The following is a 121,896-nucleotide window of genomic DNA, read 5'->3' on the forward strand; positions in this document are numbered from 1 at the left end:
ATTGAAAGATGAATGAAATGAAGTTCTAAAGTAAATAATAATAATATATAAAATTATATATAATACATATATATCATTATATGCATGCATGTAATATATATATAATATAATCTAATATATATATGTGCCATGTGTAATACATATATATAATATATAATTTATTAATAACATTAAATTATTTTTATTTTTATTTTTTTTAGGCATGAAGAATTCAAGCCCATGAAGACTTAAAGTCCATGAAGAATTCAAGTCCATGAAGAAATCAAACCCATGGAGAAATCAAGTCCATGAAGAATTCAAATCCATGAAGAAATCAAACCCATGAAAAATTAAAGTCCATGAAGAATTCAAGCCCATGAAGAATTAAGGCCCAATTTGAGCAACCCATGGAAAATATTATTTGGAGAAGGTCCAAGGATTATTTTTAATCCTAATGAAGATTAAAAACCAATTTATAGAAATCTATTTTTATTTTTTATGTGAGAGCTTTATTGGGTGTGTTTTTTTAGCTAAAATCCATTTAACTATTAGGTGGATATTATAGCTAAAATCCATTTAACTTTATGAGTGCTTTATTAGGTATGTATTTTAGCTAAAATCCATTTAATATTAGGTGTGTATTATAGCTAAAATCCATTTAACTTTAAGTGTGTGAGTGCCCATTAGATATAATTATGTCTAATTGAATAATTGAAATTGTGTGGTTTGTATTGCATCTTGTGGCCTATAAATAGCTCACTTGATTGCATTTGTAAGGGTGATTATTATTCTTGAATAAAAGTTTAGTTGTTTCCTTATAATTCTCTCTTTGAAAATTGTTCTTGTTCTTTCTCATTTTCTTTAGTACTTTCTCTTATAATCTTACTTTTTTCTTTATTCTTTTAAATTCTTATGTCATTTATTATTACTTTATTATTCACCGCCTAAATGGCCGGTTAATTTGTGCCTTTAAATTTCTGCAATTTTAATTCTTGTCATTTAATTATTCACCGCCTAAATGGCCGGTTAGTTTATGCCTTTAAATTTCTGCAATTTTAATTCTTGTCATTTAATTATTCACCGCCTAAATGGCCGGTTAGTTTATGCCTTTAAATTTCTTGTCATTTAAATTCTGTTATTTAAATTACGTCATTTAAATTTATGTCAATTAACTTTCAAATAAAAATGAGTAGCTAAATCTAATCTTGGGTTAAGGCAAGGACAGTGTCCAACGCCAATGATTCCCAAAGAAAGCTGCGCTTTAAATAAGTAACATTAATTTAAATTTCAGTATGAGTGTGTATTAATTATTAAAAAATCACTAGGTTTGAATTGGAGCGTAAGCCTAACTTAGAGCTTTCATGCCATGTATGAGAGTTACTAGAACTGGAAACGCTATCATACCCAAATCCGGATGATTAATTTAGTTGTTTTGTGTATTAATTGCAATTGGATTTATGGTGGTTGCTTAAATTAGAATCCCGCATATCATGTATGGGGATTGCTTAACCTAGAACTATCATCATCTCTAATTGCATTTAATAACAAACCCTCATATCTGAAATTAAATTAATGTTGCTAATCTTTTATGCTAAAATTTGGGAATCAACGGGTTGGTACTGAAATTGTCTTAACTCAAGCACTATCCAAATTCATATTTTTACGTTTAATGTTTATTTCAATTTTTGCCTTACTTTATTTTCTAGTATCTGTTGTCTAAAAACAAAACCATAAAAAATCTTGTTGTCAATTTGTCCAAATGCGTGTGCGTGTGTGTGACATTCTTTTTCTTTTGCCATAAATAAATCTCTCAGTGGACGACCTGGATTCATCCAGAAAATATAAATATAAATTTGGACTACAACTGCACTCGTACACTGGCGAGTATAAACCTCTCACTAAAATAAAAAAAATATAAAAGTTTTATTATGATTTGTTTTTATTGTGTTTTAATTGCAGGGTGAGAGTGCAGTCATTAATACCCCTGCTTTAAAAATACCAAACGAAGTATATTACTCATTTCTAACTCGTTTACTAACTGAGCTATTAGAGTGTTATCGATCAGACATGGCATATAGAGTCTTATTTTGGAAAATAGTTTGGTTAAGAGTTTTATTTTGAAAATTTTTAAAGGAAAGTCGTATATTTGTGAAAAACTCAAAGTTTTAATGTCATAGGAGAGAATATATAAGACGAAGAAATATAAATATGTAAAAACACAAGTAATTCATCTTGTGTTTGCTGTACAAAAATAACATTGTAGTAACAGTTGATTTACTCGACTACAATGACAATCCAGGCTTCAAAAAAGCCTACCTGCATTTCATTCGAGTCGACCAGCAGATGCACGTAGAATACAATGTTCAGCATAGGCAGACTTTGAAAAGTTATTTCTGCACAAAAAGTAATTCACTAGTGAGTAACAAAAATTGTGAAAAAAAATATAAAGGTCAACAACATCAACATGCACAAATAAATCCATCCAGTAATTTCACTGTTTGATTAGCACCAAAAAGAATTTAAAGTGCGTTTGATAAGAGTGAAAAATAAGGGTGAAATTCATTTTCCATCTAAATTTCAAAAAATTCCATCAAACAGTTTTTCAATTCCATAGAATTCAAATTCCATCTTAGTTCAAAAAGTAAAAAATTTTCTTGAAATCAAATAATTGAAATTCTTAGGGGGTGGGATGAGAATTGGAATTCTGCCTCACTTTTCACCCCTAATCAAACACACCCTTAAAGATAGAGGGTTATGTGAACAAATATGTTGCACTGCACTATTGTTGGCACAGGAAAGGATTTTATATGCAGGCTTGCACTTATAGAGAGCTTGTGCAAAAGTTTATGTTCCCTTCCACTTCATACTTCAGATAGCCAACTCTCTGCAAGAAAAGACCCTGATTTTAATTTCATTTATCCAGACAAAGGGGGAAGCCAAAAAAAAGGAAAAGAAAAAAAAAAGGGCAGGTCATATTGTTTGAATCATAAGTAATAATACCAACCAATCGTACCCCAAATCAGAGATGGATGGAGGACCTATATGAGCAAAGAAGGGAGGAGCCTGGTTCTGGCCTTGGCGTATAATCATATTTGGTGACTGCTGGCTGTACAGGTAAGGCAGAAATGGAAGGCAATCACTGGCTTTAGAGAGCAGAGAGGAGAGGAAATACTATTTCCTTTTCCTTCTTTATGGGCACACCTGAATTCTATAACATATCAAGAAGCCTTTATCCCACTATGAGCACACTTGAACTCAAATTTTAAAAAAAAAAAATGTAGATAAAATTCAATACAAATAATCACAACGCTTACACAAAAGAGCTCGTCTTTGTTCAGTTACCATGACACTGGAAGAGATGAGGCTAAAATTTTCAATTCTCAGCATAACTTTTCAAGGATCAAACAATGACAAGAAGCAATGCATATAATTCCCATTGTGCTTTTTGTATGAAAATTTTGTTTATACAAAATTACCTAAAAGAATTATAAAGAAATTAGGATTAGAAGAATTCAAAAACTATAATTAAAGTATAACCTCAAACGCTATAAATAGCCTTCTGGTATGTCTGTCATTTTGGACTAGGCTGACTTAGCTTGTTTGTGCAGATTCTTGACCTCGTGGTCATTTGAAAGAGAGTTCTTTCATACAAATATTATCATGTATTGTCAACTACAACTGAAAGCTTCAGAACAACCCTAGAATAGAATATACTTCTTATTGCCAGCTGAACAGTTCTACACATCTTTCACCATGCTGGTTGACATCAATTTGTGAATTCCATTACAGGTTTCACATCATGTTTTCTACACACAACTTCTCTAAACATGACTTGTAATCACATAGGCCTGAAAGATAGCTTCTGAATACTTGAATCAAATAAAAAATGGAAAAAAAATAACAAAAAGCATTGTATTAGCAGGTTATACACAAACGAGCCATGCTCTTGCATCAACTGGTCAACCAACAAAAAACCTCATGCATAAAAAGGGTATCCTGATGGAGGCTTCCTGTTTTGCAAGGGTTGCGGAGGTTCATTTTTGTATAGCCTCACCCCTGATTTGCAAAGAGGATACTTTCACAAAAGATCAACCTCACAGTTGTTACTAAGACTCACCCTCCAATATGATTTTCTACCATGAAGAAAAAAAAGCAGAAAATGGTGTCACTTCCCTTGGCAGAAACAATAAACTTCCCTTGGCTCAGTGAGATTCAAGGGATCAAATAGGGAGAATTAGAAAGGGAGAATAGAAAGAACAGTGACAGAAGAGAGAGAAAGTGAGACGAGAGAGAGTGTTGAGGGAGAGAATAGGATAGTTCTGTATTTTGAATTTGCATGCCTTCTCCCATGGAATAGGAAAAGTACATATAGTCACTTGGCGTGGACGTGGATGCAGCAGATCATCCCCCCTCTAGCGGTTACAACAAACTCTTTTGTGCTTTTCTATGGCCTTACACATGGCCCCTTACTCTAACAGAATTGCCAACTGCAAATACAACAATTATAATAAAGAAAATACAGTCTAGCATAACAAGAAAACAATTAGAGACTGAACAGCAAAAATTTAAAATAAGCCTGGGCCATGACATATGGTTGGCTGGTCACTCAATAACAGCAAGGATAAATTGAAACCACATGGATTCAAGATTGTCTTTCAGGGAGGTATTTAGTGACCAACAGAACCATTCTTCTCATAATTATTTACCGTTAAAAAAGGAAAAAGAGATGTCATGTTTTAAGGGAATCACATCAAGATTTTTTTTAACAAAAATGATCATCTTCTACATCTTTTGCTTTTGAACTTCTTCTATAGTAGCCGGTTAGGCCAAAGAATCCCCTCAAAGCCTTTAAGGTTGTGGGTTTGGGCCAATTGAGCATGGCTTCCACTTTCCTCGGATCAGTTCTAACTCCCTCTCTAGATATTATGTGGCTCAAATATTCCACCTAATCTTGCCCAAAGGATGTGACGAGGCTATTATGTAAATAAAGAGAATTCTAAGGTAGAAGAATAAGGGGTATTACTGTAATAAGGAATAGATGGGCAATTATAGCACATGGTTGTTTTTAATTCAAATGTAACCAAATAATGGCGCCAAGGCTGGAAGTATATAACCAACATTTGCCACTAGGAGAATTATCTTTTGGCAATACAATTGAATCATTCTTTCCCCCCGCTTTCTCGAATTCTCTCTCTTCCTCTCTCGTTTTCTCCTTCCTATTCTTTCTATTCTTCTAACCTACCAATTCCCACACAATTCCATTGGAATCGCGAGGGAACTCTTCTTGTTAAAACTGCATTCTGACAATTTGGTATTAGAGCACCATCTTAGGCGATCGAAGTAGAGGATGGCTGACAGAACTAGAATGAAACAAATGGAGTCGCAGCTCCATCAGGTTTCGACAACGATTGGTGAGATCCAGAGTATGATGGAATTGTTGGAGAATTCAATGGACCGACGAATTGAAGGAGCGATGAATGTGTGGCGCGAAGAGAGCAGATCACAGGCGGCGAGATTGGAAGAACAAATGAGGGAGCAAGGGCAAGCCCTCAGAGATCAAATGCAATAGTTTGTTCTGATGCTCACTCGCTAGACTCAGGTACGCATTTCCCTTGAGTTTCCATTAAGAGACAGATCGGAGCCAATCTTGCGTGGCCCAAGAGGTAATGGCCGATCGGACAGATTGGTAGAATTGAAGGTGGAACCATAGGCGATGGAAGAGAATATAGAAGTTAGGAGGCAAGGCCATGGAACCGGATCACACCAAGCTGGTTTTCCTATGCCTAAGATGAAGATACCACTTTTTGATGGCCATAACCCGAGGTGGTGGGCGAGGGTGTTCATCTTGCACAACGTAGCCGAAGCTTAGCGAGTCACATTTGCGGCAGCCTACTTGAATGATGAGGGAGACGCATGGTTCCAAGGCTGGAGTGGTGTAAAAGAGAACTGCTCATGGGAAGAATTTGTGGAAGGATTGTGCAAACGATTTGGGGAGAAGGGAATGTTGGATGTGGTCGAAGAATTCAACAAATTAAGATAAGGAGGATCGATGCAGGACTATCAAGAGAGATTTGAAGAGTTGAAGGCCCTGATGTTACTCTCGAACCCTACCCTCACCGAGGGGTACTTCATATCAAGCTTCATAAGCAGTTTGAATGAAGAGGTCCGCCCTACAGTCAAAATGTTCCGACCCAAGACTGTCCAGCAAGCTTCAAGAGTTGACAGTGGAGGCATTAGTCAAGAAGCAGAGGGGTGTCAATAGAAGGAAGTAGGCGGCACCCATGCCAGTAAGTAACAAAGGATGGGGAAGGAATGGAGGAACCATGGGTTCAGGAAGCAAGGGTTTGGCAACATTACCAGCACCTCCTCCACCAATACAAGGAAATTTGACAAAGCAGAGGCGATTGGTAGGCCTTTGTTACAGGCGTGGAGACAAATACACACCTGGCCACCAATGTAAAAGGCAGTTGTTGCTACTAGAAGGGGCAGAAGAAGTGGGAGAAAAAGAGAATGGAGACATTCTGGAAGACGAAGGGGAAGATGAGAAGGTGGAGATATCCCTGCACGCTCTAAGGAGAATGGTGACTAACAAAATTATTAAGGTAGAAGGGAAGGCTAGAGATAACTATCTGATGATTCTTATTGATAGCGGAAGCACTCATAGCTTCCTAGACGAAGGGATAGCGAGGAGATTGAAGTGCAACCTCACGAGGACACAACCCTTGGCAGTGACAGTAGCTAATGGCCAGAAAGTTCTGTGCAAATCCACTTGTGTGGGGTTTTGTTGGCAGATGCAGGGGGAAGACTTTGAGGCTGATTTGCACCTACTCAAATTAGGGGGTTGTGACATGGTCTTAGTGGTTGATTGGATGAGGAAAGTCAGCCCCATTTTCTTTGACTTTAACAAGATGGACGTGACATTCGAGAAAGGGGGTAGGAGGATAACTCTAACTGGCAGTGCGGAAGCAGGGACATGTAAAATGATCTCGAGCAAAAAGTTACACAAATTACTCAAGAGCAAGTGGACACAAGTAGCCCAACTCTTTTCAGTACATGCTATAGAAGGGAAGGAAGACACAGAAGACGAAGGAGATAAGCTAAACTTGGTGGAAACAACAGCGGCTCCTTGGGAGGTAACTCAACTAGACTCTCTCAATTTACTCTTAGATGAATTTGAGGACTTGTTTGAGGAGCCTAAGTCTCTACCACCCCCAAGACCCATAGACCACGCTATCAACCTCAAAACCAACGCAGAACTAGTCAATATCTGTTCATATAGATATCCCCCAAAACAGAAGGCTGAAATTGAACGCACGATCAAAGACATGCACAGTACTTCTGTTATACAGCCAAGTACCAGCCCCTATGCCTCTCCCTTGTTATTGGTAAAAAAGAAAGATGGTAGTTGGCGATTTTGTATTGATTATCGCCAGTTCAATTCCCTCACCATCAAGAACAAATTCCCAATACCCATCATCGAAAACCTGCTAGATGAATTGCATGAAGCCAAGGTTTTCTCTAAACTTGACCTCAAATTCGGGTATCACCAAATTAGAATGCATCCCAATGATATCTACAAAATTGCTTTTAGAACCCACCAAGGGCATTATGAATTCTTGGTAATGCCCTTTGGATTGACTAACGCTCCAGCAACCTTCCAAGACCTTATGAATCAAGTATTTGAGCCTTACCTACGCTAATTTATTTTGGTATTCTTTGATGACATTCTAGTATACAACCCCACTTTTGCCACACACTTAGAACACTTAAGAGCAACTCTACAAGTCCTTCGATTCAATAAGTTATACATTAAGAGGTCTAAATGCGCATTTGCACAATCCCAAGTGGAGTATCTCGGACATGTCATTTCTAGGGCAGGAGTTAGTACAGACCCGCAGAAGGTAGCAGCAATGACTACTTGACCTAGACCCCTTAATGTGAAAACTCTACGGGGATTCTTGGGTCTCACTAGCTACTACCGTAGATTTGTCAAAGACTATGGCACCCTCAGTAGACCACTAACAAAGCTACTGAAAAAGAAGGCTTTCATTGGAATGAGAGGGCGGAAGAGGCATTTGAACGTTTAAAGTTGCTATGAGAAAGGTACCTACACTGAGCCTACCTGATTTTAATCGACTCTTTGTATTAGAAACTGACGCAAATGACAGTAGGGTGGGGGCAGTCCTAACGCAAGGTGATAGACCCTTGGCTTTCATCAGCCAAGCATTGGCTCCTAAGCATTTAGGCCTCAATGTGTATGATAAAGAGCTACTGGCGATGCTAATAACTGTGGAGAAGTGTTGACACTACCTTGAAGGAGGGAAGTATATCATAAGGACTAACCATGAAAGCCTTAAGTTTTTGTTACAACAGAAACTTCACACCCACCTCCAAAGAGAGGGCAAGTCAAGGCTGATGGAACTCGACTATGTTATTCAATACCGGAGAGGCCAGGAGAACAAAGCAGCTGATGCTTTATCTCGATGTGTGGAAGAAGGAGCCTCAGCGGCTATCACTACAATTACTCCGGATTGGTTTCAGGAAGTAACGGCCAGCTACACTCAGGGTGACTGGATTAAGGAACTGATGGAACAAATGGTCTTAGACCCCGATAGCAAACCAGGTTTTTCCTTACGGCATGGAGTGCTGAGATATAAGGACATAATCATAATTGGTGAGGATGAAACTCTCAGGCAAAAGATCTTAGAAGCATTACATGACTCTCCTGTGGGGGGCCACTCAGGAATATGAAACACTTACAGCAAGGTCAGACAACTATTCTTCTGGCCAAGATTAAGGAGAAAAGTAACGGAGTATGTGAAGAACTGACTGCACTCTCACCCTGCAATTAAAACACAAAACAAAACACAATAAAAATTTTATATTTTATTTATTTATTTAGGCGAGAGGTTTATACTCGTCAGTGTACGAGTGCAGTTGTAGTTCAAATTTAAATTTATACTTTCTGGATAAGTCCAGGTCGTCCACTGAGAGATTTATTTATGGCAAAAGAAAAAAAAGAATGTCACACACACGCACACGCATTTAGATGGATTGATAACATGATTTTTTATGATTTTTTTAGATAACAAATACTAAAAAATAAAGCAAGACAGAAGTTGAAATAAATACTAAACGTGAGAATATGAAATTGGAAAGTACTTGAGTTAAGACAATTTCAGTGCCAACCCGTTGATTCCCAAATATTAGCATAAAAGATTAGCAACATTAATTTAATTTCAGATATGAGGATTTGTTATTAAATGCAATTAAAGATAATGATAGCTCTAGTTTAAGCAATCCCCATACATGATATGCGGGATTCTAATTTAAGAAACTACCATAAATTTAATTACAATTAATACACAAAACAACTAAATTAATCATCCGGGTTTGAGTATGATAGCGTTTCCAGTTCTAGTAACTCTCATGCGTGACATGAAAGCTCTAAGTTAGGCTTACGCTCCAATCCAAACCTAGTGATTTTTCAATAATCAAAACACACTCATATTGAAGTTTAAACCAATGTTACTCATTTAAAGCGTAGCTTTCTTTGGGAATCATTGGCGTTAGACACTGTCCTTGCCTTAACCCAAGATTAGATTTAGCTACTCATCTCTATTAAATTAATTGACAGCAATTTAAATGACATAATTTAAATAACAGAATTTAAATGACAGGAATTAAAATAGAAGAAACTAACCGGCCATTTAGGCGGTAGATAATTAAAATACAAGAATTAAAATTGCAAGAATTTAAAGGCATAAACTAACCGTCCATTTAGGCGGTGAACAATTAAATGACAAGAATTAAAATTGCAGAAATTTAAAGGCACAGATTAACCGGCCATTTAGGCGGTGAATAATAAAGTAATAATAAATGACATAAGAATTTAAAAGAAGAAAGGAAGGAAGTAAGATCACAAGAGAGAATACTAAAGAAAAGGGGAAAGAACAAGAACAATTCTCAAAGAGAGAATTATAAGGAAACAACTAAACTTTGATTCAAGAATAATAATCACACTTACAAATGCAATCAAGTGATCTATTTATAGGCCACAAGATGCAATACAAACCACACAATTTCAATTATTCAACTAGACATAATTATATCTAATGGGCACTCACACACTTAAAGTTAAATGGATTTTAGCTATAATACACACCTAATATTAAATGGATTTTAGCTAAAATACATACCTAATAAAGCATTCATAAAGTTAAATGGATTTTAGCTATAATATCCACCTAATAGTTAAATGGATTTTAGCTAAAAAACACACCTAATAAAGCTCTCACATAAAAAATAAAAATAAATTTCTATAAATTGATTTTTAATCTTCATTAGGATTAAAAATAATCCTTGGGCCTTCTCCAAATAATATATTCCATGGGTTACTCAAATTGGGCCTTAATTCTTCATGGGCTTGAATTCTTCATGGACTTGAATTCTTCATGGGCTTGATTTTTCCATGGGTTTGATTTCTTCATGGACTTGAATTCTTCATGGGCTTGATTTTTCCATGGGTTTGATTTCTTCATGGACTTGAATTCTTCATGGACTTTAAGTCTTCATGGGCTTGAATTCTTCATGCCTAAAAAAAATAAAAATAATTTAATGTTATTAATAAATTATATATTATATATATGTATTACACATGGCACATATATATATTATATTATATTATATATATATTACATGCATGCATATAATGATGTATGTGTATTATATATAATTTTATATATTATTATTATTATTATTATTATTAAATTTTACTTTAAAATTTCATTTCATTCATTTTTCAATTTAAACTTGCATATAACCATAAAATATATATTAATATCTAATTTAAACTATTTTTAAGATCAAAAGAAGGGTATAATTATAACAAAATTTTTATAAAATTAACCACTAATCAAGGACTGTGACACGTGTAATAGATGTAAGCATGAAAACATTCACCCCTCAAGATTGCTGCAACCATTACCAGTGCCTGACTAAGCATGGACTCACATCAGTATGGATTTTATAGAAGGGTTGTTGAAATCTGAAGGAAATGATTGTGTGTTAGTAGTGGTGGATCGCATGACCAAATACGCCCATTTTTTTGGTCTATCACACTTATTTATGGCACAAGAGGTGGCCAGAGTCTTTTTGGATCAGGTGGGCAAGTTACATGGGTTGCCTCAGGTGATTGTTTCAGATAGAGATAAAGTCTTTACCAGCATTCTCTGGAAAGAGCTAATGAAATCCCTTGGAACACAGCTCCACATGTCATCTTTCTATCACCCGGAGATAGATGGACAGATCGAAAGAACTAATTAGTGCCTTGAGACATACTTAAGATGTGTGTGCCTAATGAATTTTACCGGGTGGCACAAATGGCTCTCATTATCTCAATGGTGGTACAATACCACCCCACACTCCTCGCTAAAGATGACACCGTTTGAAGCTTTGTATGGATACAAACCTCCACTCTTACCACTAGGAGGAAAACACAACCAAGTAGCTACAGTGGACGATTATTTGACTCAGAGGCAGCAGATGTTACAGACCCTGAGAGAGGAGCTAGACAATGCCCAAAACAGAATGAAACAATATGCCGACCGGAAGAGGAGTGAAAGAATTTTCGCGATAGGAGACAAGGTGTACTTGAAACTAAGGCAAGCCCAACTGAAAACTCTTTCCCCCAGATCAGTCACTAAGCTGAGCCCCAAATTCTATGGGCCCTATGAAGTGTTAGCCAAGGCGGGACAGGTGGCATACAGGCTCAAACTGCCCGAGGGGTCTCTTATACATCCCATGTTCCATGTATCACTCCTCAAACCTTCCCCCGACACAAGCCCAGTCAGTTCTTCCCTACCATTTGTAATCCAACCCGCACAACAAGAACCAAAACCCATCGCTATAGTGGACATGAGAATAATCTACAAGCACCAAGCCCCCATCACGGAGGTCCTTGTGCATTGGTCCAATCTCCACCTTCAAAACAACACTTGGGAATACCTTCCCGACCTCCTAAAACAGTTTCCAAGGGCAGCAAGACTTCTATGAATTACTTTGGGATAAGTAATGCTTCTAGCGGGGGGAATTGTCACGAGACTATTATGTAAATAAAGAGAATTCTAAGGTAGAAGGGCAAGGTGTATTGTTGTAATAAGGAATAGAGGGGAAATTATAGCACATGGCTGTTTTTAATTCAAATGTAACCAAATAGTGGCGCTAAGGCTAGAAGTATATAACCAACCTTCACCACTAGGAGAATTATCTTTTGGCAATACAATTGAATCATTCTTTCCCTCCAGTTTCTCGAATTCTCTCTCTTCCTCTCTCATTCTCTCCCTCCTATTCTTTTTGTTCTTCTAACCTACCAATTCCCACGCATTCTGTTGGAATTGAGAGGGAACTCTTCCTGTCAGAACTGCATTCTCACAAAGGAACACTTAGACCTTTTGATGAAAACCTGGTTAGATTTGAGGACTTCTAGGTGGTTCTCAAATGGGATAAATGTTGTTCTGGGTTTGGGCTATAAACAAGAATGTCACCAAAGAATACTAGTATGAATTTTCTCAAATAAGGCTCAAATACTCGGTTCATAAAAGATTTGAAGGTGGCTGGGGCATTGGTGAGTTCAAAGGGCATCACCAAAAATTCAAAGTGTCCATGATGGGTTCTAAAAGCAGTTTTATGGATATATTCTGGTTTCATTTTGATTTGGTGATAGCCTAATCTAAGGTCTAGCTTGAAAAAAATGGTGGCATTATGCAGCTCATCCATTAGATCTTCTACCAAGGGGATAGGGAATTTGTATTTTATAGTTAGGGTATTTAATTGTCGATAATCTACACAAAAATGCCAGAAGCCGTCCTTCTTCTCAACTAGAAGGATTGGTGATGCAAAAAGGTTGTGGCTAGGTCTTATGAAGGATTGGTTTAGCATCTCCCTTACTATTCTTTTAATTTTTGTTTTTTGAGTGGGATAGTATCGGTAGGTCCTGATGTTTACAGGTTTGGAATTGGGTTTAAGGTTGATAGAATGGTCTAGGTTGCGAGTGAGAGGTAGGGTATTAGGCTTAGCAAATAAGTCCTCAAATTCAACCAACAATTTATCAATAAGGTGGTTAAAGTGTACCTAGCCCACTTTCTAATTGTTGATTGACAAAGTTAGTTCCCCACGTATCATTTTTCCAGTCCCTTCCTCCACTGCCACAATTGAAAACAATTGAGCCAGCTTACTCCATTTGCTCCTAGTGGCTTTATGCAGGCTCTTCTCTGTTATCATCTTACAGGTTCCAGTTTCCCTTCCCCCTCTTAGGGTCATTCTTTTCCCTCCTTTTTTGAAGGACACCTCCATCTGATTAAAGTCAAAATTGATAGGCTTTACCCCTTCCATCCAATCAACCCCTAAGACCATGTTACACCCTCCCAATTGCAGTAGACTGAGATATGCTTCAAACTCATTTCCTTGCATCCCTTAATTGAATCCACGACAAGCTGAATTACTCAGCACCCTTCCCCCATTAGCTACTGTGACACTCAAGGGTTGAGTGACCGAGAATGGACACTTCAATCTTCTAGCAGTGCCTTTATCAAGGAAGCTGTGAGTGCTTTCACTATCTATCAAAATCATTAGACTCTTATCCTTCACCTTCCCTTCTACTTTGATTATTTTGTTGTTAGTCACCCCCTTCAACACATGGAGTGAGATTTCACCGTTGTCTTCCTCTCCAGAATCATCACACTCCTCAGTTCCTTCTCCTCCTTCCAATCCCTCCTCTGAGTCACCTTTTAATAGGAGAATTTGTCGCCTACATTGATGCTCAGGGAAATACTTATCCCCACATCTAAAACGCAAACTGGGTTGCCTCCTCTGATCACTGAATTTCCCATTCAAGTGGGGTACCCTCGATGGTCTAACCCCTAAGTTGCTCCCCACCCACTCATGGTTTGGCCCCTTCCTTCCTTGATGGGAGGTTCCCATGGTCATAGCCCTATTTTGCTGCCTCTGCTTCTTCATCAAAGCCTCAACTACCATCTCTTGTAGTCTAGCACTCTCCACTGCTTGTTCAACTATCCGAGGCCTGATTATCTTAACCATAGGCCTTAGGTTATCACTTAAGCCACTCAAGAAGCTGGAAATGAAATAAGCCTCAAAGAGGTGAGGGTCATGGCTGCACATAAGAGATCTCAACTCCTCAAATTTCTTTAAGTAGGTTTTTAATTCTCCCATCTGTTTGAGTTTATTGAACTCTTCAACAATGTCGAACATGCTCCTTTCCCCGAACCTCTCACATAGTTTCTCAGCAAACTCTCCCCAAGTAAGATGATCCCTCACGCTAGTCCATCCTTGATACCAGGCATGCACTATGTCGTTAAAATAGGCAGCAACTAAGGGCACTCTTCTTCCTTACGGGCTATCATACCATTTGAACATTCTTTCACACTTCCTTACTCACCAGCGAGGATTATCTCCTTCGAAGATAAGAATCTCCATCCGAGGCATGGGAAATCCCGGCTGTTGTCGATGGCCATGTTCTCCACAACCCCTATCCGGCATTGATTCCACCTCCTCATCCTATTCCCCTCCTATGTTTGGGGTTTTTGGCTGACGTACTATTATATTGTTTCGTAAGAGAGGCTCTGTTCTATCTCTAGGAGGGAATTCAGGGGCCATACTTACCGAGTTTTGGTATGTGAACATCAACATGAATTGTTGAAGTAGTGCACCTAACTCCTCCCTCATTTGCGCCATCTCCTCCCACATTTGTACTAACGTCCCATCCAGTCTTCTTTCCAACCCTTCTATAGAGCCTTCCAGCTTATGATCGATCGCCATGATCGCCTCATGGTTACGACCATTTCCCAACTCTAGCTAGTCAACTCACAGGACTTCGAACATGGATGAGCTAACTTGTTGTAGTTGAGATTCCATGTTCTTCATGCGGGTTCCTTCCGCCATGACTTCCTACAATCTTTAGTTGGGACCGGGCTCTGATACCAAATTGTCACTGCCCTTGGCAGAAACAATAAACTTCCCTTAAGTCAATGAGATTCAAGGGATCAAACAGAGAGAATTAGAAAGGGAGAATAGGAAGAACAATGAGAGAAGAGTGAAAGAGTGAGACGAGAGAAAGTGTAGAGGGAGAGAATAGGATAGTATTGTATTCTAAATTTGCATGCTTTCTCCCATGGAATAGGAAGAGTACATATAGTCGCTTGGCATGGGCGTGGATGCATCAGATCATCCCCCATCCAATGGATACAACAAACTCTTTTGTCCTGTTCTATGGCCTTACACATGGCCCCTTACTCTAACAGAATTGCCAACTGGAAATACAGCAATTACAATAAAGAAAATACAATCTAGCATAACAAGAAAACAATTAAAGACTGAACAGCAAAAATTAAAAATAGGCCGAGGCCGTGACATATGGTTGGTTGGTCACTCAATGACAGCAAGGATAAATTGAAATCACATGGATTCAAGATTGTCTTTCAGGGAGGTATTTAGTGACCAACAGAACCAATCTTCTCATAATTATTTACTGCTGAAAAAGGAAAAAGAGAAGCATTGGTTAAAAATTTAAGGCCATTTTGGAACAATGATTTTTTTATAAGAACAACTACTACAAGTTTTAATTCCAGATGGAGTGAACTACATGATTTTCTAGCTCCCCAATCATCTCTATCCATGATCATATTTTCTGTAAAATCATTATATCCCTATGTCATGTTTTAAAGGTATCACATCAAGATTTTTTTTAACAAAAATGATCATCTTCTTCCTCTTTTGCTTTTGAACTTCTTTCATTCCATCTACTAACCTCATAGGTGTGTCTCACATGTCCAAATCATCTTTGTTCTAATGTACACATCTTAACTTTAATAGGCACCACTTCAACCTTAATACCTATAATAATCTCATTTCTAATTCTTTTTTTAGTTGCATAACAACATAGAAAGAGTTAATCCCACCAAGGGGTTGGATTCATGAATTCTAACTCATGGCTGATTTATATTTACAGCCATACTTTTTGTAAGGCCCTTATAGTCATAGATAAGATTCTCTCACCAAGTTTTCCTTGATCTTCCTCTTTAAAAAATAATAATAATAATAATTGTTCCGTTTCATCTACTCTCCTCACAAAAGCTTCTATGTGGCTGCACATCCACCGTAATATCCTCATTTTAGTTGTATACTTATACTATGCACATGTTAATACTTAACTACTCAATATTCTAAAAAAGTACTAGTGATGCTACCAAGGATGGCCCTCTGCAGGATATTACAAAATGGCTAGGGTGCACCAAGGGATGAAAGAGATTGATAAGGTAGCTTTGAGTCTTTTCATACCCTGTTTGAAAGTACCAAAAGAAAAAAAAGGAAATCTCACACATTTCTCCATTTTAATCATCTTACTTTGATTTTATGAAAAACATCTTCAGTAATCTCTTCTTTTAAACAATTAATCTAAAATTGATGATCTTTTTAAGGATAACTTAATCTTTAAATCTCACCACGATATCATCTACACTTCTATATTTTGTTGAATTGCATTTCATATATTCCATTTTTTACTTAATCAACTTAAAATCTTTGATTTCAAGAGTTCTCCTCTATAATTCAAGCTTAGCACTCAAGTTTTCTTTTATCTCATCCACCAAGACAATATTATCTACAAATAAAATATACAAAGGCACATTTTAATGGATGTATTTGTGAGTTCATTCTAATCAACCCCACACGATGGGATTAACTAGGGTTGAAAATGAGTCGAGTTAAGCCGAGTTGAACCTCAGGTCTGCTTAACTCAATTAAATTGGTCCAACTTGTGTCTTGGTTTGAGTTTGCTATGAACCAATTTTTTTGGCTCGATCTCGACTTGAATAACACTCGCAAACTTTTCGGTTCAACTCGAACAACTCAAAAGATATCCAAATGAGCCAGTATGAATGTCACATTCCTAGGGTTAGCTAGGATTGTGATAGAAATTAAGAGAGAAATCAGAATTGAAGGAAGGGGGAAATCAGTACAAAGAGGGAAAGATATTGAGAGAAAGGGGAGAGAAACAAGAGGAACGTGAGGGAGATTGGAGAGAGTCTTGAGAGAGAAATGAGAATTAAGAATTCATTCAAATCAAGCATAATCCATCCAATCTCAGCTGAGGCTTATATATAGCCTAACAGTCTTCCACATACTCCCATGTGCAATATAACAACTAGACTAACTGCCTATAGAATAGGACAAAACACTATAACAGAAAGAAAAAAAAGAAATTACAATTATTGTATATTGTATGCTAACTCCTACTATTATATTTTCTAATATATCCTTAGGTAATTCCTAGGGTCATGACAATTCCCCCTCCTTGAAATGTTTCTTGTCCCCAAGAAACTTATTACCACCTAGCTGTTGTTTCTTTATCCAATCCACATCTTCATCCACTAGTTTCTTATTCGCCTTTTCTTGTTCTTATCTCTTATTTCCCTTTTCTCTCGCTTCCTCTTTTCTTTTTCCTCAACAATAACATCAATATAACTTGTTGTAACACCAATTTCAGCCATCCGCCTCTTCCTTAGTGCCGTTAAAAATGGTTTCAAATGTGCCGTTAGCCCTACAACCCCATCCTTTTCAATTATGGATAGAATTTTAATCCTCTCTGCAGGTAAAAATCTGTACATTACCTCCAACTCTTCTTGTTGCAATGTTACCTTTGCTTTGTCTTGTGTGCCCATCCCAATGACATACATGTGAGATGTTCCAAGCAAGGTGCCCGATGCAATCATTTGTTCCTTTTCTTTAGACTCCTTATTCTGTTGTTTCAAGAGATAAATGGTATCAGGAATCTCAGCACCAGTGGTAGTGCTTGAGAAGCTGCCAACTGATTAAGTGTCATCCTCCACTTCCTCCTTCCCAATCTCTTCTTACATGTACTCCTTAGCCCTCTCCACAACCAAGACCAAGGGAGCAGTATGTTTAGACCCTTCCATATCTTCAGTAGAGGCCTCCTCAAGTGGAAATACTTTTACTTGTTGGTAGCTGGAATACACCAAGGATTTACTTTTAGCAAGATTATCCTTCTTCAGCTGCTCCACTTTAAGAAATTCCTCCTTGATAATCATTGAAGTATTTTGCGGGGAAGTTGTAATGATACTTCTTAGTCAGTATCATTGCAAACTCTTGCAGCTTCTCACGGAACATTCGACCGAATTCCTTGCACTCTTTATGTATCCCACTGGTTGTTTTCTTGCGCCTTAGATTGAACTGCTCCTTATCCTTGTTCCTACCAACTGAAAATGCAACCTTCTTTGGCTGCCATTGAGGCTCTATTCTAACTGAAAATGAAGCATTCTTCTGCTACAGTTGAGACTCCATTGGACTCCTTCGTGCACTACTCCTCCTAACCGAAATCTCACTAGTTGGAAAAGCAATAGGCCAAGAAACCGCAGCTCTTTCCATCCTAATTCCCTTTTGTAACAGCCTCACCCAATCAACCTCTAAAATTGATCCAATAAGTGGCAAATTACACCCACTGTTATGCTTCAAGGTCAAGTCTATTGTACAACGGAAGAAATCGCACACTTACAGCGACTTGATCGGCCTTCTAGATTCCTCTAGATCATCTAACTGTCAGCCGAGAATCACAATCAAAATCACAGCAATTGAGAATCACTGGAACTGCTCTAGGAGTCTCCTTCAAATTCCAAATAGAGATCACAGCCAATAATCGATTTGAATGCACCCTAGAGAGCCTAGACTGCTTGCTGTCAATTTCCAATCAACCTTGTTTCCTTCCGACTTAAATCTCAAACACGTTAAATCCATTGCTCGGTTCTTCAGCAAGGTTCACCACACTTCCGCTGCTCTGTCACACTTCTGCCACTCAATGGTTGAGGCTCACCGGCTTAGGATTACCTTCAAAACTTCACTCCCAACTGCTACGAGCCTTGCTGGAATTAGATACCAGAATTGCCGCACTTCTTAGCCGAGACCCAGACCTATTTTGCCACCTTTAAAGCCACCAAGAATTGGTCGGAGGACTCGCCTGACCTATTTCCCCTCCCAACGAGTGTCGGAATTCACTTCCCAATCAAAATCAACAAGCACGAGGGATAACACCCTCCGGACTTGCTCACGATCTGCTCACGATAGCTATAACTTCCAGATCGCCTGGACCTAGGTTTACTTCACGCCTTCAGTGCTCGTTGGAATTGAAATGGTTTAGCGATCTTCCCAGTCGCGCCTCTTTTTTTGGCCTCACCTGTCCGCCTTCCTCTTCAAGACTCAAAACAGGAGTGCATGTTGCGCCTTCCAAGTTCAAACTGAGGGTGCTCGCCTAGATGGCCGAGATCGGCTCTGCTCGCAATTGCTGCGGAGTGAACGATTGCCTCCCGCTGACTATTTTTTTCTCACCCAATCACCGACCACGGCTGGAAGACCACCGCACTCCTTGAGTTCGCCTTGATCAACAATCAAACTCGCTGGAATATTTTCTTCGCCTTACTAACGCACCTATAACACCCTCGAAAAAATCAGTCATAAATCAACCTACTCTTCCGCTTCTATGAATCGTCAAAGCTTCATTCGAAGACATCTTATTTGCTCGTCCACAATCTCCGACCAACACTTACTAAATTTCAACCCAAGAGTCATCAACGGCACTGTCAGAACCAATTGGCCAAGTCGCCTCCAGCACAGCCTCCCGAATGGATTGACTCAATTATTCAATCCATTCTTTGTTGTGTCCAGGATCACTTCCTACGATCCTTTCTGTTCCGCAACCAATTCACCTACTTCTCCTTCAAATTCAACCCAGCACTCCCTTCCTCGTGCGTCGGAATAAACTGAATCGTCTCCAGCCTTCTCGATTTGGGGCCTTAATCACCAGAAGTAATTTCACTGATCTTCAACTCGAATCAAAACCACAGCCAATGATGGATTGCTCTGATACCATTTGTCACATTCCTAGGGTTAACTAGGATTGTGATAAGAATTAGGAGAGAAATCATAATTGAAGGAAGGGGGAAATCAGTAGAAAAAAGGAGAGAGATTGAGAGAAATGGGGGAGAAACAAAAGGAGCATGGGGGAGATTGGAGAGAGTCTTAAGAGAGAAATGAGAATTAAGAATTCATTCAAATCAAGTATAATCGATCCAACCTCAGCTAAGGCTTATATATAGTGTAACAGCCTCTCACATACTCTCATGTACAATATAACAACTAGTCTAACTACCTATAGAATAGGACAAAACACTATAACAGAAAGAAAGAAAATAAATTACAATTATTGTATATTGTATGCTAACTCTTACTATTATATTTACTAATATATCCTTGGGTAATTCCTAGGGTCATAACAATGAACCAACTTAGGCCAAGCATCTCATGAGCACAGTTCATTAGCTCAACCCATTTAACTCAATTTAGCTTAAATACAAGCCCAAAAAAAAAAAATCAAAGAAATCTTACAATTTATCACTTGGAAAAGAAAATGCATGGATCAAATACGCAAAAACTTTGAATTAATAAATTTCAAATAAAAAAAATATTTTATACTAATTAAAATTTTAAAATTGAAAATTTTGTTAATCTTAAGGTCACTGGATCAGTTTTCTTAGACAACATATGCCTCTCTCACACTCACAATCCTCTTGGTTTGGACACAAAACATCACAACAAAAAATAAATGCAATCAAATCATAACAAAAATAAGAAACACGAAACACAAACCACAATGACACCAATTTTATCCTGGCTCAAATTTCCCCTTAGGATAACCCTACATCCAGTCTTAAACCTCCACGAGCAACCTTCTTTGATTCAAAGAATGATCAGTACACGTGTTGTCCTCTCTCATGATTACAAGCCCTTCCCAAGATTACAAAAGCTATATTCTAATAACATAGCTTTTCCTCTCAACTTTATCGTGAAAACAACAACAATTCTCATGCGTATTTTGAGCCCATCCCCCTCTATCGTATTTATAGATTTTAGGCGAATATCCCAATGAAGTTATAAACATATTTACAGTTTACCCCCCTTTCCCCCCCCCCAAAAAAAAAAATATATCATTAATTACAAATTGAAATATAAACTTCTATTTAATTCTTCATTGGTCCTCAAAGTGCACTGCTTTCACTAATATTCTTAATCCTATACTCGAGACAACTTTTTAACAAATTCCTTTCATGTATTTACTATTAAGATAGAATATCAGTGTTCTAAAAGGCACTAGTCGGGCGCCAGACTGAGGCCTAGCACCTAGGCGAGGCTTAAGCGGAGCCTAGAAAAACTACTATTTTCAGCACATAAATCTGCATTATTTTGTAACATTTGTTGTTTTCTTACATTATTTTGTGCTTTCATTTAATAGTAAATCACACACAAATTAAATTATATATTAACAATAATTTAACCAATAAAATATAATTTTCTTGAATTTTTTTCCCACAAATTTCTCCCAAATTTCCTATCTTTTCGACCACTACTTTGGTTTATTTGTTTATTTGGTGTCTGGTCTCTCTCTCTCTCTCCCCCCCCCCTAAATCTCTCGTCTCCCAGACAAGTTTCATTCTGCTCTGCTCCCTCTATTCAATAACTACTACAACAAGAGGTAAAGAGTCGTTGCCTCATCTTCCGCTTCTCGGAGCAGCGATAGTGTTCTTGAGCTTTAGAGGCAAGGACACTTCGTCCACCTTCGTCCTTCGTCCACCATCTCTACATGGCTCTTACAAATCGCAGAGGCCAGGCCGTGCGCGACCCAAGTAGGTAGGCACATTTATCCACCATCTCTACACAAACGCCTCTTACAAATCACAGCGGTCAGGCCGCGCGCAACCCAGGTAAGTAGGCAGCCCATGTCGCACTCGACCGAGGTGGCGCTGGGCTGTCTGAGCTCCAATCGGGCCAGATTAATCGGCTCGACGCCTAGGGTGCCGATTAGGGCTTAATCGCGGCAACCAAGGGCCGCCTAGCACCTAGAGGGCGCCTAGGCAATCGTCTTGGCCGCATTTTAGAACACTGTAGAATATAATATAATAGTACTATATAAAATATATTAAATATGCATTTAATATTTTTTTTAATTATATGTACTTCAATCAAGTTGGCTCATGAACCAAACGAGTCAAACACATCATGAATAGAGCTCAACTCATTTACTAAGTGAGCCATGTTTTTTTGGCTCATGTTCAACTTATTTGGTTCATGAACCTAGCTTATTGAACTAGTTAACAAGTCAAATCACAAATGTCTCACAAGCTAGCTTAACTCATTTCTAGCCCTAGGATTAAGGCTTGATATGTTGTTGTATTTTGTGAGTTTATTTATCACAGGAGCAAGAAAATAAAGACTTGATGCAAATTCTTAATGTAACATAATTGGAATTAAAAATCCCTTGGTATCCATTTACAAATCTTAACACATATCTATACTTGATGATCAATGCTTTTAAAGACTTTAAGTGCACTCAGTGCAAAGCCCTTCTAGAGCTCAAGCACAAAGCGTAGGCGCGTGCTCAATTGAAACAAAGTACAAATGCAAAACTCAAAAACAATAGAGATAATATAATAACTACGACTAAATTACTATATAATATTGTCAAGACAAAACTCATGCTAAAGAGAACAAAAGAGGGTCTTTTAATTCATTTTCAATTATTTACCCTAGATTAAGAAAGTCATCTTCATCATTGGAGTTATAGTTATCATCTTCCTCATTAGTGCCATCTAATTGGCTTCCCCATCCAAAGCTGGCACAGAATTAGAAGTTGAAGCTAATGTCCCAGTTGTTGCATCGCCTCCTTTGCTTCTAATGTTAAATCTAGACTCTTCAACTCTAGCCATATTAGTAATAGCACCCAATGTTAAAAAATACCAAATACTTAAATTACTCTCTTGTACAGCACTCCCAAGTTATTTATAGAATAGATAGGTGTGTTTAGGTTACAGATGGGCATGGATCGAATTAGTTACATTTTTTAGGGTAATTGTAACCACAGTTATGAATTTTTATAACCATGTCCTTAACCATTAGATTTTATCCGTAACTGTGCAAAGCATCCACACACCAAAAAAAGGTATTGAGAAAGACTAGAAGAACACTAAAATTTAACCCAACAAATAATGAAAGAGAATGTCAGCCAGAGCTAATACATAAGCATACACCAGCATTTTGGTGATCAAACCAATAAGAAAAGAATTCTAATCATCATCTCATTTCATGTTCTTTTTTTTTTTTTTGGGGGGGGGGGGGGCTAAGACCAGTTGTTTTGGTTAATCCCTCATCATATAGTCTGACGGGGGAGCTAATGATCTTAACTCAAATGACTCTTGTTCTATAATTTTTCTTTTCCGAGGCGAAGAAAAAACCATCTTCAAAACAAAGAATGAACACCATTTTTGGTAGCAATCCCATTTATCTGAAAATGAAATCCTGGGCATAGAATAATGTAGAAAATTATCATATCAAATAGAAGTAGAACTGCGAAGCATAAGCCAAAGAAAATCAAATATAAAAGCAAAGGAACATAATCAGTAGGTCAAAGAGATTGATTGAATAGAGCCATATATAGAAGTAGACACCATATTATTAAAACATTTATGCAAAGACCCAACAAGGCCAACATTGAGTCAAAGTAGATAAATGGCTCCCCAAAAAAAAGACCGTAGCAGTGAAACCCTTAAAAACAAAGAAGGTTGATATGTACGAAAACATAAATACCCGAAGGCCAAGGCCTTTGATGTGCATGTGAGTACCAATTTCTGCTTCTTTTTTTGACATTGTACCTCTTGAAGTGTCAAATATGGTTTGTGAGAACTGTTTAAGTGAGAATGAAAGGGGAAAGATGTGTTTATATATTGATTGGCAATCTTGTAAATAAACTAATTTTCATGGATATCTCATAAACTTAAATAATTTCAGCTGTGGTTACATTTTTGGTTTTGGTTACGGATGAATTTTCATAATTGCAACCGCTGGATTTTTCAATTTTGTGGCCATAGTCATGTCCACGTTTGTTTCTTAGTTTTTAACTGTGTCCATACCTGCGATTATGGATTTTTTTCTCAGATCAACCTAACTGCACCATCCCTAGTTCTATTGTATTAGGGTACACAATAACAACCCCATTTTTTACCAAAAAATAGAAAAAAAAATCAATAATAATAATAATGAGCATGCTTAAACGCGCCTTGCACTTCACAAAAAAAAACGTGTGCTTTCAGCACTTGAGCTGGGCTTCCTCATTTTCACTGTACTTTGACAAGAAAAATCACTAGAACTGTAATTTGCACTTTATTGGTGCTTTCAGCACTTGACTTGGGCTTCCTCATTTTAACCGCACTTGACAAGAAAAAGCACTAGAACTGTAATTTGCACTTTTATTGGTGCTTAAACTTGCTTTTACCAACACTGCTGATAAAACCATCTAAAGATTTCTTTGGACACTGACATAATTTCTTTTTTCAGATCTATAAATACCACATCCTATACCTTGTTTAAAAGAACAAGGATGAACAAAAAGGTTGGGAGTCAACCTATAGTTGACTAACGGGTTGACTATGGGAAGGAATGGTATGTTCAACCTATAGTCGATAAGATAGTAGACTATAAGGGGTTGACTGTTGTGTTAAGGCTATAGTGATGCTATAGACGACTACAGAGTCGACTATAGCCTATAATCAATGTAATAGTTGACTATGAGATCGAATACCGTAAGTAGGTGAAAAATTCTAGTAAACAACTAACTTTGAGGGCTTAAATAAAAGAACAATTAAATACATGTAAGATAATATTATAAGGATTTTGAGAGGATTCTAATGGTATTAAATTTGGATAAGATTTTTGAAAGTTGGATTAAGGGATTAATGAGGGTGATTAAGGGTAATTAAATGGGATTAACTTAAACTCCAGCATTCTAGAGAACATGAGAATATAGGAGAAGCATTGGTAGCCTTCTAGATGGATGATAATATAGTTCCTTATTGCTGAAGTAGGAGGTCCACTGTGTAACATTTAGGTGGCAGCCATTGGGATTGGCACACATCCAGTTGCTTCAGTAGCTTCAAGTGCCTATAAATAGGCCTTTGTCATTCTGCAACACAATGAGGTAGAGAGAGACAGAAGCTTCCAATGTGAGGAAGAAAAGAGGCAGACAGGAGGAAAGAACAAAAGGAAGAAGGGATGGATAGAAGTCTAGGGAAAGGGGTTGAGTCTTCACTACATTGGCTAAGGTAAGGTGAATTTTACGGTTTTCTTATGTGTGCCATATTGTGTCATAGGCACATGGTACTGGTTATTACATGATAACATTGTGCATGAATTGATTTCGTGGCAACTTGATGTGCAAAAAAGGAAGATTGTGAGCGTAATATGTGTGAAGGCATTATTAGCAGGCTGCATAATGATGCAAACTAAGCATGCATTGGATGTATGACCCCTCTTGGTTTGGTAAATGTGTTCAAGATCAAGGATGAGCCTTTGGGAGCCTTAGGCAATGCTAATGACATTAACTGATAACCCGCTAGGAATTAGCATGGGCCCTAAGACAGGTTCCAAAGACCTAGTGTCTCAGGTCAATCTAATGGATGTGGATGGTTGCAGCTACGCTCTATTATCCTTTGGATAGGGGTATGCTCTAGGTTCAAGGCAATGCCCTTTATTAGGCACCTCAAAAAGGTTTATCTCTATAACCTTGTTATTAGGCGCCTCAAAAAGTAAATAGGTTCCATTCTTGACCTACCAGAGATAAAACCAAATCAGTTTCCAGACATCTTGATTTCTCTTTTTTGAATACCTTTTCCAGCATCATCCTTCACCACGATCCTTCCAGCTTTGTGGCTTCAGGTTGCTGGTGGTCTCCTTTGCCAACAGAGTCCTTGGCGCAGAGAGAGAGAGAGAGAGAGAGGGAGGGAGGAGGGGGGGGGGGGGGGGGTGCAAAGAAGAAGCTGAGGAAAGAGAGGAGAAAGAAGGGAATTCAGCGGGAAAATTTTTGGTCACTTGCAAACCTTGGAAAACACTGTTAACTATGTAATTATCTGAAACATGAGAAACAGGTTTAATGGACGATGTTTTCACTTAACATTTAGCAAGAATTTCCAGCATTTACCAAAGAACCTAGTAAATTAAATAACTAGCAAAAAAATATTTTTACTACTCTTAAAATTGTTCGCATACTAAAATAATACTTTTTAAAAAATAAAATGAAACCACAAAAGCATAACTTACCGGTCCTAAATTTTCAGCTCCTGAAACACCATGGACAGGAATCTTTCCAAAGAGAAAGCTCAAACATGAACAAATCAAGCATTCTGAGCAGCACATACTCCTTCATTTGCAGCCATGTATTGAACTCTCAGCAACAAACATACAGAAAATCCTTATGGCACTCTCCTCCAGTTATTTGCTGGCTGCAATAATTGTCTACTAACCAGAAGATAAGAATTTTAACAGCTCTGAGAATTCATGAAATTTTTACAACATATCAAGTTTTAATCCCACTAGGTGGAATTCGCTACATAAATTCTATCTCACCAATCATCTCTATCCATGGCCATACCAATTCAAAAAACTTACATTCATAAAATCACAAAGAAACACAATAGGCATGAAACCAAGGCCCCAGCTTCCCAGAAAATGTTAATCACTGTTAAGTTTATGCATTAGCCAATGTATGGTAAAAAAGCAATCTAGCCTTCACAATGCAACTCAGAACCACCCTGCAGAAATTTTAGCGGACTACTGTACCGGAAATCTTTCATTTTCCTTTTTATGAACTTCTGCACTTATTCAAACATGAGAGCGACATTACTGTACAATAACTTATAAAACAGTCAAGTGGATATTCAAAAACGGATTGAGATTCAAATAAACATTTACAGGCAGGAATTTTACCAGTGATATGCAAAGAAAGCAATGAAAGAGTTACAGAAAGGAACGAAAGTAATCTGAGATTTATAAGCTACTGATTTCTTCAAGCATAACAAACAATAAAAGCCAGATTATATCCAAGGTTTTGAAGCCAAAAATAAAAACTTTTCTGCTGACAGGATTGGGTTAATTTGTTTCAATCTTTCCAATGAAATACGAACAGATAATGAAAATTCATCATTCTTGAGGAAAAATATGCCAAACCACAGAGCGTGGCATCACATCCTAGATTATTCACAGGCTAAAAATACAACCACTCATTATGCCACTTCACATGATAGAATTTGACAACCTAGGGAAGATGCTCTTTTTTTTTTATAGAGAAAATGCATTAATACAAAGATTCAAGCATGCAAGCTACTAGTCTCTAAAGGAACTTAATTTCGTCAACAACATAATAGAATCTACAGATTTTTGCTGTTATGCATTCAAGTATTACAGTCCACCTGGGAATGCATGGGTGTTGGATTGGTAAATAGCAACTACGTCCAAACTTCTAGCTTCAGGGAGGATTGGATCATTGATATCATACAAAAGCAATGGGAATGCTTAACTCAAGGTCCGAAGCATAAACAATGACATCACACAACTAGAGATTCAAAGGGAGCAAGTCAAGACACAACTATAATCAAGGACAATCAAAAGGGCAAGGCATGCCCCACCCCAAAAAATAGGAAAAAAGAGAAAGAAAGGAAAAAGAATATGAACTTTCATAAGCTTTATAAAAAGGTCACTGACTAAAGTATTGAGCTACAACATTAAACTATGGGGGGAATAGTACCCCTCCTAGTCCTTGTAACAAATGTAAAACATTTTGGGGCCTAGCAGCAAGCGCACTAAAAGAAAAACAAAGAGTTGATGCTCATCGCTTTCTTGTTATCTGCTTTACAGAAAAAGAAGGTTCAAAGAATAGGGTTCAAAGAATCACAAGGCTCCACCAGATCTCTCCACATCCCGAACAAGGTTAATAACATCTGCAGGCATCTTTACATTACATCTTCCAGCAGATAAGGATTTATGCTCATTTGATAATACAGTGGCTGATTATGACCGTTAGTTTTTCTATCCACCTTGTTCCTTGTGAACATGCCTTCAAGCTGACAATAGATCAGTCCTCTATACTACCTCTCTGGCTTTAAGAGCAGCCCACAGTTTTGTACATACTTGTTCCACCAAGTCAACGTAGACCAGCCAACTATATAATTCCCATAGACATGCTGATCCTGACAGAGAGAAATATCACATAGAGGGCAATCAGGCCCATTCCAAGCCTCCTGCTGGGACGCATGTTATTCTTTGGTAGGAGAAAAAGTGCCCAAATAAGTCCTGCTATGAGAAATCCCATAGTGTAAAACACACTTGGGTCTTGTGGAACGGTATATGAATTGGGTCTCTCTGACCAGGCTCCAAGCAACATTGAGATCCCCAAACCAATTAGTGTATTGAACATTGGACCTGCATAGCATCCAGAGAAGGCAATCTGCACACTGTCTCCGCCATTTATTGCTAATGCAACATTTGACACCAAATCACCCATAGAATTGCCCCATGCCAATACAGTTAATCCAAGGATTGATGGGTTAACCCCTAGAATTATGCCTAATCCCACCAACAAAGCAACAAGCTCATTTGCAATGATGTAAAACCAGACAATACTCATAAAAAACCCTCCCAAAACCCATGGAAGTACAAATTTTTGAGGTGGACGATCTGATCTAGTGCACCGATATGCAAGAATCCCAAGAAAACAACCAACAAAAACACCAAGAAAAGGTGCTACTTTTCTACTTAGAGAACTCATGCTGTCTTGGGAACTCCATAGCAATGCCAGAAGAACTGGAGCCAATGACGCACTGGATACAGCATAGAATTTTGACCAAGTTTCCTCCTCGACCAGAGGAATTGTTAATCGCCGTGGAATTATTAGGGGCAACTCAAGTAGTGAACACACTTTAGAGCATGAGAACGAGGGGTTATCAGCTTCTATGCCATCATCAACCCAGCCCCACACAGGCCGCTCGCTATCAGGCATCTTCATTACCTGATTAGAATATATTGCAACATTTGATGCCCACATCCACTGAGGCACTGAACCATGAGACTGGCCTGAATCACTGCCCGTATCCACATCAAGAAAAGGGCTATAGATAGAGTCATCCTCTTGGCTTCCTTGGGAGAAGATACTTCCTCTCACAGGAAGCAATGGCTTCACAACATCCAATTTCAACCTTCCAGCATGTTTCCTCAAAATCTCATTTGCAGCAACAGCAAAAGCATAAACAGCATAAATTGAGACAAACGCAATGGCTGCCACAACACTCACCTTACCAGCAAACAATATTAATGAAAGAGACACAAGAGTAAAGATGAAAAAACCGATATCTCTAATAAAACATTTCTGATCAATCTGAACTTCCTGCTCATAAACACAAAGAGAAACAGTCCCAACAACAATGCAAGTAACAAACACCGCCCCTCCCAACACACTGTTAAGTCCCACCTCACCGGTGCCTGTCCCCAGAAAAGCAGCAATACTCGCAAACACATCAGGAGCTCCATTCCCAAGTGGAAGGAGAGTCACTCCAGCAACCGTCGGAGACAGCCTCAAGAGACTGGAAAGCTTCTCCAAAGAACAACAGAAGTAGTCCGCTGCAGTGTTACCCAACAAATAGAACAACGCAGCAAGCCAAATTGCCAGTATTACATAAGCGATTGGTTTTTCATGACAATTGCAATAGAAGAACTTTAGATAATCAAATATCCCATCAGATGAGCATTGGGGGTGTGCCTTCAAGAAATCACAATGGGTCGCAAATCCCTCGTGTTTGAATGATCCAGAACAAAACTCGGGGCTAGTCACAATCAAGCTATCATTGCTAGGAATCCCACCAATCGTATAATTAACGCCAATTTCCACCATTCGCCGGTGAATCATGGCTGAATTACTCGAACCCCCAATCGAGGCGCTCAAAGACGATTGCCTTAGTAGTGGGTTTCGCAATATACCCCCCCGGTTGTAGAACAAGAAAATCAGGGCCATGGCACATAGACCATTGAAAACCCCACGAAATTGAACGCGTCTTTTACTACGAACACGATTCAACTCTATCATTTCCGACTTTCTCCACAAATTATCAATAAAATATCAAGCACCAATTCAGAACCTAGGGTTCCCCTGCATAAACAACGAAACCCAGGAAAGTGGACGGAGAATCGAAGGAGTTCAGAATTGTAGGGTTCTAGTTACCTATATGTGCAATTGGTGGAATCCAAATGGAATGAGACGAAGATCAGCTCCCAGCTTGGATGAGAAGGAGGAATTCGGAGAACGTTGAGAGCTCTGGTGCCTTGCGTTTCTCTCTCTACGAAACTTCTCCGAAAATCTCCCCGCCCGGCGCCTTACTGCTCGAGACAGACGACGTCGAGAATTATCAATGAAGGCGTGTGACGTGTCCACCCGCGTTAACTTAGTGCCTTTGGGAGAGGGTTTTCTCTTTTGGAAAATAAAAAATAAATAAAATAAAATAAATTTGGTAAAATAATGCCAACGTCCCTAACCTTTTAAAAATGATAAAAATAAAATAAAAAAAGGATGGATAAGTAATTTTAGTAAAAAATTGCAATAACTCCTCACTTATTAAAAATAATAAAAAATAAGATAAGATATAAGATGAAAGGATATAAAAATAAAGAAAAAAAACTATCATTTCCCTCGAGACATAGATTCTACTATAACTATTTTATCGAGCAACGAAACAATTGATTGATTTCTCTTATGAACTAAAGTTTCTTCCTTTTAGTCCGAATCAATCTCTTGATTTTCTAATGCCTTTGACCTTATTTTTAAGAGTATTTTGCTCATTTATTTTTTTGTAAAAGGTGCACAATTTCAAAAGGACACGTATCCGTTTTATCCTTTCCCTCATCCCAAATTATAGGAAAAAGATAAAAGATGAGGAGTTTTGATTGAGGAATACTCGAACCCGTCCCTTTATTTGAATCACTGATAATTCAGATAGGCCCACAAGACTAAAATTCTAAAAATAATAAATGTCTAGCTTTTCTAATTGTATAGCAAGTTCATGCTTGCATGGCCGTCGAAATAGAGTGAATTGGTTGAGAAAAAAATAAAGAACGGAGAATGAGATTAAAAGAAATGTCATTTTGAGATTTTTTAAATTTTACAATTGTAATTTCTCACAATAAAAATGAAGTTTCTCACAATTAGGAAAGTCAATAGAGATTTTTATCTTAATTGATTATGAGTGTTTATCTTTTTTGTAAATCGTGAGAGATTTCAAAAGTAATTTACCCCAAAAATAAATGTTAAAATACCCTAAAAAAACTTGCAATTTGTGTCATCCCTCTTGAGGTCCCATAATTACTTGGGAAAATAGTACTAATCACCCCTAAAATTATAATTATATAAACTATCTTTAATGTAAGAACCTATATTTTCGTGAAATTGCCACGTAATTTAAACAAGTTTAGAATACCGAAAAATTAGCTTGATAGCAGTTATAAGTACCGAATCGACTGCAAGAAATGCCTCGAAGTAAAATTGTCTAAGAAAAATGATATGGTCTCGATGAGCGTTCCGAGATAAGATTTATGGTATTAAAATAAATTGAATCGAGAACGATTTTCAGTACAGCTAAAATGCAGCTGCGATTTAGGCTGTAAACCCGAATTATTGTAAGGGATTCCGGGGAAGTCAACGAAAGCTCGAGAAGACTTCGATTTTTTGTAATGAGCAACCATTCAATAGTTTCAGGATGAAACAATAACCCGGTAAGGATATTGAGGCAGAATCATCATTATCTAGTAATCTTATATTATTAATTTTGCATTTCGGTATTGAAATATAAATTAATTTGATGTTTTAGGGTATAATTATAATTACATAATTGACAAGTGAAATAGGGATGAAAAGTGGGATTTAAATGTATAATTTTCTAATTTGTATACAATATATAATTATATATATATATGTGTGCGTATCAATACGTGTGTGTATGGCCATACCCTGTTATCCCATGCCTCTGCAACTTACTCCATGTCCTGCAATTCCATGGTTGCAAGTGAAGTATTTTTCACGCAATGAGAGTTGGCCAAGCAGTGGAGGGGTGGAGGTTTGTCTATAAATAGGATGCAATTGCAAGAGAAATAAAGGCAACAAGTGGACAGCAAGCATGGCTGCAAGCATGTGGCCATGGCAACGCGAGTGGCGACGGAGCAAGTGCGGCAACGATGGCCGGCAGTGGTCGCGATGGTGGTCGGCGAGGGCGATGGTGAGGTCGGCAGTGCCTGGTGGGCGGTGGCGTGACGGCCGATGGCAACGTGCAAAGTTGGATAGGTGGCCCTGGTAGTTCGCAGGAAGTAGGGGAAGAAGGGAAGGAGAATGAGGAAGAAGAAAGAAAAAGAAAAGAAAGAAGAAAAAAAGAAAAGGGAAGAAGAAGCTTGTTGTTCGTGAGTTGCAGTAAGAAGTAGGGAAGAAAAAGGACGAAGAATAATGAGGAAAGAAAAATAAAATAAAATAAAAAAGAAAAAAATGGAGAAAATCCTCGAAAAAATTCTGAAAAATAAGAAGTAGATATTTATTAATATTCTGGATATTTTGGGCTAGAAAATGATTCGGGCACGAGTTTTAATAATATGGCGCGCATACCAAGGAAGCTTGAGAGGTTAAGTTAAGGTAAGTAAAATTCTTTAGAAAATTTCAAAAATTCAGAAATATTATTTTATCAATTTTCATAGTGAAATATTTGACAAATATTTAGTTTGGATTTATTAAAGAAAAATATGAAGAAATAGAGAGAAAAATAAAGAAAATACAAGAAATTATGAAAAAATAGGTTTTAATGTTTATTTAATCAAATATGGTTATTATGATGCTTTGAGGCTTAAAATTGAAGTGACTTGTGCGAATTTTGAGGTTAGCACGTGTTGTTACCAAAATACAACAATTAAAATTTGTGATGTGGGGTCCACTCGAGCTTGGTGTCGAGTGAAGTTGGATTGCCGTGAGAGATGTCGCCTTAAGGGAAATTGCCGCTAGGATACTCGCCGCCAAGCTTCGCCACAAGCTTCCGCCGCTAGCTTTGCCACAAGGTTCGCCATTAGCTTTGCCACAAGTTTTGCCACAAGCTTTGCCGCAAGGTTCGCCGCTAGCTTTGCCACAAGCTTCCGCCACAAACTTTGCCACAAGCTTGTTAGATCGGGAGGTGTTATGGCACACACCAAGAGGGGGGTAAATTGGATATTTTAAAAATCTTGATAGGACTTGAAAACTTTTTGACTTAATTGAGGTTTTAGTGATTTAAAACATAGAATATATAAAATGACAAATGTAAAGCAAGAAGAATAAATGAGACAAAGGATTTATAGTGGTTCGGCTTAAACCAAGCCTAATCCACTACCTTAGCTCTCACTAAGGATTTTAAAATAATTCACTAAAACCTCCTACTTACACAAGTAGGCCCTCTAGCTACACAAGCTAGGAAATACAACCTCCTACTTAAACCAAGTAGGCCCTCTAGCTACACAAGCTAGGAAAAACAAAAAGTATACAATTGGAGAGAATCTAAGAGATGAATCTCTTAGTTACAATGTCTCTCAAAAATGATACAAGGCTTGAAATGAATAATTACAAGTGAAGATCAAAGCCTTGAAGAGAGAAAATTAAAGCACAGTCAATATAAATACAAATGTGTATATGATGTAAGCTCAAATAATTTCCTTTCCATCCATTAGCCTTCTCTTGATCATCCATGACTTGTATTTATAGGCTTCTCAAAAGATTGAAGAGAAATGTAGCCGTTTGTGACCGTTGGAGTTGAAAAACTAGCCGTTGGAAGCTTTCTGTAAAAGATATAGTCGACAGAAGAAAATGCATAGTTGACTATTTTTACAAATAAAACAGAACATAGTCGACAGACAAAAACGCATAGTCGACTATCTTATAACACAAAAATTCCATAGTCGACAGATCCTTTTACATAGTCGACTATTGTAAAAATGTGAAGAAATTTTTGAATTCTAAGAACAAAAATAGTCGACAGATGAAAAGCCATAGTCGACTATCCTTACATGATAGTCGACAGACTGAAAAATAGTCGACAGAAGAAAACAGCATAGTCGACTATCCTTAAATATAGTCGACTATCCTTAACAGCATAGTCGACTATTCTCAGGCATAGTCAACAGAATGAAACACATAGTCGACTATCCTTTTGAAAACATTGAAAACTTAACAAAACCTCATTTTTATTCTTTTGAAGGCAAGTTGGGATTATCAAAAATATATTTTGAAATAAAATCTCACTCAACCATACTCAATATTTCTTCCATATGATTTCATACCTTGCTTCAAAATTCATATATTACAAATTTGTTTTCTCATTCATATAATCCATAGAGATTGATTAAAAAAACTTTGACCATATATATATACTTACTCATAAAGATTTAGAGATTGATTTTCATATAGTCATTATCAAAACCATGATTTTATTTTTCAAGAGTAAAATATCAATCTCCCCCTTTTTGATGATGACAAAAACAAATATGAAAATCAATTCATTCATTTTATCTCCCCCTTTTTGTCAAAATCAAAAAGATTAATACTCCCCCTTTTTGGAACATACTGAGAGCATGAATAAAATAGGCTCCTCCTTAAACCAAATCCTCATAGAAATCATTATTCAATTTAAGCATATATTCAGAGGCAAGCATTCATTGGCAATCCGCAAGGTTCGCCGCTAGCTTTGCCACAAGCTTCCGCCACAAACTTTGCCACAAGCTTCGCCGTTAGCTTCCGCCACAAGGTTCGCCACAAGGTTCACCACAAGGCTTCGCCACAAGCTTCCACCACAAGCTTTGCCGCTAGCTTTGCCACGAGGCTTCAACCCTATTAATGCTAAAAAAATGGGTTAGAAGGCTCGCTGAAATCTTCCCCGCGAAGACCCTCCGATGCCAAAGTCAGTCCCAATCCCTAATGAAATTGCTCCGCAAAAAAGAAAACAGTAAAAGTGTATTCAAAATGTCCGAATTTTACCAAAGTCGAAAGTCTTGTTCATTGTCTTCTAGCTAGATATTTATAGGGCGCGATTTTCAAGGATGGCTGGTGTCGACACGTGGCACTCGTCGAGTGAGGCTCTTGGCTTTTTCGAAAGACGCACACTGCCACAAGCCATTGAGCTGCCGCAAGCTTGGGGGCTCGCGGCAATGTGCCATGAATGCAAGAGGTCGGGCTCACGGCACACTTGGATTTGTGCCGTGAGCCCATGCTCATTTTGCGGTGAGCTCGCGGCAGGTGAGCTAGCGACAACTGCCGCGAGCTTAACCAGTCGGGCTCACGGCATGATACACTGCTGCAAGCCCATGCTCTTTGTGTCGCGAGATTGTGGCATTTGCCGCTAGCTGAGGGGCTTCTGCTAGCCAAGTGGATGGTGAGAGGCTTGCGGCAGTGTGCCGCAAGCTCATGGCACACTACCGCGAGCCTATGCAACGATTTGAGGGCTTGCGGCAGTGTGCCGCAAACTTGCCGCACACTGCCGCGTTCTTTGCGCAACTTATCTGCTCAATTTCTTGTCCCGATTTCTTTGGCACAATAGCACGTAAATCGAGACGATGCACGTATTCGAGGCAATACGCGAATATCAAGGTTGCTCGATAAGTTTGAGAAGGTAAGTGGTACTTCCCAACTATATTTAATTTTATGAAAAATGCTTGGTTTGTAAGTGGTTCAACCCAAAAACCCGATTTTAAATAAATGATTTTATCATGTTGTCATGCCTTGATGTGAATATATCATGTAGATTGTATTTACATGTATTGACGATAAAATGTGCATATGTTCACGATGATATTATTGGTCATGCATCGCATAAGGATTTGGGATTATGGACTGACACCACTGCTCTACCAAGGGTGCACCCATACACCTCGTCCTAGTAAGGAGACTGTAAAAATGAGGAGTAACAGTTGGGTGTGATCGACTTAAATTGAAATGATATGAAAATGACATTTTGCAATTTGCATTCATACACGAAATATGTTTATTATTCATTTACTTAGATGTGAATCATCTAACTTGGGCTTTTCCCCTGAAATATTCAAACGTTCCAGATGGAGATTGTAGTAGAAACGAGAATGAATGAGGTATGAAATGACACTTAGTAAAGTACATGATGAATGAAATGTATGTAATGTAACCTATGTATTTAAGTTCTGCTACTTTGAAATTTGAACGTTTTGAGGAATGATGATATTTAAGTATTTGGTTAATGTTGATGTAAAACCCTATTTAAGGTGAATGTTAGTCGAGAACTTATGTTATGTTTTAAGTCATTGATTAATAACCTTGTAATGAGAAAGTAAGTTTGAGAAACGATGATGTAAGAACTGAATTTCGATTAATGTTAAGATGTCAAGTCTAATCTTTGCTTCCGCATTTGATGTGCATAATGATTCTCTTTCGAGAAAAATTATTGAAAATTTTGGGACAGATATGAGAAATGATGTGATTTATGATTAGTTTGAAAAAAAAAATTATCATCCCAAAATTGTCCTAAGTTATAACACATCCAAGAAAGCGAGACATTATATTTAACATTCAAAAATGGCAACAACTTTCCCTATTATTTAAAAATGACAAACTTACCAAAATGTCATTTTTTTCTCTCTTCTCTTTCTCATATTTCATGTAAAATTTTAAAATAAGTATTATTAATGGTCAACAAGGGCCAACCACAACTAATGACTGTCGAATACCCCAACACCTGTTGGGATCTTGCTGGGGTATTCAACTGCCACCCCAACAACCATTGGGTTGCCATTAAAAATACGGAGAAATGAGAAAGAAAAATAAAAAATAAATAATTAGAGTAAAAGGTACAAGAGAAAAACAACAAACATAGTGATTGCAAACATGTTCAAAAAATCAAATAAGGAATTGATATAAAAATAAAGGGTACTCAAGTAAAAAGGCGGTTGCATGATAATAAAGACAAATAAGACGATGACAATTTATTATAAGATTTAGATGAAGTAAACAACACTGGTATCATCAATAAAAAACACCTGATACCAAATCAACAAAACTCCATAGATACTTTTGAGTTGTAAAACACTTATTCAAACTCTTGAAAAGCCATGAGTTTGAAACCTATATCTTGTAACACGTGATTGAACCATCAACAAAGCAAGACACGAATAAAGTTAACATTTGAGTTATGATGCAAGCAAAGGTTTTAAACCTTTAGCTATGGTAGTGGGCAATTGTCTCATTTGATAATGATGATAGTGGTAGCAATGACAACAATAAGTTCGTCAATTTCTTCGGCCAAACTCATTATTAAGTCATAACGTTTTACTAGCATAAATTTTCTTTATTTAAACCAAATGAAAGGACAAGCTATAGTTGTTGGTGGTTTAATTGATTTGGTGTGTGTGTGTGTGTGAAATACATAGAGAAAGACAAATTTGGAGAGAAATAAAATCAAAAATATTTTGGGTATTTAAGAAAGTTAATTGTTTTAAGTTAACATGGAAGAAGAAACTATAAGATAGTAGTAAAGGTTGATGACGATTGATGTACTTTTCCAGACACTAATAAGAGTATTACTTGCAAATTCTTTAAAGATCAGGAGTACAAGTTGCATTTTGTTTCCTAGTCTCTTTAAATTCCATTTGGACTCTTTTGTGATTTTGACCTGTGGTGGGATCACAAACACTTGAAATGTTTTTAAAATTACACTTTAGATTAGGCCTGATCACAGTTATAAAATCAACAGTTCTAATTTTGATTCCTTGATGATTTAATTTTAGTTTCCAATGGTTTCGATTTCGCTTTGAACTAATTTAATAAATAAAAAAAAAGCTTAAACTTAATTTATATAAATCAAATTATCTATATATTTTTTTAGGATTTAAAGAAATTAAAACTCATGTAGTTCACTTATCATTTGAATTTGTAACCCTCTTATATTAATTGAATTTATTTTATAAAATACCAGCTATCGTGGATTGTATTATATATTTTATATTTATTTAATTTACTTTTTAACTGTTTGAATCGATTTCGGTTTTAGTTATGGTCCTGATTTCGATTCCAATTTTTTAACTGAAACCGAAAGATGGTTTCGGTTTAATTTTTAAAAGAATGATTTCAGTTTATTTCACGGTTTAAACTAAACCAAGGTCAAATCTATTTTAGACGCTTTGAATTTGTATTCTATGAAATATCTACTTATAGAAATATATATATATATATATGAATACTTTTTATAAACATGTAAAATTTAAAATGTTACTAATAATAATTTTTTTTATCTTCTTTACTATATATATTTGTTTGTACACAGTGACTTTGAATATTTGAAATTAACTAAAAACCATGAGAGATGACAATATTTTTTTTGGAAAAATTGAGCAATTTAATGCCAAGTTCACTTTTCAAATAACTCAATATTTTATTTTCCTTATTAACAGTTTTTATATTATGAATTAAATACCAATAAAGTATTAAATTTTGACCAGTATATATATATATGTATATTCCATAACAAAATTAAAAATTTATCAAATTTTTATTTAAAATTTTAAGTATGTATAAATTCTATAATATTGTTAAAAATTAATTATTTTCTAACTTAATACATATGAGGCCTTAATAATTAAAAAATATTACGTTTGGTGTTTAAAATATAAAATATAAATATTTTAATTATTAAAAATTATTATTTTAAGTTATTTTCGTAATTAAAAATAAATAAAATTATTATTTATACCACATGAAATGATATGTCGACGAAATATATCAAATAAAAAGTAACACATAAATATAATATTTAATTTTTTAATAATTTTTAATAATTAAAATATTAATTTTTCATACACTTTAAAATTAAACGTATCGGAGTCTTGTTTTCCCCGTCTTATCATGACGTGGCATCAGAGTCACAACAGTGACTCCTCGTGAGAGATCATGGCGGTTTCCTGGAATTATTATTATTATTATTATTATCATTATCTACAATCAAATCATATGATTCCTGCTTTCGCCAGTACTCGAAACCTCCACGGCTGCTGCACTCCGCTTTTGTATCTCTGGTCAGATTCACTCTACGCTTCCAAGTTCGAAGTTCGTCTCCTCGAATCGGCATCTTCTGATTCTGTATTAAACGCGGAGGCTTATGATCTATTGATAACTGTAGAACTTTTCTTTTTCTGATGAATTGATGTTATATTCCTCGCAGAGATGAGTTTCGCGAAGAAAGAGTACGAGTTCCTGAAGGAGATAGGGATTGAGCCACGCAATCTCGGTTGTTATGTCAATGGATCATGGAAGGGGAGTGGTCCGACGATCAGCTCCGTTAATCCTGCTAACAATCAGGTATCTGATTACTTTTATGCAGTGAGGCTCTGTTTGGGAGAGAGTAATGGCACGGAACGAAGAAGAATGGGATGGAAAAGAGTAGGATGGGATGTAAAGTATTTTCTAGGCTTGGAAAGGTTGATGGAAACTGGAAAGTACTGTGGATTAACACAAAATATTTCTCCAGGAGAGGGGTAGAATTGGTTGGGACGAAAATATATTAAATGACAAATCATAATCAATAGTCTCGACAAATAGCATTTTAGTAAGTTAAGTTTAGATTTAACTTTTTGTAAGTTATTAAGATCCATGTTGGTAACACATAAGAATAAAGCTTTCTTTTCTATTTTCGTTTTATCCATTCCCTCCCAATTTGGAGGAGAAGAGATTTGAAGGAAAATAGCATTCCATTCCATTATTATTATCTTTTCCAAGTGGAAAGTACTTCTTTGGTCAATTTTAATTTCATTCATTTCCATTTGATCCCCACTTCTAAGCCCATTGTTACTTTTCCAAAAATTATTTCAAGTCAAATTTGTTATTTTGTTCTTCTCTAGCGTGTCTGGTGTAAGGTTGTTGGGGGGAAAAGAAAGGGTGATAAAAAAATTGGAGAAGAAAATGAAGGGTTAGAAGCTAAGGACCTGTTCAGTTGTAGAAAACATTTTTTGTTTTTTAATTTCAATTTTTTGTTAAATAATTGAATCTCCTCTTAGAAAATAGAAAACTCAGTTTTCTAATTTTTCAACTTCATACCTTTGAATTAGTTAACATTCTTTTTGATGTTTTCTAAATTTTATGAAAATGAATGTTATGACTTTTTGAAACATAAAATGTTAGGACACCTTTAGTTATAAAATTGGAATAGGAAACTAGAAAATGGACTGAACGGGGCTTAAATTTTTTGGTTGGAAAATGAGAAGAATTAATCCTAGTTTATTTTCCTTCACTTACTTTGGTAGTTTGATAAATACAAGTTCCAACAGTTTCATTTTATTTTTTATTTTGTTTTTGTAGTGGGGGAATCTAAGTTTGTGAATGATGTGTAAAGATGATTAAAGATTTGAGAGAAATGATAAGAGAAGAAAAAGAATTCTGAAATAATGCCTCGTTCAATTGAATTCAAAACAGAGAGATAAGCCTATTTATATGATAGAGTTAACCTCCTAATAACACTTAAAACATAACAGCTTACAACACATGAACTAAGCTCTAACCAAAACTGAAACCAACACTTAACATAATACAAGCTGAAAACAGAATACAATTAACGATATCAACAAGCCTTAATTCCTTCAACATTCCCCCTCAATATAGACCTCCTGGTGGTGGCAGATCCCAACTGAGTAGCTTCACCAGCATTAGGCATAATAGAGTGAACAGGAGACCAATGAAGCCCTAGTTTATTGCAGAGAAAGGAAAATCTGTCCCTTGACAGCCCTTTAGTAAAAATATCTGCAACCTGGTATAAAGTAGGCACATACCGAATATCAATCTCACCATTCTCAGCCTTCTCTCTAATAAAATGAACATCTATCTCAATATGCTTTGTACGAGGATGGAACACTGGATTCTCGGCTATGCTCTTCGCTGCTAGGTTGTCACACCATAGAACAGGAACTTGAGACAAAAAATATCCTAACTTAGTAAACAAAGACTGCAACCACATAACTTCTGTGACACCCTGGGCCATGGCACAATACTCGGCTTCGCTTACTAAGCGAGCCACAGCCGACTGTTTCCTCAAACTCCACACTAGCAAATTAGAACCAAGGAAAACACAAAGACCACTGGTGGATTTCCTAGTTACCTTGCAACCAGCATGGTCTGCATCTGTGAACATTGTCAGGTCCAAATTAGAGATGGCAGGTGTAAACAACAGCCCTAAACCAATAGAACCTTTCAAATATCGAAGCAATCGCTTACAAGCTGTCCAGTGCTGCTTGTTAGGTGCAGACAAAAATTGACTAAGCCGATTCACCACAAAGGAGATATCTGGCCTGGTATAGGTCAAGTATTAAAGAGAACCAATAAGGGTTCTATAGAGAGATGGATCCAAGAAATTATCACCTTCATCAATAAAGGACGCCCCCAAAACCACTGGTGTCTCACATGGCTTGCAATCCTGCATACCAGCTTTATGCAACAAGTCCAACGTATACTTGGACTGAGTGAGATATAATCCAGTCTCATTCCGAAAAACTTCAAACCCAAAAAAATAGTTGACCGACCCTAGAGTTTTGAGAGCAAAGTAGGTATCCAAATCATGAATGCAATCTCTAAGGGCAGAAGAATCAGATTTGGTGACAAAAATATCATCTACATATACCAAGAGAAATAACACAGCCTTAGCAGTCTGTTTAATGAACAAGGATGTATCAGAGACAGACCGAACAAAACCCCAACCATGTAAAGTCTGCTAATATACTCAAGTATCATTATTCGAGTGTTCTGTCATGCTTACTTGAGTAAGCTTCATCTTTTACTCGAGTAAGCCTTCCATTCTTCAACCTGTTTTCTGACAATAATCTCTCCAGTTATTGAAGGAAAACATAAAGAAGAAGATCAACAGAAAGCCTATAGGGGAATGCTTCATGAATGAAAGAAAAGCTACCTTATAGTCTAATGCATGACAACATGTCAGTGGAACTTTGTTGAATAGTTCTGCTTTACTTGTGTTCTAGCGGAAGACAGGTTGATGTGTTTGTGGCCTGGGAGAATGTTAACCAATGGATATGCCCTTGCTTATCTTCATAAAATTCAGTTTGTCCTTTGAGTCTTTGATGTTATGATGTGATTTGGTCTCTTCTTCCTTGCATAATATACTAAATTATCTTGTCCCATGTAGAAGAAGGACCATTAGCCGTTGATTGGATTTAACCCTAAAATAGTAGTTTTGCATTTAACCCTAAAATTATCTTGTCCCATGAAGAAGGACCATTAGTCGTTGATTTGATTTAACCCTAAAATTGAGTCTTGGATGTTATTGTGAGATTTGGCCTCTTCTTCTTTGCATATTTTCCTAACTTTATCCTGTCCCATTTAGAAGAAGAATCATTAATTGTTGATTGGATTTACCTATAAAATTGTAGTTATGCATGGAGCAAGCAATATGTTTTTCATTTTTATTAATATTTTTTGGCTGAAAAATTTAGGTCTTCTTCATCTTATTGACAAGAAGAGAAAATTATATGAAGTATGGGAGTGAAGTCCACTACCCTAGAAAGTATTCCTTCCCAAATTCAAATTGCCAATAATGTTAAAAAGATCAAGCATACTTAATACTGATATAAAAAGTTCCTATACAATTGTAACTTAGAATGTAATTATAACACCAAAATATATCTGAAAATTTTCTTCTTATCATATTCAGAGAAAGTGAATTAGCAAGAAAAGTTACAATTTTTTACTCAGCCAAACATGTTTATGAGGAATATATTTGGATATCTGTCTTTTCTTTGATAAACATACTTGTGAAGAATGTTAAATTTGTTACATTTTCTCCCCTATTTATCTAGAATTGTAAATATCTTGTTTAAATGATATTTGACAGCAAAAAAGAAAACAACCCTAGAGTGTGAAACCAGGGAACTTGTATGTGACTTTCTCAATGGTCATTTTGCAATGGGAAGGGAATTGGGATGTATCAAAACTTCAATTTTTAAGCTATTGTTGGCTTCTCTTGTTTATTTAGGCAATTGCTGAAGTTTCAGAAGCTTCCACCAAAGAGTATGAGGAAGGCATGCAAGCTTGCTCTGAGGCAGCAAAAACGTGGATGCAAGTGAGTTCTATCATTCACAGCCTGGGCAATTTTTTCAGAATTTTCTTTCCAGTTTTTAAGTGTGGGACTGATTTTAATTTTTTTTAAAACAATCATGCAGTACTCTGTCCAATAAAAAACAAGAAAAGCATACAGTTTCCTGGTTTGTTATTTGGTTCATTTTTTATTTCAGATTCCTGCACCGAAGAGAGGTGAGGTTGTTAGACAGATTGGTGATGCATTGAGAGCCAAACTTCAGCAACTTGGTCGACTTGTATCCCTAGAGATGGGAAAAATACTTGCTGAAGGAATTGGGGAGGTTCAGGTGTGCTATGTTACTTGTTTGTATGGTGAGATAGTTTACAAGTGGTTGGTGATCAACTAATACTGCATTAGCGAAATGCAGGCATTACAGTGTCATACTTTTTTTGGGAAGCCACTGTTTTGATAATAATATTACAAGATGCTCAAATGCAGTAATTTTTCATGTTTTTATTTTTTTTGCTAGGTATATGTCTCTAATTTTTTCATTTGTCTAACTGCCAAACTCTTGTCTTGATTGCTTATCTATGAGCTAGTGTTATATTTCCTTTTCCAGCTTCCATTAGACTATTGGGACTATAAGTTAATGAATTCATCATAAAACTTGCAGTTTACTTGTTACTGCTACTTTAGAACTTATTGCAAATATTTGTTCCATGTTCAATGGGAAAAAGTTACCATTCTAGTCCTTTTGAGCTGTTGTAATGCTGTTAGTATCTCATCTATAATGTCCGTTAAAGATGGTGTGGCAAGTGAGCATGACATCTTGTCAACCACATTAGTGAGCATATGTCACCTCAGTACAGTTCTTTCTCCCTCTCTCTGGCTGTTGGCCACCGCTGGCACTTCTGCCTGAAGCCACCATTCCTGAAGAAGAGCACTGGTGGTCAGAGATCTGAGGTTCAGTGGCTGAACAAGAGGGTTTATATATATATATTATGGGCAGTGGCTGCTGGCTTGGAAGTCAAAGCATCAGTCTTGCCCACCACTTGTTTGACAAAAGTTCCAGAACAAACAGAGAATATGTGGGTCTAATTGGTAATAAAATTGGGAGTCTTTATCAGCTTACCTGTTAAACCTGAAACTTCTTCTCATACCTTAACTAAAATATTACAGAAACCAAGCAAAGAGAAGCCAAAGGAGATGGCTGTCCTTTTTGCTCTGTTCTTATTCCTATAGCTATCTTCAGGACAAGGAAATTCACGTATAGATTAGATGATTAGATATAGAAAAATGGGGAAATTTGTGTATAAAATTCCAACTCTGAACATAAAAACCACGTGCGGTTTGATTTTGGCAATGCCTGAATGCTTGGGTCTCTGGCTGCCATCACACACTGCCACCAGCGCAGGGAGGGAGCATATGCTTGATGTGGCTGATGAGGTGGCATGTGACATCATCTTCAAAAGACAGTCCAAAAGGAAAACAAAATTAAAGTTCATTGTTACTACTGATAAAATTAAAAGTTTGTTCCATAATTGATTCGGTTTTTTAAGAAATTAACCCTTTGTTTTTTATTTTTCTTTTGCTAACTTTTTCCTTTGTTTTCCAATGTGACATATCATCACCTTTCAGTGATTATGGACATCGTTAACGCGGAGGATAAAATACAGGTCTAACTCTAGTGACATTCTTACTGCAGGAAATAATTGATATGTGTGATTTTGCTGTGGGGTTAAGCAGACAGCTGAATGGATCAGTCATACCATCAGAACGTGAGCTCCAATTTCACTTCTCCTCCTGTATATAGGAAATTTAAATAGAACATGCCATCTTTCTCAAACGATTGAGGTTAGCCTAGTGATATGTGGCATGGGTTTGACTCACCTTCACCCCTCTTAACCCTGTTTGCTTATGCATATCAGCAATTGTCCATATTTCTCCTGAAAAATACACTGGTATTTGAAGTTATTCTCAGTTCTATAAAATTTGTCTGCAATGATTGTGGTTTCTTTGTTAACAGGTCCAAATCACATGATGCTTGAGGTGAGATGAAATTCTATATTTTGGAACTTGGAAAGATTTACGTATACCATTTTTAAGTCCTTATGCTCTTGTTCACAGATGTGGAACCCCCTTGGAATAGTGGGTGTAATTACTGCTTTCAATTTTCCATGTGCTGTTCTTGGTAAGCTTTATTCCTTTCTCCATTAATTGGTATGATTTTTTGCTGGGGTGTTCCATTTTCTGGTCAAACAATGTCAAAATGAGATCCTAGAAAATCTCATTTTTTGGGTCTCATTGACCCTGGCAACCTATCCAAGAGAAAGAGCAGAATGCTGCATTTGTCTGGCAATGTTGAAATGAAATTTTAGAAGGTTCTGTTGTTTGACTCTTGATAACCATGGGACATTACAGTATCTTATTGAGTGGTTTCCTATCCTGTCTGTAATCACTGACCTTGAACAATATTCCAGAGCAAGCATGATGGGATCAGAATTCTTTTATATTTTATTTGGTGTGTGGGTTAACTGTAGACAAGTCCTGCATGTATCTGGAAACAAGATGTTTCCTTGGCCCACTCTGGAAAACCAATTTCTTTGTTTTCTTTTTGTTTTAATTTGGGTAGAGAGATTTGTATAACATGTCTCTACTTTGTGATATTGCAGTTCAATTCATTCTTAATTTCACAAAGATGTTGTAGATGATTTATTTGTCTGAATATCTCGTTTTGGCTTGACTATGGGTAACAATATCCATGTGGTATATATATTATAGACATAGATGAACGATTGCTATTTGTTTATAATTTTCAGAATTTCTGTGTTTGACCCTCTATTTCAGTGTTGGAACTTAAATTGTATGAATATGCATTTCTTTGAACAACTGTTTCCTATATTATGCCAAATCTTTGGATAGGGTCATTTGACCCTATCATTTGGGATTTGGAATTTCAACTTCCAAATTTATTGTTTGGATACACTTTTATGAAAAACATTTGGATTTGGGTTGAATTGACGTCATTTGAAATCCCTCTATACACAAAAAAGGAATTTTACCTGGGTGTTTATAGAATTAGTGGTATATTTTTTACCAGTTATTTTTCTTACATTAATTTCTTATTTTGATTCATCTTTCATTGTTTCAAATATTCTCTCCAATTTCTTATGGCTCGTAATAATTGATTGAGTGGCATTTTGCCTTTCTATATTGTAACTTCTTGTCTTTTTAGGATGGAATGCTTGCATTGCGCTAGTTTGTGGCAATTGTGTAGTTTGGTAAGTCCATGATCCTGAATGCTTGGTTATATCAAAATGTATTACATACAAAAAAGATTGCAATATTTTGTGTTATCTCCTCTGTAGGATGGTGTTTATTTATTTTTTTGTACAAAAATCAAGTTTCTCATTTGCTTCTAGTAATACCTTAGATTCAAGCAATTTTGTTCTATTAATGCCTTAATTACTTCTTGTGCTTTTCTACACTGCAACGGTTCATAGGAAAGGTGCTACAACAACGCCTTTAATTACGATTGCTATGACAAAGATAGTGGCTGGAGTTCTAGAAAAGAACAATTTACCTGGTGCTATTTTTACTTCTTTTTGCGGTGATGTTGAAATTGGTGAAGCAATTAGTAAAGATTCTCGTATACCTCTGGTTTCATTCACTGGAAGTTCAAGGGTACTTTTCTTCTCCTCCTGAAACAATGTCTTTGAGAAGAAATTGAATTTTTTATTACATTCTTTACACACAGATGCTACTTTCATGGACTCTTCTACTATTGCTTTTGCTAAATGTACTTGTTTCTGTGGCCTCATGTTGAGCCTTTTATTGCCTATATTTTTTTGTTTGAATGTGCTGAAAGGTACCATGATTTTAGTGGCAGTTTTTACTTTTACAACCTTTGTTATTTGGCTCTGATTTCTAGTTTTTATGAATAGATCTTAAACATGAGTTAAATCAACCTTTTACTTCATCCTAATTTGACAGAAATCCTAAGTTTTGACTGGATACATTGATTATGGTCCCGAAGATTCTGTTCTTTCAGTTGGAGGATTGTGGAGAATATGTTGAGTTTCTTAGGTAGAAGAGTTATGAGCAAACAAAGATGCAGCCAATTTCCCTTTCTCTTCGTTCCTAAATTTTCAATAGTAGTATACACACACACACCTCTAGATAGCCATTCATCTATGTGCTTATGGCTTAGTCTTTTCATGTTAGTTTATTATGTTAACAAATGCCATTTTTCCTTTCAACATCCGAAAACAATCAATGAGAACATTTTTCAGTTCACAAATAATTCACTGCACTTTTTTTAGCACATTCTGTTGCTTTCTGTTTACCACATAGCAGTACATTTTTCCGTCGTTTTAACTCTGTAATAGTTTGTCTCTGACATAGCCAATTATAGGTGGGTCTAATGGTCCAAAAAACAGTAAGTGAGAGATTTGGTAAATGCTTGCTCGAACTAAGTGGAAATAATGCTATTATTGTCATGGATGATGCTGACATTCAACTTGCTGTTCGGTCTGTTCTATTTGCTGCTGTTGGAACAGCAGGTCAGCGTTGTACAACATGCCGTAGACTGGTAAGTGGTGTACACGTTTGATTTTTATTGCTATTTGTTTTCTTTGTTTGCTCATTAATAAATGTAATATGTACTTGAATTTTTCAAATGAAGCTACTCCATGAAAATGTATACCGAGCAGTACTTGACCAACTGCTCGAAGTATATAAACAAGTTAAAATAGGTGATCCTCTGGAGAAGGGTACCTTACTTGGGCCGCTGCATACTCGCACTGCAACGGAGAATTTTGAGAAGGGAATAGAGAGAATCAAATCTCAGGCATGTCATCTCTTGTACATCTCTTCTACATAGCTTTTTTCTTTTTTATCTTGAATTATTTCTTTGATCAATCAATTTTAGGACTCCAAAAAAGGAGCTTTGCCATTTACATATCCCCCAACCACAAAAGAGGATAAATAAAAAGAAATAGATCCGGAAATCTGAAACAGTAAAGAAATGGGAATGGTTTCCTTTTAGTGGGGGGATTCTTCCACCTCAAAAGCCCTACAATTCCTTGTGCACAAAATGTAACACACCACGAATGGACAACTGCCATTATGCAAAGAATTGAGGCATTGGGGAAAAGAAGCTAGGAATGCAACAATGTAATGGTGCAGCTGTTCTTTCCACCCACCCCCTCTAAAAATTCAAAATTTAATTGGATGGAGCATTTCTAGATAGTGTACATGTGCTTTTTCTGAAGTCACAATAACATGGAGGTGTGGCTATGTTTTTCCTTAAGTTGCTTTGAAGATGATATGAAATTACAAGTTGATGGGTGTTCATTTAGAAATTCTCAAGAAAACTTTGAATGGGAAAATAATGATCTAACTCCTGGAATGCACTGAGTGTCCCTACTACTGCACCAATGAGTCATCACTCAGACGTGTTTATGAATCTTATGATTGTTTTAAAGCATTCCTGGTTCTATGCCAAAGCTAAAGCTTCAAGCAAATAATCTTTCATCAAATTACGGGGTCTTCCTTTTGTCTGTTCCAGAAATACTTCATCTCTGTGCAATTCTCATATCCCGACCTTTTATTGGTTGAATTTCTTGACTGTTGTAGAACTAGAAATTCACTTCATCAAATAATAACTTGCAGGGAGGGAAGATCCTTACTGGTGGTTCAGCAATAGAGTCTGAAGGAAACTTTGTGCAGCCCACAATAATTGAAATTTCACCAAATGCTGATGTTGTGAAAGAAGAACTGTTTGGTCCTGTTCTCTACGTTATGAAATTTCAGGTACACTCCGGGAAGTAGGCTTCAGTTTGATTGTTGGATGAGCCACACTAGTCATGATCTTCATATTACCATTGTTTAAATTTCTCATATTGAAAATCAATCTCTTTGTGCAGAATCTAGAAGAAGCGATTCAAATAAACAACTCAGTACCTCAAGGATTAAGCAGTTCTATATTCACTCGCAAACCTGAGTATATTTTCAGATGGATTGGGTATGTGTTTCTTGAATACTACTTTCAATTTTGTTCTATTTTTTATTGAAGGACAAAAAGGTCAGGATAATAGTGGTTTCTTATATCAATTTTGCGAATCAAGAGAGTATGACAAGTGTCTTGTTTTAGCATCTACCAACCCAGAACAATGTCTTTAAAAACTTTGATGGGCCCTGATATTGTCCAGATACTTCGATAATCATCTTAAATGGATGATTAACTAGCATAAATGGTCACTTAACTTTGCACTAAGGTACAAAAATATTACTGAACTTGAATTTATAGCCAAAAGTTCACTGAATTTCAATCTAATATACAATTCCACAACTACCATCAATTATTGTTAAAATTGGCTAACGAAATGCTGACGTTTTTGTATTTTAGTGCAAAGTTCAGTGATATTTTTATACTTTTATACAAAGTTCAATGATCATTTGTATTGTTTAGTCGTCCACACTATTAGTTACGTCAACATCCCGTTAACATTTTCTTAATGACAATTAACGATAGTTATAAAATTGTATACTATATTGAAATTTAATGACTTTTTGATTACAAATCGAAATTCAATAACTTTTTTAATGTAAAGTTCGATGACCATTTATATTATTTAGTTTAGATGGATAGACACTTGGATTAATACAGCAGTATCTTTTGCAGTCCTATTAGCTAATGAATCCTCACTCCATTGCAATTGTTCTAGGCCCCGAGGGAGTGATTGCGGTATCGTGAACGTTAATATACCAACAAATGGTGCCGAAATTGGCGGTGCTTTCGGTGGTGAAAAAGCCACAGGTGGTGGCCGTGAAGCCGGAAGCGACTCTTGGAAGCAGTACATGAGGCGCTCGACATGGTAACTCTACTTACCTTCTCATTCTTCATTGATCATGGTTATTAATGCTGACACCCAAGAGGACTCCTCTAAATTTTGAGTAAATTTCGTCGGTACCCCTCGGGATTTTGGTCATTTCTAGACCACCCCTACGATTTAATTTAGTATTTCAGGTCCTTAGTTTAATTTTTGAACACATTTTTGACTTCATACTAAAAATGAATTAGAGGGGGCATTTTTTAAAATGACCCAAATTATAAGAGGTTCGAAAATAATTTATTCATAAATTTTCTCCATTCAATCGCACTCATATATTTTTCTAGCTCGAATATCCAAATTAATATTCCTCCCAAATAATATTTCCTTGCAGCACAATCAATTACGGGAATGAGTTACCATTGGCACAAGGAATCAACTTTGGTTAGCTGCTCTGCCCTTTTATATATATGCCTTACTTTAGGCCTCAGTCATGATGTTTGTATTACGACTTTGTTCGTTTCTTCCATAAACACAAACATACAACTGCCTACCGCAACCTTTCTTGGCTCTGACCTGAAGATGAGAAGGTGGAGTGGGGTTCTATGCTTAATATAAATAAATGAATCGGGTCGGGTTGGGTCTAATTTCAGTCCAATCCTTTCCAAATCGAATTTGGATATAGATGAACCAAAAGTGTTCAAATTAAATTCATCTCAAATCCAATTAAGATCCATTCAAGTAGACTTCAAACCATAAGAGCAAGTTTGGCTTTATATATACATATGGTTTTACTAAATTCTATGGGTGTCACCCTGTTTTAAATCTCAAGCAATGAGATTAAGCCTTAAGCCTTAAGATATAAATAGATTGGCTCATTTTCAGAGAGCAAATGGAAGCTGGTGCTTACATCATGGGACGCTACTTCCAAGCAAGCAACAGGATGTTGCGTGAATAGATTGAATCAACTAGGATGTTTATACTTTTCCACTGATCTATTTTCATCTTCCTTGAAAGAGGAGTTCTTTTATTTTACGCAATAATTTCCCCCACTTGGGCTTTCCCATCTGCGGCTTAAAAAACTCTTTTTTAATCTTAAATCTAGATAGATTATGACATTTTTTATAATACTCATTTATTTATGGAGTGTATATCTGTGTTAATACGACACAAAATATAATATATTAATATATGATGTCACTAAAAATATCATAATTAAGTGTCTAAATAGTATTTTTTATTTTTATAAATTGATTTTTTCTTTGGGGGGGGGGGGGGGAATACTCAATTTTGAGAATTTTATTTATTACTTTCATATAAATAAATCCTTTATAAAAATAAACAGGAAATTACATTCCACACTCAAAATGGCATCATTTATAACATGTATGTATCTTTCATATTTTGAAAATTATACTAATCTCTCTCATTAAGTAGACATGAAAAGATTGACACATGTATATAAAAACTTCAAAATACCATTTAGGCTGTTCAATATAATTTTTAAATAATAATAATAATAATATAATCAGTCTAATTTTTAAAATTACATCAAATTTGGGAAGAGGGTTAGATGTTTCTTTAATGAGTTGTTGTGTGGGGTTGTAGTTATTGACTTGAATAATGTTAAGAAATGTGAATTTGGTCTTTGTATTATTAATTTTATAAGGATAATAAAGGAGTGGATATTCCTTCCAGCTAGGCTGACAGTGATCTAATTATCAGAAAACAAACTGTCTGTGTCAATAAGACAATGATTATTCACTCTAAACAAACAGCACCTAATCAGAACTTGTGAAATGGAAGCGTCTAAATAAGCATAGCCACCAATTATTGGGCTTTACCACCCTACCTTTCCTTGCCCTTTCTTCCAGAAGTTGCTCACCTAATGTTTTAGGAATAATAATAAAAAAAAAAATGAGATTAGTCTTCCCCATTTTGGGGTTTGTTTTTTGCTGATAAGTTCATATTAAATGGTTGAATCCAGTCAACATCGCATGATTCAATCTCTTTTGGCAGTTTTTGTGCGTCAGTGCCATATATTGTGGGAATTATTTATCAAAGCTTGATATGTAAATTATGTCAAATTAAAATTAATTATTTTTGTACTAGGTAGGATTAACCATATTTATAGTCCCTTAATTTAATCTCATAAAGCCCATTTTGATGGTCGATCATTAGTGAATTGCAATTCACCTAATGTGGAGTCATTTGATCTTTTTTGATACGTTAATACTATTTAAATTATGTTTTGACATTCTCAAAATTATAAGTACTTTTTCAACAAATTACTAACATTCTTTATAAAATTCAAATAGCGTTACCATTTTTCATATAATTAAAACTAATCTTCCTCTAATTTTATAATTAAAAGAAAATGTCACATAACATGAACTTTAAGCATAAAATCGATAAGAAAGTAGCCTCTGTGAAAGCATAAATGATTCCCAAAAGTTGGTTTGGTCGTAAGGAACTATTGTTGTCTTGCTGTTGTCTTTCCACAGATAAATTTTAGTATGAGTTATTTTATCTCTTTGTTGGGTTTTATTGGCCAAGAGCATTACATTGTGATCAAATTCGAATTTAAACTGTCTCAGGGTGGGGCTTAGGTGGTGGATCTGTATCCCTTAGTGTGAATATTGTTTATAATTCTCTATGTTCTAAAAGAAATAAAAGAAAGAAAAGTACTTAAAAGCCCCTGATGGTCGGAGTTACCAAGGTTAAAGTTTGGTGGAGCAGAGAAGAAGATAACGAATTAGATGCCCTCATGGACGTAGTACTGATGGTTTTTAAAGTAGCATATTACATTTAATGATGTAAGTTTGAGTTATAGCAGTCACAGTGTGAAAGTTTTATTCTCATATAGTGACTCCTTGTAGGTATTATGCACTATACCTCTTGCCTTAGAGACTGTTGTGTACTGTGATTAATCTTTTCCATGTGCGTGAAGTAGTGGGTGGGATCCTTATGGTTAGATATTTTACCTTTTACACCCAAGATAATGAATTAGATGCATGGCAGAGCCTCTCATTCACTTTGTCAGTGCGGCTGTGGGCTCAACTACATATGGGTTCCCATCCCATGCGCAGGCGAGAAATTGAAACACACACTGAAAAAACATGTGGAATTGGTGAAGAAGATCTCAGCAAACATATATATATATAAATATATATATAATAAAAAACATGTGGCGTGGAGTGGGAAATCAGCAAAGGACAGGACAGTGAATGGCATCTTTCCCCTTCCATTCTCCCAACTTAGTTGCCCATGCATGCACATATATCACTGAGGACAAACCTTTGGGAAACCCTCATATATATAGCAGCTTTCAGATGTAGAAGGCTAAAGCTGTATAAATGGATCCTTCTAGACATCAACAAGCACAATATTAGAACAAAATATCTTCTACACAAAAACTTGCAAGAAAATCATTTTCGTTGGTTAAAAATTAACTGTTGTTGGGGTTAATCATAACTATCAACAGAGCGGCTCACAACTATTTGTGATAACCTCCTTATCAGTTATCACCAATACTCAAACAAAAATGTAAGCACAAACTTTACGCTGGGGCAAGCTTCTTGTCAGTTGTCAAAAGTGATAATCTTGCAAAATCAGTACAAGATGCGGACAAAGCCCAAATCATGACAGAGCCAAGTAGCAGCACAAGAACCAAAGCACTTTGCCAATTGTGAACACTAAAAAGAGCACCTTTACTTGCTTTTGGGAACAACTTGCGTGACTCCTGTTTTTGGAGAATATGGTGATGAGATTGATATCACCTTGACAAGAAAAGTAGGGTAGGCTTCCATTATAGTAGAAATTTTTTCTCAATCTTATATCAGAGATGCTTTTGAATAATTGAGAAGAGCATAAGACCATGAGAAGATAATGGAACATGCAACCGCTGCCAACAAGAGAGGTACCCCCCTTTCACAGAAAGGAGACCAGAAGTTGGAGCCATCGTTGTCATTTAGATAAGCCAAAGATTCCCTATTTCAATCCAAATCATTCAAGCCAAACCATATAATATGGATTAATCCAATCAAAACACAACATTTCCCCAAATTATAATCACACATGGCCTGTTTGGAACTTGTAGAGAGAGAGAGAGAGTATATGTTGCGGAAATCATTATTAACTACAGAAGAACGAATGAAAAACAAAGAGAAGAGAGTAGGAAAATTACAGAATCAGTTCAGATTTTAAAGTGAGAGAGAATAATCCCCCCCCCCCCCGGTTGTTTCCGGCGGCCAAACCCGTTCTTTTCGTAGCCCCAGTTTTACCTCCTCAATGCTCTGGTTCGATGATTTAGCAATGACTAGAAAGTGGGAAAGACAGACAAAACAGAAAAGGCATTCACAGGAGAGAAGGGAAAAGTAGCTAACAGAAAAATGATTCGAAGAAATTGATAACAATTTCCATTTTCTGATAATAACTGTTATGTACTACACTTCATAACTGCTAGATTATCCATCTTTCTAGGTTTTTTTTTTTAGCTTCTGACATTAAGCTTTTGATTTTTGTTCTTCTTCCTTCTTTTTTCTCATTCATGGTGTTCGTCCATGTTATCATACTGTGATGAATCAACAAAAGAGAGAGTTGGAATACAGCTTCCGGATCGAGAAAGCACCGTACTATCGATGCCGTCATCTTTCTTCGTCGGACTGCTAGGCATCGACCTCAACGATCTCGGAGAATCCAGGCTTCGCCTCAGAATCTGCCTCATCGCTGAAATCAGATGAATAGCCGGGTTGGCAGGGGGGCCGGCCGAGTTGAACTTCTTGCAGAAGTTGATGTGCCGGATCAAAGCCTCTTCGGTGCTGATCAGCTTCTCGCATCTCACGATTTCGTCCTTCACGGCCTCAGCACAGAGTCCGCATATCCATTTCCCCTGATACCTGTCCCGAATCCGGTCAATATAAGCCTGCGTGCACTCCTCCGTCAATCCGCAGCAATCGCATTTCGCGAACTCGACTTCGATTTGCGAGGCCAGTTTCGCCGAAACAGTTTGCGATTCCGTCGCGGACATCATCATTGCGTCGCTCATAACTGTAGCAGACATCGCCAAAACCCTAACAAAACAACAACACAAACTTATATACACACAACAAAATCAAATCAAACCACACCAAATCGAACATATCAAACCAAATTTACCAGCAGAAGCTGAGAAAAACAACTCAGATTTCGCAACGCCACAGTCCACTTCTGCAAGTTAAATTCACTTCTCCTTCGCGTTATCTTTCTTTTTCCCACTCTCCTTCCGCAACCTTGTCTTCTTCCAAGATGGAGAATTCCCAAATCGGCATCTCAAATCGAATCCAAACTTCCAAACAACAAATCCAACAACACGAGAACGGAGACAGAATCGATCTCGCTGTTTCTGCCTAAACCATAAGCATCGATCGATTCCCGACTCTCGTCCCAAAAGAATATTATGGCAAAGCGTTTTGTAGAGAGAGAGAGAGAGAGAGAGAGAGGGGGGGGGGGGGGGGGAACGCGGAGAGAGAGGGGAAGAGGGGGGGGACGCATGAAAGAGAAAAAGTATGGAATTTATAGTGAGAGAAAGGGCGGTTTCAATGATTGGCGGTGGGCTATATATTAGGGTCCACGTCAGTAATCTGAGCTGTCAATAGAATTCTTAGCCGTGGATGGGTGGAGTGCCAGCTGTAGCTTATCATGCTTAGACAGACTCCGTCCTCGCCCAAAAATATGCGCTGTTTGGATATTTCACCAATCTCCTATCGCCACGTGTAAACTTATTCGACAGGAATTGGAATGAGAATGAGTTCCTGCTGTTGGCACACGTTTGGTAACAGCGCACCAATCGCGGGTATTTAAAATTTTGATACAATCACGGTTAATTCAGAATCTTCATTATGCAACGATATGGAGTGGGAAAAGCAATTTCTGGAGTGGGAATAAAGCTTCCATTCTTATCATCTATTATTATGACATTCATTTATTTATTTATATTTGGGATTTGGCTACCGTTAATCATCTGCATTATTATTATTATATAAGTAAAGCAGATATTTTGGTGCTACAAGAGATTATGTTAGTAAAGCGAATCAAATCACTCTTTATATTTTTTGTTTAAAAAATAAAGATAAAACTTAATTATTATAAATCGAATTAGGTTCCATATTTCTCGTCTTGAATCAAGTTTTGTCACTTTTCTTTTCTTTTGTTCTCGTTCATGAATTGAGTTTGCTTGCCCAATTTAGATGGAAATAAAGTATTGTTGTTAAGATATAATAATAAAGTTATTTTTAGTGTAAGAATATCTTAGGTATAGTTTCTGAAAGACTTGCAAAGAAGGAAACTAGTTAGGGGTGTTGGTGAATCTCTCGCATAGATCCTCTGATATTTAAGTCAATCTCATATTCAAAGTGTAGAATGTAGAAACAGAATGGTGAGAGTAAGGTTTGCTAAATGAGGAATATCTTATTTTTAGGGAGGAAACTTATAAGTGAAGGGAAAGCCATAATTCTTGGCGAATATTTTGGGATTCCTTTCAGATTTGCAGGTGATAATATCGAGGTAAAATTGACTATATTTTTCACGATCTCGCATGAATAGTATCTGTATACTAGATATCTTGGGATTTGTAGTCTCTTAAAAAAGTCATTTGCAAAGTTAGAGAGTGGTTTTTGGGTCTAAATGGCCAGTGAGAATCTTTTGAGTAACAGTTGTCAAGTTTCAATGAGCGTCTCTCAAAGATATCGAGAGAGGCTCTCAAATGAAGTCGCTCGGTCTTCGTTTCGGTCACTCGAACCAGTGTCCCTCAATCTTAATCATTCGATCACTTCTTGCACTTGGGTTTTTTTTCATATATTTTTTCTTCCAATAAATTTGTAGACCTCTTCTTTGAGATTAAACCTATTTTTTTAGACACAATATAAAGAATAGACAACTTTAATTTAAATTAGCCAAAGTCTACTGTGTCGCAATTTTAGTAAAAAATAATATGGTGATCATATTACATTTTGAATTTTTTTTTTTTTTTCACTAGAATCAAATTATAAGGACAATATGGACTATTCAAAAGGTAATTTTAATATTTCATTCAATCAAGCTATCATCATAAGAGAATCAAATGCAAGTTCAAGAAAAATGAAGGGCTTTAATGCAATTTCTAACAGAGAGGATATCGATGCTTTGTCTTATTAATGAAAACAAATGCAAGTTTTTATTACTAAAAGTGAAAAACAGTAACTTTTTGGCAGTGAATTTATATAGAATGTGACAAGAAGTGCAAATTGCAGGAAGGGCCCATCAGCAGAAGCAATGCTCAGCATGCACGTGCACGTGTCGGCACACGTGTGAATGGCACCGCAACACAAAAATACAATAATTTGCAATTTTAAGAAAATTTCATTTCGACGCTCGCTTTTAATATTTTTTATGATATTTGTGAATTAACATATTATATTTTATATTAACATTAAAATAAATATTAGTAAGCTATTAACACTAATTACAATCGTTAACTAAAATATGTCTATAATTAACTAATTGAGTTGAAGCAAGGTCAATGAGTTAGGGTAAAGTTAGGATTTGTTAGAAAGCAAATTCAATGTTTTTATATAAATTTAAACACAACTTAATTATAAATAGATTTAAAATTTAAAATTTAAGTTAATTTAGAAGTGCATTGTTGTCACTTGAATATAATAGTGAATTTATTTATTAAAAATATTATCGTTAAGCCGGTTAAACTCTACAAAAAAGGGAACACGATCAAAAAGCGCAGAACAATCTCTACACAATATTTTGATGCTTAAGTTAGACACTAACCTTCACTAAAAATTTTAATACTGTATTGAAATCAGTATTAAAGGCGTACCATATTTAGAATGAAGGCTCATCTATTTATAAAAGAGTATGAAATTTTGTGATAAGTATCATATGAGATTTACTAATATTAATATTCTTACGAATAATGTCTATTATGATATTTCAAGATTCATTAGGATTATGATTCTTTATTAATAATATTTATCATTTTCATAAAACACTATGAGGAATATTTAAATGTCAGAGTTATCTCATTTATGTTTTATTTAAGACCTTCCAATCATGGGGAATTTTATCAGACAAGTTATGGGGATGGAGCTTGATTATGGTCTCCAGGGGACAATCATAATCCCACAATATAGATCTTCGAGATACCGTATTGGTTTCTTTGCCTTCAATCTTTGGGAGACTGTCATAATCTCTCGATCCTTTGATCTCTAAAAAATCGTAATAGTCTTTCAACCTTTCGCATGATACCTTCTTAAGTTCAAAAATTATTTTGAAATTTTAAACTTTTTTGATATTTTAGTGAGCTTTGCTTAGGACAAATCATGCACAAAATACTAATTGAACATAAAATTTACAAAACTTTTTGAACATAGATTTTGACAAAAATGGTAATTTGGTAAATAAAAATAAAATAAAAAACATATATTAGGCATGTAAATTAGACTCTCTCTAAAGGATTCACTAAATTATAGCAAGTCCGCACATTACAAAAATTGCATTGACCTTCCATCGATAAAAAATTTGACGACAAATTAGCACAAATCTAACCATGGGAGAATAATATCAATCAAAAATAAAGGAATAAAGTATTTCTTGCACTTATAAAAAAAAATTATTGTTAGTGTAAAAAAATATAAAATTTGTCCAACTTAAGTAAATTGAAAGGGAGGTGTGGGTCTCATGAAGGGTTAAGACTCACACATCTACTATTTACAAATTTGCTCGCGTCTGATAACATAAAATTTGTCTGATGTAAATAACATAATAATCTTATTTGTATTTATATAAGAAGCCAAAAACGTATCAAATATCATTAAAACTCAATTATCTCGCATTATTGAACTTATAAATATAGTAAAACAATCAAAACTCTACTAAAAAAATAAAGGTAAAACAAATCAAACCGAACGGATCAAGTGGCGTTAAAACCGTGATAAATAGTGGGAGGACTCCACGGGACTGTTAATAAGGTTTGTTGGGGAAATGACAAAAGAGAGGGAGCAGTGAGTGCATGGAGAGGGGGCCTGGCTTGTCTGGGGGGCCGAAGCCAAGCACCTAACCGAGGGAGACGGCACCCCCCAAATTATTGCCACAACGAAAGCGACGCCCACTACATGTTCAATCCCAATCACAATCCCATCCATCAACCTATCAGTATATGGCACCCAATCCCAATAATAAGTTCAGCAACACACTGCCTCAATGTTCGATCCAAGCACCAACTTTAGTGCCCCGAGAGGCCCTGCGTTGCCCGGAATTGAGAAAATTGATATAATACGAAATGAAATAGAAAAAATTATATTTAAATTACAAAAATGGTCCATAAATATTTTTTTTTAGTATTTTTCAATATTTTTGTATAAAAAACTAGAGACGGATGTGAAATAGAGCTGGAGTGAGCTTCAATTGAGATCTATATAAATTAATTTTTTTTAATTTTTAAATTATCAACCCGTATTCTTTTTAACTAGCACGTGTTATTTAAGTTACTATTTAAATATAATCCCCCAAATCAAATCCATAATCTGACGTAAATTAATTTTTTTAGAATGGGCCCAATGTCTAAACCCAAGAGATAATTCTCATTCTCACTTTCGTTCTTTCTTCACATTCACGTACACCATTTCTAACTTCCTGATTTTCAACCCGGCCTTCTAAATTCTTGAATTCGTTTATACAAAAAAATATTTTAAAAATACTAAAATAATACTCCCAAAATATTTTAAGGCTAACACAACGTGGTGGAGTTTTCCAGTAAAATGGAGATCGAATCCATTGAGACGTAATTATTGACTAAAATGCACTGTGGTATTGTGATTCTCCAAGTAAAGAAGACACAGACACAGAATATGGTAATATCAATGAAACTGATCCCATGATCTTAATAATGTGGGTTCTTTCATCTAGAAAGTTCTTGGGAAAGGGATTAATATATATATACAAGTACAAAGTGACATGGTTATCCTTTTGGAGTGGAACCACCTAATGTAGGCCTCCTAGCTAGCTAGGACCTTCTTTTTGTTTTGCTTCAGTTTGGCCTTTGCTCTCTCTGTCCGACTAGCATATATATATATATATGTGAAATGGAATGTGGAATCAAAAGCACATATGGAATGTAAAGCAATATTTATATATATACATACATATAATTTCTCAACCAAAAATTATAAAAGTGAGTATCGAAATAAATTGTAAAAATAATATTTCTTGAGTAAACAAATTTAAGAATACGAGTGAAAATTGTCTCACTTGACGATGAGTTGACTAACAGATCACATATACATCGTAAATAAATCATGAATTTTATAAATATTAAGGCTGCGTTCTCTTTATTGTTTTTAAGTTATTTTTAATTTTTAATTTTTTAAAATAATAAAAACATGTTCTTCTTGCTGTTTTTAAAAAAAATATATTTATAAAAAAAATTCAAAACAACAAAAACTTGTTTTGAGTGTTTTTTTTCAAAACAAACTTTAAACTCAAAATACATTTATTTATTTATATTTTATTATTATAATGAAAAAATATTACAAAATTTATTAACTTTAAAATATATAATTTTTTATAATATATGAACATTAAATATTTTTAATTTATTGAATAATTAAATTTATTGAATAAAATATAATTTAAAAATAATTTTTAAAATTTCAAAGAAAACGCGTTTTCTAATTTTCTGTTTTGAAAAATAATTTTTTAAAATGACAAAGAGAATGCATTTTCAATTTTTTAAAAATAGACTATCAAAACGAAAAATTGAAAATGAATTCAAAACTTAAAATTAAAAATTAAAAAATAAAGAGAACGCAGCTTAAATGTCTTTCTTGAGTGTCCATATCTATATATACATATATATTTGTTTATATGGCATGCCATGACATATATTTATAAAAAAAATGTTTAAATTTAATGTATCGTGAGCAAAGATGTAATATCCCAAAATTTGAAAATAAATAATAATTATTCAAACCGGTGTTTGAGGATATTATTGAATATTTGAGGAATTAAGAAAAATGATGAATTATGTAATTTTGAGGAAATAGGAAATTTATGTTTAATTAATTTAATTGGTGTTAATAGTAATTATTAGTAATTTGGAAGTATTTATGGAAATAAGAAAATAAATTAAATTAGTGAAATTTCTGGGATGTTTGGAGTATAAGTGTAATAAGGGAAAATAGGTATTAGGGTGTGTGTGTAATTAAATGAACTTGTGGGTGTTAAAATGTAATTTCCGGAGCTGCCGTGGGATCACCTTAAAACTAATTTAGTGTGCATATAGGTTGAAGAGTGCAAGCAGCGCGGGCGGTCGCGCGCGCGTATGGCCAGGCAAGGGACGCGGGATCGAGCTGGGCTGGGAGCATGCGAGCGCTGGAAGAATTTTGTTGGATTTTATTAAGCCTCAAGCGCCCAAAACGGCGTCGTTTTGAGGCTAGGCGGTGGCACCAGCTGGCTGCCACGCGGCAGCGTCTGGTGACTCTTCTTTTGCCTTTTTAAAGGCCAATTTCAGCAAAGTTTCGTCCCAATTTTGAACCAGCAAACAGAAAGGGAAAGAGGAAGAAGAAGAAGCAGCGCGCAGGGTTATTTTTGTGGGAGAAATCTCAGATTAAAATAAGTTTAATCGCAGTTTAATTATTTCGGTAAGTAAATAAATGTGTATAAATCATTTTGTACGGTTGGAATTTAATTTTGGGCCCAATTTTGTTAATTTTGGGAGTTTAATCTAATTTACAGCGTGTATTAATCTGGTGATGTTTAAGCGTGGAAACGCTGTAATTAACTGAACGAGGCAAGTTCTCCTCTACCCTTGCGATCTATTTCCATTTGGTGAACCCCTTGTCTTCTCTTAATTCGGTTTGGTTTTACGTATTAATTATACGAATTAGGGATATTTTGGACATGATTTAATTTAAAAGAAATATGAGATTTATTGGGATTTTATTTACGAGGTGCCTATGTAGAATTTAGATGGCTAAATTAATTATATTATACGGTTAGATTTAATTAATGTGAGTCACGAGTTTTATTAATAGTTATTAAACGTTTTACTTCGCAGCGGGAGTGCAAGAAAGGGAAGAAACGGCCGTGTAAAGGCAAGCTCTTAACCCTCTCTTCCTAATCTTTAATTCCCGTGAAAGACCCCGTGATTTCCTGTACCTTATCCTCTCCCTTACTTTAATTCGGCATCTAACTTTATTTGTTAAATTATTATTCATTTGTTTTAATTTAAATCCGAGACTTCTAGAGTTTTGTTTGTTGTGAGCTTATGGGGGTTTGTACCGCCCCCACTCCTTTCGGGAATGATGCTGAACCAGTTTGGGGACTAGGTTCCTAGACATGAGGGTTTATTTACGATTTTATTGGGTTTACTTACAGTTTTTCTCAGATTTATTTATGGTTCGGTTAGAGCTATCGAGCAGTGGGGCAGGGGTCGGTTGTTGGTGACGTTGGGGTAGACTATGGTACGGCCCTGATGTGGACCGTCGGGTGGACACCCCTAGTCACTGGCCGTTGACCGGTGCCGGGCACTGCTGACTAGCTCTGCCGGTATGTGATTTACTGCATGATTAGATACATTGTATTACTATTCATGATTTGATATGCACATGGGTACGGGATGCATATTGGGATATCCATTTATTGAGAATGCTTGGACACGGTCATTCTAGTTTGGTTAGGTTGCATCCAGTGCGAGCATATGCATGGCGTGTGGTTTACTATGTGGGCGGAGCATGGCCTGATGCCTGGATGTATGGGCGCCTTGTATCACGTTGATGCTCACTACGCCATTGCATTTCTATGTGCATTGCATGGATACTGGTAGTATTTAGTTCTCGGACGGGAGTACCGTTCCGAGGGAGCCTATGGCTCGGTTGTCGGGAGTACCGACGGATACAGGTGACGGGAGTACCGGCCTGGGACAGCGCGCGCAGGTTTGTGGAGACACTTGTTGCCTTTCAGGGCAGCGACAGGTTGGTATGGGACTTGGGTGCCAAGTGTCTTATGTGGGCCCCAAGGACCGGTATGTGCTTTTATTTTGTTATGCTATTGAGCTGTTGTGTTGTAGCGTCCCATGGCTTGTGTGTACCTGGGGTTTATTCTGGGGTGAGATTTCTGGTTTTGTGTAGCCTTCAGCCTTTTCTTCCTTATGCTTGCTGAGTCTCTCGACTCACCTTGCTTTCCATCATTCCAGGTAGTGGCGGCGTGGGCCATAGCAAGGGAGTCAACTTTAACGGCAGAGTCGGTGTGGTGTACAGGCAGTCTCGTCAATCCCTATCCACTCTGATGTCTAGGTAGAATTTACTCTATTATTTCGTACTGTGCCAGGTCTTTTCTCGAGTCTTGTGTATGTCGGCACAGGAGTTTGTGTTTATTGATTTATCTTGTGACCGCTGTGTTAGCGGGGTACCCATAGTGCATGCATGTCTTGAGCTTTGCTTCCGCTGTTCTTATTTTCGTGTATGCATGCCGGGGTGGTCTTTGTCTCTGTGTTTATTACTTTTCTCCTCCCGTAGGCACTCCAGTTCGGATTGTCCGGGCGGCTGGGATATCCGGGCGGGGGTGCTTACAAAAGACCCACCAAACCAAAATACATGGGGGTTATAAATACATAGGGGTTATCTTCACCCCCATTAAAGGGGGTGAACAAAATCGCACTCGCTTCAAGGGACTCCAATCTTTGGAAGATTGAAGGCACTTTAATCTCTCGAAAATCAATACACGTTTCAAAAAACTATAAGATCTCTGAGAGACACTTATAGGAAAGTTCCAAACGATACGCGAACATGATAAATTTTGATATCTAAAACTTTTTATAGACATTATCTGTAAATATGTTAATCCCAATTGAACTTAAGACACCAAAAATATTTATCACAAATCCTCACACTCCTAAATAAATAGAAAAGTTTTCGTTTCAAAAAATATATATATATTTCTAATGCCTAGCAATATTACTTACAAACTTTCTACAAATTTAAATTACTAACTTAAATAATATCAAAATATTTGAACAAAGACTACCCTACATAAAAACATGGATGCTTGATTAATATGAAGTCGTAGACAAGATCATGTGGAAGAAACATGGTGTTAAATTGATCTGATATAGATATAGTCATCTGTAACATCTTTGAAAATTTGGCAAAAATCATATTTATACCTTTAAATTTTTACGTTTTTTTCTTGTGGAACTCTTAAATTTTTCGTGATTTCAAATGTATCTCTACACTTTGGTCAAAAATATATTTATGTCCATAAAATTTTTATGTTTTTTTTTGTTTGTAGAACTCTAAACTTTTCTTGTAATTTTAAATATATTATTAAATTTTGTAAAATCACTCATTTAAACACCTATCCAACAAATAAACCAATAACATATTTTATATGTTTAAATGAGTGATTTTGTACAGTTCAGATGCATATTTAAAATTATAAAAAAATTTATGATTTCACAAGAAAAATATAAAAATTTAGGAGTATTAATATATTTTCTGGCCAAAATTCAGGAATACATGTAAAAGTATAAAAAAAATATAAAAATTCAAGAATATAAATATATTTTTAAATGATCTGATTTATATCAGCGCGTGTGGAAAAAGTGAAAAATAGGAAGCTGGTTGGATGATGTGGAAGGGTCATTAATGGCATGTGATGACATCAACTGAATGATGATGATGATCATGATCATGGTGATGATGAATTCAATTAATATCCACCACACACTCATCCATCTTCACAAATCACATGTCTATATAGAAGTAATGCAAATGCGGTGGTTACTTGGCCCTTTCTTCACGCATCAAATGCGTGCATGTGTTCCAGGAAAACGTACATATTAATTGATGGATACATACATATATATAACATTAGGAGATAAGGATATTATTATTCCTAGAATAGATTTACAAAATTAAGAATATAAAAGTTAAAACTTTTCAAAATTGATGTGGAGGAAATGCAAAAAGTCTTCAGTCACCTAGCCACGTCAAAAAAAATAATTGTCCACCTTGGTGGCGAGCTTATATTACTCTCAAGTCCCAACGACTATAAAAATTATTTATCAAAAATTCTTAAATAAAATAAACACTTTAACCCTTTCAATCAATTACTTCGACCTAAAATGTCATCGAATTAGGTCAATTTGGACACAACAAGTACTTTAGGTTCCTTTGGTGACCTTGAGGCCATGATTTTGACAACCCGAAGGAATCGCAATTGTGGCACAAGTCCACACGCTAAGCGAGATAAAAATTATCTCTACAAAAGGGCAAAATCACACCACACACACAAAGAAAAACATGTAAGCACTCAAAGAAAATTAATATAACCTGATTTTAAATATCAAAATAAAAAGTCAAAAATGAAAGTGATTGCTACCTAATTACACCTCTATACAAACTTGATCATTGAAATTCCATTCCCACAAAGCTCTCGAGCAAGCCTAACCTCTTGCTAATAACAAAAAAAAAATAACCTTAATTAGTGTCACGTGAATCTTTTAGTCACAATATCTTATTGGTGCAAAAAATAATCTCATAGCATGTTTCTTTAAGTGTTCTAATTGCCCTATCATTAAGTTAAGTCATTATATTATTTGTTATTATTAATTAATTAATTATATCTTTAATAAAAAAATCCCAAAAAGAGCAAATTCTATTGGAATACTTGTACTCAATAAGATTTTGCCTTTCCACTCCACCATGGAAGAAAAATGATATTTTTAAATAATTGCATTATTTATAGAAAACTTTATTAAGCTAAAGCTAGGAAGGGACAAACATCAATTATCTATCATTTGTCAATGTATAAGTCCAAATCATGACGGCAATATCACCAATTACAAGATCAAACGGCAACACCAGATCCATGCATCCTCTCAAATAAATAAATTTTGGTGGACCCACCGACCCAGTGCTGGGAAGTTTCTGGGTTGCAAAGTCATCATTTTCTACAAGTCTTTAATCGGCTAATTATTTATTTTTAATAAATTTAATTATTTTATGAGTAATAATAATTATTGTCTAATTATCTTAATTTAGAAAAAAAAATCACTGTCCCCTGCAATAAATATATCTTATTTTTAAATTAATTTAAAATAAATTTATTAATTAATAAAATATTTTAAATCATAATGTATTTCATACTAGCTAATAAAAATATTTAATAATTAAAAATAAGATTTATTTATTAGACTTTTAACTGTTAAGTTGACTTGAAGACAACAACTAGCATTAGCAATAGTCCTATTTATTATAAGAGAAATATTTTGAATCGTATAAACTTGTATATATATATATATATATTTTTTTTAAATAAATTTTTGTGCAAAGCGGACGTAAAGACACAATCACTTATATTTTGGATGTATGTACACGAGGATGATTCTGGCTTTCTTTCGAAAGAGGGCCAAATTTGCATGGCCATGACATCAATGGAATCAAGGTCTTTTGTGGGCTTCTAAAGATGTAAAGGCAAAAGGTCGATCGCATGTAATTTATGATCGGTGCTTCAAGATTTAATATATTTTTTAAACACAACAATAGGTATTTTCGAAGGATAAAAAATGTGAAATCTCAATTTACACACTTAATTTAAAGTACGGATTGACATCGTCTTTCTATTATCCAATTTCATCAATTATTGTTGAGGTTAGTTTTGATTCACATTTTCCATTAATTAGGACCAAAATGAACCATAGATTGTCACTTTTAAGGTTTATTTATGCACTCAATGCAATATAGAAAGCAACAGCTCACTTCAAAGATATTTACAAGATATGAATCCTATGATCTCTCGGGTCCAAATCGTGACACTGTCTTCATTATTTATTACTTGATTGAGCCAAAACACAATATTATATTGAAAAAAATTAGGCTACGTTCTCTTTACTTTTTAATTTTCAGTTTTGAGTTTTGAATTCATTTTCATTTTTCTGTTTTGGTAGTTTGTTTTTAAAAAATTGAAAACATGTTTTACATATTAGATAAAATTACACCAAATTAAATCAATTTGAACTTAATTACTAAAATTAAATGGATTGAACAAAATTATAAATTCACAAAAATGATTGAATTATTTTCATGATTAGCTCAAAATTTTATGTTTCTAGAAAGTAAATAATATGTTTGGTCCTTTAATTTTATGTTTGGTAACAAAATAGTTCTTATACTTTCATTTGCTTTATCATAACTATTAAACTTTTAATCTTATTACAATTTAGTCTTTTTCTAAAAAAATTCTATTGGACTTTGAGAAAAATTATCACTTTATAGATGTATAAAATAAAGAAGTAAAAATAAAAACAAAGAAATAGTGATTGTTGTTTGTTGTCACTTAACATTTGGAAGATTGTCGCTTAACATTTTGAAATTTTTTTACAAATTTGTGAGTGAGTGATCTTTGAAATATTCTTAAAATAGTCCCCTAATAATGTCAATAACAGATTTTATGAGATATCAATAAGTGAGGTCAATCTATCTTGTCTTTCTCAATCTCTCACCCATATTAGTCATTCACTTAGTTACTCGACTAATTTCAATCAATCACTCAACTAATCTCTCTCAATTATTCAACTAATTTCAATTAATTACTCAACTAATTTCTCTTAATCAATCATTTGATTGATCTATTTTCCAAGTCTCTCAATAGTTTCTCATTCAAGTTCTTCAATAAGTTATTGAGTCTATGTACTATTTCGTTAAATTTGGGTTTATCATAGGACATAATATATATATATAATTATATCATTTTTACATAAAAAAATATTTTTATCAAAGGACTAAATTATAACAAGATTCAAAGTTTAATAGTTGTTATAAAATAAATTAAAATATAAGGACTAATTTATTACAAAATATAAATTTCAAGCACCTACAATATTTTTGTCCCACTAAACATAGTGTACATGAAAATTCTTGAAAAGTTGGGGTTTATGAACAAAATTTACTTTTAAAAAGGAGTAAATGTAAAAATCTTAAAACCTAAAAGGGTAAATGAAAAATCTAAAAGTTACGGGACACGGGAACTTAAGGTTATTTCAAATTTAAGGGTGAAATGACTTAATAATGTTAAACTTAATCTTTAGCACATGGGTGGCTTTTAAAATCTAAAATTTGCACCTTCGACTAAGGGAAATGATGCAAATTTCTAAATAACATTTTAGTTTTAATAGTTATTATATATTGTGATTGTTAAAATATAATAATAAATTTCTTTGTGCAGGAAGGTATCTCGATAACTTTGTGAATAACCAATATGCGTGTAACTTGCAAAGAATAAATTAATTAAGGGCACAGGTGATCTCCAGTGCGACGCTTTCTGATGTTTAAATTAATTTTCAAATAAAAGTGTAGAATGCAAAGAAAGAGAGAGCCATAATCTTCGACGAGCATTTCAAGCATTCTCCCAAATTTATAGGTTAGGTTATCGGATAGGATTAACTATGTCTTTCACAATCTTGCTTAAATAGTATTAGGGGATTAGGTCTCTCAGGTCTATAGTCTCTCGAAAGAGTCTCTCGCATAAATGACCTATGAAGTATTTTTGAAAAAATTCTAAGTGATGTCAAGAAAGTGTTCTATAAGAGATAACTCGGTGCGATTAGCCGGTCTTATCTTTCTCAATCTTTTATCTATATTAGTCATTTGCTTAGTTCCTCGGCCAACTTGAATCAATCGCTCAATGATCTCCCAAGTCTCCCATTCAATTGATTTTTCTCCCAAATCTTTGAATGATCTCTCGTCCAAGTCCTTCAATGGATACGTGGGTTTATGCGCTCTTTCGTAATATTTGGACTTATCATGGGACATAACATATATATATATATAATTGTATCATTTTTACATAAAAATTATCAATCATGAAAGGTTGGTGACGTGGGAGCATTAATTTTGAGCTTATATATGTTGCTATCCATACAGATCTAGTGGGCTGCCTTAATTAATACCAATCACTTCATTAAAATCAAATTGGTGGATGCCACGATTATTACTACTATTATTATTAGGGGAAAATAATGTAAGATGTAACATTAATGGCCCAAGATTGAGATTGACTTTGTACCCGTTGACTTTTTACGTCATTGTCACCCGGCCTCAAATCAAAATTGAGTTTTTGTCTCGTTGTGGCGCATTAAATGTATTTATTTTTAATATTTAAATATTTTTATTTATTAATATAATAAATATATTTTATTAATCATTAAAAATATTTGAACATAAAAATTAAATATTATTTAACAAATATTCTTAACGCACTCATTAATAAGACCCACTAAAAATTGATCTCAGGCGTCCATTGGTGCTGGATTGTGACATCTCTTCTCTATTGCTACACCCAACGCCATTAATGTTACCTTACCATAAAATTGCTCGCTTAGGATTACGCGTCATTCCATTAAAAAAAAAAAGCATATATGGTGGAGTGATTTAAATCACCCGAAATTTTGAATATCGGACTTTGAATTAGTACGATAAATTATAAAATAAAATTATTATTAAAAGTCAGTATTTAATTGGAAGACAGTAATAAGGTTGAAAGACTAGTTCTACATGGATTCCACTAAATATCTAACTCTGAATGTATATAGACTGTGTCTGCATTCGATTTTATTCGAAAAGTACATTAAGAGGGAAGGTCACCCATTCTTGAATATTAATCGGGCAAATCTCGGACACTCCAAATGAATAAAAAAAAAATTATATATAATTTATGGGTGATGATTGAGAAACACTAAATATATTATATCTTATTTTAATATTAAATAATTTAAAATAAGGTATATTTATGATTCATTAATAAAATTATTTAGATGTTAAAAATTAAATATAATAAATATATCTCATTTAAAAATAAAATACATTTATTATTACTTAACCATCGACATAGATGGCATTACCCATAGTTTATTTACACGTGCTCTTAATAATTGTTTTAAAGGTAATGGTTAAAAAATTAATAAATATTTTTAATTTTTAGATAATAAATACATTATATTTTGCAATATTTCATCTAGTAATAAGAGTGTTTTGTAGCTGAAAATAAGATTTATAAACAAATATCATTTAAAAATAACATGCATCAATTACTTCTTAATTTTGCTAAATTATAATTAATTTTTTATTCAAAATAGATATAGTGTTTGATTCTTGAAAATAATCTTAATCGAATACGTATTTTTATCTATATATTTTCACATTTTTTTTGTGTAGTTACTTAAATTTTTTATTATTTTAATTATACCCTAAATTATATATTTTTAAATTAATTATACACCTTAATTAGAACATGCAACATGGCCAAGTTATCTCTCACGCAACCACCATATCTCCACCTCAATTTCTTCCTTTAATAGCGAGCGACGAGGCAAGTGCAGGCCGACAACTGGCAGGCGACAGCCCACGATTTTACAAACATAGCCGCCTTCAGGCAATTATATATCATGGGATCTTGCAATGACTCTTAAGGAATTGGCAAAACAAAGAAAGCAATAAGCGAAACAAATAAAAGGTCCAAAACTTGTAATTGAGAGAAGAAAAAATCATGATTTATACCCAGATCTAAGGGGATGGGATTTGAAGAGACTTCAGCAACCCCACAACTTCCAAACCTTTTCATTTACAAGAACAGTTCAGTTCAAGGGATTCCCTCAAAGGCAAGGCATCATATGACCTCTCAACATTCCTCCTATCTCTATGCTTTTCTCTTTGCAACAACTGGAATGAAGATTTACAAATTAGGGTGTGAACTGAAAACCAGCCAGAAGAAGAAAACGAAAAAGCTGACGAGAAAGTAATAACAAAATGGCTAAATCTAACAATGTATGCTCAGCAAATCCTACAAGACTGTTTCTATAGGTTTTTCACCAGAATGGTGGTTGTCAGAAGCTTCTTCCTTCTCAAGTTCAGCTATAACCTTTTCAATTTGTCTTCTATATACTGGCATGAAGTGATCACTAATCATGGTTTGTGAAAGCCTCAGTTTACTGTACAATGACCTGGGGGTGAGGAATATCCCGACCTTCGTCTCTTCTGGCCGGACATCGTCAGCACCGCTGGAACTGGAGTCGTCATCTTCACACTGTTCCAAGTTAGACTGTTCCAAGTTAGATGTAAAGTTAGATGTAACCGTGACAATATGCATGATCCTTCCTGCGGGGAAGAATCGGTGCACCTCCTTGGTTTCTGGAACGGGGATATTAGGTTGGCTCTCAGCTACCTCTGCAATGGCTGCTGCTTCTTCTTCTCTTATTTCCTTCGCAACATCATCTGCTTCCTCGTCTTCTGTCCGACTGCAAAGCTCATTTTCAAGCTGTTGCCACAACTCGGCTTCAGTCATACGGTCTTCATGACAGCCCATGAGATCCTCGTCATCAAGATTAGGATCCATGTCAACATGAAGACTAGTTTCACCAGAATGCGAACACTCTCTCTCTGAATCCCATACCATTGCTTCAGATGAAGAAGCTGTAAGATCTGTTACCACTGTAGCTGTGATCTTACTGGAACCTGCAAGAAAAGGTTCAGAAGTTTCGGCTCCAGGGGAAGATTTCAAGGATCCCCCTTCTTCTGTAGATAAAGAACGTGTAGCTGTAGCTCGACGACGAGGCCCCATGCAAGACCAAGATGACAACCGCAGAGAAGGACGGGACCAAGCTGCCTGAGCCATGCTTTGGGCTCTCTTCATCACAACCTGTAGATTTCAAAAACAAGTCCACATGCTGAAGTCACCACGAATTACTTAGATACCCAAACATCTGGAGAGAAAACAATTTGACAGACCACTCAGCTATACATAATTGAACATTAAGAACTTAATCCTCAAAGAAAGTCAATAAGGATTTTTTTTTACCCCCAAGTATTCCAACATTAGGGGGATTTGTCATTAACAACATGAAACAATCAGTTAGAAACATTCCCATGAGCACCGACGGTTATTTTTCTAAGCCTTAGACGTGCTTTATAAAGAAATTGTTTTCACAACTCAAATCCATGACATTCTAGTCAAGAAAAGGGTAACCTTACCTTACCATTAATATCAAGGCTAGCCCTCATTTCCATAAGCTCCTTAGTCTGATAATGTCTAAATCCAAGTTTAGGACTACCAGCTATGGGTACAGGTGATTAATTTATTATTTTTTCACAAAAGACCACCACAAAAAGGACAACCCCATAAAAAATGGGGGGCAAGGCCCAACAGATAGGTGACTAACTTATATAGCTAAAACTGATAGCTACCTGTGTTCCATTGGAAACTGGACGCAAAATTGCACCAGCCCCTGCAACTTTTGCTCTAGCACTAGCAATTGATGGAAGATGAGAACCCAAAGCTGATGCAGATCGATAGACAGTACTAAGGATTCTTGTCCGCTCAATCTGATTTCTTAAATCATTCAGCCAAGCAGAAGCAGTCACCTGCAGGAAGAAAAATTAACTCAAAAAAATGTCCTTGTAACAGAATAAGAGCTCACAATCAGAAGCCAAGGCATGGTTAAGGAAAATGCAAGAACACCAACTGTATCAGTTTTGCTGGGTACCACTTCAGCAGACCAGCAGAATGTAACCATGCTCCGGTCAAATTTTTGACTTGTTGGGTGTTCTAACTAAATACAAAGTTCTTAACATTGGAGAATTAGAGATTCACCAACAAAAACCCATCTCATGACTGTGACCTCACAATCAGTTTTAGTAAAAGATTGAGCTGTCCTCTTATCAGGCGAAGAGACTGTTTAGTATGGGCAGCTTTTTATCAGCTATTCTGGAAAAGCAACCTTTGGTGAAGTGCAACTTTACATTTAAAGCACAGTTACTTAACAATAACAACAACAACAACAACATATCCAGCCGTTATCCCACTATGTGGGGTTGGCTACATGAACTCTAGACTTCTATGTGGGTTACATCCCAACAGATAGTTTGTCTAGAATTCATATTTGGATCCGACTAGGTTTTACGCTGGCTGTCGGCTACCTAACGCAACCCTCCTCCTTTATCCGGGTTTGGGACCGACAGTGGATAATATCCTCTGGCGGAGTAATGATGAAATGAAGTTTGAACACCATCTTCACATAGAGAAGTTTCATGAGATGGTGGTGAATGAAGATAATTGACATAGTTGTGTTCCATCACTTAGTCTTAAAGAAAAAAAAAAAAAGAAGAAGCTATTTAAGGGTATTTATTTTTATCACCATTATCTCTATTCACAATTATGTCATTTTCCATAATAACTATTTATATATTAGTATAACTTTTAGTCATTTTACAGTAAAATATTAACTAAAACACTTATTGCTTACTTTTTAATGTTAATAAGCACAACACCACACTTAGTTACCCAAAAACATAAAACTTGATTAAAACTCTTAGAAATGGCATGAAATATAATAAACTTGCAAAAATATGATCATTAATAAAGATGATTGATAAATTAGAATCCACAGAACTAACACCACTTAATAAAATTAACACTTGCTGGCTTAGTTGTGGAGTGGGTAATTGGTTTGAAAAGTCCAACTTTGGTTATAGCACGTCATGTTCCCGTAGCACAAGATTGCTCTCTAATTCAATCATAGTTTAATTCTACTTAATATGAACAAGTAGAATCGGAACCCTACAACCTGCAGTACCCAACACCAGCCTGGGAAACACTGAAATCACCAACAACAGCAACTTTATGCGCACCCATTTTACTGTAATGACCAAAAGGCGTTCCCAATACAACAAGCTCCTTTCATTTCTTTTGGATGCAGTTTTACTCTTGATTGCAAATAGGTTGTTTTCAGTCACACAACCAATCTTACTACTGCTACCAAAGCTCACTTACAGTTTACTAAAATAATTAGGAGAAAAAATAAATAAATCTTCTTCAAGTACAAGGACAATAGAACTCGTACACACTCTCCTATAATAGGATAAGACAGTTCAGATATACTACCTCCACACGCAAGTCATCCACTGAAGCAGCAGAGAATGTAGGCACCAAATCAGCTCCATTAATAACTGAAGTAATAAAGTCATTGCCTGATTCCGCCAATTCCCATGTCATGCAAGCAGCTGCATCAAATATCCATTAGCATTAAACCATAGGAGTTAAAGACATAAAAATCTGGAGATCGACAGGCAATCTCTACACATTATAGACAGCTATAAACAAACTGGAGCAGAAAAATGTTTCAAGGCAGTGTACAAAGGACATAGTGCAGAATAGTTTCAAACCTGGGGCGAATGTCACACAGGTGGCTGTTGACAGTTCTTTCCTTTCACGCAGTACATATGTTAGAAGTGCTGCAGTGCCTCCACCCAAGGAGTGTCCCACTATCTGTAGGAAACCAAGAGAAGAAGTTACATAATTGCTTTATTTTTTTTGCTTCCCTGATAATCATAATAATTAACAAACATTACCAAATAAAGAACCAAGAAATGCCCAGATACCAAAGCTCATATTATTTTAAGAATCCAAGAGAACCAAGACTATGCTCAAAGTGCAGCAAAAATTTTCCACTTGAGCAAATGAAAAGAGACAGCTTTTTCAAAGTTCACACATCATTTTCAGTGATATAAAGAATGATAAAGAAATAAGAAAAGAGAAAACATAAACACAGGCTGCAACCATTTGGACATTAAGTTCCCAGCTTTTGCCCCCTGATTTGTCAGTTGAGCTGCTACCACTGGGCACACCACACAGCATGTCTAACACATATATTGATGTATCTGACAAGTATGCACAAATAGAGTAAGTGTCCACACTGGACATTCAATCTCAGTACCTGAATTTTATAATCAGGATGTTCATCAAGTGCTTTAATGAGAGGAGAAGTTGCAAGTTTTGCTATCCAGCGAGCTGCAGCAACCATCCCACAATGCGCATAGCCTAAAACCAAATTACTAACTCCTCCTTCATGCACAACAGTGTGATGGAAGGGCACCACTGCTCCAGTAGCAGCAGTCAAGGTATCCTTCACACTGTGAGTCCCGCGAATAAGTAAGAGGAAAGATTTTGTTTTATGGTCAGCTAGTATTGTAAAAGCTGGCTTCAAAATCTACAAAACATAATAGCACAAAGAAGCTTAGGAAAAGCAAAAGAATATGTATAGTGTGATCATAGAGCAAATATGATTACATTAATTATGTTAATGATATATCACTTGAGGGAAAATATATGTCATGTACTACTGAAATGTATAAATTCATAATATAACCTGTCAAAACTTCAACAAACAAGATTCCTGAGAGCCTGACTAACTTTAAAGATCTCCCTCCCTCCCGCAGACACAACCTCTCCAATTCCAACCAACCCCCCCCCCCCCCCCCCCCCCCCAACCAAAATAAAAAAAGGGAAATGAAAAAGTAGAAAATAGAATTTTGTTTCCCAACAATAAGCATAGAATTTTCAAAACTCAAAGATGACTTACCCCAGCTTTGGGTTCTTGAAGGAGAACATCTTCTTTAGAATAGCCAGTCTCCTCCAAAAATAATGAGAAAGGTTTTTTTGAGAAGTGCCAACAGAGAGTCAATAAATTTAAGAAATATTTAAGCTCAGCAATTATTTCAGGCCCTTTGATCTGTAGACTTTCTTTCCCACCAAATACACTTGCGACATGCAAGTTTCCCTGCAAGGCAATTTCATGTACTATTTAAGTAGCTTACCTAAATGACAAAAATAGATGTGCAGGAAATCAAGCTAGTCATTTTCATTTTATCATTATGAACTGACAAGAATTTTTTTCTTTTGGCAAATTCAAAACAAAATATATTACAGATAAGCAGCAGACAGGAACCACGCTAAAGTTCAGACAACATCTCATTTAGTCAAATTTGAAGTGTTATTGGAAAACCGGCATCACAATCAAATTAAGCTAGTCATAGTTGCATTGTAGACATTACAAAAACTACAGCATGAATGCATGATTTTTTTTTTTAAGAGATAACTAGTAACAACCACTTTTCCTCAACCATTTTTTAACTTCTAATTCCTTTCTTTCCACTCTCTAAATTTCATATTTTTTTAATTGTGATGGAAATAATGTGACAGAATTCTGTCCCATATGTTTGAGGTTATGCGATTATGAAACATGGGAAACACAGATCAAAAGGAACCTACAGCATAAAACAGAGCAAGAACATGGAGATTCTCAAATCATGGCTGACTAGTCTGCATATTCTACAAAGGTATAGATGGCTAAGATAGTTTACATCATCAACAACATATCCCCCAAAGGGGGTTCAGAGGTAACCATCAAGACAGAGATAACCATGAATCAGGAGCAACGTGTTAAAAATAATAATTATGAGATTGCACCTCATTATTGAAAAGGAGCAATGATAAGAAGGTTACACATGCAAAGACACACAGAAATGAGCAACGGGAAGATCCTAAGGATTTTCAGAATAATGGTGTTATGCAGTGAATATAAGAATCAAAAGTTTATAATCTCATAGGAATTTGAAATTCAAGTCAAGTCTTTGACGTCAATATTTATTAGGTATTTAATATCGAAAATCATTTGTTTCTCTATATGAAGAGCAAATTTTGCATTATGAATGCAGCTGTTTCATTCCTTCTAACCAAGCATGTGATTACCCGCAGACAAACTTATCAAGTAACAACGCAGAAAAACATTGTATATGGCAGAAGACCAATATTAGATATTTCAACGTGTACAATAAAGGGGCACACTGCATGAGACACACCTACCTGCCTCTTCAAAAGAAAGCTAATCCCAAACGCCAAATCCCCAATGGGCCATTTTCCTAGTGTCTCGGAATAAGTAAATCTAAGAGTCTCAGACAGTGTCGAAATAGTCTCCAACCATGTTGCAGGGGCCTGAATAAGTCTATGAGAGACTCGATCAATTCCTAGAGGAGCATGACTGTGTACATCAGCATTATTTTCATCGTCGTCTTCTATAACCCTACTTGATTGTAATCTCTTGTTCAGTGTGTAATATAGAAGCGCGGCAGCACCAGCTGCAGTGGCCATAGTTGCAGTTGCCATTAGTTTTTGATCCCTAAATCTGGACATAAACAATATGATCAGCCCAACTTTGTAAACGTCCTGCGAATTTCAATATGGCAAGAGCTTAATAAGGTTAAATAAACAAACTTGCAAAGAGCAACAACATTCGATGCTTTTAAGAAACCATTGCACCATCTTATCAGCAATTCTATCATCCCTATAATATTTGGCTGCCGGTAACACCAAGCAAACGTTAAACCAAACGTGAATCGAATCCCAATTTTTTTTTTCCTTTTAACTCCTAGAACGAAATCTAAACCAGATTAAAGAGTCGGCTTACAACAATGAACAACCCGAGCACCAGATCAAAGATTGAAAAGAAACAAAACCCTAAAACGCGCAAAATTGGGAGATATTATCGGCTAATCAGATCGGTGAAGGATGAGAAGTGAACATTCCTTACCTGAAGAACTCAATTTCCTCAACGATGTGCCTTCGAAATTAAGGCTAAGGCATCGAAATTAACTGAACAAGTAAAGTAACCGAATTTTGAGAGAGAGAGAGAGGGTGCTATATCCAATCGAAATCTCGTATTTTTTAATTTTTAGGTTTCGATCCTAACCGCGTTATGGTTTTAGCTTCGGCTTGGCTCAGTGGACACGTCTCCGTGTAACGCATTGCGAAGCAGTCTTCTGTAAGCCCGACAAGATGGAGACGACCTAAATCCGGGCCGGAAGAATGGGCCATGGACCATGGGCCGTGGGCCGATGCATCAAGCAGCTCCTCTGTCACCGACGCAGCTAAAGTTAGGCGTTGTGGTGCAGCTTCTGTGTGTAATTTTCAATCTTTCACTATTTTGAAATAAATTTTTTTAAAAAATTAAAAGTAAATAAAAAAGTATTTTTGCCTCTTTATGTTAATTTTTATTTTTTTTATCCTCACACAACTTTCAAAGATAATGTGTCACTTTTGTGATAAATTAGTTGACAAAATACTTATTTTAAACACTTAAATTTAATAATTAAGTTGATCGAGAGTTGAATTATTATGAAAGTTATCAAACAATTGAGAAGGCATTAATCAAAAGAGTTTCTTGTTGCCTTATGATTTCCAACGATGTTAGAAATAGAGGAAAAAAAATTATCGAAAATGAATACAATATTATTGAAAAAACTAAAAACAAAAATTAAAAAAAAAACTCAAAACTCTTGTAAATTGTCTCTAAAATATTATTTTATTTAATTTTAATTATAAATTATCGTCTATTTCACTTGAGTGTAATAGTTAAAATATAATGCAACAAGTTAATGTATGATAAATTGGACGATAAGGTTATAAATTAAAAATACTAATGACAATTAAAAACTCAATTAAATAATTTTTTGTTTCTAATTAACTCTTAATAAAATGCTAATGATGATTTTTGAATTAACCCTCTTCCCACCTATGTTGCACGGAAATGGAAATGGGAAACGTTTCCGATAGGAAACGGAAACGTAGAAACAGACGTTTTTCTAAAAAAATAGGTATAAATAGGGTCCGAAACGGGAATAGGAAACGTTTCCGAAACGGAAAAACGGCACCTATGAGGTGTTTCCGTGCAACATAGCTTCCCACTAAGCTATCCAGGACCAGTGGGCCAAGACCAGCCCAATTGATTGCAAGACAATTAAGTCGCTGGGTGTTTGAAGGAATTGGGTTCCCTGATAACTCACTCTTAGCCCTTGTGGGCTGCGGTTTTATTAGAGGCCCATTTACCAAACCTGGCCCAGCCCACCCAAGCCCCTTTCTATCCCTATGTTTGGGTGCGGGGCTATCCCCTATCCGATCTCAAATTCCAATATCCTACCTTTTGTCCTGGCAGGATAGAGTCCCTCGCTTCAACGGGGTGCACAAAACCCAATTGTTAAAAGTTAAAAACTTCGATATAAATAAAAACATATATTTTAACTCAAATAAAGAAAAACATAAAATTTTTGTCACCATTAAAAAGAGAATTATTAAATTCAAGAGAAAATAAATAAGATTTTTATGATAACAAAAATATTTGTATAATTTAGATATATTTTATTCATTTTTGTGATTTAAAATATGTGTTTTTTCATAGTTATGTATCTTAAATTAATTGATATTTTTGTCTAAGTCAATTAAGTAAGGCATAATACTTTGTATTTGCTCGTATTCAATTTAGATCAACTGAATTTAAGTAGTTGGCCTCTTGTCTTAGGTTAACCTACCATTCGATCGAAATCTTGCGAATGTTTGCTAAACACTTCGGTTGACTGACATTGTTCCTTAGATTAATTGAAATTCAACGGTCAATTCTGATATTTTTTGCATGCTAAAAAGTATATCTTTACAAAATATTTTTCACCTTGTTCTTTAAAATCATATACTATTTTTTCACTCAAAAAGGTAAAATCATTTTTTGAATAAAAGGTATTTTAACCTCTTTTTTACAGATTTTAATTTTATTGTCTCTAACTCTCATGAACTTTTTATCTTAAAAAACTTATAACTAATCTTATTAACAGGTTGTCTCTCCAACTTTCTCAAATTAACCTTTTGTACAATGTATTTTCTCTTAAGTGTTTTGTTAGCCAATATTTCTACAATTGCTTCTTATATAAAATGGTGAGCATGAAGGCTATAGAGACATAACAAACTATTGATAAAACATTTAAACAAGATTGAGAAAGTTCAAGGAAGTGTTCTAGTTGGTGGAATTCTCAATAATGGTGACTTTTTTGAAATTTTCTTTGATTGTAAATTTATTATTTTTACTCACTTATTATTTAAGGGAATTGTATTTATTAGCAGTATGCTAGTAGTTGGAGAAAGGGGCCCACACCCTCCATCTGGTTTTGCAGAGGGGTGTAGGGGAATGGGTGTAACACCCCGATATTTTGAGAACGAATAATAAATTAATTTTTATTTTTTAGATGATTTATCAAAAATTTATAGCATTGTGAAATTTAATAGAGAACATTAAATTTTGAATAAAGAAGTGATTGAGAGTTTTTAAAATTTTTGAGATCTAAGTTAGAATTTGAGAGTTTTTTTAGTATAAAATTAATTATTATAATTTTTTATTATTTTTCTGTGAAAGCAGCAGATATTCAGGAAACCAACACAACTCCTTGAATTAGGGAAACCAACATAACCCCTTGAATTAGGGAAGTCAACATAACCCCTTAAATTAAGGAAGCTAACATTTTTCCTTAAATTGAGGAATGATTTGAAATAAATTAAAAGAAAAATACTTTGTGGGAGAATTGTGATTGTGTATATATATATATATATCATGGGGTAAATTGAAATGTAGAAATAATTGAACAAATTGAATAAACTTATTACTGACATTCTTGTGGCATGCTTAAGAGCTTGGGGTAAGTGACAAAAACCTAAGTTTGAGTGAACTAATACTTATTTTATAATAGTTTTTTTTTACTTATTATGCTTAATTTTGCTAAGAGGACTTTGAGGTGTGATTTCAACAATCATGTTACTTTGAGGGAAATTAAGGAACATCCAAGGAGATCATAATAAGACAAAAACAAGTTCGATAAAGGTTTAATATATTTTTTATGCAAATTATTTTTTTCATAACTTTCATATAATAATAGAGGAGTGTCTAGACATGAGCTTATGAATTTTTATTTGGACGAGACAAAGCTCGTGTTAGGGTATATAGAAAATCATAAGAGGCCACCAAGAGTCCAAGAGGAGTGAGGTGGACGGACTTGTATGCACGATTCATTTCATATTTATCTATGTTTATCATAATTTACAGTTTGCTATGTTGACATATTACTTTTATTGAGTTCCCGGACTCACCCTTTATAAATAACCACAGATAATTCAAGCCCTAATATAGGGAAAGTAGTGGTAGTGGACGATTCATTGATGAACGTGGTTGACCAGCCGTGACAGGTTTTTGTTGTAATGCTGATTTATGAATATTTTATATTCTTGATTTGTAATATATTTGTGTGAGACAGACGATATGTTAAACATATAGTATTTCATTGAACAAATAATTTAATTGTAGAAAATTGAGCTTCATCTCAAAGCCTTGTAAAGTGTATAGCTCAGCCAAGACGCAAGTGCCCTTCGCTGCCTATATTGTTTATGGGACCTGAGTTTTTTTGGACGAGCAAAGATAGTAAAACCTAGATTTCACCCAAGGCGCCCTAACCTGTAGAGCATAGCTGACCTTCAAATTTGTCCAATAACTGTGGTTGTAATCGTGGGTTACAATGGCACCTAGGGTTGCCCCTGAGGGTAGGCAACCAAGGTAGTTGCCTAGGCCTAGAGATGTCGAAAGAGCCAATCCGCCCTGGCCGAGTCGACCCACAGGCTTTTTAAACGAGCCGGGTCGGGCCCGGGCCCTTTTACCATGGATAGGGCCAGCCCATGGGCTAGAGGGCCGGACCGGGCCAGGCCAGCCCGTGGGCTAGAGGGCCGGACCGGGCCAGGCCAGCCTGTGGGCTAGAGGGCAGGGCCCAGTGGGCCCAGCATTTTTTTTTATAAATAATACATATAATATATACATATATAAATATCAAAATAATGCATATATAAAAATCAATTTTTTTCTTTTTTTCCCTTTTAAAATATTTTCTATCTTAATTCTTAAGTTTTAAATATTATTTCATCATTTTATATTTCAAAACTCTATATGCCTTATAAATTTTCTTATGAATTGATATGAAAAATAATGCACATATAAAAAGGAGAATGTTTATTTATAATTTAAATATATAAAAAATTTAGCTTGAAAATTTTAAATAAATTGATGGTTATTATTTATATATATTACGAAATATAAATTTTTTAGCATCCAATATTAATAATTAATAAAGAATAATATAATTAAAAAAAATAAATGAGTAAGGGCTTAATTGACTGGCCCATAAAGGCCTCATGGGCCCGGCCCATAAGGGCCCAACAGGCTGGGCCTAGTGGGCCACAGGCCGAGCCTTAGACGGGCCGGGCCGTGGGCCCAATTTCTTTGGCCCGGCCCAGCCCATTTGAACAGTGAGCTCGGCCCATCCCAGGCTGGGCCCAGCGGCCCCCTAGCCGCTCGGCCCTTTTGACACATCTACCTAAGCCCTCCCCCAAGGCCAATCTTGGGCCTAGACAGCCTGGACCCGTCTCATATTCAATTAATTGTAAGTTAAAAAAGTCAAAATAATAAAAAGAATAGGGGATGGGTTTTATAGAGAATAAGTCGCAATTAATGGGGATATGATGTAAGACAGCAGGCTATAGGCGCATGATTGGGCCTGCAAGAAGAAATTGAAAATTGAAATGGGTTGAGTTCTGCCCCATTTCATTGGGTTGTCACTTATATATATATATATATAAATGAAATTTTTAGTCGAGAAAGCCCTAAATTTCATTTTGCTTATTTGCTCCAATGTGTGTGTCCCTCTCATTTTCTTCTTTCTTATTGTTGTCAAACACAGTAGCACACAACCACTGAGCCACACAGCAATACGCAGCATTAGTAGTTCAACACCGACGATGGGTTGAAAATAAAAAGCAACCTGATTATATATATTTATATTTATAGCAATCGATGTCTCTACTCTACATATAACATATCTTTTATTCTCGTCTCTTGTGTTCTTATAATATTTTGTTTTGCAAATCTTAATTCAAATATCAGATCTAACCAAGTTCTATTGTTCCTCAATTACATTTGAATTTGATATTGTATTATTTTTTGTATTTAAATCGATTTATTATATCTACTAAAAAATATTTGTTTGGAAATGAAAAGAGAAAAAAAAAAACTCAAGAGTTTATTCTATCTCAAGCAGGAGCTTTGGACAAGTTTGTCATTATAAACATTAGTAATACAATAGAAAATGAAGTGTGCGATACTTTGGTAGTGGATAAAGAGGAACAACATGAATTAGGGGATGTTAAAAATAGAAATGAGTAAGAACATACAAATTTTGATATAGAATGCTTAGGTTGCTCTTTGGATGTAACTGATCCAAATAATTAAAAAAATATTGATCAAAATTTTATAAACTTGTTGGTAGAAAAAAGTCCTATAAGAGGTAATGCAGTTGATTTTCCTAAAAATTCAAAAAATAGGCATTTCTCTTCTACATATTACACTCGTCATTTATCAAATGGTGAGAAGAGTAATAAAAAATGGTTAAGGGACAAGTGATTGAAACAATTAAACAAGAGCGAAACAATCTTTAATTAGCTAATTAAGGGACAAGTGATTGAAAAAATCTTAGTTCTAAACTGAAAAGCCATGAAACAAGTAATGGGCACATGGATAACATGAGAAAATGGATTGAATTGAAAAGACGATTACAAAAAAATTTAACAATTGATAAAGATGTGCAAGATCAAATCAACAAAGATATAAAACACTAGAGATAAGTTTTTGTAATAATAGTTTTAATTGTTAGCTTTCTCAATAAGAATAATTTGGCATTTTGTGGAAGTAGTGAAAAATTATATGAAGAAGATAATGAGAATTTTCTAGATTTAAAAATGATCGCTGAGTTTGATCCAATTATGAAAGAACGTTCGACATATTCAAGAAAAGGGAATTCACTATCATTATTTGAGTCAAAATTCAAAATGAATTCATACTCATGTTGGTAGGTGAGATCAAAAGTGTAATCAGTAAAACAATTAGAGAATCAAAATATTTTTCAGTGATACTTGATTGTACATCAAATATAAGTCATGAAGAATAGATGTCTTTAATCATACGATGAGTAAATGTCTTAGCAAGTCTAGTTAAGGTATAAGAGTTTTTTTTAGGATTCCTTAAGGTAGACGATACTTCAGGGCAATGATTGTTTGATGAATTAATAAATGCTCTACAAACACTTGAACTTGATATTGGTGACTTAAGAGGTCAATGTTATGATAATAGTTCTAATATGAAAAGAAAACATAAATGTGTGCAGAAAAGAGTATTAGAAGTAAATCCAATGATTTTTTACATTCAATGTGGTTGTCATAGTCTTAATATTGCACTATGTGATATGGTAACTTCTTGCATAAAGGCTAAATATTTTTTTGGAGTTGTGCAATGCTTATATATATTGTTTTCATCATCTACAAAGTGATGAAAAATTTTGAAATATAATGTGGAAAGCCTAACACTTATGCTACTATCACAAATACGTTGGGAAAGTCGAGTTGAAAGTATTAAAACAATCAAATTTCAAACTCCACAAATAAAAGTTGTTTTAACTCACTTGATGGAAATATGTGATGACCCTAATACATTTCGAGATGCTAAAAGTCTATTACATGACATTATGGATTTTGAATTCTTATTTGGCATGGTTATTTAGTATAATATATTTTTTGCTATTAATAGAGTAAGCAAACTATTGCAAAGTAACGATATGGTCATTGATGTTGTTATAAGTCGCTTGAAAGCACTAATTTCTTTTTTTGAAACCTATAGAGAAACTGGATTTGAATATGACATAATTATTGCTAAAGAAATTGTTGCTCAAATGGAAATTGAACCTGAAAATCGTATTATTTATATAAATAAGTAATTTGACAAAAATATCAATAATAAGATAACACATCAGCTGAAGAATCTTTTAGAGTTGATTATTTCTTATATGTTGTTGATTAAGCTTTTTTTTCACTTAAGTGTAGGTTTGAACAACTTCAATAATATGAAGATATTTTTTGGATTTTTATTTGATTTGAAAATATTATACAGATGATGATTGTTTTAAGAGATTATGTAATAAGTTAGAAGAATTTTTTAGGTATAAGTTGGATTCAAATATTGATGAACAAGAGTTATTTTCTGAGATAAAAGTTGTGAGATGTTTGCCAAAATAGACCAAGAAGTCAATTGAAGTGTTAGACTACATTAAGACGATGGATTGTTATTTTTCGAATGTGTGGATCGCGTATAGAATACTTTTAACCATAGCAGTTATAGTTGTCTATACAAAATGAAGTTTCTCAAAGTTAAAGTTGATAAAATCTTACATTTTATCAACAATGTAATAAGAAATGTTGAATGGATTGGTGATGGTGTCTATTGAAAGACGTATGTCTGTAGAACGAAGTTTCTCAAACTTAAAGTTATAGGTGTCAAAAGGGGCCGGGCCGGCCCACGGGAGTCAGCCCACGGGCTTTTTAAACGGGCCGGGACGGGCCCGGGCCCTTTTGTCATTGATAGGGCCCAGCCCGGCCCACGGCCCCCCTACAAAGGGGCCGGGCCGGGCCAGCCCGTGGGCTAGAGGGCCGGGCCGAGCCCTTAGCCCATAGGGCCTAGCGGGCCCGGCCCTTTTTTTTTTTCTTTTTTTAAAATAATTTTTTTAAAAATAATACATATAATATATACATATATAAATATCAAAATAATACATATATAAAAATTAATTTGTTTCTTTTTAAAATATTTTCTATCTTAATTCTTAAGTTTTAAATATTATTTCATTATTTTATATTTCAAAATTCTATATGCCTTATAATTTTTCTTGTGAATTGATATGAAAAATAATGTACATATAAAAAGGAGAATGTTTATTTATAATTTAAATATATAAAAAATTTAACTTAAAAATTTTAAATAAATTAATTGATGGTTATTATTTATATATATTGCGAAATTAAATTTTTTAATATCCAATATCAATAATTACTAAAAAATAACAAAATTAAAAAAAAATGAATAAGGGCCTTAGTGGCCCATAAGGGCCTCATGGGCCCGGCCCATAAGGGCCCAACGGGCCGGCCGGGCCGTGGGCCCAATTTCTTTGGCCCAGCCCGGCCCGTATGAACAGTAACGGGCCGGGCCAAAGCTCGGCCCGTCACGGGCTGGGCCGGGCGGCCCGCGGCCGCCCGGCCCTTTTGACACCTCTACTTAAAGTTCATAAAATCTTACCATCTGTCAATGATGTCACAAGAAATGTTGAATGGATTGGCGATGGTGTCTATTGAAAGATATATGCTGGAACAAATTGATTATAATAGTTTAATTATTGATTTTTCATTTAAAAATGCTAGAAGAGTAAATTTAAAGTGAAACATTGTGAATTTTAAACTATTATTGTGAAAATTTTGAATGTTTTTATATAGTAAAATAAATTTATTCATATTCGTTACATGTAATTTTATTTTTAAATATAGGAACCCCATATAAAATTTTGCTTAGGGCCCCTAACATCTCAGGATCGGCCCTAGTGGCACCCTAGATGTGGCACCAAAGGCACCACAAAAGATCCATGCCCTCTATCTGATTTTGCTCACGTCAGGCAAACTTTATGTTGATCGACGTGGGCAACGTAATAATTTCATAGAGACAAAATAAAAGATTCAATTTAAGGTTAAAAAATTTGAGTTAGAGACAAAATGTTCATTCATGAACAAAAATGAGTTCTTAACATTTTTCTAATATTACCAAACAACCCAAAAATATTTTTTGAAATTACAAAAATGACCCAAAATGTTTTTTTGTGTTTCTCAACATTTCGATATAAAAAATATTTTGAAAACGTCGAAACAACTATTGTTGTTAAAATCACGAGTCAACTCGTACGATTTGATGAGTTTACGAGTCAAGAGGCATAAAACAAGTCAACTCGCTTGTAGGATTGGGTTTTATAAAATCAGACCCGAGTCTACGAGTTTATTGAACCGAGTTTACCAAGTTTAGTCTTGCCCACAATTTTGATGTTAGAAACAAAAATATTTTCGTCCCTAAACAACATATATATACATATATATACAATCATTGTCAATCTTCTATTTTGATTATTCTACAAACCCTAAACGACGTTGTGTCTGTGTGTTTGTTGTATCCATTTGTTATGTCTTTCTGTAAACCCTAATTGTTGTTGATCTTGTTTTGACCTTTCTTCTTCGTTTGTTCACCTTAAAAGTTCGAAGAATCAAACCTAACCTAGGTATGTGAGTGAGAGTGACTATGTTTTGCTAAGTCCAGTAATCAAATGTCGTGTATGCGTTGTGCTGAGCTCTGTGTTGCGTCCAATTGATGTGTTGAGTGAGTATGCTGTGCAGCTATGCTTGTGTGTGTACATTTTCATTTGTGATATTGTTATCTACACATATAAGTAAGTGCAGATTCAAAGAATTAATCTTTAATATGTCACAATTAGATCATGGGTGAATCTAATTTTATATTAAAATTGATGATTAGCAATAAACAAATATACCTAATTGGTATTGCTAGCTTAATTAGTGTAATGACATAGTGTAGAAGTTTAACAATATTTGTTGTTTTATAACATAGTATTTTTAGTTATTTTTAAGAATGTTTGTTGATGATGATGATAATGTTTGTTGTTTGAAATTTTAATTATGGATGGATGAATGATGAATTTAATATTTAGAAATTTCATATTATTTAGTATTTTGAAATTGGTAGATGAAATAATTTTGAAATAGGTACATCTATTTTATGTATGATAAGGAATATATTATTATAAACATATATTTACATAAATTACAAGTGTATTTTTAATTTTTCATAAAATCTTACGATTTTACGATCCGATTTTATGAACCTCTTGTGATCCCACTTAAAATCTCGATTTTTTCAATCTTGAAAACAACACTCCTAAAACATTTCGATACATCATGGTCACCAAACAACTTGTTTAGTATCATATTGAACTTTAAGATATCAACTCTTAATACAAGAGTTATCACCAACAAAGCTACAATATTGAATAGGATAATCTAGTGTAATTTACCTTTAAATTCATTCAAAGGCAAGTTCACATAGATTTTTGTATATTTATCTAATTTAAATGATTACTAATAAGTAATATATAATTAATTTATTACATGAACAACTAAAAAGTAAGAATTCTGAGTTGTATTATATATTAAAAGGATAAATTAACCGTTGATTCCTGAATTTTGTATTTTATAATAAATTGGTCACTGCATTTTAATTTTTATTAGTATAACTACTAAATTTTAATTTTTGTTATAATTTAATATTTGTTATCAAATTCTATTAATGAAAACTAATATGACATATATTAATATAAATCTTAAAATCATTTAATTATAGGTTTATGTTACGTTTAAAATTAAGTGATTTTTAGTGTTATATTAATATACATTAGGTTAATTTTTATTAACAGAATTCGATAAAAAATAAAAAAACTTAATAATTGTAATATTAAAAATTAAAATATGATAACTAATTTATTGGACCTATGTTAAAAGGGCTGACTTCTTGAGCTCGGTGACCGAAAGGACACTTCTACCCTTCTATATAATAAGAAAACAAAGATATTGTACAAATATTTAATTATTATATAAATTTAATAATAGTAATATTAATATCAATATCAATGCGCCAAGGTGTCCAGTGGAGTAGTTGGCGAGTCTATTAACTGCGCTGTACTGTGGTATTCGAATGCATTTCTAATTATTTGGCAACAGGCGGAGTGCATTCCACGTGCTTGCATGTTAAAGGGTTCACATTCCCATCAGCCATCGGCCAACATGTGGCCACCAAGAAGCCTTGGTTTTGTTTGGAATCCGTCAAAAAAAATGGCCCCAAAAAGACAACTTAGATGGCCAACTTTTGACTTTTGAGGCTGCGGCGCAAAAGGAGGGCCGCCCGAAGGGAGAGATTTTGTAGGGCTCCCTTGTGTTCTATTTCTGGCACACTAGCGCGTGAGCTGCCCGGCACCGTCTTTGGTTATGTCCCTAAGTTAAATGGGCTGATAGGATTAGCGAGAGATTTTGTAGGGCTCCCTTGTGTTCCTATTTCTGGCACACTTGCGCGTGAGCTGCCCCGCACCGTCTTTGGTTATGTTCCTAGGTTAAATGGGCTGATAGGATTAGCGAGAGATTTTGTAGGGCTCCCTTGTGTTCTTATTTCTGGCACACTTGTGCGTGAGTTGCCCGGCACCGTCTTTGGTTATGTCCCAAGTTAAATGGGCTGATAGGATTCGCTTCATCGATGATCAAAATTTGTTTGGATGGGAGTATTTATAAGAAGAAATAGAGTTTTTGACCCTCAAGTCAATAATGAATATTAACAAAATGATATGTAATTAAAATGTATATCGAATTAGTGAATTTTATATGAATTGTGTCGTGACAATGTACACAAATGAGAAGCAAACAAATAGATAAAAGACAAACAAACATAAGATTTACATGATTTAATCACAATGTGTGATCTACGTCCACAGAGAGAGCCAAACAATTTCACTATAAAGAAAACGAAGCAATACAAACTTTTGATTTCTTTCAAATCCAAAAACCCTTATTACACCATTAATTATTTTGTTATCTCACACCTAAATTACACGAATAAAAATATATATATCTCATTAAGAATTTACATTTGGATCTTATTCCAAATTATTCGGGTCGGGTCAAATAACGACCCTTATTTTGAAAATCAAAACATACTTTAACAATTTAATCGAGACAAGATACCCGATATCATCTCCAAAATTCTCAACGGGCTGATAAAGGATTTCTTGGGTCGTATTAAAATAATAATAAATCTCTCCCATCTACTTTAAATTTTATGAGAGTTAAAAATTATTTTATGAGAGTTAAAATTTATTAACTTATCTTTCAAATTCAAATTGACTTAGTTGACTAAGAAGACATCTGTCATGCTTTATTATTTGAAGAGAATGACACATAGATAGTCATAATTCATTATTTTTCAATGGTGGTTTAATAATTTCACCCCTCTCATCCTTTATTTACGGTGCTATGAAAAAATAAAGAAGAGTGCAATGCACTTCAGAAGGAGTGTTGCGTACTTTAAATAGTGTGATGAAAATTATAAACAGTTTTATAATACTCACATTTTTTTTTGCATAATTATTTAATTTTTTTATTATTTTAATTATATCATTAAATATGCATTTTCTAGTCAAATTAGTATATGTATTTTGACTCTCTTTTTTTCATATATATGAATTTTTTGTTATATCAATTACAGTTATATATCTGTATTTTTGAATAAATTTAAACCATATACTTTGATGAGTAACAAAAATATAAAATGAGATGAGTCAATTTAATCTCTCTTATTTTTTTATTCATCAGAATATAAGAATTAAATTGATTCAAAAATTTAAATATAAGGTGTAATCGAAACAACAAGAAGTTTAAATTATCATGTAAAAAAATATCAAAATACATTGATTAAATTGATTAAAAAATATAGGTACAATGATGTAATGGAAACAACAACAAAAATATCAAAGTACATAAATAAAAATATGTATTTAACAAATAATGTATAATTTGTTGTGTAATACACATCTTAAATTGTATGAAATACTTTTCACGTTACACAAAACATGAATATCCTTAAATATCATAATACATAAATCTTAAACTCTAACTTAAAATGCGTCACTCAATTAATTGTTACATAATCTAAAAAGTAGCATTCCTAGTCAAAGAGGGACATGGACCATCACACGTTACGTGAGTTCGATACGCCGGCCAAAGCCTTCGAATCATGCACGATGGAATCGTGGATGGAAATCACGGAATGGACCACACTGTTTCCCCAGTTCTGACCTGACCAGTGGGTCCTCGCTGGACCACCGTGGTCCCGCGCCCACCTGATTAATTTTTCCAAAAACAGTAACTCTTCTTTTAATCATGGGTAATTTACACTGAACGCCTTCAAATTTGACTATTTGCACTCTAAGTTTGGTATTTTTACTAATATTTTATATATTTATGCTAATATGACACCCAATGTAATATTTTAGTGTAAAATATCACTAAGGTAGCATTTATTGAAATTAGTAAATAAGTATTTTAAGAATTTTATCAAATTGCTTGTTAACTTTTTTAGAATACATTGAGGGGTATATAAGTTATTTTTTTTATTTGCAAGATCCAAAATAAATTTATCTAAATGAGAAGAGATAAATTTATTTAAAAATTTTCAAATATTATGTCACATGACTTGTTTTTTAATTATTGTCAAATAAATTTAATAAATATAATAAAAAATACTACCAGAATACTTTTCATATCTTATTTTTTTGTTTATATTTTAATTAACAGACACCACTTAAAAGTATTAAACTTAAATATTTAAATAACATTTTCGATTTAACAAAATAATATATACTCATTAAATATATTATAAATTACATGAATCCATTAAAGATGTTTAAAAATCTATATATGAATTATAGTTCATTCCACTTGGAATGATAGATATGCACAAATAAAAAAAGAAATATGAAACATGGAGATTGAAATAAACAAAGATAGATAAATATGAATATTATCACCGATAAAGTTTTTCTCAACCTTATTAATTTTAAAGAGATATAGATATATTTTTACATATAAATAATTGTTGCCAGTGTCATGAATTTTTTATCTATTTTTATTTTGTCATTGTCGATTAGTAAATTGAACCCCAAATGATCTGATGTCTAATTCGTGTTATAGCTCTTTATTTGATGGTAATTCTTCACAACAATGTACTTCCTCCGGATAATGTAATCTTATTTGGGAAAACTTTCATTGGATGAAGGGCTTCAATAATTTACAAATATATATATATATTTTCTACACATTACAATCTATTGGTTTGATTTTTTGTTTTAAAAAAATAAGAAAAATAAGGAGAATAATAAAAAATATAAGGTTGACATTATTGTTGAAAGATAAAGGCTAACACCTAACAAAATGGATTATTGCAGGCAATGAACCAATGTACGAGAGAAAAAAACAGAAAAAATATTTAAATAATAAAGATAAAATAATTAATTTACACAATAAATATTTATCATTTTTAATATATTACAAACAGTGTAATTTATATCACTTTATCAAACTTTTGGGCCATGGTGTAATTTACCCTTTAATCATCTCAATCAATTAACATTTATACTTTTATGTGTAAAAAGAGAGTGAAATGAAAAAATATAACTCACGCTCTGTTTATATTAAAATATATAAGTCAAATTAAATTGAAAATGTAGATCTAAAATTGTAATCGAAACAATATAAATTTTAAATTGATATATAAAAAAAATGTCAAAGTATACCATTAAAATACAAAAATAAACAAAAACATAAAAATACAAAAAATATATATCTAGTTTTAGCAACTCTAATTTAAAATGCCTCATTCAATATTATTGTTACATCATCTAAAAATTAGCATTCCTATCCCTAGACGGACATGGACCATCACACGGTACATAAGTTCAATATGCGGGCCAAAGCCTTCGAAACATGGACGATGGAATCGTTATGGAAATCACGCCATGGTCCACGCTGTTCCCCAAATTTGCCCTGATCAGTGGGTCCTCGCTGGACCACCGTGGTCCCGTGCCCGCCTGATTTTTCTAACAGTTAGTATTCTTTTAATCACGGGTAATTTACACTGGACGCCATGAAAATTGATTATTTGCACCCTAAGTTTGGAATTTTGATGAATACTTTATGAGTAATATTATGAGTCATGACTTATTTATTTACATTAACATGACATATAATGTATAAATTTAATATAAAATATTACTTTAAAATATTATATTTTAATATCTAAATAACAATTTTTATTTAACAAAATAATGCATACTTCTCAGACATATTAAAAATTACATTAATATTTATTAAATGTATTAATCATATAACATTTTTTTATAGCAAATAAATATATAATAAAAAGATTATTGGTGTGTGTTAGTCGTTGTCATCAACCACCATCGTTGAAGCAAAGTGGTGGTTTATCTATTAAATACGTTGAAAAAACCTAGATATGTGTTCTAGTTCATTTAACTTAGAAAGATGAACATACACAAAGAAAGAAAAAGAGAAAATGTGAAAATTGAGAGAAACAAAGATTGATAGGCAAAGAAATATGAAATTTATCACCAATATGGTTTTTCTCAACCTTATTGATTTAGTTAATATTTGTTAACTAATATATAAATCTGAAAAAATAGAATATGAAAAGTATTATAGACGAAAATATTTTTATTGTATTTGTTAAATTTATTTGAAGACTATTAAAAAAGAAGTCAAGTGATTTTTTATCTTGAACTTTTCAGATAAATGAATATCTTCCCCTCTTTAGATAAATTTATCTTGAATTATACAGATAAGAAAAAATGACGCATATGTCTTTCAGTGCATTTCAAAAAATTTAATAAATATTTTGATAAAAATATTTGAACATTTCTTAGTTTTATCTTAACCATTCCATATATTAGTTTGAAAAACATTATAAATTTATCTTAATATAATATTATTTTACTCATTTTAACAAACACTATTTTATAAGAGATAGAGATGTTTCCTTACGTTACTTGTGAATAATTGTTGCCTACCAATACCATTAATTTTTTTTTCTAATCTTTATTTTGTCATCATGACTAGCAAATTGAACTCCAAATGATTTGGAGTTTGATTTGTGTTGTACTTTGATTTAGGTTGTGGCTCTTCTTCCAAAAGAGTTTTCCCAAATAATATAGCATTATTGGAAGAACTCTATTTGGAGAAAGAGCTACAACAATTTGCAAATAAAACATTTTTTTCTATACATTATAATATTCATGGTTGTTAAATTCCCGATTTTATGAGTACGATTTTATGATTTTTTACACTAAAAACCCTTATTATTTTACGATTTTAAAGTTGAATCGCACTCGATTTTACGATTTTACATATCGAATACCCTTTTATGATTTTAACAATCTTGATAATCTTTTGATTTGATTTTTTAAGAAAGCAAGAGAAAAAAAAAAGTAATATAAAATATAAGATTGACACTATTGTCGAAAAAAAAAATGATCATTGAATAAGATGGATCGTTGCAGGCAAGGAACCATATATGAGAGAAAAAGAGAAAAGAGAAAATATTTAAATAACAAAGATAAAATAATCAATTAACACAATAAATATTTATCATTTTTAGTATATCACAAGAGTTTATATCATTTTATCAAACTTCAGGGGCCTTTGGTGTAATTTACCCTTTAATCATCTCAATCAATTAATATGTTGGTCCCCGCTTTAATTATGCTTTACCGAGTGCTCTAAAGCAAGTCATGAATCGCATTCACGTTTAACATCTCGCTTAACTTTTGGCATATCCCTTAGGGCATTTAGCCCACGTGTCAAAAGACTATTGGCGGGATTTATTAAAATTTTGGCGATTGCAGCTGACGATAGTATTTCCCTCGCTTCGTCCTCAACAACAGTCCAAGAGTCGGTGACCATTAAATGGGTCGCCGGTACGATATCGTCCCCATTGCAGAGACTTTAGTCCCTCACATTTCGGCTGCAAACTGTAGCGTTATCTGATTTTCCGGTGAACGGATGGCTAACGACTTCTCCAGCTCCGTGGCGTACGGCCTGAAGCTGTCGAAGCGAATTTACTACGGCAAGGATGCGGCGCTGGCACCGCCGAAACCGGAGGCGATGGAGGCGCCGGCGTGTTATCTTCCGACGGCGCCGATGGTGTACGCGGTGGTATCGGACCCGTCGATCGTCGATAATCCGGACGTTCCGAGCTACCAGCCGTATGTCCACGGCCGGTGCGACCCGCCGGCGCTGGTTCCGCTTCACATGCACGCGATTGCGATGGAGGTGGATTGTTTCTTGGATACTGCGTTCGTTACAGTCAGTGGAACTTGGCGTCTTCATTGTATTATGGCTGGTAAAAGCTGCGATTGTCGCGTAGCGATTCCCATGGGCGAGCAGGTAAGGACTGTCCAGAGATTGTCACTTGGCTGCTAGTCGCTAGATAATGAATTTTCTGCTTTGTGGGGAAATGACTGTCACTAAACATTGCTCTCGGTGTCGTTATGGCTAGAATTGGTAACAATGTAAATGGAACATTACCTTGTGGTTTGTTAATGAGAAACAGAAAATTCGTCTTTTAACGGCAACGAAGGGGGATGCTTGAAATGGTGATAATTTTGAATTTTTGATTCGTCCTTATCCCGAGAATAGTTTCTTGTACTAACAATAGCGTATTCTGCAAGTTCAACACGGGAATTTATAATTAGGCCTTTCTGGCTTCAATCAACTTAAAAAGAGACAGGATTTCCTATTATGTAAATGCACTGAAAAGAGACATGGGTGCCGGATTTTGTTGAGGAAAGCGTAATATTTTATTTATATGCCGCATTATTTTATATTGTCTTCTGTTTTTTTATTTTGACCAGCAAATGATAGTACTTACCGTGGAAGCTTGCTTGTTCTTGCTTCTTGTATGTAACGTTTTTCCAAGAATTCAGTCATGTTGAGTAAATGTTGATAGTATGCTGAAAATTGGATTAATCAGATATTTGCGATGAATGCTTATGCTGTATAAGATTGGTAGAGATTTGGCTTTGTGGACATATTGTTTAGTCAGTACAGATAATAGATAATTTCATGTTAGCACTAGCTGTTTGATGCTTATACAAGTGCAACAAATTGAATGTTACACATAAATATTGATTTTGCTTGTAGGTCATATTAAATCTCCTATGTGCTTGAGTCTGGTATTCTTGGAGGAACCCCACAATTACCATGACACACATATCCAGCCAAAATATTGTGTCAGTGACTGCTACTACAGAACATTATTGAATAGAACTATCATTAGAAACTTGGACGAATTAGATATTGTTGGATGTTTGGCTGAGTTGCATTCAATTCTGTGATTCAAAGTCACTTAGTTGGGAGATCATGCCATTTAGTTAAATTTTCATAAGCTCTACTCCTCTGAGGATTTCAAGAATGGAAAGAAGTGATTAGTATTTACATGATTGATGCTTCCTTGAAGCCATTAGTGCTAGTTTTGGGGATTCTGTTCAACATTATGCAGTGGTCATGGGTTGCTGCCATCTTAACATTGTTGATATAGTTGGCATAATCTTAATTAACCTCTTATAATATAGTACTTTATATTCTGTGGTGCCAACTTTTATTCTAGATGAACTTTCTTATTGGGTCATGATTTTGCAAAAGCTGTGTGTGTTCTTTTCTTCTTGAGATCACAAATGATAATAGACTTAAAAGTTCCTGTTTGTATATTCTTTTGCATATAGCATGATTGAATAAGTTGTGATGTGACCTAGCTTTCCGAAGGTCATACATTGACATTTCTTTATGTCATATTATTTCACAATTTTTTGCTCTTGTGCATAGCATTTTCTTTCTTAATTGCAAAAGTTTTTTCAAGTTCTCAAGAAAGGCACATCTGGCTAACAGGGTTCAGTTCTAGGTCTTGAGATTGATGTTGGTAGAAGATCATATCATACTCAATTAATCACATTGGAAGATGCAAGAGACTCAGAAAAGGTAGTGAAAGCCAAAGATGGGCTCTTACTGAGACGCCAGATATATACGCTAAAAGTTGCGCAGGTAATAGTCCATATAAAATTTGAACTAGGGGTTCTCGTCCATTTATATGAATCCATGTGTGTTTCTGTTGTGTTCTGTTTTTTTCCGATCAATCTATATTTATGTTTAAATTCAAGGTTGAAGGCGGAACAAATCTTTTTATCAAAGTCAATTGGTCTCAGAAGCTATTGTATCAGGAAGGTCAATTCTGTCTGAGTCTTCCATTTAGTTTTCCAGCATATGTCAAACCTATAGGTAGGAAGATCAGTAAAAGAGAGAAGATAGTGCTGAATGTGAATCCTGGAATTGGGACTGATGTTTTATACAGAGCCAGTAGCCATCGTCTAAAGGTATATTGTTGTTTAAATTTCTGATCCAATGACAATTGACAAGGTTACTCAAATAACAATATTCTTTTATGAACAGGAAGTAAGACACCAGTTTGGGAAATTAGGTGCCATTTATGAAGCAGAAGTTTCAAAATGGTCCAATGCTGACTTCTATTTCTCATATGATGTAAGACCTTGGACCCTAGGTGCTTATTTTCTGTTTACAACAATATCTATGCCTACCTCATCATGGCCCAGAAGTGGATTTTATGGTTACGATTATTGTAACTTGTTCATACTTGATATTAGGAGCCTATTTGAAGAAATATTTCTTTCTGGAGATTACTGACTCCGTATTATGTTGCATTTCAGGTCTCTTCAAGGGATATATTTGGTGGTTTGCTATTACAATCTCCATCACTTCATGATGTTGATCAGAGAGAGATGTTTTGCCTTTATCTTTTCCCCAGCAATAGCCTGAATAGAAAGGTTATTTTAAATTTTCTAATATTTTAATTAACTTCCCAAGAGAAATGTCTGCTGATCTGTATGCATTTTATGCTGTATTACATTCTATGTGTATACTCACTTCTGTTATATATTTAAGTCTGCTACGTGTATACTCACCTTGTAATAGTAAATATGAAGGTTTTCAGAAAGGAAGTGGTATTTGTTGTTGATGCTAGTGGAAGCATGCGGGATTCCCCTCTCGAGAATGCAAGAAGCGCTCTATTGGCAGCCCTCTCAAAGCTCAATCCTGTAGATTCTTTTAATATTATAACTTTCAACGAGGGCACTAGGTTATTCTCATCATCAATGGAGCTGGCAACCAAGGAGGCAACAGAAAATGCCACTCACTGGATTGGCAGAAATTTTATTGCTGAGGGTGGCACAAACATTATGCTTCCCCTAGATCAGGTAGTTTCAACTACTCAACATGTTTGATTCGACCTGAAATTATTCTCCATCCATAATTTGGATTCTTGGTTTAACTTTGGGTTTTTTCAAGCGATATTCTTCATAATATATTATGCCTATGTACATGAGGACAAGGGGAAATTCTATGGGTGATGTCCATTTACCTCCTTAAAATGTGCAATACATAAATGCAACTTAACATCCTGCACTTCTTTCCCCTTTGAACTGTCTGATGAACGGGCATCAGGCTGACATATCGTTTCAAACCTTTTGTGTTTATAGCGTTGTAATTGGTGCTTACATGGGACTTTTTGTCATAGATTGGCTAATATCATATAGAAGGTGACTTACTCTTTTTTATGGCCCATGCATATTTTCACAACAATTAGATGGCTTAGATGACAGGAATGGCAGCATCATTTGCTTTTTTTTTTTTGCTAGTTCTCCTGAATCAGATACATTTCTAAATATTCTATTGTTAGCATGCGCTAATATGTTCTTCACTATTTTGGAAGTATGTTAAACTTATCTTGTGCTTGTGAACTGCTTGTCAGGCACTAGAGATGTTGACCAAAACTTGCGATGCTATTCCTCTCATTTTTCTTATTACTGATGGGGCTGTTGAAGATGAAAGACACATTTGTGATGTTGTGAAAAGTCGCATTGCATGTAGAAGACCAATTTGTCCTCGAATTTACACTTTTGGCATAGGTGAGTGGTTTGACATTTTGTTTCACTATCATTATTGCAGTATTTTTTAGTTTTTGGCCTATTCACATGGAAATTGATTTGTTACAGTTTCACACTAGAGATGGTCTTCTACCTCCTTGTGTGCATGTACACTTAGTTTATGCATGTATGCCATGAATAGGGGCACAAATAAAATGTAACACATCAATATGTCTACTCAATACAATAATGCAATTTTTGCTTGTATCTCAATGATAATACTGCATCCTAACAATAAGGCTCCAACTAATTAAAGAAAGCTTCATGGAGGATAGAAGGTATGACCACAATGACTAAATTTATCACCTCCATCCATGTTGATGTGAGGCTGGCCAGTAAAACTCTTGAGACAATTTTCTTCCTGCACTCTTGTGATGAAATTCTGTTTTTTTTTTTTCAGTGTATGGCGGTGTGGAAATGTACTGTTTTTTTTACTTTTGGTCTAAAATGTTAAACATATAGTGGCCACATTTGATTGTGGTTCCAAATAATGTTTTTTGTTTCCAGAACCTATTTAACTCTGGTGGTCACATTTGACAAATTGGTTTTAAAAACTATCCATAGAGTTGATCTTAAAATACCCTTATTTTTAGGTAATAAAAATATGTGTTCGCTACTTAAAGAAATCATATATATGAAAATAAAAACTAAAATGAATCAAAAGTATTTTTCTAAATTTTATAGAGTTGTCAGTTCACAAAACAATTAAAACAGAGGAAACAAAGACAGATAAACTTTGACTAGGCAGTGCTTTCATTTTTGCATTGAATGTCTGCTGCCCCTTCGCTTCGAGCCATCCTCCCTAGGGCTGCAAACAAGTTGAGTCATGCCAGCCCATAAGGGCTCAAGCTCGTTTTTTAGAATTTTACCAAGCTTGGACTTAGGCTTGGGCTTGAGCTCTAGTTGATCTCAAAATTGAGGGTCGAGCTTGTTTATTAAAAATATATTGCGGCTCAACCTTGTTTCATTTATAGTAAATGAGCTTCAAATGAACGTGTTTTCAAACGAGCTTTTGAATTATTAAGTAGAACATATACAATTAGGATATTTATATATTTATTTTTTTTGAATATTTTAAGTAATATGACAAAAAATCTTCAGTTGTAAAAAACACACATTATCTCGGAACCAGCCTATAAATGAGCTTGTTTAGGAGGGGCTTAAATGAACTGAGCTTACCCAGCACCCTCAATCTCAAGCTCAACTTGTATACTAATTGTGCTTAAAAACCAACCTCAACTTGTTTGTTTAACTAAACAAATGAGCTTGAATGAGCCCAAATTGAGTAGAGCTTCAAGTCACTCATGAGCAGCCTTGTTCATTTGCAGCCCTAATCCCCCCTCTGGTACAAATCTCAACAACAACAATACTGTAACAAGCTTTCATACTATTCTGTAGGGGTCAGCTAGATGAATTATAGCTTTCCATTAATTTCTATCTATGGTCTTATATTTTGTAAAGCCCATATAATTAATATCAAACCTAAGTGTCTCCCACTAAATTTTTCTTTGTCTTCCTTCAATACCAATCCAAAAGTAGAGGATTTCCTATAGAGAAGTAAAGGTTGTAAATGTGATAGCCTTTTGCATAGAAGCCAAAATATTAAGGTTAAGAATGCCTCATACCTTTTATTATGAAAAGATAATACAGGAACCTTATTTGTTTTTCCTCTTGCAAAACTTAAAACCCTTCAATCTACCTACTAGGATTAAACCCCTCAAGGTGTAGATGGCTACTATTGAACTCTGTAACATATCACAAGTTACCTTCTGCATACTAAGTATTGGAATGATGCTTTTGATCTCTTCATTTCTTTCTTCTTTCTATGTTTTTTAGCATGAGATTAATTCATAGTCTCATCTTATATACTTGCTTGCACAAGGATTGTGCTTCCTTGGTAGTACTTAACAGTGAATCCAGACATTAATTCATAGTCAACTCTGTCTTCCATTTGTTGAGTTCTCTTATATTCCTTTTGGGGAATTTTTATTTTCAAATTATTTACTGTTGATATGTACACTCTCTCATTTCTTTGACGGTCATTGTCTGACCTTCCAGCTACAATCATATTGGGACTGTCAGTCTATATATTCAATGTAGTTAATGCTGTTTGAGCATGCAATCATACCATGTCAACTCATGTTCCCTTGTCTAATCACAATATTGATACTAATTTAACTTGTTAAGTAAATATGTACAGCAGCCATTCATTTATGTACTGCATTTAAGGCAGGATAAATTGGACTCTGCAATCTGTTGTATTATATCTTTCCTGATTTCTACCTTTCCAGGTTCATATTGTAATCATTACTTCTTGCAAATGCTAGCACAAATTGGGAAAGGCTACTATGATGCTGCATTTGATGCAGGTCAGTATAGTTTCTGTGTGAAATGAATTCTTTCGCTTGTTTCCTTTATGATGTTGCTTATTTATCTTCATTTTGTCACTGCACACTAGAAAGCCAATGCCAGTACTTGGTAAAAGAAACAAAAGTTAGTGTTTGGGAACTTACTTTCACCAATCACTTTACAAGTTGATGTTTTGTTCAAAAACAAGTCAGCCTTCCCTTCTCAGAAGTGGGCACTTGCAATAAAGCTTTCTAATGCAGCAAACTTAGCTGGGTTCAGACGTTTAGTTTCTTTCAGAAATGTGGACTTCCAATGAGTAAAAGAAAAATGAGTAAGCAATTTGATGAGAAAGTAGAGGGAGAAAGCATAACTGTTTCAATCAATAAGGGATTGAATGATTACCTAATATTTTCATCTTTATCTTAGTTCTTCCACAATTTGATTTGGACCAATTCCAAATCCTCAATTACAGGAATCGCCTTTGAAACTCCGTTATATAGCTAGAAATTAGGTCTTTTCACATTAATCTTCTAAAGAGGATTATGGACTTTTTGATTCAAATTCTTGGATAAAGAAATCCTCAGTCGATGTAATGGCAGAAATGGAAATTCATGAAGCATTTTCAGCTAGCTCTGCTGCCTCTTAATGTAAAAAACTGATTAGCAATTATCACATGCTATTCAAAAGGTGGTTGTGTTAATCTTTGGGCATGCCGATCAGGTGGCATGTTAAATCATAAGGCACAACTTTTCAGTTTTTGTTGTTCTTGGGTGACCAGGCTGTTGGTCTCAAGGATATAATGCCAGCTAATTCTTTTATTTTTTCTGTTCTTCTCAGATTTAATTGGCTCTCAGATGCAAAGCCTATTTGAAACTGCTTCGTCCATCACTTTTGCAAATATCAATGTTGACACTTTGGAAGACCTGGATTCACTTGAGGTACACTGATTGTGATAATATATATATATATTTTTTCTCTTTGTGCTTGTATGTTTGGCGTATGTATCAACTCTATGAGATATTCATCTGCAAACTGGATTCACTGTTAGCATATCAGTTTAATCTTTGAAATAAAATATTTCCTACTCAACATCATGTTTTCTGTTCCATATAAGTTTGATTTGTGTGATTCATTGATGGTGCATTGACCAGTAAAACATGGATAAGTATATCTTAATGAAAACATTTGTTGTTTGGTGTTAGGATTTTAATTAATACTAGTTCATCCTCGTGAGACGTACGGAAATTCATATGTATTAAATTTATTTAAAATTGACAATGTGACAACCATAAATTCCATCTATAGGTTTCAAGAACTACACATTTTTCATAAACTAATAATTAATTTAACATATGATAAATATAAATAGATTATATAAAATAATAAATAATATGACAACATATAATTTATATAAATTAGTAACATAAATAATAAAAATATAAAACATAATAAAATTTTCAAAAGAAATATGACAACATATGATAAATATAAATAGCCTATACAAAATATTAATTTTGTCAAAATAACTTAAACGACTTATTTAAAATAATTTAATTTTGCCTAAATAACTAATTTAACGTAACCTACAAACTAATTATTTTTCAAAATTAAGTAGTAACATAAACATATATAAGATTTGTACTTTTTTTGCATGAAACTAATTAAGGGTTTTAGAATTTTGAGTGGTGGTTTTATTGAGAGAGAATGAAAGGTAAATTATGGGAAATAAAATAAAAAATTAAATTTATTTTTTTAAAAAATATACTTGGCAGTCGGTATTTGGTGATATTACTTGATATCTCAAGATTTCTCCCGATTTAAAAAAGTCTCTTTTTTTCTGTAATTTATTTTAATTAAAATTTTATGTTAATATTTAAAAATTAATAATATAGATTAGATCTTGCCTCTTCATATACCAACATGCTTACACATTCTCCAAATACTATTCAACCATGAATAAAACCATTTACAGTTTTCAAGAACTACATGTTTTCCACAAATCTAGACTTAATTAATGACCTATAAAAATCCCATTTCAGGTAAGAAAAAAATAAACAAAATATAATAAAATATCGAAATAGAAAGTGGAAATGGGCAGGAAAAAAATTTGATGGCTGTTTTGTTATAATATATATATAGATGTCCGGCACAAAGTTTATCACCTTGTGTATATGAAACAAATGAAGTTTCAGGCAGTTCCCATTAGGCCAATTTCTTCTTGTCTTTTGCTTTCCCCCTAAGATATTTGACTCAAAATGTTATTGAGAGCTGGCTACCTTCTTGACGTGTGTGCTGTGTAGTTTAAGCAATGGACACATGTTCTCACAAGTGCTCGGAGAATCTCCCATTCTAAAAGATGAGGATAAATGTGGATGGATGTTCAACAAGTGCCAGGTGCTGTGGAACAAGTGTCGTGTCCAACACAATATGAGGCCATATTTGAAGTGTCTGAGTTTCATACAGTTCTATTGGGCAATAGGAAAGAGGAGAGTTGGCTAAGATGGTATCTGGGTCAACTAGAAGAATGCAATAAGAGGGTTTAAGGTCTTAAAACTCGGTGTTCAAGACTAATAGGATATCAATAATTTTACACAAGTGAAATTTGGAACTTCACAACAGAGTAGTATGTCAGACAGAGAAAAACTTGCTGTTGCCATTGCCAATTTTTGGAATTACCAGGACTGCTTTTTCTGGGCCAACCTTGGAGATGGGCAAGATGACAATTTTTTGCCCCTGTTGGCAGTTCCACTCTGCTGTCTAGGTCGGCCTAAAAATCATTTCCCTTACCAGAAGTCATGACAGATGATTAATGATTTTTTGCTCAATAGTTTGCAGATAATAGTTTTATACTTCTCTTGCAGCTGCATCTATTGTAGATACCAGGCCCATGACCTTGACCTGACTACCAGTTTTCAGTTTACTGATATGGCATTTGTTTCACATAACCCCACCGATTCAGGTACATCTATGACATGTTTTTTTTTCTGTTTCCCTTCCGGCAGTTATACCCAAATCATATTCCGGACCTTTCCTCTGCAAGTCCATTGATTGTGTCAGGCAGATACTGTGGGAAGTTTCCTGACCATTTGAAAGCAAGTGGACTGTTACCAGATATGAGCGATTTCAGTTTGGATTTGAAAGTGCAACAACCAAAGGGGATTCCTCTGGACAGAGTAATGTTTCCACTAATTTATCATTTTTGAACTTAATGAAACTGATAGGGAGCTTCATCTCATTTGAGCATCATTTTACAGCTTTGCTCGTGCTTCCTATCTTGATTTATATTTCTGAGCATAGCTATTTCATAAATGCCTTTTTACCATCAAGACAGATTATTTTGTCTTCATGAATGAATGACAATAAATAAATAAAGTATATAAATGGGAATCTTAGTGATACAAGTTTTGTCCTCTGATTGTTGCCTTTGTTTGCAGGTGATTGCAAGGAGGCAAATTGATATTCTCACATCTCATGCATGGTTTTCTCAAGATAAACAACTAGAAGAGAAGGTTTGTTTATTGATTCCACTTAAGAATTGGCTTACCAGTTAATAGTATGGGACACTGGTTATGTCAAATTTATTTTCGTCCATAATAGTGAATAGTAAAATAAGCTTGGATATGTTATTGAATATTTGACAGTTTATCATTGGGCATGTAGACACAACTACTTCTGAAAATCAAGAAATGAATGTAGTCAGAAGTTTGGAACAGACGGTAAATCATCATTTTTTTGGATGCATAAAACAACACAACTGTTCATTTCTTAAGTAACAAATAAATATTGTATAATACTAAATATTACCTTTCTATACGTTATATATTAAGGAACGGGAATTGAATGCTCTCATGTCCTTATGTAAAGGGTGTTTGTAAATACATTCGAAGTAGTAAGAGTATAAAGTTTCAAATATTGAAAGTCCAAGAAGGGATGGGTGTGTAAGTCTATGATTTTGTTTGTTTTAATCTTCTGTACACATTTTACTTTTCTACCTCTCTTCGTGTCAATATTATTTACGTGGTGATTTTAAAAAAAATTATCATAACAGTACAGTCCATTTGGAAGTTTGCCCAACATGTTTCCTCCACATGCTTTTCACATTTGGTGGCTATGGACATGGCATGGTAGCTGCCTCCATGCTTCCTGGATCACAGAGAAGTATGTCTTTCCTCCGCCATAACAACTGTAGGCAAATTAGGATTTGAAACAAGCAGTGAATTCTTGCTTGATTAATTTGACTAGAAACAAGAAAGGGATTAAATACAACGGTTATTCTTATCTTTTCTCCTATAAAGTAGGAAATGAGATAAGATATGCTATCTCCTAAATTTTAGGATACCCTATCTCCTAAATTATAGAAGCTAATCAAACTTTAAAATACAAGTTTACAACATGTAATCGACAAGATTTTAAAGTCTTATCATTATCCCATCTTTGAGCCTCTTCAAACTTTGAACTTCTCTTTCTCGTTCAACACTCCCCCTCAAGTTGAGGAGTAGATGCTAGTCATCCCCAGCTTGCCAATTAGACATTCAAATCCGGGTCTTACAATTTGATCATTGGTAGGAATATAAAACAAAATTATTCCCCCTTCTTCAATTTCTCGTTTTATAAAGCTTCAATCTATCCTAATATGTTTCATGCGATCATGTTGGATAGAATTCTTTACTATGCTTATTACTGACCTACTATCACTGTTATACCCTTGTAGGTTGAACCAAGGGTATCTTTAGGTCTCCCAATAGCCTTTCTAACCAAATAACTTCACATATTCCTTGAGCTATAGCTCGAAATTCTGCCTTAGTACTACTACGAGCCACCGCTGATTGCTTTTTACTTCTCCATGTCACAACATTTCCCCATACCTTGGTACAATACCTAGTTATTGACCTGCTGTCCTCACTTGAGTCTGCCCAATCTGCATCCACAAATCCTTCAATTTCCCTTTTCCTGGTTTTCTGAAACATCAACCCTTTTCCAGGGGTTCCTTTAAGATATCTTAGTACATGAAAAATGGCATCCATGTGTCTTCGTGTGGGTGAATGCATGTATTGACTTATTTTACTTACTGCATAGGCTATGTCAGGCCTAGTAAGCGACAAATACATCAATCTTCCTACCAAATGTTGGTACCTTTCCTTGTCTACAGGGACATCACCATCTTCTTCTCTTGATTTCTATCCTTTGTCTAGTGGAGTTCCAGTAGGTCTACATGCCATCATCTCGGTGTCCTTTAGCAAATCAATGGTGTACTTCCTTTGTGAGATAAATAATACTTCTCAGCTTCTATCAACCTCTGTGCCTAAGAAGTATTTCATAAGCCCGAGATCCTTCACTTCAAATTTGGCCTTCAGTTGTCCCTTTAAGGTTTCAATCTCTTGTATGTCATCTCCTGTTACAATAATATCATCAACATAAACAATTAGAATAGACTTCTTTCCATTTTCTGTGGTTTTCACAAATAAAGTATGATCGACCTGTCTTTGTTGATATCCAAACTGAATTAAGGTCACGCTAAACTTTTTGAACCAAGCCCTATGTGATTGCTTCAAGCCCTATAATGACTTCCTCAGTTTGCAAGCATTTCCTATACCAGCCTCATCTTCAAAACTTGATGGGATTTTCATATATATTTCCTCATCCAAATCCTTATTTAGAAATGCAATTTTATATCAAATTGAAATAGTGGTCAATTTAAATTTACAACAATAGAAAGGATTACTCGGATAGAATTTAATTTTTCCACAGGAGCAAAGGTCTCCTCATAGTCTATAGGTTTGAGTAAAACCTTGGGCTACCAACCGAGCTTTATATCTTTCAACACTGCCATCAGATTCGTGCTTCACAGTAAATACCTATTTGCATCCAACTATTTTCTTGTCTAAGGGTTTTTTCACTATATCCCAAGTACCATTCCCAACTAGTGCCTTCATTTCCTCCATAACTGTTGTTTTCCATTTAGGATCTTGCATAGCTCTCTGGATGTCTTTCAGAACTACTATACTGTCAACTTTAGCAATAAAACCTTTGAACTTAGGAGATAACTTAGCATAAGTCAAATGATTTTTGATAGAATATTTTGCACAAGACCTTACCCCCTTTCGTGGGACTATTGGCATTTCCCAATCTAGCCCATCCTTAGGTATAGCATCACTGTCAGTGCGATGTTCTGTGCTGTTTCTTGACATATCTCCTTCAAAGCTGCAGTCATCCTCTGATGGACCAGCTTTTGGTAGAGATGATTGGCATTGCTGCAGTCCTGTTTGGTTCCTTGGTCGTCGGGAATAGACAAATTGAGGCTGAGAAACAATTGTCTGAGGCTGGGATGAATAGGACTGACCAGAACAATGGTCAGAAGTTGCTAGTTTTGAATCAGGGGCTGTTTCAGGAGCTGCTGGGCTGGTTTCAGGAGCTGCTGGGCTTGTTTCAGGAGCTATTGGGGCTGCTGTTGTTATAGGCATTGATTCCACTGTCAGTGTATTTTGGAGTTTCTCCCCCTTGAGAATACACTGGCAGTGAAAAAGGAAGAGCAGAGATAGGATTAGCAGGTATATCTATGGAGGAGGTGGACTGATAGAAGGGAAGATCTTCATAGAATGTAACATCGGTGGAGATGTAATACTTGCGGTTCATAGGACAGTAACACTTGTAGCCCTTTTGGGTAGGGGAATAACCAATGAATAGACATTTTAGGGTCTTGGGATCAAGCTTAGTGTGAGAAATACTGTGGTTGTGAACATAGACAACACAACCAAACACTTTAGGCTCAAGAGATTGTAAGAATGGAGCATGAGGATATATGGCACAAAGGGGTGTTTGGAAGTTCAATGTCTTGGAGGGAAGACGATTTATGAGATAGGCGACCGTAAGAACTGCCTCCCCCCAATAAGAATTAGGGACATGAGTGGTGAACATCATGGCTCTAGCAACTTCTAAGAGATGCTTATTTTTTCTTTCGGCCACACCATTTTCTTGTAGTGTGTAGGGACAAGAACTTTGGTGCACAATCCCATTGTCAAGTAGGTAATTGGTTTTGTCATGTGAAAAATATTCCCTCCCATTATCATTTCTAAGAATATGAATAGAAGTTTGGAATATATTCAAGACAAAGTTATGGAATCATTTGAAAATACTACTAGCTTCGGATTTATTTTTCATAAGATATACCCAACAAGCCCTAGAGTGGTCATCTATAAAGGTAATGAACCACCTAGAACCTGAAATATTTGGGAGTTTAGAAGGGCCCCAAATGTCACTATGAACCAAATGAAATGGTGATGAGGGTTTATAGGATTGGATGGAATGATGAGCTCTAGGCTGTTTTGCAAGAGTACATTGTTCACATGAAAGAGTTTGATCTTTATTAATGAAGAATTGAGGGTACAAAAATTTAAGATAAGGGAAACTAGGATGTCCTAAACGTTTATGCTATAACATAGCTTTGGCATTTGCATTAACATTTAGAACAACTTTATTCGAATGGAATGGATTTGAGGGACTTCCTTTCAACCAATAGAGACCATCCTTAGCTTCAGCACTGCCAATCATTATTCCCGAGGCTTGGTCTTGAAATAAACAGAAGGATGGGAAGAAAATCACTTTGCAATTCATGTCATTTGTAATTCTATTCACTGATAACAAGTTGTAGCTTAATCCTAGCACATATAGGACTGCATTAAGTTTTAGGCTAGAAATACAAACTTTACCAAATCCCAAGGCAGGAGAAATAGTACCATCAGCCGTAGAGATATGAGATATCAATAAGTGTTTTACATGGCCTATATTCAGTCATACAGTCCATAGAATTAGACATATGGTTAGATGCCCCAGTGTCTATTATCCATACATCCTTAGGAAGCCGTTTTGACACCAAAGAGTAGTGAGGATTACCTTGCAGAGCAACTGATGCTGTAGATTGATGATTAGAAGGGCTAGCCAGGCTTCTACCTTGATTTAACAGTTGGTATAGGGTCTAGATTTGTTTCTCTGTTAGATTCAAATATGTTGTTTTGTCCTTTTCCCACTGGTTTTGGTTCATTCTCACTAGATGTAGCAGCTACATAAGCTGATCTGGTACTTTCTCTCTTATTCTTTGGCTTCCAATTGGTGGGTTTTCCATGGATCTTCCAACAGGTCTCTCGCATATGATATGGTTTCTTGCAATGATCACACCATTGCTTCTCCCTCCCTGCATCCTTTTGGGCAAACTCCCCTAAACAGTAACAAGAGCAGAATGTTGATGAGCTAGGACATCAACCAATTGAAGCATCACCTTGCGTCAGCTTTCTTCTTGTCTAACTTCTGCAAAAACTTCTCTTAAAGTAGGCAGAGGCTTAGTACCCAAAATCCTGCCACACACTTCATCTAGATCACTGTTAAGTCCATGGAGAAAATAAAAAGTTCGATCTTTTTCAACCATCTTGTTATACTTAATACTATCAGCAACATTCTCCCAAACAGTAGTATAGAATAAGTCCATCTCATGCCATAATTCTACCAAAGTATTGAAATAATCTGTAACATTCGAGTTACCTTGTTTGGTGTTTCTTATAGCTGACCTAATTTCAAAACTTTGAGATGAATTTTCAAAATCTGAGTACATCTCTTGCACTTAATCCCAAATCTCCTTGGCTGTTTTGTGGAAGAGATATGTCCTTCCAATCCTAGGCTCCATGGAATTTATTAACCATGCCGTGATGGTTGAATTTTCTGCTTCGCAAGTGCTGTAAAAGGCATCTGTTGATGGAGGAGCAGAAATTGCACTGGTGAAATAGCCTGTTTTTCCTTTTCTCTTGATCACTAGTAAAACGGATTGAAACCACTCCCTAAAATTCCTCCCATTTAGTTTATGGTGAGTAATTTGTAGTGGATGGTTGTCGATTGGATGGCTGGACAAATTAGGGAAAGATTGAGAAGGAGTAGAGGGTTGAATCATACTCGGGGAACTGCTGGCTGAGGTTTCAGTAAGGATATGGTTTTGATTTGCATCGGCCATGATCTTTGAGGAAGGGAGCAGCCGGAAGAAAAAAAAAAAAAAAAAACTACTTAGGGATCTTGCCTAGGGCTCTGATACCATGAAACAAGCAGTGAATTCTTACCTGATTAATTCGACTAGAAACAAGAAAGGGATTAAATACAACAATTATTCTTATATTTTCTCCTATAAAGTAGGAGATGAGATAAGATATGCTATCTCTTAAATTTTAAGATATCCTATCTCCTAAATTATAGAAGCTAATCAAACTTTAAAATACAAGTTTACAACATCTAATCAACAAGACTTTAAAGTTTTATCATTATCCCATCTTTGAGTCTCTTCAAACTTTGAATTTCTCTTCCTCGTTCAGCAGGATTGAAACAAGAAGCACGGTAAGAAGTTGTTTGCTTTGAGAGACATCCAGTGGCTAATTATGATCAATGCGTCTTTGTCGAGGATCTGTGCATTTACAGTTTTGTAATGCTGTAAATCATATTTGTCTGATCGATGGGGTTTTCATCCTATACAAGAAATGATTGAATGATGTTTGGACCATCCTGGGTCTTCTTTATGCCTTCCTTTGTCTTCATGATCTATTCAGATATTTGTGCCTGGTGTATGGTGACTGGATTTAAGTTTAGATGTCATATGACCCCAGGGTTCTGATGTTCGTATCTATCTTATGACATTCAATTGATTAAGCTGATTTTCATGTATATCTTATACTATAAATAGTTGATGAGCTATTATTGCTTCTTGTAGGTAGCAAAAATCAGTATCCAGTCAGGGGTTCCATCTGAATATTCCCACATGATCTTAGTTCAGACTGACAAAGTAAAACAAGATTCAGATTCAGTTTCAACAGAAGAGGTATGCTTCTGGCTTCCGTGCTAGCAAATCATCCTTTCCAACTACCTATACCTTTTTACTGATTTGTTAGTGAATTATCTCATTGTTGTGGCGTCATGGACATAGATTTGTTAAAGGCCAAACCACGTTACAAATATTGTGTTAATTTCTGGGTGTGATTGAGCGTGATGCCATCCTAACATGGAATTGTTGGCCAAATTCATATTTTTGCCTCTATATTTTTACGTTTTTTTTGTGTAGTTATCCGAACTTTTTATTATTTCAATTACACTCTTAAACCTAATTTTTCAGTCAATTTAACTCTTATATTTTGACTTTTTTTTTTTTTGTGTTACAACTCAAACATTTCGTTGTTTTGATTACAGCCCTGAACTTATATTTTTGAGTCAATTTAACTTTTGTATTTTCACGTGTTAAAAAAAAAAAGATAAAGTGAGGTGATAAAGTACACATCATATTTTGTTTACGGCAAAATACATAAGTTAAATTGACTTAAAAATACTGGTCTAGGGGTGTAATCTAAATAATAAAAAGTTTGAGTTATTACATAAAAAAAAAATCCAAATACATGGATTAAATTGACATGAAAATACAGGTTTAAGGCATAATTGAATCAACGAAAAATTTGAGTAGTCATGCAAAAAAAATGTGAAAGTAAGGGAGAAAAATATATGTTTCACCCCGAATTATTTCATGTGCATCACTCAAAGAAATTTGTTGAAACTTAGCTTCAAATGTAAACTTGCAGAAGTTGGCTGACAAGAATGACCAGAAGATCATTTTCCTGCGAAACGTAGGCCTTGGCTTTGGCAACTTGGTTGCAACTGCCGAGAATCTTCCTCCGTTTCAAGAGGAAAAATTACACGAATCCTCGGAGATCATCGCGAAGGCTGCAGCCCGATGTTGCGGTAGGTTGCTCGATCGCTGCTGCTGTATGTGCTTCCTTCAGACCTGCTCGCGGCTGAGCGACAGATGTGCCGTAACTTTCACACAGCTCTGCACTGCTCTTGCCTGTTTAGAATGCTTCAACTGTTGTTTTGAGCTCTGCTGCAATTGTGACCTGTGCTAAAAGAGAGGGCCATGCCCGGATTGTAAATGCCATATATTGGCAGCATTCGGCTGTTCCACTGCACAGCTGTTTCATTGTATATTGTAGTGTGAATTTTATTTGCCTGGTACTGGTGGTTGCAGTAGAAAATTGTGATTCATCGGGTCATAGCTGGGCTAGTTGGCGTGTCAACCATAAGGTGCTACCTTGTACAAGGTGCAAGAATTTGATCGTAAATACTTAAGCTATTCAATGAAATTAAGGCTCGCTGGGTGGGTAGGATAGGGGATGGTATATAATGGTAACGCACGAAACAATAAAGACTAAATTAGATTATCTTACTCTCTACAAAGATCAAACCACTTATATTATCACTTAAATAATAAAAATAAACAGTAAAGACTAAATTAAAGTGTCAAGTGAATCAAATTAAGTGGTCATAAGTGATTAGTGAATTCAAATATTTTGCTATATATATTTATATATACTCATTTAAAGAATATTAAAATAACTTTGGCTTATGCTAGTAAAAGTTGGTTAAAAATTAGAGCAAAGTTTGCATCCAATTTTTTTATATTGTTTAATAAAACAAATAAAAAGGACAATGTTAATAATAATTACATTAAAGTAGGCACGCCATAGCATTAAAGTGATACTTTATAAAATCTTGTTAAAATAACAATGTTTGTTAATAATTACATTAAATTTATAGTTTTTAAATAGTTATAGAACTAAATTGATGATTTTTAGACTAAATTGATAGGTTAAACTAGATTGATATTATTAACTCTGTCATCTATTTATTTTTGGTTTAATAGATACTATATATTTTTAACATTTTTAATTCATAATGTATAAAATGTCAAGATTCGGTATTTTAATTATTAAAAATTATTAATTTTATTTTTTATTCTGATAGAATGTTAATACGTGTATGAACGTATTCGTTTTTACGAGCGCGAAAACTTTAATATTTTAATTTTATTTATTTATTCATAAAAATTATTTATGAAAAGTGTCAAACGAGTCTAAGTACGTTTTCCTTATTGATAAATATATATATATTAAATAATATTTTGATATTTAAATTTAATATTTATAACGATATTTTATATTTTATTAATACAAACATATAAAATATTTTCACAACGTCTATAAAAATGTGAAATTTAAGTGTAGAACGTAACTGAAAGCTTCGGACAAACGCAATTCTCTCCTGGCGAAAGTTTCGCGACTCTTTCACTTGCTTTCCCGCTCCCGCCTGGTCTCTCTTCAATGGCGAGCGAAGCTCGTTCCCTTCCCCATCTGCTAGTTCTACCGCGCAATTACAGGTAATCAATGCAATGGAATTCAATCTTGGAACACTTCGTGCATTTGGCTATGATCTCGGATGAATTGGCTTCGCAAGTCTCTTCCATGCATTCTCTCCGCCGACTCCGAGTTTCTTGCTCTTCTTGGACGTTCCTGTTCACTGACTTTTACGATTTTAATTCTTTGTAGGTCAATCGTTCAGATCGCTCCCCGATTCATTTCGTTCTCCGCAAACTTTACGGTTCTCTTCCTTGTTGCCTCGGCCATCTCCTCCTCTCTCAGGTGAGTGAAGTTAGGGTTTTCTGGTCTGCTAACCTCTCTACATTTGCTGAAATTTTTAAGGTCTTGAAACAATGTCACCTACTTTTGCGATTCGAATGGGTTTATAATAACGTGAAAATTAGAAAATGGGTAATGACTGCCGAGTCTTCCTTGAGTATGTCAAGTTGCTGAAAATCTTCGATATACGCGATAATCAATCATGTACAGAATCGTTTTGTCATCTACTTGTTAAGCGTTCGTTATAAAAGCAAATCGTTGTTTGGAGGTTAACTAAATTCCGTTTGCTGATGGAAAGCCTTTTTTGTGATGGAGTACTGCATCTTGAAGTTTCCACTTGTTGATTGTCTAGAAATGATTCCTTACATTTTGAGGTTTATGCTTGTGCACTTTGTTCTCAAAACTCTGGTGGAGCTTAGTAGCATCTGAAGTTATACATGGGAATCATCGACTCTTTTAGGTTTCATGACTCTGCGGCCTCTGCCAATGAATCTAACACGATATGCATTATAACTATGGTTGGGTGGAGGTTCTGTAATGATTTAACAGGGAGTAGCTTTACAGATCATGTCAAGCCGTAAAATTCAGTCTAAAACGTTTATATGTATGTAAAACTCTAGATTTATATTATTTGCGTCAATAGACATTTATTTATTTATTTATTTTTGTTTACGACTTAGTTCCATTTTCTACTATGTTTTTCATCCCACTAGTCTGCTATCCCTAATTTCTTAAAATAGAGTTTCAGGTGATGGATGCTCTGATAAGGAGAAAACATTAGCCATTGTAAAACCAGATGGATTTTTGGGTAACTATACGAATACGATAAAGGAAATTATTCTGGACTCAGGCTTCAGCATAAGCATGGAAATGATCACTCAACTTAATGAGGAAACTGTGAAAATTTTTTATGCTGAGCACTCAGCAAAAAGCTTCTTTCCACGACTTCTTAAATACATGACAAGGTATCTACTGTCTCAATTATTAGCTCTTTATCTTTCATACATTCTCCTATCATGTCAACCTGTAACCGTGAAAGTGCTTCTAAAATGAATCACAAGTATTTTACTTTAGTAAGTTAGTGCTGCTCATGGAAAGGCTGCAATTTTATAAATTTCCATCTGTCATTGTGATTTCTTGTCTATTGTTAATGGAGGGAAAAACCCACTCATATAGGCTGCTCTGTTTGTGCTATAAGTTTCATTTATTACTTCAAAAAATGACCATGACACTAATGTTCAAGAATATCTTTATCATGGTCTTTTTGTACCTTTTGGTCTGTTAGTGGCAGTTAACATATAATCTGAGTGTGGAAAGGGGCCATGTTATTGCTCAGTGTTGGTCCCCGTCAATCTTTGTCATTGCAGGAACTGGATGCACAGTTAAACTTCTGTTTTTTTTTATTTATTTAAATTGTCTGTCACTGTTAGCCTAGTTGAACCCATGTTTTCTGTTGACGGGCTGTTGGTGTAACATCCTCTCCCATGAGTGGTGCTATGGGGTTTGCTTGATAGACTTGCTCTTGAATATTGGAGGGATCCCCCTCCCCCAAGGTTCAGGGCCAAATTTCCTTCCATTGGACACCAAGTCCCCTTAGACGTGAATTCTCCTATAACTGAGTTAGGGTCTCCTTTGTGTTGGTTATCCCTCTAAGGGGACATCTCAATTTTATTTTCATTCAGCTTCATGTATTCCTTAATTTTTATTTTTATCTTATTTTTGAAATTTTACTTATATATTTTTTCTTGGGATAACCTCTTAGATCCTTGGCCCACTAGCTTGATCTTTGTAACCCATTTGAGCTTCCATTTAATTTTGTTAAATTAGACTTTGGCCTAATTAAACAATTTAGACCCAATATCTTGCAATTAGGCTCATTTCATTAAAGGCCTTGTCCTCTTGGAGATGCAGTGGGTTCAATTCCTTGGAACAAATGGGAGGAGTGTGGTGTGACAGTGGGGGCTTGGTTTATGAGGGATTTGACAAAGTTTTTAATTGACTCCCCATGGGGAGAAAAATCAGATTATTAAATAATCCAAAAATAAAACCGTCCTAAGTTATGGCAATATATAGATCACTAGATAATGACAATAGCCAAATAAAGCAAAATGAAAGCAAACAGTCACACAAGAATACAAAGATTTAATGTGGAAAACCCTTCAATGTGAAGGGAAAAACCACAGGACAAGCTCCGACCAAAATCCACTATTAAGAATCATTGAATCAATAGGTACAAGAAGTCCTGTCCAAGATGACCTTACAATAATTAAATAACAACTCCTTTTAACCCCACATTGGATATAAAAGAAATCTAAAGTAGGTTAGAACAATCTCACCTAATTGGTCAGGAGATGATATCGCAGAAATTTGGATAGAGACCTTCAATGTACAAATCCTCTGTACAGAACCTTGCTTGCAATAACTGGAAAAATTCTCCAAAATCTCAGCTCAATTGAACGAAAATCAACCGCTCTATTACAGCCATGAAGTTACCAAAACAAACTTCCAAACAAGCAAAACACGCAATCAAAACTTGAGAATTGAAGCTTCACTGACTTCTGTCATATATATAGCCATCTCATGCAAGCCAAAGCATATATATATATATGCATATATGGTCTCTAAGTCCAAATGCACTTCCAATTAATTCTTCAATTCCAATTCAAATTGAAAGCAACTGAATTGTAATTCCAAATTAATTTGGGTTTCTGCAATCTTCTTCACCAACAAGACTTTTAAATAAGTCTCCGTTTTTATGTCAAAGAACAATTATAAAATTGTAATTTGTCATTTTATCACAAATGCCCTCATGGAACCAAAGAAATAATTATGGGCTTACCAAAATAATATGTGGACCATCTCCCTGTCAGCCTACATAGGGAGGAAACCCAACACTCCCAGATATCTACGGCCCTCTCCTTGATTTTGGTTTGGGACTGGCTGTGTAGGAATAGAACATTGAACACCCTCATGCAGGGCTCTTTGTTACACATCAATAATACAATTGTGTTAAAGGGAATAGTCTGTGTTAAATGGAATATTCTGTTTTGAGAACAGTGGTTATATTTTAGGCTCTCCCACTGTCTTGGAACTAGTTACGATAAACTTGAATCTGTGGTCAAGATTTTCTTTACTTCTAGTCCCTTTTCTTTTCCTTTTTCCTTTCTAACCTCTTTCACTTGAGATTCTTTATTCTACTCATTCTGAAGAAGAGAAGGGGATTTTTTGGGCTCTTCATAACTGGAGAAACCTTGATATCACGGTTCAACGTAGATATCATAGCTTGTGATGTTGTTAATGGATTAGTTGTTTCTTGTTACTCGTTTATGTGAACAAAAAAAACAAATAGTTGTCTGAGTTTCTATAGCTCTACTGAGTTTCTAATGTATGTGTTTCTCTCTCCCCTACACACACATTCATTTGTTAGTGGCCCAGTTCTTGTTATGGTTCTGGAGAAAGTCAATGCCATTGCAGATTGGCGTGCTATGATTGGACCAACTGATGCACACAAGGCTAAGGTTACCCATCCAAACAGGTATGTCTATTCTTAGTTGACCTTTTTGTTCTTTATAGAGTATGTGATGTGTCACAATGGCAAGTGCTAATCTGTTTGAGCCTTGTGGCACTGGTTCAAGTGACTCAACTTCTCCATAAAAAGGTGGGATGAAGCTTTGTACTGACTACTGCACTTAAATCTTTTTGCAAGCAGGAACCTTGTCACTAGATATGACATTTGTTGTAACTTTGTATTACATTAATTGTTCTAAGCTTCTGGACAATGTATATTATCATTAATTTAATTATCTGCTCCCACATACTAATGCATGAATTTGTTGTCTCATATTTGCCTTGGATTTATTTCCAGCATCAGAGCCATGTGTGGGCTGGATTTAGAAAGAAACTGTGTTCATGGTTCAGACTCATCTGGGTCTGCTACTAGGGAGATATATTTCTTCTTTAAGGAGACTTCTCCAGGTCACACTTCTAATTCCTCTTTCAGTTAGTTTGACATTAAATTTATAACTTAATTTGCTCAGGGCATTTCTTTACTGGAATATTCTGGTTAAGCTATATTGGCAGTGGGGTGTGTTTTTATTTTGTCGAGATACACATTTTCATGCATTTTAAAAGGGGAGAAATAACTAATCTTCAAAGAAAAATTAAGGGGTAGAAGGGAATGGAATGGAGAAGGACAGACAAACCAAATGTGAAGAGAAATGGCTAATGCCCTGAGAAGCACGGCAAATGTAGTCCTTGGAAAGACAAATGGTAGAGCCCTTAACCTTAAGGAGTCTTGGTAGTGGAATGAAGAGGTATAATTGAAAATTAAAAATAAGAAAACTTGCTATAAGGCTGTATATCAGTGCAACAATGAAGAAAATCAAAAAAATTATAAAGAAGCAAAAAGACAGCAAAAAGAGCTGTTAGTAAAGCAAGATCAAAAGCATATGAGAATCTATATAAACGGCTTGATACAAAAGATGGAGAAAGAGATATATATAAATTAGCTAAAGCAAGAGAAATAAAAACAAGGGATTTAAATCAAGTGAAATGCATAAAAGATGAAAATCAAAATGTATTAGTGAATGAGGGAGCGATTAAGGAGAGATGGAAGGAGTATTTCACAAAATTATTCAATGATGGTGGCGACACAAGAGTTAGGTTGGGACATCTTAATAATTCCGAAGGGAACGTGAGCTATACATTTTATCGACGCATAAGTTCAAATGAAATAAGGCAAGCATTAAAAAAGATGAAAAATCATAAGACAGTTGGACCGGATAATATACCAATAGAAGCATGAAAATGCATGGGAGAAGAGGGCATCTTCTGGCTAACGAAATTATTTAACGCGATCCTTAAATCAAAAAAGATGCCAGATAAGTGGAGGAAGAGTACTTTGGTTCCTATATATAAGAACAAATGAGATATTCAAAACTATGAAAATTACAGAGGAATTAAGTTAATGAGTCATACCATGAAACTCTGGGAGAGAGTAATAGAGCAAAAACTCAGAAAAGAAATAGAGGTCTCGGAAAATCAGTTTGATTTCATGCTTGGTAGGTCAACAATGGAAGCTATATACCTACTAAGGCGCCTAATGGAAAGGTATCAGGATCATTAGAAGGACTTACATATGGTGTTTATAGATCTAGAAAAAGGCCTATGATAGGGTCCCTAGAGAAGTATTATGGAGGGTTTTAGAGAAGAAAGGAGTCCAAATAGCCTATATATAAGCCCTTAAGGACATGTATTACGGTGCAGAGATAAAGGTCAGAACATGCGGAGGGAATACTGAACTGTTTAAAATTACAATAGGATTGCATCAAGGTTCTGCACTAAGTCCATACTTATTTGCTCTAGTAATGGATGAACTCACTAAATATATTTAGACAGAGGTGCCATGGTGTATGCTATTTGCAGACGGCATAGTGTTGGTGGATGAAACAAAAGGAGTGAACACTAAGTTTGAGTTGTGGAGAAGCAATTTAGAATCTAAGGGATTTAAATTAAATAGAAAGAAAATAGAATATATGGAATGTAAATTTTGTAAGAATGCAAGAGTGGATGATGTTATAATAAAATTGGAAGACCAAATCTTACAAAGAAAAGACCATTTTCGATATTTGGGATCAGTGATTCAAAAAGATGGAGAATTCACGAGGATGTCACACATAGAATTAAGGCAGATTGGCTAAAATGGAGAAATGCATCGGGGGTGTTATATGATGGTAAAATCCCATTAAAACTGAAAGGAAAATTCTATAGGACAGCTATAAGACTAGTCTTGTTGTATGGTTCAGAATGTTGGGCAGTCAAATACCAACATGAGTAAAAGACGAGCGTAGCGGAGATAATGATGTTAAGATGGATGTGCGGTTATACAAGAAAAGATAAAATTATAAATGAAGTTATTCATAATAAGGTAGGAGTAGTGTCAATCGAGGAGAAGATGAGAGAGACTAGACTAAGATGGTTTGGTCATGTGAGAAGGAGACCAAGAGATGCTCATGTGAAAAGAGTTGATGAAATGGAACAATTAATCAAAAAAAGAACTAGAGGCAAACCTAAGAAGATCTTGAGAGAGACATTAAAGTTTGATATAAAGTGTATGGATCTAAATGAAGATATGACAAAAGACAAAAATGCATGGAAGTCTAGAATTCATGTAGCTGACCCCACATAGTGGGATAAAGGCTGGATATGTTGTTGTACACATTTTCATGCATTATACAAACATATTCACCATTTTGGTTGGAAGGTTGGCATTTGTATTATGCATCATAGAAGATGCAGTATTTTGTTGATTTGACCTTTATTTGCTGGCACTTGACCTTGCCAAGTTCATTAACATGAACCTTTGCTCTCATGGACAATTATTTAGATTGGGCTAGGGTAGATGAGTGTCATGATCTAATCTTGCATTAGTGGTCTACTGGGAAGGTTTTAAGTATATTACTTGGTCCTTGGACCGCACCAGTCACCTTAAGCTAACATACTTTTGGGTGGAGACTTGTGGTACAAGTGATATTAGAGACATGGTTACCTGGTTCATGGAACACAGTACGGGCAGTAGTATGCCACTTTTCCGGAATGCAGTGCCGCTGTACTGGGGGATGGAGTGGGCTTTTTCAGTTTGCCACTTCAGGTTATGCTACATTTTGGTGCACATGAAACAAGATCAGTAAGATTCATAAACAATGTCTTGAGAGTTGAGAAAAGTTGTGTATTTAAAATCCATAACTCATACTCATAGTTTATACAAAAGTAATATATATTCCCATCTAAATCTTAGAAAATATTTGAAAATATATGTTCTGTTCTCATAGTTCACACAAAAATTTTCAAATTTAAAAATGATTATTCATTTTATATTTGAAATTTAAAATTTTTTGAATTTATATTTTTTAAAATACAAAAGTTTTATATATTCTCTCTAAATCATAGGAAAAAAAATATTTTTTCCATTGGGCCTACCTGCCTTTGAAAGTCCACTTTCTCAGCCAAAAAGAAACTCTCACTTATTTCTCTCTGTGTTGTGAAGTTTGAGATCAACTTAAGACATTGTGGTTTTAGAGAGAGAGAGTAGAGGCGGCAATGAAAGTGGAACCCCATGGCCTCCCCCATGGAACCCTTGCATTACCCAAAAAAAAAAAAAAAAAAGATAAACAATTTTTATATGGGATCAAGTGTTTGCTCTGTTTCTTAAACTTAGTGTTGGTTATGATAAGCTCATATGCCGTGACAATTAACTTTACCCTCATTTTTTTATTCCAAATTCATTAGTCTCCATGTACATCTCTGCACACATTCCCTCTAGATCTTTCCAAGATTGTCTTTATCTCCTCTCTAAACCTACGCTGCTGTGTGTATATACTAGCAATATTCATAATCTCTTCTCTTAGAACTACTTCAGTGGCAGTAGTTATATCTTCTGTTCTCTTCATATGCCCTTATCCTTGAAAATCCTGTCCATATAATTTTCACTCAATTCCTTGCCTGTTCTTTCTCTGAGTACCAAAGTTTATATTCAGATTCTGTCAACATTTATGTTTTCTTTCTAACCTATCTCATCTCTTTGAGGCATATAATATTAATTTTTCTCCTAATCATCATGTTGACCACTTCCATGGACTTTTCTTTCAAAGTCTTGATATTCATAATCCAATTCTTAATCTATGATCTTGAACTACCTTCCTTACTTGCATTCATCTGTAAAAATGTGAGAACCTTTGTAGATTTAATTCTATACCTGATTATCTGAGCATCAATGTAGCAGCCCTAGCTCATTTCTTACTTCACTCTGGCAACACAACTGATTGCTAAGAGGGTTACACCCCAACAATTTGCTTATTTGTATAGATGATGTTTGATTTGATGAGTTTTATGCTAGTTTTCAGCTACCTAATGCAACCCTCCTCTGTTATCTGATTGTGGGATGGGCTGTGTAAGTGGGAAGGAAATGAAAGGAAAAGAAAAGAAATATTCTTATATATATATATATATATATAAATGAGACTAGTTCTTGGTAACAATGGTAATGTTGCTCCTTTGTAACTGAAAGGTCACGACTTTGAGTTATAGAAACAACCTATTTGCAAAGTAAGAATAAGGCTGCATACACAAATGAGCACCCTCTAACCCTAGCAAAGTTGGGGGCTTCATGTGCTAAGAACGCCCTTATATTAAGTTATGTCATTTCTTTTTTGTTTTCCTTCCATTGGAAATATTAATTCTAAACTGAGGGTAAATTAACTTTGAAGGAAATTAAGAATATCTACTTTTTAGTTAGATTATTCTATTTTTTTCTACAGGGGTTTTCTCAAAGCATGACGAATTGTAAATGGTTGCATATGGAGAAGAACTATGTGCCTTGTATGGACATCTACAGCCTCTTTTAATGATGCAACTCTCCTCAAACGAAATAGTTCAGTACTGTGTCCTCATAATGAACCGGAGGATGAAGTACCTGAGTTTGTATTTAGCATATACTTTGTTTTTTTTTACCAAATTTCATTTTCCTCCTCATTTTTTTGTTTGTTTGTTTTTTCTTTGTACTGACAGACAAGCTGGTTTCTGATGTCAAATCCCATGTGGAATTATCTGAAATCTGAGTCTTGTAACTGGTATGTAATTATGTAAATGGAATTCTTAATTTGGTAGCTCTTCTTCCATGTTTATGGACCCATTATATTATTATTATTTAGTAAGTTAGGCTTTTTATCCTTTGAAAATTCTTGGTATCAGGTGAGCATGGACAAGAAATTAGTTGAAATGAAATGCATGAAAGATTGATCAAATTAAATAGGGTAAATTGCACTGACATCTCCCGATTGATAAAATTCAAGTGACCCCTTTGATTTTGAAAAATTATAGGGACCTCCCATACCAT

General features: G+C 35.0%; 6 protein-coding genes and 1 non-coding gene across 10 annotated transcripts; 3 read left to right on the plus strand and 4 right to left on the minus strand.

The window, feature by feature from the left end:
• Nucleotides 1–23,110: 23,110 nt before the first annotated feature.
• On the minus strand, nt 23,111–23,198 carry LOC127796128 (small nucleolar RNA Z102/R77). The gene has a single exon (XR_008021956.1). It is a non-coding gene; the product is annotated as a small nucleolar RNA Z102/R77 (small nucleolar RNA).
• Nucleotides 23,199–27,598: 4,400 nt separating this feature from the next.
• LOC127795813 (cation/calcium exchanger 4-like) lies at nt 27,599–30,365 on the minus strand. The gene has a single exon (XM_052327719.1). It carries the CDS (start codon nt 30,017–30,019, stop codon nt 28,103–28,105), a length of 1,917 nt encoding a protein of 638 aa, XP_052183679.1. The 5' UTR covers nt 30,020–30,365; the 3' UTR covers nt 27,599–28,102.
• Nucleotides 30,366–38,924: 8,559 nt separating this feature from the next.
• LOC127795508 (aldehyde dehydrogenase family 7 member B4) lies at nt 38,925–50,524 on the plus strand. Of its 3 annotated transcripts, none has more exons than XM_052327241.1 (15): nt 38,925–39,052; nt 39,168–39,304; nt 42,978–43,064; nt 43,237–43,368; nt 44,728–44,800; nt 45,049–45,071; nt 45,150–45,213; nt 46,258–46,303; nt 46,526–46,706; nt 47,437–47,613; nt 47,707–47,875; nt 48,700–48,836; nt 48,950–49,047; nt 49,751–49,900; nt 50,250–50,524. In XM_052327241.1, the coding sequence occupies exons 2-15, from the start codon at nt 39,170–39,172 to the stop codon at nt 50,302–50,304; spliced, it is 1,527 nt and encodes a 508-aa protein (XP_052183201.1). In that variant the 5' UTR covers nt 38,925–39,052; nt 39,168–39,169; the 3' UTR covers nt 50,305–50,524. The 3 variants fall into 3 exon arrangements, with proteins under 3 accessions (XP_052183201.1, XP_052183204.1, XP_052183203.1); XM_052327244.1 differs by having other exon boundaries at nt 38,947–39,021; XM_052327243.1 differs by having other exon boundaries at nt 38,981–39,085.
• A 3,712-nt stretch (nt 50,525–54,236) lies between these two features.
• LOC127793904 (uncharacterized) lies at nt 54,237–55,358 on the minus strand. The gene is made up of 2 exons (XM_052324683.1): nt 55,013–55,358; nt 54,237–54,927 (listed from the first exon to the last, which is right to left on the minus strand). The coding sequence occupies exon 2, from the start codon at nt 54,915–54,917 to the stop codon at nt 54,399–54,401; it is 519 nt and encodes a 172-aa protein (XP_052180643.1). The 5' UTR covers nt 54,918–54,927; nt 55,013–55,358; the 3' UTR covers nt 54,237–54,398.
• A 15,050-nt stretch (nt 55,359–70,408) lies between these two features.
• LOC127795860 (uncharacterized) lies at nt 70,409–77,480 on the minus strand. 2 transcript variants are annotated; one of them, XM_052327792.1, is made up of 8 exons: nt 77,301–77,480; nt 76,577–76,895; nt 75,294–75,491; nt 74,649–74,921; nt 74,098–74,200; nt 73,817–73,935; nt 72,121–72,297; nt 70,409–71,575 (listed from the first exon to the last, which is right to left on the minus strand). In XM_052327792.1, the coding sequence occupies exons 2-8, from the start codon at nt 76,874–76,876 to the stop codon at nt 70,721–70,723; spliced, it is 2,025 nt and encodes a 674-aa protein (XP_052183752.1). In that variant the 5' UTR covers nt 76,877–76,895; nt 77,301–77,480; the 3' UTR covers nt 70,409–70,720. The 2 variants fall into 2 exon arrangements, with proteins under 2 accessions (XP_052183752.1, XP_052183751.1); XM_052327791.1 differs by having other exon boundaries at nt 76,577–76,936.
• A 16,575-nt stretch (nt 77,481–94,055) lies between these two features.
• On the plus strand, nt 94,056–111,573 carry LOC127795290 (uncharacterized). The gene is made up of 13 exons (XM_052326879.1): nt 94,056–94,561; nt 96,062–96,214; nt 96,331–96,543; nt 96,620–96,709; nt 96,895–97,011; nt 97,171–97,440; nt 97,995–98,151; nt 100,461–100,538; nt 101,356–101,456; nt 103,521–103,691; nt 103,953–104,027; nt 110,258–110,365; nt 111,114–111,573. The coding sequence occupies exons 1-13, from the start codon at nt 94,178–94,180 to the stop codon at nt 111,432–111,434; spliced, it is 2,238 nt and encodes a 745-aa protein (XP_052182839.1). The 5' UTR covers nt 94,056–94,177; the 3' UTR covers nt 111,435–111,573.
• A 1,032-nt stretch (nt 111,574–112,605) lies between these two features.
• Nucleotides 112,606–121,663, plus strand: LOC127796074 (probable nucleoside diphosphate kinase 5). The gene is made up of 6 exons (XM_052328137.1): nt 112,606–112,744; nt 112,914–113,006; nt 113,744–113,968; nt 116,431–116,538; nt 116,869–116,978; nt 121,319–121,663. The coding sequence occupies exons 1-6, from the start codon at nt 112,689–112,691 to the stop codon at nt 121,345–121,347; spliced, it is 621 nt and encodes a 206-aa protein (XP_052184097.1). The 5' UTR covers nt 112,606–112,688; the 3' UTR covers nt 121,348–121,663.
• The last annotated feature ends 233 nt before the right edge of the window (nt 121,664–121,896 follow it).

This window comes from Diospyros lotus, chromosome 2, assembly GCF_014633365.1.
Source record: "Diospyros lotus cultivar Yz01 chromosome 2, ASM1463336v1, whole genome shotgun sequence".
NCBI classification, from domain to species: Eukaryota; Viridiplantae; Streptophyta; class Magnoliopsida; order Ericales; family Ebenaceae; genus Diospyros; species Diospyros lotus.

Bases quoted from the DNA above. Each gene is read 5' to 3' on its own strand.
- LOC127795813 (XM_052327719.1), bottom strand. From the start codon at position 30,019: ATGATAGAGTTGAATCGTGTTCGTAGTAAAAGACGCGTTCAATTTCGT.
- LOC127795508 (XM_052327241.1), top strand. From the start codon at position 39,170: ATGAGTTTCGCGAAGAAAGAGTACGAGTTCCTGAAGGAGATAGGGATT. The intron at 45,214-46,257 runs GTAAGCTTTATT...TTGTCTTTTTAG, and splicing joins TTTTCCATGTGCTGTTCTTG to GATGGAATGCTTGCATTGCG. The intron at 49,901-50,249 runs GTAACTCTACTT...ATTTCCTTGCAG, and splicing joins TACATGAGGCGCTCGACATG to CACAATCAATTACGGGAATG.
- LOC127793904 (XM_052324683.1), bottom strand. From the start codon at position 54,917: ATGTCTGCTACAGTTATGAGCGACGCAATGATGATGTCCGCGACGGAA.
- LOC127795860 (XM_052327791.1), bottom strand. From the start codon at position 76,903: ATGTCCAGATTTAGGGATCAAAAACTAATGGCAACTGCAACTATGGCC. The intron at 73,936-74,097 runs GTTTGAAACTAT...TATTTGATGCAG, and splicing joins CTGTGTGACATTCGCCCCAG to CTGCTTGCATGACATGGGAA. The intron at 72,298-73,816 runs GTAGTATATCTG...TTCTTCCTGCAG, and splicing joins TGGATGACTTGCGTGTGGAG to GTGACTGCTTCTGCTTGGCT.
- LOC127795290 (XM_052326879.1), top strand. From the start codon at position 94,178: ATGGCTAACGACTTCTCCAGCTCCGTGGCGTACGGCCTGAAGCTGTCG. The intron at 100,539-101,355 runs GTCAGTATAGTT...TGTTCTTCTCAG, and splicing joins TGATGCTGCATTTGATGCAG to ATTTAATTGGCTCTCAGATG. The intron at 103,692-103,952 runs GTAATGTTTCCA...CTTTGTTTGCAG, and splicing joins AGGGGATTCCTCTGGACAGA to GTGATTGCAAGGAGGCAAAT.
- LOC127796074 (XM_052328137.1), top strand. From the start codon at position 112,689: ATGGCGAGCGAAGCTCGTTCCCTTCCCCATCTGCTAGTTCTACCGCGC. The intron at 113,007-113,743 runs GTGAGTGAAGTT...TTCTTAAAATAG, and splicing joins GCCATCTCCTCCTCTCTCAG to AGTTTCAGGTGATGGATGCT. The intron at 113,969-116,430 runs GTATCTACTGTC...TTCATTTGTTAG, and splicing joins CTTCTTAAATACATGACAAG to TGGCCCAGTTCTTGTTATGG.